This window comes from Pristiophorus japonicus, chromosome 8 (genome assembly GCF_044704955.1).
Source record: "Pristiophorus japonicus isolate sPriJap1 chromosome 8, sPriJap1.hap1, whole genome shotgun sequence".
Classification (NCBI taxonomy): domain Eukaryota; kingdom Metazoa; phylum Chordata; class Chondrichthyes; family Pristiophoridae; genus Pristiophorus; species Pristiophorus japonicus.
Window position 1 is genome coordinate 219,716,436 of NC_091984.1, and position 144,179 is coordinate 219,860,614.

The following is a 144,179-nucleotide window of genomic DNA, read 5'->3' on the forward strand; positions in this document are numbered from 1 at the left end:
TTTCTGAGGCAGCGAATTCCACAGATCGACAACCCTCTGAGAGAAGAAATTTCTCCTCATCTCAGTTTTAAATGGGCGGCCCTTTATTCTAAGATTATGCCCTCTAGTTCTCGCCTCCCCTATCAGTAGAAACATCCTCTCTACATCCACCCTGTCAAGCCCCCTCATAATCTTATATGTTTCAATAAGTTCATCTCTCATTCTTCTGAATTCCAATGAGTAGAGGCCCAACCTACTCAATCTTTCCTCATAAATCAACTCCCTCATCTCCGGAATCGACCTTGTGAACCTTCTCTGAACTGCCTCCAAAGCAAGTATATCCTTTCATTAATATGGAAACGAAAACTGCACCCAACTGTAGCAAGACTTCCCATGGGAAACAATCTCTCAGCATTTTGCTCAAAGTAAGAATTGGACCTGATTTGGAAGGTTGACAACATGGACCTACATTGGCTCCCGGTTAAAGAACGTCTCGATTTCAAAATTCTTAACCTTATTTTCAAATCCCTCTGTAGCCGCACCCCTCCCTATCTCTGTAATCTCCTCCAGCACCAGAATCCCTAGAGGTATCGATGCTCCTCTAATTCTGCCATCTTGAGCATTTCTGATTATAATCGCTCGACCATTGTGCCTTCTGTTGCCTCGGCCCTAAGCTCCGGAATTCCCTCCCGAAACCTCTCCACCTCTCTTTTCTCCTTGAAGACGTTCCATAAAACCTACCTTGTGTCAGACGGGAGAGACGTGAGTCCGGGGTCGGCGAGAGGCCTACAAAAGGCCGCGAGAGTCGTCGGGAGGTGCGTGGAGAGCCGTGAGTCCGGGGTCGGCGAGAGGCCTACAAAAGGCCACGAGAGGCGTCGGAAGGTGCATAGAGAGCCGTGAGTCCGGGGTCGGCGAGAGGCCTACAAAAGGCCGCGAGAGGCGTTGGGAGGTGCGTGGAGAGCCGTGAGTCCGGGGTCGGCGAGAGGCCTACAAAAGGCCGCGAGAGGCGTCGGGAGGTGCGTGGAGAGCCGTGAGTCCGGGGTCGGCGAGAGGCCTATAAAAGGCCACGAGAGGCGTCGGGAGGTGCGTGGAGAGCCGTGAGTCCGGGGTCGGCGAGAGGCCTACAAAAGGCCGTGAGAGGCGTTGGGAGGTGCGTGGAGAGCCGTGAGTCCGGGGTCGGCGAGAGGCCTACAAAAGGCCGCGAGAGGCGTCGGGAGGTGCGTGGAGAGACGCGAGTCTGGGGTCGGCGAGAGGCCTACAAAAGGCGTACCGGTGCAGCTATAGGGTGAGGGCAAAAAAGAAGTAGAAAGAAACAGAAAGGTGACGTCACAGCCAAGGGGCTAAGTGATTGGCTGGTGATTGGTGAGTAGCTTTTCTTTTTCTTTCTTTTTCATATCAGTCAGTAACTTTCAACATTGTTGTTGCCAATTTAAGTGTATCTAAGGGTTAAGTCATGCCAGGGGAGCTCGGTCACGTGATATGCTCCTTCTGTACCATGTGGGAACTCAGGGACACTTCCGGTGTCCCTGACGACTACATGTGCGGGAAGTGTATCCGCCTCCAGCTCCTGACTGACCACATTGCGGAATTGGAGCTGAGGGTGGATTCACTCTGGAGCATCCACGATGCTGAGAACGACGTGAGTAGCACGTGTAGCTAGTTGGTCTTACCGCAGGAGAAGGATCCACAGCCAGCTAGGGAATGGAAGACCAGCAGGAAGAGTAGTGCAAGGAAGGTAGTGCAGGGGTCCCCTGTGGTCATCCACCTGCAAACTGCTTTGAGTGCTGTTGAGGGGGATGACTCATCAGGGGAGGGCAGCAGCAGCCAAGTTCATGGCACTGTGGCTGGCTCTGTTGCACAGGAGGGCAGGAAAAAGAGTGGGAGAGCGATAGTGATAGGGGATTCAATTGTGAGGGGAATAGATAGGCGTTTCTGCGGCCGCAACCGAGACTCCAGGATGGTATGTTGCCTCCCTGGTGCAAGGGTCAAGGATGTCTCGGAGCGGGTGAAGGACATTCTAAAAAGGGAGGGAGAACAGCCAGTTGTCGTGGTGCACATTGGTACCAATGACATAGGTAAAAAAAAGGGATGAGGTCCTACGAAACGAATTTAAGGAGTTAGGAGCTAAATTAAAAAGTAGGACCTCAAAAGTCGTAATCTCGGGATTGCTACCAGTGCCACGTGCTAGTCAGAGTAGGAATCACAGGATAGCGCAGATGAATACGTGGCTTGAGCAGTGGTGCAGCAGGGAGGGATTCAAATTCCTGGGGCATTGGAACCGGTTCTGGGGGAGGTGGGACCAGTAAAAACTGGACAGTCTGCACCTGGGCAGGACCAGAACCAATGTCCTAGGGGGAGTGTTTGCTAGTGCTGTTGGGGAGGAGTTAAACTAATATGGCAGGGGGATGGGAACCAATGCAGGGAGACAGAGGGATACAAAAAGGAGGCAAAAGCAAAAGACAGAAAGGAGATGAGGAAAAGTGGAGGGCAGAGAAACCCAAGAAAAAGAACAAAGAGGGCCACTGTACAGCAAAATTCTAAAAGGACAAAGGGTGTTAAAAAACAAGCCTGAAGGCTTTGTGTCTTAATGCAAGGAGTATCCGTAATAAGGTGGATGAATTAACTGTGCAAATAGATGTTAACAAATATGATGTGATTGGGATTACGGAGACGTGGCTCCAGGATGATCAGGGCTGGGAACTCAACATGCAGGGGTATTCAACATTCAGGAAGGATAGAATAAAAGGAAAAGGAGGTGGGGTAGCATTGCTGGTTAAAGAGGAGATTAATGCAATAGTCAGGAAAGATATTAGCTTGGATGATGTGGAATCTATATGGGTAGAGCTACAGAGCACCAAAGGGCAAAAAACGTTAGTGGGAGTTGTGTACAGACCTCCAAACAGTAGTAGTGATGTTGGGGAGGGCATCAAACAGGAAATTAGGGGTGCATGCAATAAAGGTGCAGCAGTTATAATGGGTGACTTTAATATGCACATAGATTGGGCTAGCCAAACTGGAAGCAATACAGTGGAGGAGGATTTCCTGGAGTGCATACGGGATGGTTTTCTAGACCAATATGTCGAGGAACCAACTAGGGGGGAGGCCATCTTTGACTGGGTGTTGTGTAATGAGAGAGGATTAATTAGCAATCTCGTTGTGCGAGGCCCCTTGGGGAAGAGTGACCATAATATGGTGGAATTCTGCATTAGGATGGAGAATGAAACAGTTAATTCAGAGACCATGGTCCAGAACTTAAAGAAGGGTAACTTTGAAGGTATGAGGCGTGAATTGGCTAGGATAGATTGGCGAATGACACTTAAGGGGTTGACTGTGGATGGGCAATGGCAGACATTTAGAGACCGCATGGATGAATTACAACAATTGTACATTCCTGTCTGGCGTAAAAATAAAAAAGGAAAGGTGGCTCAACTGTGGCTATCAAGGGAAATCAGGGATAGTATTAAAGCCAAGGACGTGGCATACAAATTGGCCAGAAATAGCAGTGAACCCGGGGACTGGGAGAAATTTAGAACTCAGCAGAGGAGGACAAAGGGTTTGATTAGGGCAGGGAAAATGGAGTACGAGAAGAAGCTTGCAGGGAATATTAAGACGGATAGCAAAAGTTTCTATAGATATGTAAAGAGAAAAAGGTTAGTAAAGACAAACGTAGGTCCCCTGCAGTCAGAATCAGGGGAAGTCATAACGGGGAACAAAGAAATGGCAGACCAATTGAACAAGTACTTTGGTTCGGTATTCACTAAGGAGGACACAAACAACCTTCCGGATATAAAAGGGGTCAGAGGGTCGAGTAAGGAGGAGGAACTGAGGGAAATCTTTATTAGTCGGGAAATTGTGTTGGGGAAATTGATGGGATTGAAGTCCGATATATCCCCAGGGCCTGATGGATTGCATCCCAGAGTACTTAAGGAGGTGGCCTTGGAAATAGTGGATGCATTGACAGTCATTTTCCAACATTCCATTGACTCTGGATCAGTTCCTATTGAGTGGAGGGTAGCCAATGTAACCCCACTTTTTAAAAAAGGAGGGAGAGAAAACAGGGAATTATAGACCGGTCAGCCTGACCTCAGTAGTGGTAAAATGATGGAATCAATTATTAAGGATGTCATAGCAGCGCATTTGGAAAGAGGTGACATGATAGGTCCAAGTCAGCATGGATTTGTGAAAGGGAAATCATGCTTGACAAATCTTCTGGAATTTTTTGAGGATGTTTCCAGTAGAGTGGACAAGGGAGAACCAGTTGATGTGGTATATTTGGACTTTCAGAAGGCTTTCGACAAGGTCCCACACAAGAGATTAATGTGCAAAGTTAAAGCACATGGGATTGGGGGTAATGTTCTGACGTGGATTGAGAACTGGTTGTCAGACAGGAAGCAAAGAGTAGGAGTAAATGAGTACTTTTCAGAATGGCAGGCAGTGACTAGTGGGGTACCGCAAGGTTCTGTGCTGGGGCCCCAGCTGTTTACACTGTACATTAATGATTTAGACAAGGGGATTAAATTTAGTATCTCCAAATTTGCAGATGACACGAAGTTGGGTGGCAGTGTGAGCTGCGAGGAGGATGCTATGAGGCTGCAGAGTGACTTGGATAGGTTAGGTGAGTGGGCAAATGCATGGCAGATGAAGTATAATGTGGATAAATGTGAGGTTATCCACTTTGGTGGTAAAAACAGAGAGACAGACTATTATCTGAATGGTGACAGATTAGGAAAAGGGGAGGTGCAACGAGACCTGGGTGTCATGGTACATCAGTCATTGAAGGTTGGCATGCAGGTAGAGCAGGCGGTTAAGAAAGCACTAATATGAGTTCTCAGGTGACTGATGGGTCCAATGCAGGACCTACAGTCTCTGTCACAGGTGGGGCAGACGGTGGTTGAAGGAACGGGTGGGTGGGGTGCTTGGGTTGTTGTGCGCTCCTTCGACTGTTTACGCTTGGCTTCTGCTTGCCCCTGGAGAAGAGATTCGAGGTGTTCGGGGCCTTCCCGGATGCTTCTCCTTCACTTTGAACAGTCTTGGGCTAGGGATTTCCAGGTGTCGGTGGACATGTTGTACTTTTTCAAGAAAGCTTTGAGGGTGTCGTTGAAGCATTTCCTCTGCCCACCTGGGACTCGCTTGCCGTGCTGGAGTTCTGCGTAGAGCATTTATTTTGGGAGTCTAGTATCAGTGATGTGGACGATGTGGCCGTCCATCGGAGTTGATCTAGCGTGGTCAATGCTTCGATGCTGGGGATGTTGGCTTGAGCGAGAACACGGATGTTGGTGCGCCTATCTTGCCAATGGATTTGCAGGATCTTGCGGAAGCAGCATTGGTGGTACTTCTCCAGTGCTTTGAGGTGCCTGCTGTACATAGTCCATGTCTCTGAAGCATATAGGAGGGCGGGTATCACTACTGCTCTGTGTACCATGATCTTGGTGCCGGGTTTGAGATCCTGGTCTTCAAACACTCTCATCCTCAGGCGACTGAAGGCTGTACTGGCACACTGAAGGCATTGGACTTCATCATCACAGTCTGCCCTTGTTGACAGTAGGCTTCTGAGGTGTGGGAAATGGTCCCGTTGTCTAATGTTTATCCTTCAATCAACATAACAAAAACAGATTATCAGGTCATTATCAGATTGCTGTTTTGGGAGGCTTGCTGTGCGGTCCAAAAGTACTTCATTTGGCTGTAAGGGGCTCTGAGACGCCCAGTGGTCGTGAAAGTTTCTTATATAAATGCAAATGCAAGCTTTTGGTCATCTGCCTTAATTTCTCCTTATGTAGTTCGGTGTTAAATGTTGTTGTCTTATAATACTCCTATGGAAGACCGTGGAACGCTTTACTACGTTGAGGGCGCTATATAAATACAAGTTGCTGTTGTTGTTGTTGTTGGACCACTGGCTGATGAGGATAGCACTACGCATGGTTCAGGTCCGGAGGTTTGTCGAGCAACAGTCATGCGCAGTAGCTGGAGGCGTTGGGTCGGACTGCACATGTGCAGTAACAGAGAGTCATCATGGCGGCTCGTAGCCATGTGCAGGATCCCAATGACAGGAGGCTGCGTCCGATATATGGTAATGGAATGATTCGCCGTCTCGCATCGGCAACCCTCATCCATTCGCACACTAAAATAGCGGCAGCTCACGCGCGTGAAACACCGGGCGGCGCTGCCTATTTCATACCCCGGCTCGCCTCACTGCTAGGCCCCAGATGTATCCTCGAGTTCGAGTTACACAACCCAGGGGGCAGCCCGGTGCACTACCGAGTGCCACTCGTTGCATCGCAGCCTAGCGTCAGCATGAGGTTTCCCGTTTTATTATCATTGCATTTTCTCCAAGAGAAAGGTCTTTAGGAGAAGTTGATTGATTGAGTGGTGGTTGTTTTCCAGAGCGAATTTTTCCCCTCCCCTTTGCCACTGGAACCTGTTGATTCCCCATCACGGCGGGGACCTGGGTGTTTGGAGGAAAGGGACTGTATGGCTGAGGTGTCGGGTGTCGATAAAATTCTGGCTGCACGACTGCCTGGTTGACTTTTTTTTAAACAAAACAAACCTGGAGTTTGATTAGAAGCCACATCTTGCTGCTACTCTGCCGCCTGAAGATGTCCTTGGTCTTGGAATCAGGTTGTCCGGCAGCTGGAGCTCAGCGCTTTTCCGGAAATGTCTGATTTAACTGGGGGTGTTGCAGGGGGCCCATATTTGGCATTGATGCTGTGGTGTACTTTATTTCAGTCTAAGTCGTACATTAATCGATTTGAAATGAATTTTTAATTCTTAAAAAACAGTGCATCATAACCTGATCTGAGCGTAAATAGGTCATTAGTTTACAAGGAATATTATTGTGGATAGTATTCATTTTCTGTTAAACCTTTTAGGCAGATTGTTTTCTCTACGTTAAGTAGATATGCGGCTGGTATGGCAACCCAGTGATACAAGGGACTTTCTGATCATTTTCGCTGATCCAATGTGCTTGCTTATTTTTTTCAATCTAACAGCCGTGGTTCTGTGAGAATGGAGCTTCAAGTTATTACATTTGTTCTGACTTTCTCAATTTGTGCTAGGATGCAAATTATTTTAAGATAAAATGCGGGCTTAAAATAGTGCTGGATCACCAATTTGGGACAAAATGTAGACTGAGGTTATTCTCTTGTTTTGAATGACCGTGCTAGGAATCCTTTAAGAATCGAGTACTCTGATAAAAGTTTCTTGTGGTGAAATGGACAGACACATGGCAGATGAAAATTAATGCAGAGAAGTGGCGAAGTGATCCATTCTGGTATGAAGAATGAGGAGAGGCAATATAAACTAAATGGTAGAATTTTAAAGGGGCTGCAGGGACCAGGGGGTATACATTAACAAGTCTTTGAAGGTGGCAGGACAATTTGAGAAGGGTGTTTAAAAAGTCATACGGGAACGGTAACTTTTTAAATAGAAGCGCAGAGTATGAAAGCAAGGAAGTTACGCTAAACTTTAGAAAAGCACTGGTTGGGCCGCAGCTGGTGTATTGTGGCCAATATTGGGCACCACATTTTAGAAAGGATGTCAAGGCTTTAAGAGGGTGCAGAGGAGATTTACTTGAATGGTACCAGGGATGAAAGACTTGTTACGTGGAGAGACGAGAAAAACTAGGGTTGTTCTCGTTGGTGCATAGAAGGTTAAGGGGGGATTTGATAGAGGTGTTCAAAATCATGAAGGGTTTCTTTTCAGTAGCAGATGGATAAGTAACCAGAGGACATAGATTTAAGGGAACCTGAGGCAACTTGAGGAAACACTTTTTTATGTAGCTAGTTATGATCTGGAACGCATTGCCTGAAAGGGAAGCCGAGTCAATAATAACTTTCAAAAGGGAATTTAATAAATACTTGAAAAGGAAAAATGTGCAGGGCTATGGGGAAAGATATATTTGACAAAAAAATTGGATTCCTGATTCTTTGAATTTACTGTTGTAATCTGTTAGGTAATTTAGAGAGCTTCTGCTGAAACTGCTTTGTTAGCGTTAGTAATTTTTTGTGGGAAACGTCATTGCTTCGAACAATGCTATAAATTATGCTGCATTTGAAGTGCTGAGTAATACAGGATATTCGTGTTGCTGGTAGTGGTTAGCGGATCTAGGGCAAGCATAAATGTCTTGAGGAAATAACTGATTATAAAATGAACACTTTTCTATAATTGATGTGAATCTTCTCATGTTTGAAGGCAAATGTAGATCTACCATAACATGAGATGAAACAGGGGACTGCTCCGATTAGTTGTTATCCATGAATGTTATATGTTGGTGCATGTGGATGCTATATATATCTATATCTCTATATCTATCCCCATAGCAGCAGCTTGTATTCATCAGTGTTGCATTTCATGTCGGTATGTAAGAATTGTTATACATATGTTTTTTTCCCCCCTCCATGCAAGTTTTGTTTTATTTTGTTGTTTCTGATGTTTGCCCCACTTGTTGCATGTAGTGTGATTGTCAGTAGACAATATTCTTGGGATTCTGCACCTCCTCTTTGTAACAGGTCACAAGCAAGGGTGATTTGTTCTTTTCTCACCTCTCATTCACTGTAGAGAAGTGTCCTGGCTCATCCTTCCCCAACGGCTGAGGTCAGAAATATGCCATATTGAGAATTTGAATTAAGTTTTTAAAAAGAAATGGAAATGAAAGCTGGTAGCAGTAAAAAGTAACCATGAATTGTCATAAATGCCTAACTGGTTCACAAATGTCCTTTCGGGAAGGAATACGGCTTGTAAGCTCCATCAATGTAGCCCACAAAGCTCTTAATGTCGCTCACAAAGCACAGGCAACTCCACTTTATTATTCATTACTTGCTGATGTGCCCTTTTTGAATTTTGTGGGCCTGGAGGTTTGGAAAGGTATTCATAGTGCTGTTGCATTGTTGATGGATAAATCCCAAATCAGAAATCTTAGTGTGTTGGTATCTGCAGCTTGAGATATATATAAATTACTGGGAAACTTAGGCTCCATGATATGCAGCTAAGCAGCCTCTTGCAACAGAAAGCTTTGCATGTTTCAGCACAAGGCCAAAAGGGAAACTGTTTAAATTTGATGTCGCTGTTTGGTAGTTTCTTGCAATGGATCAGTCATTTCGGTTGACTGCTGTCTGATATTTAATTGATACAAACTTGAGAGAGGTCTTCATATACAGAAAGTAACATGAAAAGTTTCAGTCAAGTTAACTTTGGTAAGAATGCAGGTCCAAAACCAAGATATCCTGATGCACTGAACTCCTGATCTTTTCATGCTGTCTGCAGGGGTGGTTGCAGAACGGAGACAAAGTGTTTATCCATCAGGATCCAAAATAACAATTTTAAACCAGTTATTTTCTAGCTTGAGATCACGAGAAAGACTAGAACAGGTATCAAACTAAATTTTCACACTGTGTGAAATAAAGAAGAAATAATTTATACAACATCTTTCATGACCTCAGAGCTTTACAGCCAATGCAGTACATTTTTTTTTTAGCTGTGCAGTTACTGTTGTAATGCAGGGAAATGCGGCACCAATTTGCGCACAGCAAGGTCCCAAAAACTGCATAAGGACTTTACAGTGCAATTATGTGCATTTTCCTTTTGCAAATGAAATACCATCTGGCCATGTTTACTGAACAGGTTTTTAAAGTGGCTTATTTTCAGTAGAGTGGGTTTGCAGAGGTCCAAGTGACAGGTTTCACAAGGAACAACTTAAATGGTTTCAGGTGGCTAAAGAATGAGCTAACAGGAACTTTCACCTGGATAAGCAGCCACCCATACAGAATATAGTCGCTGTCATTGTTTGAGATAACAGTTTGGTTGTGCTTACAGAATGAAGAAAGAATAGAGTCAAATCAGTCTTCAGATTGAATTCTTTTGTCACAAAAAAACGAGTCTGTTGACAGTTTGGTATTTAAAGGGGAAAATATAATCTAATAATATCTCTGGAAGACTTTGGGTGAGGAGAATCATTGCTGCATTTAATTGTCAAAAAGTAGTCTTGTCGACACCTATCATGCTGCTTGCGCCTCTGTCTCCTAATGCTAAAAGGAAACTCAATATTTGAGGAATAGCAGGAACTCTGGACCAGTGGAAAGAAAGAAAGACTTGCATTTATATAGCGCCTTTCACGACCACCGGACCTCTCAAAGCGCTTTACAGCCAGTGAAGTACCTTGGAGTGTAGTCACTGTTGTAATGTGGGAAACATGGCAAATAGCCCAATCTCTTGACAGAAACTTGACAGATCGGAAAAGCCGGTTTTTAGCGCATGCGCATTGTGCGTCGTAAACTGGCTTTTCCGATGCCTTCCCGGGTCCATGTATACTCCAGAATTTCAGGGCCATTGAGTTCAGTTCGGATTGCCTAACTAAAAAGATGTTACTTTCTCTGCATCTTCAGATTGTAATGGTAAATAAGAATTACTAAATCCGTTGCCAAAAAAAACTGACTGACTCATTCCCAGAACCAGTTCAGAATAAATCTTTCTGTAAAATATAAGTTGTCCGCTTTAGTGCACATACATACATACACAACTATAACTAGATTTTCTGGTTTCCATTGATCTGAGGCTTATTGTGCTTTTTAGGTGGGTAACTGTCTTGCTTTAACATGTGAGAATCACCAAAATGCTTTTTTAGGTAGAGGGGCCTGGGTTGTTTCCCTTGATTTATGAATGAAACGTGCTAAAATTGTAACATCTTGTAAAAAAATACTGTATTGGTATTCTATTTCCAGTGTGATTTTTAAGAGATATTTTGAAGTTGCTTGCGCCCTTGCTTCAATGCTGTGCAATATCATCCATCATAGGCAGTCCCTTGAAATCGAAGAAGACTTGCTTACATTCTAAAAGTGAGTTCTCGGGTGACTGGACAGTCGTTGAAGGAAAGGGTGGGTGGGGAGTCTGATTTGTCGCACGCTCTTACCGCTGTCTGTGCTTGGTTTCTGCGTGCTCTCAGACGAGATTTGAGATGCTCAGCGCCCTCCCGGATGCTCTTCCTCCACTTAGGGCAGTCTTGGGCCAGGGATTCCCAGGTGCTGGTGGGGATGTGGCACTTCATCAAGGAGCTTTGAGGGTGTCCTCAAAATGTTTCCTCTGCCCACCTGGGGCTCGCTTACCGTGTAGGCATTCCAAGTAGAGCGCTTGCTTTGGGAGTCTCGTGTCGGGCATGCGGACGATGTGGACCGCCCTACGGAGTTGGTCGAGTGTGGTCAGTGCTTCAATGCTGGGGATGTTGGCCTGATCGAGAACACTGTCATTGGTGCATTTATCCTCCCAGTGGATTTGCAGGATCTTGCAGAGGCAGCGCTGGTGGTACTTCTCCAGCACTTTGAGGTGTCCACTGTATATGGTTCACGTCTGAGCCATATAGGAGGGCAGGTATCACTACTGCCCTGTAGATCATAAGCTTGGTGCCAAATTTGAGGTCCTGGTCTTCAAACACACTTTTCCGCAGGCAACCGAAGGCTGCGCTGGCACACTGGAGGCGATGTTGGACCTCATCGTCGATGTCTGCCCTTGCTGATAGTAGAAATGTGATTGAGAGGCTGAGCGGTTGACTTTGTTGTAGCCCATCAACCAATAATGTTCTAACTAATTGATGGAAGAGATGTAGGAGGTACACAGTTTTGCATCGCTACTCTCAATTTTAAAAAGTGCCATGTTAATGTTCCAACTGATGAAACGCTGGCTTCTTTTGCTGTGTACCACAGGACCTGTTAAACCTGAACAGTACACTTGGTCTGCGCGTGGCCCTAATATCTAAGTCAGGAATGCAGTGTAAAATGTTTGTCTGCAGTCACAAGTCTGAGTTGGAAAGCTGCTATCTGGATGTTCTGCATGCAGATGATGAAAAGTAATGCATGCTTCATTGCAATACTAATGACTATTGTATTAGAACTTGAGTTTTAAAAAGAATCTCTGTTTTCTTCCTTCACTTGCTCAGCAAATAAATCGTGCTGGGATATGGTTCCACAGCAATCGGCCACACTCTAATACCTCCCCCCAGGTGCCATTCTTCTTGTGTGAACCGAGAGAGTGAATCCCAGCATGCTTGACTGTGCAAGGCAGCGCAGCCAAGCCTGACCATTTTTCTCACCTAAAATTCACAAACCTGCAGTTTCTAGCATGGTCCCTTAATTGGCTAAGTGGCAGGAAACAGAGAATGGTGGTGAATGGTTTTTCGGACTAGAGGAAGGTATACATTGGTGTTCCCCAGGGGTCTGTTCTAGGACCACTGTTTTTCTTGATGTATATTAATGACTTGGACATGGATATACAGGACACAATTTCAAAATTTGCAGATAACACAAAACTTGGCAGTATAGTGAAGAGTGAGGAGGCGAGTGATGGACTTCAGGAAGACATTGACAGGCTGGTGAAATGGGCGGACATGTGGCAGATGAAATTTAACGCAGAAGAGTGTGAGTGATACATTTTGGTAGAAAGAATGAGGAGAGGACATATAAACTAAATGGTACAATCGTAAAGAGGGTGCACGAACAGACAGACCTGGGCGTATCTGCACAAATCATTAAACGTGGCAGGGAAGGTTGAGAAAGCAGTTGAAAAGGCTTTACAGGATCATGGGCTTCATAAATAGAGCTATAGAGTACAAAGTGTGGAAATTATGATGGACCTGTATAAAAGACTGGTTTGGCCCCAACTGGAGCACTGTGTCCAATTCTGGGCACCACACTTTTTCGGAAGGATGTGAAGGCCTTGGAGAATGATTCCAAGAATGAGGGACTTCAGTTACGCTGATAGACTGGAGAAGCTGTGGTTGTTCTCCTTGAAACAGAAGATTGAGAGGAGATTTGATTGAGGTGTTCAAAATCATGAGCGGTCTGGACAGAAACTGTTCCCATTGGCAGAAGGGTCGAGAACCAGAGGACACAGATTTAAAGTGATTGGCACAAGAACCAAAGCGATGTAAGAAAAAACATTTTTACGCGACGAGTGGTTGGGTTCTGGAATGCACTACCTGAAAAGGTGGTGGAGGCAGATTCAATCTTATCTTTCAAAAGGATGTTGGATAAGTATCTGAAGAAAAAAAATTTGCAGGGCTATAGGGAAAGAGTAGGTAAGTGGGACTAGCTGAGAGTCGGTACGGCCTTGACAGGCCGAATGGGCTACTGTCATTTTAACAGTCAGGATTGGAATAAAGGCTGTTTTGTTTCTGCAGTTGTTAACCTTGCAAAAAAAAGGCTCGAATGAATTTAACCTATCAAATATGTCTGCCAAATTGCCGAGTAAAACTGAGAAGCACTGGTCAAGGAGGTGATGATTCAGTCGATCAAAATCCTCCGAGTTCACAGATCCTCATCAAAACTTTAACATGAGATGGCCATCGAGCTTCTGTTCGCAGCAGAAGTCACTGGTGCAATGATCCGATCTCTTCACATCACACTGAAAAGAGAAGAGGTGTGAGTTCAATGGTGGATCTTTTATGAATTTCACAACTTTGACATTAGCAATCAGTACATTTGACAGCTCTTTTGGCATCACCTTTGCGGCTAGTACCTCCCTATATGTACAGCAGTGGCGCCATACACAGTGTGGTGCAACAAGTCCACTTTTGTGCTCGTGCATGGTTTTTGTCCCAACCGTGCAAATCTCAACAGAACGATTCCACTCTGTTTTTCTGCCATGTACTTTGAAGAATTCCTCAGCAGAAGTTTTTGTTGGGACAGGATGCCAAAATATAATGCCCTCTTTCATCTCTGAACGAATGAAAATCATCATTGACGCTGCACTGATGCAGTCAGTGCTCTCATCAATATGTAGTGTGTGTAGATGGCATTTCAATCACTGCTGGCAGTACAAGATTTTGACAGTTGCATGGGATTTTCCACTTTTTGTTGTTTGGTGTGAGACAGATAGGATGCTTTAAGTAATATTTTCTTCATGGCGAGAGACTAGGAACTGGAGGAACAAAGAGATTTCGGTGTCCCGGCGTACCCATCCCTAAAAGCCAATGCACAGGTACAAAAAGTAATTAAGCAGGCTAATGGATTGTTGAATTTTATCTCAAGGGGTCAGGAGCACAAAGAGGAGAAAGTGACGCTTCAGTTGTACAAAGCCTTGGGTACCGCGTTTCGTTTTGGGCACCACACCTCATGAAGGATATATTGGCCATGGATGGGGTACAGTGCATATTCACCAAAATTATACCAGAGCTTAAAGGGTTAAGTTTCGAGGACAGGTTGCATAAACTTGGCTTGTATTCTTTGAGTTTAGATGGTTGGGGGGTGATTTAATTTTGGTGGTGAAAATGATTAAAGGATTTGATACAGAGAAGCTATTTCCTCCAGTGGAGCAATCCAAAACACGGCGGCATAATCTTAAAATTAGAACTAGACCATTCAGGAGTTAAATCAGGAAGCAATTTTTCCACACAATGTAGTGAAAATGTGGAATTCTCTCCCAACAAAGGCTGTGGATGCTGGGTCAATTGAAATGATCAAGATTGAAGTGGACAGATCTTTGGGTAAGGGATCAAGGGATATGGATCAAAAGCGGGCAAATTAGATCAGCCATGATCAAATTGAATTTACAGGTTTGAGGGGCCTACGTTCCCAAGTGCTTTGGCAAGGGTACCACTGGAAAAAATCTTGCGGTTTGTCTTTGAGGGCAGGCTGTTTAGTCTTCAAGTAGTGTTTTAGTTTTCTTGGTTTCATGCTATTCTGAGCAAGAACTTCAGCACAAACAACACATTGCGGTCGAGGATTTTCATTAGAACCAGTAGAAGTGAGTCCCAAGTCCAAGTAGGAAGGATTGTATTTCTTCTTCTTTTCTCCTGGTCTACATGTTCCTTCCCTAGGATCAACATCCCCAACGTTATGCTTCAAAACACACTCCCATTGATTCATAACTATCGAACGGGAGATGGGGGCGCTGACATGATGCTTTGTACTAAAAACATTGGTCAGTGATGCTTTGGTACTATGCACAGTAATTTTGGGATTTAAAGGCCAAAACCTATGTGACACAAGAAATCCTGATCCGGGGTTGGGCCCATTGTGCTACCTGACCCACCTCAACCCTGTAATTTGGGGACCCTTTCTTGAGGTGTTTAGACGCTATCTTGGGAATTCCACCAGAAGCAACTCTGATGGATCCAAAAGCTAACAGTATCGATCCATCCCTTCCAAGCCTGCGGCACCCCGCTTGGAGTGACAGGACGCCTCTTAGTCCCGTTGCCTCGGCATGCCTCCCAGTCTGGGAACCTTTGATCTCTGATGTTGAGCCTTTGATCTAGGGTGTTGGGCTAGTTTTTGTGCTCTAACTATGGATCAAGCCTTGGACTGCGTTGCTTTGTGTGGCTCTGTTCCACACCCAGCGGTTCATTTGTCATAGATGTGTTGTTGCTCACTGAGTCATCGGAGGAGTTCCTGAGATTTTTTTTAAGAATAAAATTTGACAGGTTAATATTGTTTTTGTTTTCAGTGCCAACATAGCACTGAAAGTAGCAAGCGCTGTAACCTTACTTGGCGTTGTCCCTGAGCGGTGATTACAAGCACACACATACATAATACACTGTGACGTTACATGGCATTCGCAGTGACATCAGGGCTCAAGCATAAAAAAGTTGATCCATGTTAAGTGTGTCTGGACTTTTAGCAGGCCATAGAAGTCACTCAGCGACGTAGTGACAAGTTTTCCATCTGTATTTTATTTTAAAATGAATTAGAGGTTTGTGGGGCAGTGGCTGGTTTTGCAGAAAATCCAGTTTACATTGGGATGCCATTTATCTGAACAGTTTGGGAGCACATACCTGTCCAGATAGGGAATATTTCAGATAACTATATGAATTTTGGGTAGCTTTTTAATTAAAAAATAACGGCCCCAAGTTTCCACATGATTTGCTCCTGATTTTTCAGAGCAACTGGTGTAGAACGGAGTATCTTAGAAATCGGAATTCTCCACATTTAGTTTTCTGCAGTTCTAGTCAGGTAGAACGGTTTCACTTTGGAACTGAATTTTTTTTTCAAAAGGGGGCATGTCCGGCCACTGACGCCTGATTTGAAAGTTTCCAGTGCAAACGTACTCCAAACTAACTTATAATGGAGCAAGTGAAGATTTTTGTACGCTTGAAAAAACCTTGTCTACACTTTAAAAAATCAGGCGCAGGTTACAAATTAGGCGTAGGGAACGAGGTGGGGGGTGTGGAGGGAAGTCATTAAATTCTACAATCAATCCTTAGTTATACTTATACAAATATTATACAAATAAATCCAAACTGAATAAAAATTTATAAGCAAAGAAAAGATTAAATAAACCATGTTCCTACCTGTGTGAAAGTGCTTCAGGCAGGCCTTTCAGGCAGCGGTGTGGCGTTAGTTTATCGACGGCAGCGGCAGGCAGCAAGCAGCCTTCGAGCTGAGCTGAGCTGCGGTGCTTGAGGCAGGCCTTCATTCCCCGCGAAGATGCAGCACCCGGACGGACTTGAGGCCATTCGGCCATGAGATTCCAGCGGCGTCAGTGGCTGGCCGGCAGTCAAAGATACAGCAGCAGCCTTCGAGCTGTGAGGGGGACTGAGGCCATTTGGACAGGGACAGGCAGCCACATAGACAGTTTTATATTTAAATTTGTAGAATGGGTGCTGCATTGTCAACACCACATATTATGCAATGGTTTGCCATCAATTCACTGCATAGGAGAGAATTGATTAGAGCTCACCGCACCAGGAACGTCGTAGCCCGTAGGTTGATGGGCAGGAGACCTTACCCACGTTGACAATATCGAACCAGGCGCTCATACCTGGACATGAGCGAGGCTGATTGTGTGAAAAGGCTGCGTTTTCGCAGAGAAGTTGTCACTCAGATCTGTGATATGGTGAGAACAGATTTGCAGCCCAGAAGCAGAAGGATAACTGCCTTGTCTGTTGAAGTGAAGGTAACAGCTGCACTTTCTTTCTATGTCTCGGGATCATTTCAGGCTACAACTGGAGATGTGTGTGCCATCTCTCAACGTGCAATATATGCCTGCGTTTACCAGGTCACGGCTGCACTTTATGCGCGAAGGAATGACTTAATCAATTTCCCAATGACCGCACAAGAGATCTCTGAGAGGGCTGTGGGCTTCTTCAGGATTGCCGGCTTCCCAAAGGTACAGGACTGCATTGATTGTATCCACATAGCCTTGCGAGCACCTGTGGAGGAATCTGAGCAGTACCGAAATAGGAAAGGTTCCCACTCCATCAATGTGCAGCTCGTGTGTGACGACAAGCAGCGCATCATGTCAGTCGATGCGAGATACCCTGGCAGCACCCACGATGCGTTCATCCTACACGACATCATTCTATCTGACATGTTTGAGCAGCAGCCAGAAGGGCAGAGCTGGCTACTGGGAGACAAAGGGTACGGCCTGACCACCTGGTTCATGACGCCCCTACGCGTGACACGGACAGAAGCTGACCGTCAATACAACATGGCGCACATTGGGACGCGCAGCATCATTGAGAGGACCATTGGCATATTGAAACAGCGAAGCCGATGCCTGGACCATTCCGGAGGACAGTTGCAATACTCTCCTCAGATGGTCGGTCACTTCACTGTTGTGTGCTGCATGCTTCATAACTTATCCATCATGAGGCAGCAGGAGCTGGTAGTGGAACCCGAAGACCGACTTGAGGGTCCAGTGCATGATGATAGTATTACGGAAGACCAGGATGTGGATGATAACGACAATCAGGAAAGCATGCAAGTGCCTGATGCCGGAGCACGAGGTCGGAGGAGGGCCATCCATCGTGCCCCTTTAACGATTGCTCGAGACTTGCGCCAGCAGCTCATCCGTGAATGCTTCAACTACTGAAACCTGAGGGCTCTGCGACCACTTTTGCATATGGACATGTTTATTCTTTGCAGTTGTTCCTACGTTGTGTTGTGTTAATGGAACATGAAACAGTTTTAATGAAAAAATATTTTATTGAAAAGTTAACGTCACTCTAATAAAATATTTGTTGTATCAAACTATACCTTTTAATATGACTCTTGAAGATCACTTAAAAACTTTAAGATCACTTATAAACTTATAAAGTTACAAAAGTTACAAAACACTTTCTATGTGACAAATTTTACACTCTAAGATCACTTACACTTCAGGATCACTTTTTAGGTGCAAAATTAAATAAGATACAAAAAAATGTGAGCGCATTTACACGATAAGATCACTTAAAAACCATAAGATCCTTATAAGTTGTAAAGTTACAAAACTTACAAAACAATTTCAATTTGAAAAACGCTACTACAGCTCCATCAAGAACAAGAACAAAAGCAGCAAAGAAAGGCTGCAACCATGTCTCATCCATATCTCAGTGAATGTTCACTTCCTCATGGCGGTGTCATTTGATTGGCTGGGCTGTGTGCCCTTATTGCAGCAACTACCTCAACCAGGCCCTCCCTGACGGCCTGTGCCGACACTTGCATGCCCTCCCTGACGGCTTGTGCCGACACTTGCATGCCCTCCCTGATGGCCTGTGCCGTAATTTGCATGCCCTCCCTGATGGCCTGTGCCGTCGATTGCACTCCCTCGGACATTCCCTCCCTAAGTTCCCATGTCATTACTGCTATTTCTCCCGTCAACTCTTCACCTACTGCATTGACGCCACCGATGAGTGATCGGGTAAGCTCATTGGTCTCCATACCCAATGCCACAACCTGAGCCGCATCTGTTGCACGCTGCATCTCAGGAGAGCGTGTCTCCAATCTCCTTCTCCTCTGCCTGGTCTGCCTCGTGGCACCACTACACTGGGAGGCGCGGGCACTGACGGTGGGATGCTCGGTGTTGCAAGCAGCACCACTACACGAAGCCGCAGGCTGGGACTGTGGGACGCTCTGTGTTCCAGACGGCTGAACTGGAGGGAGAGGCTCGGGCTGGAATGGTGGGATGCTCTGTGTTGCAGACGGCAGCACTCGAGTGCGAGCCGTGGGCTGGGATGTTGGACGAATGGGTGTAAACTGCTCCATGATATCAGCAGCAACACTGGGACCCGAAGCGTCGGAATCAAAACCATAGTAGGTGGAACCAGAACCTATGCGAGTGGGAGGCACAGGCTGGGACGGTAGTGCACTGACTGTAGAAAGCTGCATTATACCAGCAGCACCATTGGGACCCGCAACATCGGAAGCGAAACCATGGAAGGTGGAACCAAGACCTATGCTAGGGGTTGAAACTTTGATGGGGGCTCATAAACATTAAATTGGAAGCTCTCCCCTGCAGACATTTCAGTCATCGCTGCCATCATCCAGTCTGGATCATCCGCAGCTGGTTGTACTGGTTCTTGTTCTGTACCCTCAGGATCCTCAGGGTTGGCAGCAGCGTCGTCGTCGTCGTCATCATCATCATCATCATCATCATCATCATCATCATCATCATCATCATCATCATGTTCTGCAAAATACCTCAGAACAGCCAAATGCTTAACAGCAAGGGAGGGGGCCGGGTGAGTGGCATGAGTACTCTCACACATAGCAGGCCAGGCAGCAGGCTGATTTAAAGGGCCATGATGCATTCTCAGGACTTGCCCTCTTCCTCGCGTGCGGGCTCAGCTTGTGCTGTACCGATTGCTTTTCTCCATGTCCGACTCATCATAGCAGCTACCCTTTGTTCCAAGGGTGTCAGTGGATGCAGATTGGGCACGCCTCCTCCTGTCCGAGTTGCCTCCCTTTTGTTGTGGGCCAATTTCTTCTGCAAAGAGTAAAATATAACTTTTTACAGAGTGTGTCAGTCTGCAAGGATGGACATACAGATAGCCAGGTTACAATTACGATTAAATTAAAAATGGGAAATATTACTTACACTAACTACTTGACCAAGGTCGTGCCATTTCTTTTTACACTGACTTCCAGATCTCCTGGTATGCACCACTGCGCAGTAATCTTCTGCAACTTGTTTCCAGCATTTCTTCATTTCTTTTGGTGGCACTTTTATGCGACCTCTGTTGCTGGTATCTAGCTCCTGCCATCTCTGCTCAATTACGTTGACTAATATCTCCACTTCCTCATGCAGGAAATTCTTTGTTCTTGGACGTTGATCCATTGCAAAGTTGAATTGGCACTTTTATTTCTCCAAACACACAGTCCTTAATTTGCAGGCACCGGTTCTGCAAGTTTAGCAGTGAAAAGCTGAACTCACTGATTTCAGCAGGTGATTTATTCAGCAGTGCTGCTAAAAGCACTCCCTCACACACAGAAATATCAAGAAAATTAAAATACAAGCCTTTGCAGGGGTTCAAGAAACAAATCTTCACTTTTTCTGCAGCACTTTTGAAAATGGCCGAGTGCCAATGTTTACTTCAGACTGCGCGAACGCTCCAACGCGCACGCGCAGGGTTGCCGGCACCAAGAAGCCTCATTTAAATTGTACCCGCCCCTCCTACTTACAAAATCGGCGCGAGTGGTAGGCTCCGCCCCTTGTGCGCCACGCCAAGCAGACAACGCGTTTTTCTTTCGGCGCGAGAAACAGGCACCCAGTTCTGAGGTGCGCCTTTTTCGCCGCGTGTGGAAACTTGGGGCCAACGAGCTATTTGGGTCAGGGCATATTCTCTGCCTCTACTAAAACATTGGAGACTGTTATTTGGATATTTTGTGTTCCAACCCCTTGCCCCTTTTTATAAAATCTCTTGCGGCCTATTTCTCTGACTCGGTCAGGAGCTCATTTGGTGTTAACTCAGATTTTACTTTCTAAAAGAGATCTGGATTGATTTCTATTGCGAAAGGGAATGGGGTTTATAGAGATATTAATAGTACTTAATATATTTCAGGATAGGTAGGGGAAGGAACTTAATTTTCCTTAAAGTGGTGTTCAAGATGGTGGTACAAGGGGAGGAAGGAGGCCCATGCCTGTTTTGTGGATGGAGCAGGCTTAATGAGCTAAATGGCCTATTCACCTTCCGTACTATGTTCTGTGTTCTTTGACACACCAAACCACCATTTTCTGGACTTCCTTGGCTGTGTAACATTGGATAGGTATGACTAGCGGATGTTAGTGTGGTGGCTGATGTGCAACGGTCACCACACGTTTAAAAAAAAAAAAAAAATCCACGCACAGGCATTTTCCACCCCCTCAATTGTAGTTCAGGATCGGAATATCGGGTGCTCATTGAAACATCTGTGACCTCTTGTGGAAGCAAGTCATCCTCATTCGAGGGACCACCTATGATGAGTGGTATGCTGTTTTCTGTCTCGTGAGAGCACTCATTTCCTCTACTTATTTGGGGCTTCTGGTGGTCGGAAACCAAGTGGATCTCTGCGTTTCACAAATTTCCTGATTTATTTACACCACCTAACTACGTCGATGGGGTGAGGTCAGAATTATGGGTGGAGATTAAGCTTGTTGGATCTCCGTCCATTTTGTGCAGCACAACATGATCAGTTGGCAAGCTCCCACGGACAACGGGTAACAGCTACTTTTAGATATAACGTGGTGTAAATGAGCGTGTGCACAATGTCTGGCATTTATTCCCCTCCCTCATATAGAATCATAGAATAGTACCGCACAGAAATAGGCCATTCGGTCCATCGAGTCTGTGCCTGCGAAATCCAGTTAGTCCCACTCCCCAGCTCCTTCCCCATATCCCTGCAATTTTTTCCCCAAGTATTTATCAAATTCACTTTTGAAGGCTTCTATTGAATCTCTATCCACCACCCTGTCAGGCAGTGCATTCCAAATTCTAACCACTCGTTGCGTACAAACGTTTTTCCTCACGTCGCCTCTTTCTTTTGCCAGTCACCTTAAAACTGTACCCTCTGGTTATCGACCCGTCAGCCATTGGAAACAGTTCCTCTTTGTTCCAGTTTGCTGTCATGCGTCTGCTGGCAGGTAGTCACCGTTTAAAGGTGAGCTGCCTTTGGTATTCCTGAGCTGGAGGAAGCCTCTAACTCGGGCTATACCTTCCATCCTCTTGTTTGGTAAACTGAAATGTTACTTGCTCGGGAAGAATCAAAGCAGCGAAGATGGGGATGGTGAGATCGGATTTGCTCCTTCCTGTTGTGTTGTTGAAACCGAGGTAGATGTTACGATTATCAGGAAGACAAATAGTCATGTCCAAGTAGCAATAAGAGCCTGCAGCTGGTGTACTAAATGCGCACACATCACGCAGTTTCATTGAGATGGAAGGATTTGTTCTGGCTGAATCCTTCGAAGGATATGACTGACAGAATGGTTACATGTAAACATTGCTGGTACAGAATGTACCCTGCTGTATAATCACCATACATAGTAATCCTTCAAAGTGCTATAAGATAGTGAGAGAGTAAGGAAACACATGCTATACATTCTTTGTATATGTTTGATATAAGGCCTTAGATGATCTGGTGAAGTCTGTCAACTTCTTATATGCTTGCTGCCAAATCCTCTGAGTGTTGGACTCAGCATCTAATTGAAACACTATGTCTTCTCAAGAGCTGCATGTGGCTGGTGCCTCGGGGTGCCAACAAACTCTATGTTGTACTTTTTCCAATAGCACTTCAGTTACACTCATAAAAATCTTGGTGCTTTTGTGTCTTCATGTGTTTTCCATGCCATTATTTTCCAATAGCAATGTTTTACCCTCTACCCCTTTCCCCCGCATAATGTGGGACCACAAAATTGACTTGTATCTTTTGCACAGATTATCTGGACAATGGCAATAACAAGATGGCCATACAGCAAGCTGACAAACTGCTCAAGAAACACAAGGAGCTTCACTGTGCAAAGGTAAGTGGCCATAATATTAGATTTCTAAAGTGCAATATAATATGTAACCCATCCTACAGTTGTACAGTTTAAATGCAGCATATACTTAAGAGGAGTCTATGTTGAGCAGTTTGAGATAGAGAAGCAAACTTTTTCAGAAGATGTTTATTTTGAATAACAAATGGATCTTTCACGGGATTGCTCGCGGATGGACCGGGGTCTGGAGCAAGATTGTAATGCTAAGTTAGCCTGTTCCTTTAAAGACATTGCTCAAAAACTCCCTGTGGGGAAATACATCCTGATATCAGTTGAGGGGCTGACAGAAAACAGAGAGTCGGGATAAATGATTCATTCTCTGGTTGGTAACAGTAACTAGTGGGGTGCCGCAGGGATCAGTGCTGGGATCCCAACTATTTGCAATCTATATTAACGACTTGGAAGAAGGGACTGAGTGTAACGTAGCCAAGTTTGCTGACGATACAAAGATGGAAGGAAAAGCAATGAGTGAGGAGGACTCGTACAAAATCTGCAAAAGGACATAGACAGGCTAAGTGAGTGGGCAAAAATTTGGCAGATGGAATATAATGTCGGAAAGTGTGAGGTCATGCACCTTGGCAGAAAAAGATCAAAGCGCAAGTTGTTATTTAAATGAAGAAAGATTGCAAAGTGCTGCAGTACAGCGGGACCTCGGGGTACTTGTGCATGAAACACAAAAGGATTGTATGCAGGTGCAGCAGGTGATCAGGAAGGCCAATGGAATCTTGGCCTTTCTTGCAAAGGGGATGGAGTATAAAAGAAGGGAAGTCTTGCTACAGCTGTACAGGGTATTGGTGAGGCCACACCTGGAATACTGCGTGCAGTTTTGGTTTCCATATTTACAAAAGGATATCTTGCTTTTTGGAGGCAGATCCGAGAAGGTTCACTCGGTTGATTCCGGAGATGAGGGGGTTGACTTATGAAGAAAGGTTGAGTAGGTTGGAATTCAGAAGAATGAGAGGTGATCTTATCGAAACGTATAAGATTATGAGGGGGCTTGACAAGGTGGATGCAGCGAGGATGTTTCCACTGATAGGTGAGACTAGAACTAGGGGTCATTATATTGGATTAAGGGGCCGCCCATTTAAAACAGATGAGAAATTTCTTCTCTGAGGGTTGTAAATGTGTGGAATTTGCTGCCTCAGAGAGCTGTGGAAGCTGGGACATTGAATAAATTTAAGACAGAAATAGACAGTTAAACAATAAGGAGTTAAGGGGTTATGGGGAGCGGGCAGGGAAGTGGAGCTGAGTCCATGATCAGATCAGCCATGATCTTATTGAATAGCGGAGCAGGCTCGAGGGGCTGTATGGCCTACTCCTGTTCCTATTTCTTATGTTCTTATGAGAGGCTAAATATTGTCAGAGTTTCTCTAGATATGCAGCGCCTTGGTTTCCTCTCCTGGTTATTTAAAGATTTTTTTAAAAGCAGTAAATAATACGATCAGTTCTGATTTTGTGTTTTGTACAAAGTGTAGCACTCATAGCTAATACTAGAAGGTCTTTGTGACATTGAGCGTGGTAAGTCATGTGATGTTTTATAATGACAGAAGTGTTGTGCCACTTAATAGGGAAGGTACCATTCTGCTAAGGTGGAGTTGTCTCCTTGTAAGGGCACACAGTCTGATTGCTGGGCTTTGAAGGTCATTTAGAGTTTAATTGTTTGATCCGGAAATTGGACTGTGCTAGTCAGTTTCAGACTGCAGCTAACATTTTGAGATTGTTTGCTTTTGAGGCTGTAGTTCAAAATTCAGGATGAAATGTCTGGCATTATTTAAATTGGAAATGACACGATTAATTCTGAAGTTATGGGGTATGGACAATATGACTCCTGTGTTGATTATTTTGTATTAGTGCGGAACTTTACATGTCTTCCAAATGACTGTCTTTCTCCCTCTTTTATGTCAAGAGCGTTGGAAGAAATTTGCTTTCGAACCTTCTAAACTTAATAGCATTTTGAGCTATATAACAATAATGAAGTGCAATTTGTTACAGATCAGCCAGTGGGAGTAATTTGAAGTCATGAATTAAGAACATTGTGTTAGAAGCACATTCGCTTGTGTATTTTTTCCTCCCTGTAGCATATTGACACCACTGTGCTAAATAAGCCAAGTGATGGCAGTTATGATTGTTTATGAATATAGAATCTTCAGAATTGACTTTTGTGGTCTGGCCTAACAGGTTCTGAAGGCAATTGGCCTGCAGCGGACCGGGAAGCAAGAAGAGGCATTTGGTCTGGCACAGGAAGTAGCTGCACTTGAACCCACGGACGACAACTCCTTACAGGCCCTTACCATCCTTTATCGTGAAATGCACAGACGTAAGTTCTCTTGGGGAGTAATGGAAGAAGAAAGGGAGCTTCTTGTTACAGCAGTTTAGCTAAAATTAGAAAGTCTTACTAGGAAATCATTGTGAATTTTAAGTACTCGCATGAGAATCAGTCCTGCAGGTATTATCTCTGAAAAGTATTTGAAAATCACAACTGAAATTGCTCTAATTTGTTCAGTGAAGCTGATTTGCTCCAGTGACGTCCACTAAAGAATTCTCTGTGCAGTTCGTCTGATTCCTAGCATTAGTGTGGTATGCACAGAACCTTTTGGCTAAGACCAAGGAGTAAGGAAATACAGGTTGAACCTCGTTTATCCGGCAACCTTGGGACCTGGCCCGTCCCAAACGAGGGATTTTACTGGATGAGGGGAGGTCACGTGTTTTGGACTGCGCCTTTAAGTGTTGTTACTGGAGTAACTATGTGTATGCGCTGATTGGCTGGACCGACAATCAGTCAGTCAGCCAATCTGTGTGCAGGGGCCCCCGAAGAGCCGGCAGGCACCGGAACAGCTGGCGGGCCCCCAAGAGTTGGTGAGACCCGGTGGGCCTCAGAACAATTGGCAGGCCCCGAAGAGCCGGCGAACCCCAGAGTCAGCAAGACCCAGTGGGCCCCAGAAGAGTCGGTGGGCCATTGGGCCCAGAAGAGTCGGCGGTCCCAGAAGAGTCGGTGGGCCATTGGGCCCAGAAGAGTCGGCGGTCCCAGAAGAGTCGGTGGGCCATTGGGCCCAGAAGAGTCGGCGGGCCCCGAAGCGTCGGTGGGTACAGAAGAGTCGGCCTGATCCGCAGAGGGAGCGCTGTGGGGAGGAGCGGCTGGCCCGAGGACTGTAGTAGCAGGAGTTCCAGCAGGGCGAGGAGGAGGAGGAGGCAGCTGATTTGAGGAGAAAGATTATATTGGCGAGTCGGATTTTCACAGTCGCGTTGTGCGCATGAGCCACCCGGTGGTCGGGAATGGTCCCGGACAAGGGGTGGTGCCGGATAAGGGAGTCCCAGTCCCGGATAAGAGGTTCACCTTGTACTGAGGAAGCAGCTATGCTTGGAGCACATCCCATTGACCGAAGTCTGCTGTACTCAGAAACAACGTTCCCTTTAAGCTCCATGCAGCGCTCTGAAGGACCAACACAGCGAACTTGACGGTTTTTAAATGGAAAAAACGTGTATTTTGAATGGGCTGTTAAAGCGGTGGCAGGCCCGCCAAAAAATGACAGGGAACATTGCTCAGCAGGTAGTGGGTCAATAAGACTGTACAGTAGAGACCTTTAATATGTAATTATTTTTACAAAGCTATTTGGAAAGCAGCATGATGCATGTGATATGTTTTAGGGTTAAGTACCAAACACTCGCAGTGCTCATTCTGGAGTTGCATTCTCCTTTAAAGCTACTGTTCCTCCCCCACAGTGGTTATTTTAGTGTTCCCTGTACTCGATGCTGCTGTAGCCAACATTTTAACTTGATGTGAATATTTTATTTGGATTCTTCTCTATCCACTGTTTTTACAATTTAAAAAAAAATCTTAAATGTGACTGGGAGACTTCAACATTTCTATATATTTTTTTAATTGAGAGACTGCACCGTCTAACCTAGATAGAACAGATCCAAAAAAGGTACATGTATTGTGCGTAATAGTGTGAGAAGTTTCCATTATAAATTTGGAAAAAGTTAACTGGAACCATGTGCAGACATAAGATTTTTAAATAATTAGATATTAACACGGTCAGTTTTGTGGTTTCTGATCTTTGGTGTTTTTCAACCACACTGACGGTCTTGACTGCACTAGCTACGGTTTGCTGCAGTATGGACTTTGCACCTTATTGTGCTGCAGATGTGGTTTAGGAATAGATTTCACCTAGTGGGGAACGATGTCTATTTCCCTTAATGAAATCTGCATGTTTTAATCTATTTTTAAAACATTTCTGAGCAGTCACTCTCTTCCCCCTGTCCACTTTAGCCTCAGCTGAAGGAATTCTATAAGACAGAGCACATACTACTGTTCCTTTCCCATAAAAAGAATCTGTACCATTACATACCCTATGATTTTTTTCTGCAATATTTTTCCTATTTCTGTTATATATTTAATACGTCAACAAAATTGATTATCTGCCCATACCTTTATATTGTTGACAGTAAATGCTATGTAGACAATGAGGTAGAGGGCAGGTGATGTGAGCAATATATGAGCACCTGCTGCAGGAATATGCAGCAATGTCTCTGTCCCTTGATTTTTCTCTGGGAGCTAATTACTGCTACCGGAGCTAATTTTCTAAATGCTTTTCTTCTCTCCCAACTCTCGTCCGCCCCGCTCCATCCATTTACTCCAGCAAAGGTGCTGACCCAGGGTTAAGAATCAGAGTGCAGACTGTTCTCTGGTATCTTGTGCAAATGGATTTTTCATGTGTGAGGCTAGGCTTTATCACAGCCAAATATGATAATTTTGTCTCCTAGCATTAAAAGAAAGACTTACAATTTATATAACGCTTTTCATGACCACCGGACGTCTCCAAGAGCTTTACAGTCAATGAAGTATTTTTGGATTGTAGTCACTGTTGTAATGTGTGAAACGCAGCCTGCAATTTGCACACAGCAACTCCCACAAACAGCATCATCATCATAAGCGGCCCCTCGAACAAGGATGACTTGCTTCCACACCAAAAGAGATTAGTTTGCTGATGTTTCAATGAAGAACCTGATATTCCAGTCATGAACTCCAGGGGTGGAAGATGCCTGTGCGTGGATTTTTTTTAACGTGGTGACCGTTGCACATCAGCCACCACGCGGGCTTGACAGAGCTAGGCCTTTATCCAGTGGCAAGGGCAAACCAGGACGACTGGAGACCTGCTCTGCTGCACAGACCTAGTGCGCACACATATCGCAGTGTGGGCTGGCCCGTGCTGCCCCTGGGTCCTCTGCTCTTCTGGGCCCTGTAAATCATTTACCCACTTCCACCACGATCTCTTGCCGAATATCAGCCACGATCCGCCCCGACCTTCCCGCTCCTCTACCTGAGCCCCGCCGTATTCCTGCCCACGCTCCAAACGGAGCCCTGGGTTTTGATGAAATCGCCCAGTAGCCACCTTGAAGTCGTCGCACACCCTCCTGACTTGCAGTGGTACCCTCTCGTAGGTCAGGGCGGCCCACGATGTTGCAGGGGCCCGCGCTCCAGCTCTTATACACCCGACCTGCGGTGGTGTCCTCTCGCAGGTCAGGGTAGCCAAACAGCAATGTGATAGTGACCAGGTAAGCTGTTTTTGTTATATTGATTGAGAGATAAATATTGGCCAGGGCACCGGGGAGAACTCCCCTGCTCTTCTTCCAAATAATGCCACGGGATCTTTTACTTCTACTTGAGAGAACAGACAGGGCCTTGGTTTAACGTCTCATCCGAAAGACGGCACCTCCGACAGTGCAGCACTCCCTCAAATTGGCACTGGAGTGTCAGCCTAGATTTATGTGCTCAAGTCCCTGGAGTGGGATTTGGAGGCGAGTGTGCTACCACTGAGCCACAGCTGATACTGTGTGCTTTTTAATTTTGGCTGCTGAATAGAAATCAGCAGTAGAAATCCTGGACAATTTTCCTCTTCCTGGCTTAGAGGTGTTAAGGCCAGTTGTGGGCCCTTGGAGCAACCTTGGCTGAGATCAGCTAACTCCACATAGACCAAGGATTGAACCTGGGGTCCCTGATCTGTATGCCTCAGTGACATCTGCCTAAAACTATTGTGTTATCTCTATATAAATATATATATATATATAGAGATATTAAATTTTTTTTATTTTTTTGGTGTGAAGTTGTGATGTGTTGTATACACTGCCTTTTATCTCCCTTTCTGTCATGTTTAAAGATAGAGAACGATTTTTTGGATACTAAGGTATTCAAGAGATACCGGGAGAGTGTGGGAAGGTGGAGTTGAGGTATAAGATCAGCCATGATTTTATTGAATGGCGGAACAGGCTCGAAGGGCCAAATGGTCGACTCATGCTCCTATTTCTTATGTTCTCCTTTTCAGCTGAGCTGGTCACTAAGCTGTACGAGGCTGCTGTGCGGAAAGTCCCGAGCAGTGAGGAGTACCACTCGCACCTCTTTATGGCGTACGCCAGAGTTGGAGAATACAAGAAAATGCAACAGGTACTGTCTGTACAGCACAGAATTAGTCTCTCCTTCCTGAGAAAAATACAGCTTAGTAATAGCTTTGACTGGTGATAATGAGACAGCATGCTATGTTTCTAAACTATAGCAGAAGTTGCAGCATCCATTGACATTTATTTTCCTTCCCCTCCCTCGCCTCTGAACTTTTTTCCTAAATCAAACCAAGTTAAGTAAGTCTGAAATACAAAGATAGCTTAATGTCACTTCAGAGGAAAGGTTCCACTAAAAATATTAACCTGACATTCTCGTTCAGATGCTGACAGACTGTGCTGGGCACTTCCTGTGCTTTCTGTCTTTAGATCAGATTTCTAACATTAACATTTTTATTTCTAAATGTATCTTCAGTCTCACTGAACTGGTGAGATAAAGAATTGTTAAATACATTGGATAAATCCATGTGGGTTTGACTAAGGACCACAGGCTGTCGTGTAACTCCTCAGCCTGCTCAAATAAAATGGAATTCGAGTGGATTTGTCATGTTTAACCTATATTACCTGCTGTTGCTGTTTTGTCCTTTTCCATCACGGTATCAGTATCAAAATTGGAAAGGACACAAGTCTAGTACACTTTACTTGTTGTGTTAACTTGAATGTTTCAATTCCTCCTTTTCTGAGGATGCTAACTACAGTTAAACATGCTACCTTAAGATGACTAGTCCCCCTCTTTGCAATGATTTATGTACAGGTGAAATAGATATAATTTAAAATTAGATGAGAAAGCAAGAAATAATAATTGATTCACCTAATCAATACAGTTGATTTGTTTTCTATTTTATTTGTTTGAGGATATCCTCTTTTTTCTCTTGCCCTTCCTGACCCTCTCCCCCATTTACTTTTCCTTCACTTTCCTGTATCCCAGGCTATGCAGTGACTTCAGGGTGGGCTTCTTTCTTCGATGCCTTTGCCATTTCTGTTTTAAGTCATTTCCTGGGAGATCATGTGACCACGTATGTGATAATTGCCCATCCTATTTATTTTTTCACCACTCAATAATTCCTGTGAAACTCCTGCCATTATGCCATCCAGCACAGCTGATTCCAGATAAACACATTGTTTGCTAATAAATTCTGAACACTTTACCTTCCATAGCATGATTGTAATATAGTTTTCTGCATTTGGTGTACTAAAGGTTCATTAGGGAACTATTTATTTGCTTTAGGCATCTTTATTTGTTTGAGGATATCAACCCTTGTTGTGGTACGATTTTGTATGTTTGAATTTTGTCTTCACCCAATGTCCACAAGTGTATTTTCCAGTAAAGATCACTTGATAACATGAGACCTAATTTAAAAAAAATGTTCTACTGCACTCCTTGTCCATCAGTGCTGAGGATGTAGCAGCCCTGTTGCTAACTCAGCACAAATCAAAAATTTGACTTGAGATCTACCTCATCCTGGAGTGTATTCACTGATAATACTGCAATATATTGAAGTGTTCTGTTTAAGGTGATGTGGAATTTTCTGCTTTCTCTTAGGCTGGGATGGCACTTTACAAGATTGTTCCGAAAAACCCGTATTACTTCTGGTCTGTGATGAGTCTGGTCATGCAGGTGGGTGCAGATGTTTAGTGCGTGGTAACCAATAGTGGAAAAAGTCAAGGACCTAATATTCCAGATCCCGAACTACATCTTGGAGGGTGGAAGTTGCCTGTGCTTGGATTTTTTTAACGTGTGCTGGCCGTTGCACACCAGCCACCACACGGGCTTGACAGAGCTAGGTCTTGGTCCAGTGGCAAGGATTACCCAAGACGATTGGAGACCAGCTCTGCTGCACGGACGTAGTGCGCACACACATCGCAGTATGGGCTGGCCCCTGCTGCCCCTGGGCCCTTGCCCCTTCTGAGCCCCAGACTCGTGCCTCTCCTGGGTCACTTCCATCTAGAAACTCTTGCCGCTTCTTCGCCCCTCCTGCTGTGCCTGCCCACACTGCAATCAGCAACCTGGCTTCGCAGCCGTCGCCCTCCTGCAGAGGTATGCCACTGCACGCTGCTCCCTCTGATGGCCCCGGCCTGCTGATGGTCTTGCATGCCGGGACTGCGCCGATTGTCAGGATAACGCATTGCCGATACCTTCAGAGGGATTGGATAGAAACGTTTGTTCAATTACGCTAATTGAATCTCAGTTACAAAATTCCTGTACAGAGTAACATATATTACCGACTGGAGCTGAATTAATATAAGCTGAAGGAATCCTGTTTGAGCAAATCTGCTTAAAAATTTTCTTGTATGATGGGACAGCTTACAGATCAATTGTATCCTTTTTTTAAAGTCAAAAAGCAGTCATGTAAGAGGGGTTTACTTGACTAAAAGCTCTTATCATGTCTGCTGCACTGAAACATCTAAATAGAGACTGATTATTTGAGGAATGCCTAGTTCTCTAAGCACTTACCCCTACATCAAGATTGCTATTTAAACTGGCAGCTGGAAAACATTGTGCTCACATTGTCTGTTTGTTGGGTGTATGTCAAACTTGTACTATAGATTGAACTGGAGCCGAATAAGGGTCTGCTATTTGAACACAACTACCAGATTGGTAACTCTGACTCTGACCTGCAGCTGCAGTAAAACTGCAGCCTTTAAAAATATTAGGGATCATGCTTTTGAAAACAAAGATATTTTGGAACGAGAACCTTAGGAGAAATGCAAATATTAACTGAGGTAGGAGTTTAAATTCTGCTTTCCTGGAAAAATGTCCATTTTGAAAACTACCTACATTTTCTTCCTGAGTTTTCCCTCATCAGTGTCATTATTTAGCACTGGTATAATTACAATGGTATAATTATGGGGGGGAAAATCATGCTTTGGGGCTGGTTCCAATATCTGTCACTTCACTCAGTAAACTCGGTCTGCCCCAGATCTTCAAGTAATAATTTTTGGTGTGCAAACGGGGCCAGACTTTTGTGGGTTTTTTTTTGTAAAGTTGCAATGTAGTCATTCTCAACTATTGTACGCCAGTTTTTAATTAGCTATGGTTCCACTGCTTGTTTAAAATTTCTTTGGCTGATTAAAAACTGCTGGTCGTCCTTTCTCTTCGGTATTCTGTGGTGTCCTCCAGAACAAGCATTTTAACATCCGGTAGATCTATCGCTGTCCACATTGTACTGACTGCTGAAAATATGAGAGGTGGAGACGATTATGTGAGTCAAAGCACAGAGAAGTTCTGTCGGCCTACACAGCACGTTGCAGTCATTCTAGTCAAGTATTTTGTTTTTCTTTCTCTCTCCCTCCCCCATTCTCATTTTGTCTGTATTCTTGCGTTGGGACTATTTTGGTAATTTGTGCATGAATCGTGGTTTAATGTGTGGCCAAGAGCGTCTTCAGCATAGTTTTACCTGAATTGCTGATGGTACCATTTTTCTTTTTTCATTGTATTCTTTTCTGGATTAAGAGTAAATGATATTAATTGAAGTGCTGATCGACATGCTGTCCTTCAGTGTCATTGTGCAAAGGCACAGGGTCAGCTTCCGTATGTACATTGGCAACACACATCTCTACTTCACCAGCATTCCCTTAGACACCTTGAGCACCTCTGTGCTGTGCTGCCTGTCTGACATTAAGTTATGGATGAGCCTGAATTTCCTCCAGTTGAAAATAGGGAGGACCAAAGTAATTGTTTTTGACCACCACTAAAAGCTCTAATTCTTTGCAATTCTCATCATTTCCCTTCCCTTCCATTTCTGTCAGACTATCTGAAACCTCAGTGTCGTGTTTGACTCTGAGCAGAGTTTCAAACGGCACATTTGATCCATCACCAAAACTTCACATTGCCCACCTCAAACCCATTCATGTTAACTCTGGACTCAATTTATCCAGCACACTACTTACTGGCATCCTGAGCTGCATTCTCTACAACTTTAACTTCTCAAAGTCCTATACCATAAGACAGCTTAAAAACAACAAGGCTACGGGAGCGGATGGAATCCTTGCTGAGGCACTGAAGTATGGCAGAGAGGCACTGTTGGCGCAAATACATGATCTCATCTCTCATCTGGAGGGAGGAGAACATGCCGGGAGATCTCAGCGATGCAGTGATCGTGACCATCTTTAAAAAAGGGGACAAGTCCGACTGCAACAACTGCAGAGGAATCTCCCTGCTATCAGCCACTGGGAAAGTCGTCACTAGAGTCCTCCTCAACCGTCTTCTCCCTGTGTCCGAGGGGCTCCTCCCGGAGTCGCAGTGCGGATTTTGTCCCCTACGGGGCACAACGGACATGATTTTTGCAGCGCGACAGCTGCAGGAAAAATGCAGCGAAAAGCACCAGCCATTGTACATGGCCTTCTTTGACACTGTCAACCATTAGGAACTATGGAGCGTCCTCTTCCGCTTTGGATGCCCCCAAAAGTTCATCACCATCCTCCGTCTGCTCCGCGACGACATGCAGGCCGTGATCTTTACCGACTGGTCCATTACAGACCCAATCCACATCCGGACCGGGGTCAAACAGGGCTGAGTCATCACTCCAACCCTCTTTTTCAATCTCCCTCACTGCCATGCTCCACCTCACAGTTCCACTCCCCGCTGGAGTGGAACTAAACTACAGAACCAGTGGGAACCTGTTCAACTTTCGTCATCTCCAGGCCAGGTCCAAGACCACTCCAACCTCTGCGCACATACAGAGCCTGAACTCCAGGACATAGTTGATATATTTACTGAGGCGTAAAAAAGCGTGGGCTTTACACTAAACATCCGTAAGATAAAGGTCCTCCGCCAGCCTGTCCTCTCCGCACTGCACTACCCCCCCCCACCCCCAGTCATCAAGATCCACGGCGTGGCCCTGGACAACATGGACCATTTCCCATACCTCGGGAGCCTCTTATCAACAAGAGCAGACATTGATGACGAGATTCAACACTGCCTCCAGTGTGCCAGTGCACCTTCGGCCGCCTTAGGAAAAGAGTGTTTGAAGACCAGGCCCTCAAAGTTGCCACCAAGCTCATGGTTTATAGGGCTGTAGTAATACCCGCCCTCCTGTATGGCTCAGAGACATGGGCCATGTACAGTAGACACCTAGTTGCTGGAGAAATACCACCAACGATGTCGCCACAAGATCCTACAAATCCCCTAGGAGGACAGGCGCACCAAGATTAGCGTCTTCAACCAGGCCAACATCTCCAGCATTGAAGCACTGACCACACTTGATCAGCTCCGCTGGGCAGGCCACATCGTTTACATGCCTGACAAGACTCCCAAACAAGCGCTCTACTCGGAACTCCTTCTCGGCAAACAAGCCAAAGGTGGGCAGAGGAAACGTTACAAGGACACCCTCAAAGCCTCCTTGATAAAGTGCAACATCCCCACTGACACCTGGGAGTCCCTGGCTAAAGAACGCCCAAAGTGAAGGAAGTGCATCCGGGAGGGCGCTGAGCATCTTGAATCCCATTGCCGAGAGTATGCAGAAAACAAGTGCAGGCAGTGGAAAGAGCGTGTGGCAAACCAGTCCCACCCAACCCTTCCCTGAACGACTATCTGTGACAGAGTCTGTGGTTCTCGTATTGGACTGTTCAGCCACCTAAGAACTCATGTTAAGAGTGGAAGCACTGTGGCATGAGGCAGATGAGGCACTGTGCTATGGTAGAAGGGCAAGTGGCAGCAGTAATCTCAAGCTGGGTGCAATGTTTTTTCTGTTGGGATGAAAGTGTAACTCCAGACAAGATGCTTGTTCACAATAATTGAACCCAAAATATATCCACAACAGTTGTGTAAAGGACATTGTGAAAGTTATTTAGCTAAACTCACAGCTCTTTATATTGAGTCACACACCTGACTAGTAATCATGAAGACTGATGACAAACAATTATTTGTCTCATTATATTAGCTGTACAGAGACAGGTGACAGGGTGGTTGTATTAATTGTGGCGAGGGTGCTTTATATTGTGATTTTAAGAGTGCAGAAAATCGATACCTATCCCTTGGATTTTCTTTTTAATTGTATTTGTGTTTTATGTAGTCCATTTCAGCACAAGATGAGAAATTATCGAAGACAATGTTCCTCCCCTTAGCGCAGCGCATGGTAGAAAAGATGGTGAAAGAAGACAAGATTGAGGCAGAAGCTGAGGTAAGAAAGCAGGAATGTTCCAAGTTGTGACTTGTACCATCCGGTACCTGCATAGTGATCGGGAGTGAGTATGCTGGCAAATTAATTTCTTACTTCTCTCCCTAGCTCTGTTGTATTTCAAAAAAGGAACTCGTTACTAAGTTTAGTCATTTTTTTTTAGTAATTCATTGTAATTTTGTAAATCTGTTCCCAATTGTTCAGTCTTCACACTTCTATTGCTGAGAGGACATATGGATGGCTTGCTCCCAGACTGGAGGCAACTTCCCTTGTAGTCAGCTGTCGGGAGACACTAGATACCATGCTTGACTCTCTTTTCCCCCTATGGGGAAGGTGCTGCAGTCTTTACTCAGTTCAGTGTGGCTCAGATTTGGGTCAAGCAGTTGAGAATCAAATCTAGGTTCATTGCCCATTCTTTGACTTTGACTAAAGTTATATTAAAGTTTGGAGAAGAGCTCTATCTTAAGATTGTACCTGTTAAAACTGGATTTAAACTTCCTGTGGTACTGTAGTGATTATTTAAATTTTGAATTTAAATTTGATACGTCAATGTGTCCTCTAATGAATAGAGTCTGGATGTGATTTCCATCTGTTTCATGGTTTTTGCTATTTGTAACAGGTGCAGCTCTACTTGATGATTTTGGAGCGACTTGGAGAAGACGAGGAGGCTCTGGGAGTTATCCGAGGAAAACTGGGAGGTAACATGGAAACTATTTATATTTTAAGATTTTTGTGAAAAAGAATTGCACAGTATGATAGTTTTCCCTTTCCCTCTGCCATCCTCTTCTCCTGACGATGTAGTTCCACAAACATGGGCAGCCCTCCAGTATCCTGTCCAAATAACTATACCATGTGGGTCTGGAAAGCGAGTACAGGCATGATATTTAACCATAGATGCCACCAAAAGCCAATCCAGATTTTTTTCTCAACACACGACTTCTTTCAGAGGTCACTGGATTATAATTAGCAGTGGGAATCCTGGCTATTTTTTTTCCTTATGTTATACCAGGAACACTAAAAGCCAATTGTCCTGCTTTGATCTGCTAGCTCAGCACGTGTTGGAAATTGAACCTGAAAGCGCCCTGGTCTATATGATATAGTAACATCCCAGGTGATGCAGTTATCGACTCAACTTGTTGAGGGGAACTTTTTCCACTTTTCTATGCCTCTCCAGTCATGAACCAGTCTTGTCCTCTGCCAGTAATGCTGCATAAACATATGTCAGAAGGTGCTCAGTGGTGAAGAGGGCAGTGTTTTTTCCCTCAGATCTTTGGTTTTTCCCTGCCTTCCTGTTGGGAAGTGCCTGAAGTTTAAGTCCCATTGTTCCTCACCTCTGTTTCAGGCAGAGAGCTCTGTTAGCTCTTGGGTACTTGCCAGTAATCACAGAATCATAGACGTTTACAACACGGAAGGAGGCCATTTCAGCCCATCGTGTCCATGCCAGCCAACAAGAGGCTATCCAACCTAATCCCACTTTCCAGCTCTAGGTCCGTAACCGTGCAAGTTGCGGCACTTCAGGTGCACATCTAAGTACTTTTTAAATGTGGTGAGGGTTTCTGCCTTTACCACCCTTTCAGGCAGTGAGTTCCAGACCCCCACAACCCTCTGCATGAAGAAATTTCCCCTCAAATCCCCTCTAAACCTTCTACCAATTACTTTAAATTTATGCCCCCTGGTTGTTGACCCCTCTGTTAAGGGAAATAGGCCCTTTCTATCCACTATATCTAGGCCCCTCATAATTTTATACACCTCAATGAGGTCTCCCCTCAGCCGCCTCCTGTTCCAATGAAAACAAATTCAGCCTATCTAATCTGTCCTCATAGCTTAGATTCTTCACTCCCGGCAACTTCCACATAAATCTCCTCTGTACCCTCTCCAGTGCAATCACGTCCATCCTGTAATGCGGTGACCAGAACTGCATGCAGTACTCCAGCTGTGGCCTAACCAGTGTTTTGTACAATTCAGCATAACCCTCCTGTTCTTGTATTCTATGTCTCGGCTAATAAAGGCAAGCATTCCGTATGCCTTCTGAACCACCTTATCTACCTGGTCTGCTACTTTCAAGGATCTGTGGACATGCACTCCAAGATCTCTTTGTCCCTCTACACTTCAGTGTCTTACCATTTAATGTGTATTCCCTTTCCTCGTTAGCCTTCCCAAAATGCATTACCTCACACTTCTCTGGATTAAATTCCATTTGCCACTGTTCTGCCCACCTGACCAGTTGATTGACCAGTCCGCAGCTTCTTCATTATCAACCACACAGCCGATTTTAGTATCGTCTGCAAACTTCTTGATCATACCCCCTATATTCAAGTCTAGGGGGTATATCGCAAAAGCAAGGGACCTTGTACTGAGCCCTGCGGAACCCCACATGCAAACATCCTTCCAGTCGCAAAAACACCCATCAACCATTATCCTTTGCTTTCTGCCTCTGAGCCAATTTTGGATCCAACTTGCCACTTTGCCCTGGATTCCATGGGCTTTTACTTTTGTGACCAGTCTGCCATGTGGGACCTTATCAAAAGCTTTGTTAAAATCCATATCCACTACATCATACGCTTTGCCTTCATCAACCCACCTGGTTACTTCCTCGAAAAATTCAATCAAGTTAGTCAGACACGACCTTCCCTTAACAAATCCGTGCTGACTGTCCTTGATTAATCCGTGAAGATTTATCCTGTCCTTCAGGATTATTTCCAACAATTTTCTCACCACTGAGGTTAGGCTAACTGGCCTGTAACTACTTGGTCTATCCCTTTCTCCCACAAAGGTACCACATTAGCAGTCCTCCAGTCCTCTGGCACCACACCTGAAGCCAGAGAGGAATGGAAAATGATTGTCAAAGCCTCTGCTATTTTCTCTTTTGCTTCACTTAACAGCACGGGATACATAGAAACATAGAAAATAGGTGCAGGAGTAGGCCATTCGGCCCTTCGAGCCTGCACCGCCATTCAATGAGTTCATGGCTGAACATGCAACTTCAGTACCCCATTCCTGCTTTCTCGCCATATCCCTTGATCCCCCTAGTAGTAAGGACTACATCTAACTCCTTTTTGAATATATTTAGTGAATTGGCCTCAACAACTTTCTGTGGTAGAGAATTCCACAGGTTCACCACTCTCTGGGTGAAGAAGTTCATCCAGGCCTGGGGATTTATCCACTTTCAAAGCTCCTAAACCCCTTAATACCTCCTCTCTCGCCATGTTTATTTCATTTAATATTTCACACTACTTCTCGATAGTAGTGTCTGCATCGCCCCTCACTTTTGTGAAAACAGACAAAAGTATTCATTAAGAACCATGCCCACTTCTGCCTCCACACACAGATTACCCTCATGATCTCTAATAGGCCCACCCTTTCTTTAGTTATCCTCTTGCTCTTAATATATTTATAAAACATCTTTGTGTTTTCCTTGATTTTATTTGCCAAGAATTTTTCATGACCTTTCTTAGCTTTCCTAATATCCTTTTGAATTTCACCCCTGGACTTTTTATACTCCTCTCGAGATTCTGCAGTATTTAGCCTTTGGTATCTGTCATGAGCCTCCCTTTTTTTCTTTATCCTACCCTGTATGTCCCTCGACATCTAGGGGTCTCTAGGTTTGTTAGTCCCTCCCTTTTTCTTTAAAGGCACATATTTGGCCTGAACCCTACGGATGATCTCCTCGAATGCCTCCACTGCTCTGACACTGATTTACCTTCAAGTAGCTGTTTCCAGTCCACTATGGCCAAATCACTTCTCCGCTTAGCAAAGTCGGCTTTTCCCCAATTTAGAACTTTTATTCCTGGTCTATCCTTGTCCTTATCCATAACTACCTTAAATCTGACTGAATTATGGTCACTAGCAACAAAATGCTCTCCCACTGATACCCCTTCCACCTGCCCAGCTTCATTCCCTAAAACTAAATCCAGAACCACTCCCTCCTGTGTTGGGCTTGCTACATACTGGCTAAAAAAGTTCTCTTGAATGCATTTTAGGAATTACGCACCCTCTCGACCCTTCACACTAATTTTGTTCCAGTTAAAATCCCCTACTATTACTGCCCTATATTTTTTGCACTTCTCAGAAATTTGCCTACATATTTGCTCTTCTATCTCCCTTTCACTGCTTGGGGTCCATATTACACTCCCAGCAGTGTGATTGCCCCTTTTTTTGTTTTTCAGTTCGACCCATATGACCTCGTTTGATGATCTGTCTGACATACCATCCCTCATAGCTGTAATAGTTTCTTTAATCAATACTGTGATGCCCCCCCCGGCCTCCCTTTTTATCCCCCTCTCTATCCCATCTGAAGATTAGGAATGTTGAGCTGCCATACTTGCCCCTCTTTTAGCCATGTCTCTGTAATAGCTATAATATTATACTCCCAAATGTCTACCTGTGCTCTCAGCTCATCTGCCTTATTCACTATACTCCTTGCATTGAAGTATATACCATTTAGTACAGCCAGACCTCCTTGTTGACTACTTTCTAGCCCTTGTTTCCTCTGTCTTTCAAATTCACTTTCTACATTTTTGCTTTCCAATTCCAGCTTTATTCCCCTCCCTACTGAATCTATTCTCAGGTTCCCATCCACCTGCCAAGCTAGTTCAAACCCTCCCCAACAGCACTTGCAACCACTCCCCCCCACCCCCCCCACTCCCCGCGAGGATATTGGTCCCAGCTCTGTTGAGGTGCAACCCGTCCGGCTTGTACATGTTCCACCTCCCGCAGAAGCAATCCCAATGCCTCAGGAATCTAAAGTCCTCCCTCCTGCAGCATCTCTCCAGCCACGCATTCATCTGCTCTATCCTCCTATTTCTGTACTCACTAGCTCGTGGCACCGGGAGTAATCTGGATATTACTGCCTTTTGAGGTCTGAAGAGTGCCAGTCTTCCAATGTGACAGTTTCCAGTTTTCACATGAGCGATCTTGCAGCATCTGAATGAGATTACCAAGTTAATGCCACCTCGTGCTGTAATAGGGTCAACTTTGTACTGTGGGCCTATGCTCATTAGGAATTAGATTGAGAATGTCCAAACTCATTCTCATTGGACCTTTTTAACCAGCAGACTCTCTGAACTGTGTTTGAGTCAGGGAAATAAGGTTTACATTGAAATTCTGTGTTTTTCCTCAGAAAAACTGACCAGTGAGTTGCAGAGTCGAGAGATGAAATGTATGGTGCTGTATAAGAAGCTGATAAAGTGGCCTGAATGTAATGCACTGTCGAGGAAGCTTTTACTGAACAAGTGAGCAGGTTTTCATTTATTTAACAGTATTCTCAGGGCAAGCTTATCTGCTCTTCCATTCTATGAGTGATGCATTGCCATGCTGTTGTGTGTACAGAAGGCAGGTCCATCCTACTGTTTCTCCAAAGGAGAGGTGTGCCCTGAAGGACAATTGGATTCAAAGCTAAAGAGTTAGCAGTTCATTCTGCCACACGACCAGTCACTCTGAATGCAGAGTTTTCCTTTCTAGTTTCTCTCTTCTCTCTAATTTCCCTCGACCTTGTAGCTTTTCTTTTTATTTTTATATCAGTAAGTAAACTGTAACATTGTTATTACCAATTTAAGTGTATCTAAGGGTTAAGGCATGGCAGGAGAGCTCGGTCACGTGATATGCTCCCCCTGTGCCATGTGGGAACTCAGGGACGCATCCGATGTCCCTGACGACTACGTGTGTAAGAAGTGTATCCGCCTCCATCTTCTGACGGACCGCGTTGCGGAATTGGAGCTGAGGGTGGATTCACTCTGGAGCATCCACGATGCTGAGAATGACATAAGTGGCACGTGTAGTGAGTTGGTCTTACCGCATGAGAAGGATCCACAGCCAGCTAGGGAATGGAAGACCAGCAGGAAGAGTAGTACAAAGAAGGTATTGCAGGGGTCCCATCTGGTCATCCCCCTGCAAAACAGATAGACTGCTTTGAGTGCTGTTGAGGGAGATGACTCATCAGGGGAGAGCAGCAGCAGCCACGTTCATGGCACCGTGGCTGGCTCTGTTGTACAGGAGGGCATAAAAAAGAGTGGGAGAGCGATAGTGATAGGGGATTCAATCATAAGGGGAATAGATAGGCGTTTCTGCGGCCACAATCGAGACTCCAGGATGGTATGTTGCCTCCCTGGTGCTAGGGTCAAGGATGTCTCCGAGCGAGTGCAGGACATTCTAAAAAGGGAGGGAGAACAGCCAGTTGTCGTGATGCACATTGGTACCAATGACATAGGTTAAAAAAAGGGATGAGGTCCTACGAGACGAATTTAAGGAGCTAGGAGTTAAATTAAAAAGTAGGACCTCAACAGTAGTAATCTTGGGATTGCTACCAGTGCCACGTGCTAGTCAGAGTAGGAATCGCAGGATAGCACAGATGAATACGTGGCTTGAGCAGTGGTGCAGCAGGGAGGGATTCAAATTCGTGGGGCATTGGAACAGGTTCTGGGGGAGATGGGACCAGTACAAACTGGACGGTCTGCACTTGGGCAGGAACGGAACCAATGTCCTAGGGGGGGAGTGTTTCCTAGTGCTGTTGGTGAGGAGTTAAACTAATATGGCAGAGGGATGGGAACCAATACAGGGAGACAGAGGGAAACAAAAAAGAGACAAAAACAAAAGACAGAAAAGAGATGAGTAAAAATGGAGGGCAGAGAAACCAAAGGCAAGAAACAAAAAGGGCCACTGAATATAAAAGGGCTGCAGGAGGGGTAAAAACTAAAAATCATGGTTTAAAAACTAGGATGAAAACACTCTACCTAAATGCACGCAGCATTCGAAATAAAGTAAATGAGTTGACGGCACAAATCATTACAAATGGGTATGATTTGGTGGCCATTACAGAAACATGGTTGCAAGGTGCCAAGACTGTGAATTAAACATACAGGGGTATCTGACGATTCAGAAAGATAGGAAAGAAGGGAAAGGAGGTGGGGTAGCTCTGTTAATAAAGGATGATATCAGGGCAGTTGTGAGGGATGATATTGGCTCCAATGAACAAAATGTTGAATCATTGTGGGTGGAGATTAGAGATAGTAAGGGGAAAAAGTCACTGGTCGGCGTAGTTTATCGGCCCCCAAATAATAACTTCACGGTGGGGCGGGCAATAATCAAGGGAATAATGGAGGCATGTGAAAAAGGAACGGCAGTAGTCATGGGGGATTTTAACCTACATATCGATTGGTCAAATCAAATCGCAGGGGGTAGCCTGGAGGAGGAATTCATAGAATGCATACGGGATTGTTTCTTAGAACAGTATGTAACAGAGCCTACAAGGGAGCAAGCCATTTTGGATCTGGTCCTGTGTAACGAGACAGGAAAAATAAATGATCTCCTCGTAAAAGATCCTCTCGGAATGAGTGATCACAATATGGTTGAATTTGTAATACAGATTGAGGATGAGGAAGTTGTGTCAGAAACGAGCGTACTATGCTTAAACAAAGGGGACTACAGTGGGATGAGGGCAGAGTTGGCTAAAGTAGACTGGAAACAAGGACTAAACGGTGGCACAATTGAGGAACAGTGGAGGACTTTCATAGTGCGCAACAAAAATATATTCCAGTGAAAAAGAAGGGCGGCAAGAGAAGGGATAACCAGCCGTGGATAACCAAGGAAATAAAGGAGAGTATCAAATCAAAGACCAATGCGTATAAGGTGGCCAAGGTTAGTGGGAAACGAGGATTGGGAAAATTTTAAGCAACAGCAAAGAATGACTAAAAAAGCAATAAAGAAAGGGAAGATAGATTACGAAGGTAAACTTGCGCAAAACATAAAAACAGATAGTGAAAGCTTTTACAGATATATAAAACGGAAAAGAGTGACTAAAGTAAATGTTGGTCCCTTAGAAGATGAAAAGGGGGATTTAATAATGGGAAATGTGGAAATGGCTGAGACCGTAAACAATTATTTTGCTTCCGTCTTCACAGTGGAAGACACAAAAACCATGCCAAAATTTTCAGGCCACAGGAATGTGGGTAGGGAGGACCTTGAGACAATCACTATCACTAGGTGGGTAGTGCTGGACAGGCTAATGGGACTGAAGGTAGACAAGTCCCCTGGTCCTGATGAAATGCATCCCAGGGTATTAAAAGAGATGGTGGAAGTTATAGCAGATGCATTCGTTATAATCTACCAAAATTCTTTGGACTCTGGGGAGGTACCAGCGGATTGGAGAGCAGCTAATGTAACGCCTCTGTTTTAAAAAAAAAGGGGCAGGCAAAAGGCAGGTAACTATAGGCCGATTAGTTTAACATCTGTAATGGGGAAAATGCTTGAAACTATCATTAAGGAAGAAATAGCGGGACATCTGGATAGGAATAGTGCAATCAAACAGACTCAGCATGGATTCATGAAAGGGAAATCATGTTCTCTAACTAATTTACTGGAATTCTTTGAGGATATAACGAGCATGGTGAATAGAGGTGCACCGATGGATGTGGTGTATTTAGATTTCCAAAAGGCATTCGATAAGGTGCCACACAAAAGGTTACTGCAGAAGATAAAGGTACGCGGAGTCAGAGGAAATGTATTAGCATGGATCGAGAATTGGCTGGCGAACAGAAAGCAGAGAGTCGGGATAAATGGGTCCTTTTCCGGTTGGAAATCAGTGGTTAGTGGTGTGCCACAGGGATCAGTGCTGGGACCACAACTGTTTACAATATACATAGACGACCTAGAAGAGGGGACAGAGTGTAGTGCAACAAAATTTGCAGATGACACTAAGATTAGTGGGAAAACGGGTTGTGTAGAGGACTCATGGAGGCTGCAAGGAGATTTGGATAGGTTAAGCGAATGGGCTAAGGTTTGGCAGATGGAATACAATGTCGGAAAGTGTGAGGTCATCCACCTTGGGGGGAAAAAAAACAGTAAAAGGGAATATTATTTGAATGGGGAGAAATTACAACATGCTGTGGTGCAGAGGGACCTGGGGGTCCTTGTGCATGAATCCCAAAAGGTTAGTTTGCAGATGCAGCAGGTAATCAGGAAGGCAAATGGAATGTTGGCCTTCATTGCGAAAGGGATGGAGTACAAAAGCAGGGAGGTCTTGCTGCAACTGTAGAGGGTATTGGTGAGGCCGCACCTGGAGTACTGCGTGCAGTTTTGGTCACCTTACTTAAGGAAGGATATACTAGCTTTGGAGGGGGTACAGAGACGATTCACTAGGCTGATTTGAGAAATGAGGGGGTTACCTTATGATGATAGATTGAGTAGACTGGGTCTTTACTCGTTGGAGTTCAGAAGGATGAGGGGTGATCTTATAGAAACATTTAAAATCATGAAAGGGATAGACAAGATAGAGGCAGAGAGGTTGTTTCCATTGGTGGGGGAGACGAGAACTAGGGGGCACAGCCTCAAAATACGGAGGAGCCAATTTAAAACCGAGTTGAGAAGGAATTTTTTCCCCTAGAGGGATGTGAATCTGTGGAATTCTCTGCCCAAGGAAGCAGTTGAGGCTAGCTCATTGAATGTATTCAAGTCACAGATAGATAGATTTTTAACCAATAAGGGAATTAAGGGTTACGGGGAGAGGGCGGGTAAGTGGAGCTGAGTCCACGACCAGATCAGCCATGATCTTATTGAATGGCGGAGCAGGCTCGAGGGGCTAGATGGCCTACTCCTGTTCCTAATTCTTATGTTCTTTAGAGGAAATAGTTCCATTGTGGAATCTAGAACTGGGGGGCATAGTTTCAGAATAAGGGGTCGACCATTTAAAAAGGTGACGAGGAAGAATTTCTTCTCAGAGGGATGTGATTCTTTGGAATTCTCTACTCCAGAGAGCTGTGGAGGCTGGGTCATTGAATATATTTAAGGTGGAAATTTTTGAACGATAAGGGTTATGGGGAGCGGGCAAGAAAGTGGAGTTGAGGCCAAGATCAGATCAGCCATGATCTCATTGAATGGTGAAGCAGGCTCAAGGGGCCAAATGGCCTACTCCTGCTCCTGTTTCTAATATTCTTATGACAGCAGGCTCCCACTGGCACCTCACCCAAATGATGGTGTTCACTTGTGACCCATGACAGTGAATGCTAGAAGGCTCTCTTAACTATAGTCGACATTGCAGCTGAGGCTGATTGTGTCCTTAGCTAGCATCCACTTACCTACTTCTAGCAGGGCTTGCTGTTTAGCAATCAGAGTAGAACCCCAGGCCAACTTTCTTGATCCTTGTTCTCAGGCTGTGGCCAATTGTATTAGCCCCACTGCTGAGATCGGCAATGGTAACAGGGAGCTCACAAATAGAGATTTTAAATCTTAGTTTTACAAAGACAATTTTTAAATGATGTTAATACCCAGTCTGGCTTATGTGCGACTCCAGTCCTACATTACATGGTTGACTCCTAATTCCCTCTGAAGTGCCCTAGCAAGCAATCCAATTGTATGCAATTGGTGTAATTGTTCAGTAATAAGGTTATCTGATGGAGCTGTGTATCTGGACAATAGTAAGGTGATTTCAGCCCAGTCCACCATGCAAAGTCCTCATCACTAACATTTGGGAGCTGCTGATGCTGAAGTTGGGAGAGTTGTCCCACAAACGAGTTAATCAACAAGTTGACATCGTTGTACTCAATCATATCTGTGAAAAGGCCAATGCTTTAATATGCTTCCAAGACGGTTAATGCAACCAAAACCAAGACCTGTTCATCAGAAGATAAAGGAGTACTATTTGTGGCATTGGCTGTATATCTCATGAATGCGGCAGTCATGAGTGATTTATTCTTTCTAAGCTATGTGATACTTGTGTTTTAGAGAGCAGGCATCTGGCTTATTCCCAAGTCTCTGGTTACACTATGAAGTCACATGGTGGGAGTTATGAGGATGGTGAATCCGGTTGATATTTGGGAGAGTACTGACCTCTGACTACTTTCTCTTCGCAACTCTGTTCCACCAGGATACCAAATATCAGTGTTGCAATCAAATACTTCGTAAAATCAAATTTTTTTCCTTCCAATGAATTCCCAAATTGAAAAAATTTTTGACGACCTCCTTGTTGCAACCCAATATTCCAGAAGTCAGAATCCAGTTTTAATGTATTTAATTATCTTGTATTTAGTGTAGTGTAGTACACTGTAGTGTCGCAGCATGAACGTTTGGCTTAAATGTATTCATAAAATAACAGCAAATCGCAACCAATGTTCCCATTAAGCTACGTGCTGTGGTCTGGAGGTCCTGCGCAGCCCGGTTTTACAAAGGAAATAACCACGCATACATCCAAAATTGAGTAGGCCACGCAGCCAGTTAAAGGACTGGCGTAACCCCCCCCCCCACCCCCAAAATTACAGGGAGCTTTGATCACAACTGAGCAGAAAGGGAATCCACCAATGGCCAAGTAACATAATAAAGCAAAAAGTATTATTTCCTGCTGACGTCTTCGAGCTCACCGTGAAATGTGAAGGAGTGTAGCTTCAATTTAAGTCACGTCTGCGGTTGGAGTACTCTTAAGTATGGGAGGACATTTGCCTAGGAAAATTTTAAGTGTAATAAAATCAGAAAATGTCTGAAACGTACAGTAGGTTGGTCAAGATCGGAAAGATGGGTGCTTTTCCTCTCCCAGATGCTGCCTGAGCAGCTGTGCATTTTTATATTTTCTGTTTGTATTTTGGGTTTCTGACATTCGTTGTCTTTTTCAATATATATGTGCTCTGTTTTCTAAGGAGAGGAGTAATAATGTATTCTTCCAATGGTCAGTGGAAATTTGTCCCTCTAGGCTACAAAGTTTCGTTGTTAAGTAACAGCCTTGAATCATTCAGATTTTAATAGTTTGGTCAAGGAACTTTGAAAATTGGCATGTGCTTGTGTACTTAAGGTTCCAGCTCTGAGGCATAGAGCAGTTTAAGATTATTTTGTGTTTAACACAATAAATGTCAAAGTATTTGTTTTAATATATTAATCGTCTTGGATCCAGTGTGTGTCTCAGACCTCAAAAAGTGTCGCATATACAAAGTATGATTTGTTCTTGCACCTGATTACTCTGCCCTACATTACAACTACAGTGTGGGGGCCGATAAACAACTCCCACCAATATTTTCTGACGCTTGCTGTTTCTTAGCACCATCCAAACTGATTCTACTTCTTGATTTTCCGAGCTAAGATCCTTTCTCTCTACTGTCTTTATCCCATCCTTTATTATCTTTGAGAATTTTTTGAGGATGTAACTGGTAGAGTAGACAAGGGAGAACCAGTGGATGTGGTGTATTTCGACTTTCAAAAGGCTTTTGTCAAGCTCCCACACAAAAGATTGCCGTTCAAAATTAAAGCACATGGTATTGGGAGTAATGTACTGACATGGATAGAGAACTGGTTGGCAGACAGGAAGCAGGGAGTCAGGATAAACGGGTCCTTTTCAGAATGTCAGGCAGTGACTAGTGGGATGCAGCAGGGCTCACTGCTGGGACCCCAGCTATTTACAATCTACATTAATGATTTAGATGACGGAATTGAGTGTAATATCTCCAAGTTTGCAGATGACACTAAGCTGGGTGGTGGTGTGAGCTCTGAGGAGGATGCTAAGAGGTGGCAGGGTGACTTGGACAGGTTAGGTGGGTTGGCAAACACATGGCAGATGCAGTATAATGTGGATAAATGTGAGGTTATCCACTTTGGTGGCAAAAACATGAAGGCAGAATATTATCTGAATGGCAGCCGATTAGGAAAAGGGGAGGTGCAATGAGACCTGGGTGTCGTGGTACATCAGACATTGAAAGCTGGCATGGAGGTAAGGCAGGTGGTGAAGAAGGCAAATGGTATGTTGGCCTTCATAGCTAGGGGATTTGAGTATAGAAGCAGGGACGTCTTACTGCAGTTGTACAGGGCCTTAGTGAGGCCTCACCTGGAATATTGTGTTCCGTTTTGGTCTCCTAATCTGAGGAAGGACCTTCTTGCTGTTGAAGGAGTGCAGCGAAGGTTCACTTAGTGATTCCCGGGATGGCAGGACTGACATATGAGGAGAGACTGGATCGACTGTACCTTTATTCTCTGCAATTTAGAAGGATGAGAGGGGATCACATCGAAACATATAACGTTCTAACGGGACTGGACAGGTTAGATGCAGGAAAAATGTTTCCGATGTTGGGGAAGTCCAGAACCAGGGGACATAGTCTAAGGAAAAGGGGTCGGCCATTTAGGACTGAGATGAGGAGAAACCGCTTCACTCAGAGAATTGTTATCCTGTGGAATTCCCTGCCACAGAGATTTGCTGATGCCAGTTCATTGGATATATTCAAGAAGGAGTTAGATATGGCACTTACGGCTAAAGGGATCAAGGGGTATGGAGAGAAAGCAGGAAAGTGGTACTGAGGGAATGATCAGCCATGATCTTATTGAATGGTGGTGCAGGCTCGAAGGGCCGCATTGCCTACTCCTGCACCTATTTTCTCTCTCTCTCTCTCTCTCTCTCTGATTGGCTCAAATGTATTAATTAAATAACAAATTACAACTGAACAGAAAGGGAACCTATTACTGACCAAGTATCATACAGTAATTGCCATTTCCTGATGGCTTTTTCGGAGCTGGGAATTTACACGCAGCTGCTAATCTAGAAGTAGACAACCCTCAGCAAAATAATTGAGTCTTTAATTGACCTTGGGATATGCCGATCCACAAGCAATTGAACTTTGTGTTTTTTGTGAATATAAGGGGGCTTGTTGGATGTGTGGTGCATGTTTTTTTTTGTTTGCTCCTGGGATGTGGGTGTACTGGCAAGGCCAGCATCTATTGCTCATTCCTAATTGTCGTTGAGAAGGTGTTGGTGAGCCGCCGCCTTGAACCGCTGCAGCCCTGGCACTGAAGGTACCCTCCATGATACTGTTAGGGTGGGAGTTCCAGGATTTGACCCAGCGACGATGAAGGACTGGCAATATATTTACAAGTCTGGATGGTGTGTGACTTGGAGGGGAGCTTGGAGGTGGTGGTTATAGAATCATAGAAATTTACAGCATGGATGGGGGCCATTTCGGCCCATCGTGTCCGTGCCGGCTGACCAAGAGCTATCCAGCCTAATCCCACTTTCTAGCTCTTGGTCTGTAGCCCTGTAGGTTATGGCACTTTTAGTGCACATCCAAGTATTTTTTAAATGTGAGGGTTTCTGCCTGTACCACTCTTTCAGGCAGTGAGTTCCAGACCCTCACTTACCTCACTACCTTCTGGGTGAAAAAAATTCCCCTCATATCTCCTCTAAACCTCCCCCCAAATACTTTAAATCTATGTTCCCTGGCTGTTGACCCCTCTGCCAAGGTCCTTCCTATCCACTCTATCCAGGCCCCTCATAATTTTATACACCTCAACCAGGTCCCCCTCAGCCTCCTCTGTTCCAAAGAAAACAGACCCAGCATCTCCAATCTTTCCTCATAGCCAAAATTCTCCAGTCTAGGCAACATTGTTGTAAATCTCCTCTGCACCCTTTCTAGTGCAATCAGAACTTTCCTGTAATGTGGTGACCAGAACTGCACACAGTACTCCAGCTGCGGCCTAACCAATGTTTTATACAGTTCAGGCATAACCTCCTTGCTCTTGTATTCCATGTCTTAACTAATAAAGGCAAGTATCCCATATGCTGCATTAACCACCTTATCTACCTGGCCTGCTACCTTTAGGGATCTGTGGACCTGCACTCCAAGGTCCCTTTGTTCCTCTACACTTTTTTCAATGTCGTATCATTTCATGTGTATTCCCTTGCCTTGGTAGACTTCCCCAAATGCATTACCCACACTTATCCGGATTGAATTCCATTTGCTACTGTTCCGCCCACCTGACCAGTACATTGATATCTTCCTGCAATCCGCAGCTTTCTTCTTCATTATCAACCACTTAGCTTATTTTAGTGTCATCTGCAATCTTAATCATACCCCCAACATTCAAGTTCAAGTCATTGATATATACCACAAAAAGCAAGGGACCTAGCACTAAGCCTGCGGAACCTCACTGGATACAGCCTTTCAATCACAAAAACACCCATCATCCATTACCCTTTGTTTCCTGCCTCTGAGCCAATTTTGGATCCAACTTGCCACTTTTCCCTGGATCCCATGGGCTTTTACTTTCGTGAACAGTCTGTCATGTGGGACCTTATTAGAAGCTTTGCTAAAACCCATTGACACTACATCAGACAAACTGCCCTCATCGACCCTCCTGGTTACCTCCTCGAAAAATTCAATCAAGTTCGTCAGACACTATCTTTCTTTAACAAATGCATGGTGACTGTCCTTGATTAATCCATGTCTTTCCAAATGAAGATTTATCCTGTCCCTCAGGATTTTTTCCCGAATAGTTTTCCCACCACTGAGGTTAGGCTGACTGGCCTGTAATTACTCAGTCTATCCCTTTCTCCCTTTTTAAACCATGCACCTGCTGGCCTTGTCCATCTCGGTGGTAGAGGTCGCAGGTTTGGAAGGTGCTGGAGAAGAAGCCTTGGCGAGTTGCTACAGTACATCTTGTAGATGGTACACACGCCAGCCACCGTGTGCCGGTGGTGGAAGGAGTGAGTGCTTAAGGTGGTGGATGGGCTGTCAATCAAGTGGGCTGATTTGTCCTGGATGGTGTCGAGCTTCTTGAATGTTGGAGCTGCACTCATCCAGGCAAGTGGAGAGTATTCCATCACACTTCTGACTTGTGCCTGACTGCTGCTGTTCTCTTCTAGCCCAGACGACTGGCAGTTTTACTTATCCTACTTTGATTCCCTCTTCCATCTGATTGATGGGGTTTGGACTCCACCCGCCGAGGCAGAGCAGTAAGTAGCGTGATTCTTTAAAAAATGTATTTCTGTAAAATGAATTAAAATCATTGCTGTATATTCCATTTACGTAACCTCTATAGAATGGAATCGGAGCACCTATTTTCTGAAGCAGGAAGGAAAATAAGTAATCAAGCTCTTGAATAATATCTTATTGCATTAAAAAATGAGGGTATACATTTTGGAACAGGCAAAATTCCCATTGCGTTCTAAGGTTGTATAAAATAATATACATTTTTAATGGGTTTTTAGCATGCAAAAAAAAGATGCGCAAATAATATTGTCCAAAAAAAGACCATAATAGTGATATTATATAAGGTATTCTATCAAGGTTATCAGTACAGTACAAGTCCTTGCTCCCTCAGGGTGCAAAGGGCTAAAAAAGGTGTTCAGGGAGTGTGGGAACTGGACCACCCAGTTCACTTGTCCATTCAGCTCTGACCAGTTTAATCTTTTTCTTAACCCAGATATATGTCGACATATAGCATTTAATCTAATCCATCTTTGAATGCTTCAACTGAATCAGACGCTACTTCACTACATATAGTGCTCTTTCCACCCTTGTAATAATCACAAATTCTGAATGGACCATTAAAAATATCAGAGAATTTTGCATCGGGTGTCTTGTGCTGCATAAATTTTTTTAAATCCCTTTGTGTATGCTGTTGGTTCGATAACAAGTCTTCTATCCTATTTTCTATCGCCTATTAGCAAAGCCACCCCCAAAATGGTGGTCAGATACAAAAAATGCAAGCGCCAATCAGTTTTTGTGTGTAGTACCAGCAGCATAAAAGTGCTCTTCTCTCTTCATAGCTGTCTGGAGGGTCCAGTCACCTGTGTGGTACAAGAAGCCATAAAATTTGTGGAGGAGCGAATTTTGAATGAGGAACCGAAGGGCTCCCGCCGCCTGAGGGGACCATATCTGGCTAAACTTGAATTGATCAGACGGCTGAGAGAGAGGGGGACCAATGATGAACACAAACTCGGTGAGTGGTTAGTATTTTACTGGATGTAAATTCTTCTCATTATCAACATAGCATCAATTTAAAATGATCATGGAGAGAGGTTCAGACAAATTTCTTTACATATAGGGTTATTGGAGCATAGAATTCCCTGCCAACAGGGAGGGATTGTGGAACAATTCAACCAGGATTCCTGCATCTGGTTGCTATCCATTGACCCTTGTTGGAAAGTGCACATGTTGACCTGCAGTGAGGACAGGTTTGAGTTTAGCTGTTCTATCCTAGGTAAACTAGAGCTGATCCAAAATTCGGCTGCCCGTGTCCTAACTCGCACCAAGTCCCGCTCACCAATCACCCCTGTTCTCGCTGACCTACAATGGCTTCCAGTTAAGCAACGCCTCGATTTCAAAATTCTCATCCTTATTTTCAAATCCCTCCATGGCCTCACTCCTCTCTATCTCTGTAATCTCTTTCAGCCCCACAACCCCCCAGAGATGTCTATGCTCCTCTAATTCTGCCCTCCTGAGCATCCCTGATTATAATCGCTCAACCATTGGTGGCCGTGCCTTCTGTTGCCTAGGCCCCAAGCTCTAGAGCTCCATGCCTAAACCTCTCTGCCTCTCTACCTCTCTTTCCTCCTTCAAGACGCTCATTAAAACATACCTTTTTGACCAAGCTTTTGGCCACCTGCGCTAATTTCTACTCATAGTTAGAGGATTTGAGTATAGGAGCAGGGAGGTCTTACTGCAGTTGTGTAGGGCCTTGGTGAGGCCTCACTTGGAATATTGTGTTTAGTTTTGGTCTCCTAATCTGAGGAAGGACCTTCTCGCTATTGAGGGAGTGCAGCGAAGGTTCACCAGACTGATTCCCGGGATGACAGGACTGACATATGAGGAGAGACTGTATTCACTGGAATTTAGAAGGATGAGAGGGGATCTCATAGAAACATAAAATTCTGACGGGACTGGACAGGTTATATGCAGGAAGTATGTTTCCGATGTTGGGGAAGTCCAGAACAAGAGGACACAGTCAAAGGTAAGCCATTTAGGACTGAGATGAGGAGAAACTTCTTCACTCAGAATTGTTAACCTATGGAATTCCCGACCACACAGAGTTGTTGATGCCAGTTCATTGGATATATTCAAGAGGGAGTTAGGTATGGCCCTTATGGCTAAAGGGATCAACGGGTATGGAGAGAAAGCAGGAAAGGGGTACTGAGGTGAATGATCAGCCATGATCTTATTGAATGGTGGTGCAGACTCGAAGGGCCGAATTGCCTACTCCTGCACCTATTTACTATGTTTCTATGTGGCTCGCTTTATTGCATAATACTCCTGTGAAGCGCCTTGGGACGTATCACAACGTTAAAGGTGCTATATAAATACAAGTTGTTGTTGTGATGCTCTCCAAGTTCAAATAGCCTGCCAACACACCTTCAATGTTTTATAGGGTCGAAGTGAGTGGGCAAAAATTTGGCAGATGGAGTACAATGTGGGAAAATGTGAGGTTATCCACTTTGGCAGAAAAAATAGAAGCAAATTATAATTCAAATGGAGAAAAATTGCAAAGTGTTGCAGTACAGAGGGACCTGGGGGTCCGTGTGCATGAAACACAAAAAGTGAGTATGCAGGTACAGCAAGTGATCAGGAAGGCAAATGGAATGTTGGCCTTTATTGCAAGGGGGATAGAGTATAAAAGCAGAGAAGTCCTGCTACAACTGTACAGGGTATTGGTGAGGCCACACCTGGAGTACTGCGTACAGTTTTGGTCTCCATATTTAAGGAAGGATCATCATAGGCGTTCCCTCGAAATGAGGATGACTTTCTTCCACGTCAAAAAAGGATGAGTTCACAGGTGTTTCGAATGAAGGACCCGAACTACATCCCGAAGGGTGGAAGATGCCTGTGCGTGGATTTTTTTTAATGTGTGGTGGCAGTTGCACACCAGCCACCAGACGGGCTTGACAGAGCTAGGTCTTGGTCCAGTGGCAACGATTACCAAAGACGACTGGAGACCAGCTCTGCTGCACGGACCTAGTGCGCACACATATCGCAGTGTGGGCTGGCCCGTGCTGCCCCTGGCCCCGAACTCACGCCTCCCCTGGGTCCTAAGGAAGGATATACTTGCATTGGAGGCTGTTCAGAGAACATTCACTAGGTTGATTCCGGAGATGAGGTGGTTCACTTATGAAGATAGGTTGGGCTTATACTCATTGGAGTTCAGAAGAATGAGAGGCGATCTTATCGAAACATATAAGATAATGAGGGGGCTCGGCAAGATGGATGCAGAGAGGATATTTTCACTCATAGGGGAAACTAACACTAGGGGACATAGTCTCAGAATAAGGGGACCGTCCATTTAAAACTGAGATGAGGGGGAATTTCTTCTCTGAGGTTTGTAAATCTGTGGAATTCTTTGCCCTAGAGAGCTGTGGAGGCTGGGCCATTGAATATATTTAAGGTGGAGATAGACAGATTTTTGAGCGATAAGGGAATAAAGGGTTATAGCGAGCAGGCAGGGAAGTGGAGCTGAGTCCATGATCAGCAGCCATGATCTTATTAAATGGCAGAGCAGTATTGAGGGGTCAAATAGCCTACTCCTGCTCCTATTTCTTATGTACTTATGCTCTTAGGCCAAGTACTAGAAACTTTCTCGTGGCTGTGGAATATTGTACTAGAGCATGGACCACAATCTTCAGAAAGGAAAAGAAAGAAATCACAGTAATACCGTGCGTTTCAGTACCACAGGACATACCAAAGTGCATCATATTGTTTTGAATTGTACTCACTGTTGCAATGTAGACAAACGGCAGGAAATTTGCATACAGCAAAGCCCCACAAACAGCAGTGGGATAAATGACAACATAATATCGGCCAGGACACCAGAAGAACTCCACTGCTCGGTTTAACATCTCATCCAAAAGATGGCATCTCTGGCAATGCAGCAGTCTCTCAGTACTGTACTCCAGTCTCGGGAGTAGGGCTTGAACTCGCATCCTTCTGACTCAGGAAAGTGTGCTGCCACTGAGCCAAGGCTGATGCCTAAGGAAAGCAAGTGAAAAATTGCAGAGACCCTCCTGCACAAACAATTGATTGTGCAGCCATGGTGCTCTCCTAAGATTGGGATTGAACCTCATTGTTGGGACAATGTAGGGTCAACAAGTTTATCTAGTGAGCCATTGACATATTCAGATCAGAAGCTTAACTCCTAATCTGTGTTGAGTTGATGATCACAATGTAGAGGCAGTAGAGCACACTCAGTTGTCCTTCTTTGAATAAGATAAGTAATTAAGCGCTTCCATTTTCACCAGAAGCAGCAAGTGACATTATGTCAAGTGCATGGTGTGGTTCTCTCCATTAGGTTTCTCCACACCCAACATTTCTAAACCAGAAGAACCATTTCATTTCCTTATGTGAACTTTGCACTCCAAGTTGAGGTTATCAGTTTTCAGCATGTTCTCTGCTCCTCTTTGGAAAAGATCCCACCTGAACAAGCAGGTAGGGTCTTGCTTTATTGCAAAATTGTGCCTCCAGCAATGCAACACTCCCTCAGAGCTGCAGTGAAGTTTCAGTCTAGATTATATGCTCAAGTCCTGCAGTGGGGCTTGAACCTTCAGCTTCAGACTCAGGCTAGTGAGCCATGGTGTTCTAGCTTCAACCATCAGATTTTGCACATTGAAAGATTTCACCAGTTCAGAATATTTGGCATCATCGATTTACTATTCACTCCCACATTTACCTGTATATGAGTTCCCTTATTCTGTATTTCTCCTTCTTCATGCTAGGGATCCCAGAGGAGCTGATGTTCCAGTACTTTGAGAGGTTTGGGGATAAACCTTGCTGTTATTCTGACCTGAGAATCTTTGCCGACCTTCTGTCACCGGAGCGGCATACACAGGTGAGACCGGGAGACTGGCAGAGTCTCCATTCGCTCAGACTGTGCGACAGTGAGGTGAGTGGGTAAGTGCACCCAGTGGCCTCCGCATTCAGTCAGTATTTGAGTTGTTTGCCACCTTGTACATTTTGTAAAATTAGCGACAATCATTTTTAATTGACACGCTAAACTGATTCTTCCCTCCAGTAGGAGAATTCAGAAGAAAGTTACGTAGCCTTAAAATCAGAACTAAGCTGGTTAAAAGCAAATTCAGGAACATTTCTTAACCCAAAGGTTATGAAAATGTGGCACTGCCTTAGAAGGCCATGGATACAGGATCAATTGAGGTGTTTAAAACTGAAATAAACGCCTATTGGAAAGTAAGAAACATGGAAAGGGCAGAGAATTGGGATTGAAAAAGATCAAGAGCTATGTTGACTATCGCAATGGCGGAGTAGGGACAATGGCCTGTTCCTATGACAAATTGAAAGTTTACACTGTAGAATTAAATGAGCAAGAGTTCTATTGCACTATGGTGTAACAGTGGTAAATTGAGACATTGGACCAATGCAGTATTGCCACTAGGAAATGAATGAAGAATATTTCTTCTGTATTTTCATTTGAGTTGTGGAAAGCACCCAGCAGTTTGTCGGTTTTGTCCTTCCGAATTTGGGTTGCGCCTGGAAATTATTTTGAGCTGTAGAATTCTGAAGTGAAGGGCTGAGTTGATAAGCTAAGAGTATCTCACAAGACATGTGTTGGCACAAGGTTATAGCAAATGGAGGTTGGATTTTCCTATAGGATATTGGTGTTGATTGAACCCATTGATACTGCAGCAGGTTGTCTGGTGTGAGATTTCCCACCAATCTGGCACTAGGTGGCATTATTTTCAGAGCTTGCACAAGGAAGCACCACCAGTTCCAAACTACAGTTTGTGCTGGCAGAGAGCCAGTAAACCAGATCAAAGGGCCACTTTCAATATCACTCAAACCCAGACACGATTATGGTTCTTTAGAAGTAGAGTCTTTGACCATTACATATGCATTTTATTTTTTTATTTTTTTGCTCATCAAAGCAAAATCTGTCAGTGTTGTGGAATGGGACAATTTTCTATTTCAGGCACTCCCTCTCGGCAATAAGCATTCTTGGTCAGGTATGAGACCTAACTTAGACTCCTGTCTGTCCTCTATTTATGAAGCCTCCATGTCTTATCTCATCTCTGCCATGCTTTTGTGACCTAGAATTTCCTTTGTGTTCTTTCAAATGTGCACTTTGGCTGCCACTCTAGACCTGAGCCCATTATTTCGATCCCCTTTTTCCACTTTTGGCCCCTCCTCCTTTACTTTCCGTCCGCTCTCCTTCCAGTCGCCAGGCAATGCCACCGTTAATATCTTTCTGCTCCCTCCTCCAATTCCTACCCCAATACACCATTATTTCTCAGCCTTCCGTCTCTTCTGCTTCCCTCTCCTAGACTTGAATCCCCACCCTGAGCAAGCCCACAGCTGTCTTCTGTTCTGCTTCTTTAAAAGCAGTAACCCCAACTGCTTCATCCTTCTCTCTAGCGGACTCCCCTGACTACACAAATTAAAGTTGTTTAACCTGTTGTGCATATTTCATGAATTTCTCTCTTTCTTTCCCATTTCCTACAATTATTTCAGCATCCTCTTCTTCTGTCTTTCTTTAGCTATGTGCCTTGTTGCAAGGGGCATATTTTCATGAATTTCTCTCTCTTTTCCCATTTTCTACAATTATTTCAGCATCCTTTTCTTCTGTCTTTCTTTAGCTATGTGCCTTGTTGCAAGGGGTGGGCATTAGAATGTTACTGTTTCAGCCAATTGGGGATCAGCACTGGTGCTTTCGCTCATATTTGCTGATGGGTCAGGAAGGAAGACCTATGATATGATGCATCCCTCTCCACTTGGTTCTTGATGTATTGATGCCAGTCCTTTTACCACCCTGCAGAAAAGTGACCAATCTCGTCGGGGACCAATGGCACATTTGAATATGAGCCACCTTGGTGTGATTTGAGCTTCTACTTTAGTTTGTAACGCTGTGATTATAGGTTTAGTATGTTTATTGATTGTATATTTTGCATTTTAAGTCCGGATGTTGCTATTCTTGTTTCTCTGCAGTTCATCAACAAACTGATGGAAGTAGTACCTCAGTCAGTATCAACAGAGAGTGGCCTTGCACTGCCAGGTGATGTCAAAGCCATGCAGAGGCACATGTTTGTCATCCAGTTTGCCAGATTGTTGGGCCTTCATGAGACCTTGGACCAGACACACAAACTCAACCTTGTCGATGAGCTGATGCAGAGATACAAACATGCCCTACAGTTTGGTGAGTTTGTTTTTATTAAATCCTTTTTGTGCAGTGCAGACATGCTACACCCTGATGTCTCCTGGGTTTGAGTGGGGTATTGGGTGTACATTTTAGAGATTTACAGACACTTGATTTAAAAAAAAAAGAAACGTCAATGGGTTCCTTCCGATGAGTAAGTCTGAAGTCCAGATTTGGAGTCTCATCAGTGGTATAGCTGGAGTTTAGCTGACTAAAAGTGTGGAGTTTACCAGCGTGGGGCATTGTTGAGCTGCATCCTTGTCTTGCAAGGATCACCTTTCCGTTAGTGCATTAGCTTGCAGGATTATCTGGAGCCAACAGGGAAAGAGACCCAGTCCTTAGTAACGAGTCACATAAGAATATAAGAAATAGGAACAGGAGTAGGCCATACGGCGCCTCGAGCCTGCTCCGCCATTTAATATGACCACGCCACTTCCCTGCCCGCTCCCCATAACCCCTTAATCCCTTACCATCCAGGTATCACCAATGAGCCAGGCTAGCTCAGTCATTCATCAAGAGCCCTGGAGTACTGTAGTCTCCCCTTTCTCTGGAATTAGACTGCCAAATTTGCTTCAGAGGTTTGGCTTTGTTTCAATCTCCTGTTGTCAAGCACATCATCTTGGAACCAACTTGACCTCAAATTAACGTTCCCCCCCCTTACCTGCCCAAAGGAGGTTCATCATTACTTGTCCTTTTTGATCTCATTATTATATCAGGAAACATATTGCTGTTCATTTTGAAAATGCAAACTAACTTTTCAAATCCAGAAGGTTGGACCTTGAATTCTTTTTTATTATTCAATAATATCGCTGGAAATTAAATGTTTAACAAATGAGAAACTGATCTTTTGTTGTAAAGTGTGTGAAGACATTGAGGATAGATGAAGCATTTTTCTAATCAGTGAGTACTTTAACTATGGAGTACTTCCAATCTCAAGTGAGAGTACTCTGACAATATATCTCACTCTCAAAATAATCCTTTACTGCATCAATTTGACTTTGCCTGTTTATTGACCTACAGCATCTAATTTTTATTGGCTGTCTAAGTAAGAATCTGCATTTTTGTTACTCTGATTTCCTTCCTCCACGCTTGAAGATGCTGTATTATGCTGGGTATGGTTCCATGAATACCCGTTGTCCTGCTGAATGCTTGCCAAAATGACCATTCTTCAATGTTGAATTTGGATACAGGATATATTTGACCATAGGGGTGTCACCGCCAAGCCCAATCTTGCCATCATCTAGAGTTCACAAATGCACTTTCCAGCAGGGGTCAATGATTAGCAATCAGAAGTGGGGAACCCTTGCATATTTTCCCCTCCTCCTTAACCTGCCAATTGTAACGTCCCAACCACCATCCCAGTTTGCATTAGTTCACTCGGCATAGACTGGGAATCAAAACTGGGACCTTCCTGGTCAGTATGGCTCAATGCACATTGCTATTATCAACTGAGCTATTGGAGGAATTGGTGATCATTGCTTTGTGCAGATGGTGAGGACAGCTTTACAGTGCATGTTTTTCTTGAACACTAACAGTGGCCCAGATTTTGCTGTAGCAGGGCATCTAACGGTATCTGTCATCGTTAGACTTGCCCTTGCACGTTTTGAGTTTTAAATTTTTTGCTTGACAAGTTGCTGAAAGTGCAAGCTGATAACCTCTCAGCGAGGGAAACCAGGCATCTGGGACCCGAGTGAACAGGGCAAGCAACTCATTTGCAGGGTTATGGGGAAAAAGCTGGGGTGTGGGACTAAATTCGACAGCTCTTTCAAAGAGTCGGCACAGGCATGACATGCTGAATGGCCCCTTCTGTGCTGCAAGATTCTATGATTGTATCTACTGTGCAAATACTGCAATTTCACACTGTTGAAAGCAAGTTGCCGTTTTCGCAAAGCTAACGGCGGAGCAATAGAACGTAGACAGCAACTTTTGAATATTTGAGTTTAATGGTGAGTGCCGTTATTTTGACAGGGAAATCTGGGCCAGTATTCCTATTTGATATGTAGTTCTCAGTTTATTTTATTCAGCGTAAAACCAACAGCTGTGGTCAATCTTGGTTATGCCGCTTTCAATTCGGATGCACATGCATACTAGCATAACTTGCAGCAGACTTGTCTCCGGTTCCCTCTCCCGCGCTCAAATCAGTATGTTGTACAGTTCTTGTGTTGCAGTTTTTATGGCCCGTTCTGATTATGTTTAATAGGAAAGTCGTGCTTGAAAACAGAACTGCAATTCTCTGATAATTACTGCCTTCTCGCTGTGCATCTTCTTCTCGACATCTGGAGACAATCAGGTCAGTGATTTCCTCTCTCAACTTAACCCCTAACCCGACCAGCTGACAATGCTTGTATATTCCCAGAAAACGCTACTATATTTGAGACTTGTTAAGCCACAGTAAGCTAACAAGTACTCTTTTCATCAATATAAATAAACCACAGTTACAATAGCTAACATTTCCTGTCGCTATGGTAATGTTGAAATAGCTCACCATTTGAATCAACTGTAAACCTCTGACTTGGGGCGGTGGTTGCTGCTGCAGCTTTCCTGAATGGTGCATCAATACACAGTGCCATAGAACAGAGAGAGACAGGTTCAGTTCATTATTCAGCTAATTCTGCTGAGTTGGTGATTTCCATTACTCCAGTGCGGGGAGAAGGCAAGTTGCGGTCAGTAGCCGCCTTGCTGCAGGAGCAAATGAGAACAAATTCATTTTTATTGAGAAACAGCTTTGAAAGGCCAGGGCATGTACTACAGGGCATCATGAAGGTTGTGAAGCCGAGACAAGTAGACCAGATAAGTCGAGTACAGGTGCAGCACCTAAAATTCGGGTCCGAGGCTGTTCCGGATTCCGGATTTTCGATTTGTTTTCTGACGTCACGAATCCAGAAACACCCGATCCCAGGTTCGGGTATTTCCGGATTTCGTGACGTCAGAAAGAAGGTTGGGGGGTGGGGATGGGATTTCTCGCCGAAGAGCTGTTCAGGCTGTCTGGCCCCGCCGAAGAAGTCGTCGTCGGGCAGGCGCTAAGGGAAGCGTTTCACACTGCTCTTAGGGCGCTAGGCTGGGTGAGCAACTGCATATCCTGTGCTAAAGAGCCAGTATGGAGCGACCTAAAAGAGGCCTCCCTGCAAAAAAAAACCTGAACAACAAACATTCCCTGTACATTACTCACCCCAAATAAAGTAAAATTGCAAAAAAAATAATCTCACTTCACCTCATGCAGTCTTTCCAACCCTTAGCGCCCCAGGGCAGCTCTGCACACCAGCTTTCTCTGGCAGTGTAACTACGGGGCGCTACAGGTACAGCGCAAACCAAAATTTGCATGTGTGTCGGTACCGGAGGCGTTGCACGCTACTCTCCCTGGCGATACTTCTCCGCACCACTGGTACCGGCACACTGAATTTGCCGAGCGGCACTAATGCCTCTGTAGCGTCCCTCGTGAGGAGAGCTATCCAACCGAATTTCTCCCCCTTCGACTTGGAGACGGTGCAGTGATCTTCACTTCAACTAAAGAAAACAAGTGTAGCATGGCGTATTTTAATCTTAGAAGGAACAAGACAGGAAAGTTGTGTTCGGCCACTGCTGCACTCCTTTTAGTGTAATTCGTGGTCTGAGAAGCTGTTGCCTATTCAGCTGCAGGATGTGTATGATCTGGCAAGACCTGTACAGAGTTTAAAAAAAAAAAAGATTTTGTACTCTTCAAAAAAAAAAAAAATAATTTTTTGCAGGGAAGCCTTTTTTAGGTCGTTCCAAAGCCGGCTCTTTAGCACAGGACATTTAGTTGCTCACCATGAAGATGTGCTTGTTTGCAATGTAATGTCATTTCTGTTGATGCAGCAGGTTGCACCCATGGTAGCGTTCTTATGTATGCAATTATTTATCTTTTTTTTTTTAAACCAACCCAGCCTCTGATCTTTGTAATCTCCGGGTGGGGTGGGGCATTGATGTGTCGCAGGCTGCGACCTGATTTAAGTTGGCAATGAACAGTGTGCTGGGAGGCAAGATGTTTCAGTTTCATGAAGCATCATACCAACTAATGACTGTGATTGGCTGCAGGTTGTTGCTTATGCGTTTGAACAGATCCTGAAGTTGACCCAGTTTTCAGGGATAATTGTTACACGTTACATACGGAGATTAAACTTGTTATGTATTTAACCCTTTGTAACCTTCATCACACCTGACCACCAGAGGGCCCACCTGTTGGAGTCCCAAGGGATCCCAGCATCCCCTTGGAAGCACAGTATATAAGCAGGCCACCCACGAGGTACCTGCACTCTGGAATTGTAATAACGGAGCTAAGGTCACACTTGCTCATTACACACAGTATTCAGTCTAACCATTTATTATGATTGTAACAATTGGTGACGAGGTAACGAACAACCGCGTGAAAATGCAAAAAACAGTCGGCATCCTGGAGAAGTTCTCAGCAGCGGACGATTGGGAGGCCTTCGTGGAGACACTCGACCAATACTTTGTGGTCAACAAGCTAGAAGGGGCCAAGAACACCACCAAACGAAGGCCGATCCTCCTAACTGTCTGTGGGGCAACAACCTATGGCCTCATGAAGAATCTCCTGGCCCCGGCAAAACCAACAGAGAAACCGACGAAGAATTGTGTATGCTGCTCCGGGAGCACCTAAATCCTAAGGAAAGTGTTTTGATGGCGAGATATAGGTTCTACATATGTCAACGATCGGAGGGCCAGAAGTGGCGAGCTATGTCGCCGAACTAAGGCGCCTCGAAGGACATTGTGAGTTTGAGGGATTCCTAGAACAAATGTTCAGACTTTTTCATACTGGGCATCGGACATGAGACGTTCCTTCGCAAACTGTTGACTGTAGAAACTCTGAATCTAAGTAAAGCCATAACGATAGCCCAGGCATTTCTGTCCACCAGCCGACAACACTAAGTAGATTTCACAGAACAAAGAAGTTTCGGCCAGTACTGTGCATAAAGTAACGTCTGTTTTGAGCAGAAATGTACACGGCAGAACGTACACGCCGGCTGCTGTGGCCCGACTTCAATTGACCCAGAGTCCTCCATCATCTGTTAATGCGAGGCACTGCGGAGGTGATCATCGGCCCCATCAATGCCGCTTTAAGCACTATGCGTGCAATGGTTGCAGAACAATGGGACACCTCCAACGAATGTGCAGGTGAGCTACAAACCCTGCAAACCAACACGTTGCAGAGGAAGATTGATCCACAGTAGATCAGACTGAATTGGAAACTCGTACTGAGGAGACAGAAGTGTATGGGGTACACACGTTCACGACGAAATGCCCACCTATTATTATGTTGAAAGTTGAACTAAACGGCATTCCAGTATCTATGGAGCTGGACACTGGGGCAAGTCAGTCCATAATGAATAAAAAGGCATTCGACAGGCTGTGGGGAAAGAAGGCACACAGGCCCAAGCTCAGCCCCATTCACACTAAACTAAGGACTAAACGTACACCAAGGAACTAATCCCTGTAATTGGCAGTGCTGAAGTCAGAGTCTCCTAATATGGAGCAGTACACTAACTCCCGCTATGGATTGTGCCAGGGGATGACCCCACGTTGTTTGGCAGAAGCTGGTTGGGGAAAATCCGCTGGAACTGGGACGACATCCGAGCGCTTTCGTCCATTGACGACGCCGCCTCATGCACCCAGGTTCTAAGCAAGTTCCCATCGTTATTCGAGCCAAGCATTGGAAGCTTCTCGGGGGCGAAAGTGCAGATCCATTTGGTTCCTGGTACGTGACCTATCCACCACAAGGCTTGGGCGGTACCTTACATGATGTGTGGAAAAAGTGGAAATTGAGCTGGACAGGCTGCAACGCGAAGGCATCATCGCGCCGGTGGAATTCAACGACTGGGCCGGTTTGATTGTTCCGGTACTCAAGGCGGACGGTACGGTTAGAATTTGCAGGGACTATAAAGTAACAATTAACCATTTTTCGCTGCAGGACCAGTACCCGCTACCCAAGGCCGCAGCGATCTTCCAGCGGAACATGGAGAGCCTACTAAAGTCGGCTCCTTGCACAGTGGTCTTTCAGGACGACACATTGGTTACAGGTCGGGACACCATGGAGCATTTGAAGAATCTGGAGGAGGTTCTTAGTCGGTTGGATCGTGTGGGGCTCAGATTGAAATGCTCAATCGCTGCAGATGGCATCAGACCCACCGACGTCAAGACGGAGGCCATCAAGAACGCGCCGCGACCACAGAACATGACGGCGCTGCGGTCGTTCCTGGGACTCCTTAACTATTTTGGTAATTTCCTACCTGGGTTAAGCACCCTTCTGGAACCCCTACATGCAAGGGAGACGACTGGGTATGGGGGAATTCACAAGAGGCTGCCTTTAAGAAAGCCAGAAACTTATTGTGTTCTAACAAACTGCTTGTCCTGTATAACCCATGTAAACGATTAGTGTTAGCTTGCGATGCGTCATCATACGGGGTCGGATTTGTGTTACAACAGGCTAATGAATCAGGGATTTTGCAACCGGTTGCGTATGCATCCAGGAGTTTGTCCAAGGCCGAAAGGACCTACAGCATGGTTGAAAAAGAGACTCTGGCATGCGTTTACGGGATAAAAAAAATGGACCAGTACTTATTTGGCCTCAAGTTCGAGCTTGAAACTGACCACAAGCCGCTCATATCGCTATCCTCGAGAGCAAAGGGATTAATATCAATACCTCTGCCCGCATCCAAAGATGGGCGCTCATGCAGTCGGCATACAGACCAGGCACAGAGAACTGCGCAGATGCTCTCAGTCAGCTACCATTGCCCACCACCGGGGTGGAAATGGCACAGCCTGCAGACTTGCTCATGGTCATCGAGGCATTTGAGAATGAGAAGTCCCCCATTACGGCCCGCCAGATCAGGACCTGGACCAGCCAGGATCCGTTACTGTCCTTGGTTAAAAAAACTGTGTCCTCCATGGGAGCTGGTCCAGTGTCCCAGTGCAGATATAGGAAACGATTAAGCCATTCCACAGACGCAAAGACGAGTTGTCCTTCGAGGCGGACTGTCTTTGGTGGGGCAATCATGTGGTCTTGCCCAAGAAAGGCAGAGACACATTTATTTGCGAACTGCACAACACCCACCCAGGCATCGTAATAATGAAAGCCATAGCCAAATCTCATGTGTGGTGGCCTGGCATCAACTCAGTGAGTCATGCGTGCGCTGATGCAACACTTGCTCTCAGCTGAGCAATGCACCCAGAGAGGCACCAATAAGTTTGTGGTCATGGCCACTCAAACCGTGGTCGAGGATTCATGTAGGCTACGCGGGCCCATTCCTAGGCAAAATGTTTTTGGTTGTCGTGGACGCTTACTCAAAATGGATTGAATGTGCAATAATGTCTGTAAGCACATCCACGGCCACCATTGAAAGCCTACGAGCCATGTTTGCCACGCATGGCTTGCCTGATGTCAGCGACAATGGGCCGTGCTTCACCAGTGCTGAATTCAAGGAATTCATGACCCGCAACGGGATTAAACATGTCACATCTGCCCCGTTCAAGCCCGTATCCAATGGCCAGGCAGAGCGGGCAGTTCAGCCTATCAAGCAAAGCTTGAAATGTGTGTCAGAAGGCTCCCTGCAGACCCGGTTGTCCCGAGCACTGTTCAGCTACCACACCAGGCTCCATCACCGGGATTCCCCCAGCTGAGCTGCTCATGAAAAGGGCGCTTAAAACAAGGCGCTCTCTTGCCCACCCTGATCTCTATGATCACGTGGCGGGCAAGCCGCATCAACTATGTGTGTACCATGACCGCGCAAATTTGTCACGCGCTATTGAGATCAATGATCCTGTGTTTGTGCTCAATTATGGACGTGGTCCCAAATGGCTTGCCGGCATGGTCACAGCCAAAAAGGGGAGTAGGGTGTTTCAGGTCAAATTGGCCAATGGACAAACGCACAGAAAACATTTGGACCAAATCAAATTGCGGTTCACCAACAGCTACGAACAACCCGAAGAGGACCCCACCAACTTTGATCTTCCAACACCCACACAAGTGGCAACTGACATCATAGTTGACCACGAAACCGAACTCATCATCCCCAGCAGCCCGGCTGCCCAACAGCTCAGTGAAGAACTGACCGACCAACCCACCCACACCAGCATTTGTACCGAGACGATCGACAAGGGAGCGCAAAGCCCCAGATCGTCTCATCTTGTGACTAAGTGTTGACTTCACGGGGGAGTGATGTTATGTATTTAACCCTTTGTAACCTGCATCACACCTGACCACCAGAGGGCCCACCTGTTGGAGTCCCAAGGGATCCCAGCACATAAGCAGGCCACCCACGAGGTACCTGCACTCTGGAATTACATAGAAAAATATGTGCAGGAGTAGGCCATTCGGCCCTTCGAGCCTGCACCACCTTTCAATAAGATCATGGCTGATCATTCCTTCAGTACCTCTTTCCTGCTTTCTCTCTATACCTCTTGATCCCCTTAACCCTAAGAGCCATATCTAACTCCCCCTTGAATATATCCAGTGAACAGGCATCAACAACTCTCTGCGGCAGGGAATTCCACAGGTTAGCAACTCTGAGTGAAGAAGTTTCTCCTCATCTCAGTCCTAAATGGCCTACCCCTTATCCTAAGACTATGTCCCCTGGTTCTGGACTTCCCCAACATCGGGAACATTCTTCCCGCATCTAACCTGTCCAGTCCTGTCAGAATCTTATATGTTACTATGAAATCCCCTCTCATCCTTCTAAACTCCAGGGAATAAAGGCCCAGTTGATCCAGTCTCTCCTCATATGACAGCTCAGCCATCCCTGGAATCAGTCTGGTGAACCTTCGCTGCACTCCCTCAATAGCAAGAACATCCTTCCTCAGACTAGGAGACCAAAACTGAACACAGTATTCCAGGTGAGGCCTCACTAAAGCCCTGTACAACTGCAGTAAGACCTCCCTGCTTCTATACTCAAATCCCCTAGCTATGAAGGTCGACATACCATTTGCCTTCCTTACCGCCTGCTGTACCTGCGTGCCCGCTTTCAGTGACTGATGAACCATGACACCCAGGTCTCGTTGCACCTCCCCTTTTCCTAGTCTGCCGCCATTCAGATACTATTCTGCCTTCGTGTTTTTGCCCCCAAAATGGATAACCTCACATTTATCCACATTATACTGCATCTGCCATGCATTTGCCCACTTACCTAACCTGTCCAAGTCACCCTGCAGCCTCTTAGCATCCTCCTCACAGCTCATACCGCCACCCAGTTTAGTGTCATCTGCAAACTTGGAGATATTACACTCAATTCCTTCATCCAAATCGTTAATGTATATTGTAAAGAGCTGGGGTCCCAGCACTGAGCGCCCTGTGGCACTCCACTAGTCACTGCCTGCCATTCTGAAAAGGACCCGTTTATCCCGACTCTCTGCTTCCTGTCTGCCAACCAGTTCCCTATCCATGTCAGTATATTATCCCCAATACCATGTGCTTTGATTTTGCGCGACAATCTCTTGTGCGGGACCTTGTCAAAAGCCTTCTGAAAGTCCAAATATACCACATCCACTGGTTCTCCCTTGTCCACTCTGCTAGTTACATCCTCACAAAATTCCAGAAGATTCGTCAAGCATGATTTCCCTTTCATAAATCCATGCTGACTTGATCCGATCCTGTGACCGCTTTCCAAATACGCTGCTATTTCCTCCTCCTTGATTGATTCCAACATTTTCCCCACTACTGATGTCAACCTAACCCGTCTATAATTACCCGTTTTCTCTCTCCCTCCTTTTTAAAAAAAGTGGTGTTGCATTAGCTACCCTTCAGTCCATGGGAACTGATCCAGAGTCGATAGGACTGTTGGAAAATGATCACCACTGCATCCACTATTTCCAGGGTCACTTCCTTGAGCACTCTGGGATGCAGACTATCAGGCCCCAGGGATATATCGGCCTTCAATCCCATCAATTTCCCTAACACAATTTCCCGCCTAATAAGGATATCCTTCAGTTCCTCCTTCTCACTAGACCCACTGTCCCCTAGTACCTTCGGAAGGTTATTCGTATCTTCCTTCGTGAAGACAGAACCGAAGTATTGGTTCAATTGGTCTGCCATTTCTTTGTTCCCCATTATAATTTCACCTGAATCCGACTGCAAGGGACTACATTTGTCTTTACTAATCTTTTTCTCTTCACATATTTATAGAAGCTTTTGCAGTCAGTTTTTATATTCACTGCAAGCTTCCTCTCGTACTCTATTTTCCCCCTCTTAATTAAAACCTTAATCCTCCTCTGTTGAATTCTAAATTTCTCCCAGTCCTCAGGTTTGTTGCTTTTTCTGGCCAATTTATATGCCTCTTCCTTGGCTTTAACACTATCCTTAATTTCCTTTGTTAGCCATGGTCAAGCCACCTTCCCAGTTTTATTTTTATTCCAGACATGGATGTACATTTGCTGAAGTTCATCCATGTGATCTTTAAATGTTTGCCATTGCTTATCCACCGTCACCCCTTTTAGTATAGTTTGCCAGTCTATTCTAGCCAATTTACGCCTCATACCGTCGAAATTACCCTCAAGTTCAGGACCCTAGTTTCCGAATTAACTTTGTCACGCTCCATCTTAATAAGGAATTATACCATATTATGGTCACTTTTCCCCAAGGGGCCTCGCACAGCAAGATTGCTAATTAGTCCCTTCTCATTGCACAATACCCAGTCTAGGATGGCCAGCTCCCTGGTTGGTTCCTCGACATATTGGTCTAGAAAACCATCCCTAATATACTCCAGGAAATCCTCCTCCACCGCATTGCTACCAGTTAGGTTAGCCCAATCAATGTATAGATTGAAGTCGCCCATGATTACTGCTGTATCTTTATTGCACACATCCCTTATTTCTTGTTTGATGCTGTCCCCAACCTCACTACTACTATTTGGTGCCATGAACTTGGCTGCTGCTGCTCCCCCCTGATGAGTCAACCCCCTCAACAGTACTCAAGGCAGTGTATCTGTTTTGCAGGGGGATGACCGCAGGGGATCCCTGCACTACCTTCCTTGTAATAAAGGAGCTAAGGTCACACTTGCTCATTGCACACACTACTCAGTCTAACCATTTATTATGAGTGTAACAAAACTCACTTCATCTCTTGAAATATATTCACTGACAGTTTGTCAAAAAATCTATTAATCAAAGAATACTTCAGTTACTTTTCCAATTGTCAATAAATCTTCAGGTGCTGCAATCAACTTGTGATATCTCTTTCTCTCACCTCCCACACAGTGCGTCTCATGTTGTCACTTAAACTCCTGTATGCAAGCACACAGCAACGTTGCCATTATTTGAGGTGATTTCTGATGTGTTGCAGAATGCGACCTGATTTAGAATGGCACTGGGCAGTGGCAAGGCCTTTGACAGATTATGTTGGGAGGCAGAATGTTTCAGTTTCAGGAAGTTTCATACTAACTAATGTCTGGTATGTCAAATCCGACTTCCAAAACTATAAAATGTGAAACTAATTTGAACTTTAAAGGTTTGTTTACTGGATGGTGGTGTTGTACATTGGCTCTCTCTGATTCCTGCCATCAGAGAGTACTGTCTTGTGCAAATGTACTGTAAAATGGCTATCCAAGCTTTTGGACTTTATGGGCTGCAAAGCTGCATATCATGGAGCCTCAGGGTTTAAATTCATGTACCCATTAATCTTCTATAATAATAATAGTCGGTTTCTGTCTGTCCTGGGTTTTGTCTGTCTGGGGGCGGGGCTGGGGGCTGAGAACAAGTGGTCCGGACTGAGTGACAGTTGCACCGACCAATGGGTGATCAGGACCAGCCCAGCCTCGCAACCAATCAAGGCGGGGAGCAATGGATACGGGCACAGAGGGCGGGGGCCTCCAAAGGCATTGCTGCGGAGCTGAGAGGGGGCGCATGGTGGCAGCGGTGGGTGAGAAGGGGGGTGGAGGGAAAGTGACACAGGGTGGCGGTAGCGGGGGGAGGGAGGACATCAGCGTTGCTCCTATAGACGAAGGTGATAACCGTCTAAACAAGTACTGTTGCAATAAAGATGCTAATTTGACCACAAGTGTTTTGCGGGTCTCTGCTCGTTTTCAAGAATCTTGAGCTATGAGAATAAGAGATCCTGATTTAAGATTTATGCACCGATAAGGCCTTCTCTAAACTTCCAGGCACAATTCAAACTGTGCAAACAATAAATCCAGACAGGACTGTGTGCAGTTGTAAGATTTTGAATATATGTGTATATATTTTTGAATGGGGTGATTTTCTTTTGTTTTGAGAGGTGGGAGAAAGTGAAGGAGTTGAAGAAAGGAAGCCTTCTGCAACGGTTTTGGACAGGTTGATCTGAAGAAATGGCTGTTAACTGTTGTAGTTAACTGTTGTAGTTCACTATTGTGTCTGTTATTCACAGTTGGATCTGTGAACCGATTCTCCTTCACTCCTTTGTGTCCCTGTAGGTGAGGAATGGCCGCTGTGGCGGTCTCTGGCACTGCTGGAGGAGACCCTCTCAAACAGCCCCTCCAGTGCTCAGTTCAAGCTGCTACTCATTCGAATCTACTGTCTACTGGGAGCTTTTGAGCCAGTCGTAGATTTGTACACCAGCCTTGATGCCAAGCACGTGCAGCATGATACGATTGGGTGGGTAATGATTCACAGCCGATAGATTAGTAACGTATCGTTGAAGGATGAGGCCACCTATATGTGGCTGTAATTATGGGGGACTTGTGGTCTCAAAAGAAGAGTAATGAATAAAAGCATTCAGGGATGGAGTCACATCTTATATTTTTGGCATAACTCCCACCACAATAGTGGCTGTGCTTCTGCGAAGAGAAATGTTTGTTTTAATGTCGTCCCAGTCTCGCGTGCAAGCCCATGGCGCAAATAATGATGTATAATTTGGTAACATTTCAAATAGATGTGCGGTGTGGGAAATGGGGAATGTCACATTGATGCACTTCTGAGCATAGGAGTTAAATCACATAATTGGAGTGTGTCGAGTGGGCTTCTGCATCCAGCCTGTGACCTGGGTATATTAGGTGCTGACTGAGTTCCACTCCCTGACATTAACATTCCGCATTCTGAGCACAACAAAGTACAGTTACCAACTGTAATGGAGGGTTCCCTGGATTAGCAAAGGATATTGGTAGGTAATCCCCAAGTCTTGGTTTTGGTCGTACAATCAGTGCATCACTACTCTCAGGGATAGGCAAGATAGAGGCAGAGAGGTTGTTTCCACTGGTCGGGGAGACTAGAACTAGGGGGCACAGCCTCAAAATACGGGGGAGCCAATTTAAAACCGAGTTGAGAAGGAATTTCTTCTCCCAGAGGGTTGTGAATCTGTGGAATTCTCTGCCCAAGGAAGCAGTTGAGGCTAGCTCGTTGAATGTATTCAAGTCACAGACAGATAGATTTTTAACCAATAAGGGAATTAAGGGTTACAGGCAGTGGGCGGGTAAGTGGAGCTGAGTCCACGGCCAGATCAGCCATGATCTTGTTGAATGGCGGAGCAGGCTTGAGGGGCTTGATGGCCTACTCCTGTTCCTAATTCTTATGTTCTAGCATGCTGGTGCAATATAAATAACAAATGAAATGTAATTGTTCTTGGGCTGTGAGGTTAATTTAAATCAGAAAAAGAGGAGATTGATGTTTGTTGACTGTGCAATGTGACTACATTTTGCACAAAGCTTTGGCAAAACTTCTGACAACTGATTGAAACAAGGTTCAAGCAGATCGAACTCGACAAAAATATATTCTTTTCCAAATTATAAGTAAATATGGGAAGATCAATCCGAGGGTATTAAAGGTGACGTAATCTTTTTAATGATGTTGTCTCTCCATTGTTGGTGACTGACGCTGCTGTGTTTGACCGGCAGGTATCTGCTGACGCGATATGCGGAGCCGCTGGGCCACCTTGCTGCTGCTTCCCAAGCGTGTAACTTTACACTCAGGTTTTTCCACTCCAACCAGAAAGATGTAAGTGTGGCGTAGACTTGGACTGTGAACACGTTGCGTCGAAAGAGGTCTGTGTGCGTTATCGCAGTTCTTAGTCGTCATGTTTCTGAATTCGCCCCACTCAAACCCGCGCCAAAAAACTAACTGTCGCAATGCAAAGTGGATGCGATTTGTATGTGAAAATGATTTTTAAAAATGCACTTCATTAAATTTCAGTATAATTTAAATTTCCTATTACCACTCTGTCGGTCCACTTCATAAGGACATAAGAAATAGGAACAGGAGTAGGTCATACGGCCCCTCGAGGTCATGGCTGATCTGATCATGGACTCTGCTCCACTTCCCCGCCCGCTCCCCATAACCCCTTATCCCCTTATCGTTTAAGAAACTCTCTATTTCTGTCTTAAATTTATTCAATGTCCCAGCTTCCACAGCTCTCTGAGGCAGCAAATTCCACAGATTTATAGCCCTAACCTCGGATCAAGGACCGCCTACAGAAAGGATGAGTTAAAACTCTTGTCAATCCTGATACAGGGGTGCAATTGGTTGGCTGACCCTGGTCCCCATTAAAGCGCACAAATCTGTTTGAAAACATTACATAGTTAATTTATTCCTCCTTTTTGCCCTTGATAAATTGAGTTTAGCTTTTCTGATTTATGAGATCATCTCAGTCCCTGGGTGGTTTATGCCACACCAGTCTTTCCCTATTGTTTGCGTTACATTATTTAAGCAGTGCAATATCAGCCTGACCCATTAGAAAGGTATGATGATTTTGTGCATATTATGATTTTTGAATGTAATTGTGAAATATCACTACTAATCCCCCCACCCCTTCTGTAGGTGGTGAATTGTGCTGAGGTACGGTTCCACTGATGCCTTTCAAAACCTTTCCTAGGTGGCCATGTGTTGTCTTAGACAGCGAGTGTCAGCAGGCAACTCAACCATGTAGGGCATCATAGTTGATCCTCATCCTATCCTGACCCACTTATATGCATCCACACGTTCCAGAAAAGGCTACTGGATACCAATCAGAAGCAGATAGTCTGGTTTTAATTTTTCCTCCCCCGCCCCATCACCAACATCACGGGTGCCAATTGTGGAATTCCCAGCTGAGATCAGGCAACTCAGCATAGACGTAGAATTGAACCTGGAACCATCCTGGCCTGCATAGCTCCCTCGGCTCATTTTCTACATCCCTTTTTGCAATTTTACAAATAAAGTACTTGGAGCTCCACTTATGGGCCCAAGTTTCCACATGATTTGCGCCTGATTTTTAGGAGCAACTGGTGGAGAACGGACTATCTTAGAATTCGCAATTCTCCACATTTTTTTTTCTGCAGTTCTAGTCAGGTAGAACAGTTCTACTTTGGAACAGAATTTTTTCTTCAAAAGGGGGCGTGTCCGGCCACTGACGCCTGATTTGAAAGTTTCCACAGTGAAAATGTACTCCAAACTAAAGTAGAATGGAGCAAGTGAAGATTTTTGTAGAACTGAAAAAACCTGTTCTACACATTAAAAAATCAGGCGCAGGTTACAAATCAGGCGTCCAGAACGAGGTGGGGGAGGGGAGGGGGGAAGGGAACTCATTAAATTCTACAATCAATCCTTATTTATACTTATACAAATATTATACAAATAAATCCAACCTGAATAAACATTTATAAGCAAAGAAAAGATTAAATAAACCATCTTCCTACCTGTGTGAAAGTGCTTCAGCCAGGGAGAATGGTGCAGCAAGCCTCACAAAACGAGGGAGCCGACCGAACGCGGGCGGGAGGGAGGGAGGGAGCCGACCGAACGCGGGGGGGGGGGAGGGAGGGAGCCGACCGAACGCGGGGGGGAGGGAATGGAGCCGTTCCAGACGGCTGGCGGGAAAGAGAGATGGCTGCAGGAAGCCTCAGAAATTGAGGAGCCATTTCCCGACGGCAAAAGGGGGAGGTCGTCGGGAAACGGCTGCCTCAACTTTCTGAGGCTTCCTGCACCCTTCTCACTGCTACAAGAAGCCTCTTTGCTGATGGCAATGTACTTTTATTAAAAAATGTTCAAAAACTAAACGGCTACAAAGAACTACAAAGAACTACAAAAATGGCCGAGTGCCAATGTTTTTTTCACACTGAGCATGCGCGAACACTCCAACGCGCACGTGCAGCGTTGCCGGCAGGAAAAAAACGAATTTAAATAGTACCCGCCCCCTTCCACTTACAAAATCGGCGCGAGTGTAGATTCTGCCCCCCCCGGGCGCCGTGCCAAGCAGACAACGAGCTACAAAAGCGCTCGAGAATCGCTCGTTTTTTTTCCGCCGCCGTTTCGGCTCGGAGGGGTGCCCGTTTTTTATCATGGGCCCAAGTTTCCACGTGATTTGCGCCTGATTTTTAGGAGCAACTGGTGGAGAACGGACTATCTTAGAAATCGCAATTCTCCACATTTTTTTTTCTGCAATTCTAGTCACTTAGAACAGTTTCACTTTGAAACATAATTTTTTCTTCAAAAGGGGGCGTGTCTGGCCACTGACGCCTGATTTGAAAGTTTCCACAGTGAAAACGTACTCCAAACTAACTTAGAATGGAGCAAGTGAAGATATTTGTAGAACTGAAAAAACCTTGTTTAAAAAATCAGGCGCAGGTTACAAATTAGGCGTCCAGAACGAGGTGGGGGGGGGAGAGGAGGGAAGGGAAGTCATTAAATTCTATAATAAATCCTTATTTATACTTATACAAATATTATACAAATAAATCCAACCTGAATAAAAATTTATAAGCAAAGAAAAGATTAAATAAACCATCTTCCTACCTGTGTGAAAGTGCTTCAGCCAGGGAGAATGGTGCAGCAAGCCTCAAGTTGAGGCAGCCGTTCGTTCCCTCGGGGGGGGGGGAGGGGGAAGCCGTTCCTGACGGCGGGCTGGGGGGGGGAGGGAGGGAGTGCGGGCCCGACCGACTGAACGCAGCGGGGGGGGGGGGGGGGGGGGAAGGAAGCCGTTCCAGACAGCGGGCGGGGGGGTGGATGGAAGGAGACAGTGAGAAGGCTGCAGGAAGCCTCAAGTTCAGCAGCCATTTCCCGACGGCAGAGGGGGGAGGCCTCAACTTTCTGAGACTTTCTGCAGCCTTCTCACTGCTGCAAGAAGCCTCAGTGCTGATGTGCTGATGGCAATGTGCTTTTATTAAAAAATGTTCAAAAATTAAACAGCTGCAAAGAACTACAAAAATGGCCGAGTGCCAATGTTTCCTTCACACTGCGCGTGCGCGAACGCTCCAACGCGCACGCGCAGGGTTGCCGGCAGGAAAAAAAACTAATTTAAATGGTACCCGCCCCCTCCCACTTACAAAATCGGCGCGAGTGGTAGGCTCCGCCCCCCCTGGGCGCCGCGCCAAGCAGACATGGAGCTGCAGGGCGCTCCAGAATCGCGCGGTTTTTTTTCGGCGCGGAAAACGGGCGCTCAGCTCGGAGGGGCGCCCGTTTTTTATCGTGTGGAAGCTTGGGGCCATAGTTTAATGGCTAAATGCACCACTGCCAGTTTGTGCTGAGTTAGCTGGTCTTGGACAGATTGCCAGCAATGTTCCCTTTAAGCTGCGCAACCGCGCAGCACTTTGGAGGTTCCCGCAGCCGCCTGCAGGGAATTTGGAATGGGCCGCGCAGCCCAAATAAAATTTAGGGGGTGCTGCAATTGGCCTCGGCCCCTCTGGGCTAGAGATGTCAAATTTCTCGGTTCCTGTCCTGATGCCGATCCAGTGATACCTGCTGCTAAGTATGAACGTGTGACCATCAGATGAGTGCAGGATTGGGCTTGGTTGTGACCCCCCACCCCCACAGTTAATTAGCTTGCTACATTTCTGCATGAAGAATGGCTCCTTGGATGTGGTACCAATGGAGTCTTGTGGAACTATGCCCTCAAAGAGTCACTTCTTTCAGGAGAGATGGTGAGAAAACTGGATTTGCCCTCTTGAGATAGATTTTACTTCAGTTTTCAGCGGATGTCTTGCTTCCTGGAGCAGTGCTTGTAATAAGAGCCCTTTTTAAAAAATCTGTGCTGTTTTACTTTATTTTTCAGACCTCTGAATACATAATCCAGGCGTACAAATATGGTGCATTTGAGAAAATTCCAGAATTCATTGCCTTCCGGAACAGGCTGAACAACTCTCTGCATTTTGCACAAGTCCGCGTTGAACGTATGCTGTTCGACCTCTTCCTCGAAGCAAACATGTACGTGTGGCTGTACCGTACAGTTAATGTACCTGTGAAACAGTGCTCAGGTTTACTGTTTAATTGGTTTGCTAGTTTGGTGGTAATTGATAGCATGACTCAATTAGCCAACGCTTCGATGGTTGACAATTGGCTGTAGCTTTTTTATTTTTGTTTTGGCTTCATAAAAATATATTTACATGTATGTTAAATGAGGCCATTTTACATTTCTATGTATATATTTTGCATATATTGTATGAAAGTGTACCTACTATATATACTCACATTGTTTATGTAGCCATTCTGATTGCACTCTGCTTGCGGAAGGAATGCATTGATGTGTGGGATTTCTTGACAGCCCTGGGAACAATGTGGTCGGGTTGGTGCAGTTTGTTTGGTCTTGGTTTCTGTGGCTGTAACTTTGAGAAAAAAGCAGCTCATCCACAACTGATAATTTTGGGAAAAAGTATGTAAAATCTCTATTCTATTTTGTTGCATGTACTTGCCAGTGAAGCACAGGAATCCTGATTTTTCTCACTTCTATTCTTGCTGCCGAGGCTCACTGGTCAGCTTCTAGGTCCAGTACCCTTGTTGTTCCGGCAAGGGCACTCTAGTCAGTGCCACTTTTTTTCCTCCAACCCCTCTCCTCCCCTACAGAGGGATGCTACAGCCTTAATTTCACTTTCCCACCAATTAAGACTGAGATTATGGGAAGTGACTGGAGTTGTAGGGAAGAAGCTCTTCCATTCCACTGCAATGTCCTTTTGTGCTGTAGGATGCAGTGCTTTGGTACTACCTCAAAGGTGTGCAGTTTGTGAACTTAAAATGTAACTGAATATGTCCCATCCGTTATATCTCATCACGATGCACAGAGCACATGTAACAACAGAGGGTGATGATGGGAATGAGATCTAATGCTTGATTCGTGTGTGTGTGTGTGTGTGTGTGTGCGCCCACTGTTATAAAGATGGCACCTTTGTTTAATTTTCAGTTTTAACCTTTTTCTCACCTTTTCTAAATCAAAGTGGAACAACAGAGAGGTTGGTAATAGTGCAATTGTTCCTGCAGCTTAATGTCTTGAGTCATGCATAGAAGTTACAGCTTGGAATCACGCTGTTTGTCCAACCAGTCCATGTTGGTGTTTATCCTCAATGAGGAGAGGTCTTAAACCCATGTGTCAGCTCTCTTCCCATATCCCATTATTCCCCTTTCTAGAACAAACAGCCTGGAAGAAAGTATAAAATCAATGGGTTTATGTCCGGATGAAGATGATATTCCATGGGACAATCTTCGGGATAACCGGGATCTGACTGTTCTCTTTAGCTGGGATCCAAAGGACAGGTAAACGATATTGTAAAGTTTAATTCCAGCTATCTGGCAAAGTGGGACAGTGGCATTAAAAGGCAAATCTAGCTAATAGTGAACTTATACGGGCGGCTGTAGCTGCTTACAGATTTGATTCCAGGGGCCAGCAACCTAGCATTAATATTGTTCTATTGTTTTAAATTATTGTGCCTGTAACAAAGTATATCTATTTAGGAGTGGTCTCCTCTCCCTCTGCAACACCCTGCACAAAAAAGGGGTGATCATACTGCTGGGAGTGTACTATAGACCCTCAGTCAGAGGGAGGTAGAAGAGCAAATATGTAGACAAATTTCTGAGAAGTGCAAAAACAAAATTAGGAGATTTCAACTACCCTAATATTAACTAGGATAGAATTAGTGTGAAAGTTATAGAGGGAGCAGAATTCTTAAAATGCATTCAGGAGAACTTTTTTAGCCAGTATGTAGCAAATCCAATGAGAGGGGGCGGTTCTGGACTTAGTTTTAGGGAATGAAGTTGGGTAGGTGGAAGGGGCATCACTAGAAGAGCATTTTGTTGCTAGTGATCATAATTCAATTAGACTTAGGGTAGTTATGAAAAAGGATAAATATAGAGGAATAAAAGTTTTCAATTGGGGAAATGCCAATTTTACGAAGCTGAGATGTGATTTAGCCAAAGTGGACTGGAAACAGCTACTTGAAGATAAATGTGTCCGAACAGTGGGAGGAGATCCTGAGGGTTCAGAGCAAGTATGTTCCCTTAAAGAAAAAGGGTGGGACTAACAAATCCAGAGCCACCTGGATGTCAAGGGGCAGCATACAGGGTAGGATAAAGAAAAAAAGGGAAACGTGACAGATACCGAGGGCTCAATACTGCAGAAACCCGAGAGGAGTATAGAAAGTGCAGGGGTGAAATTAAAAAGGAAACTCGGAAAGCAAAGAGAGGGCATGAAAAAATATTGGCAAGTAAAATCAAGGAAAACCTAAAGATGTTTTATAAATACATTAAGAACAAGAGGATAACTAAAGAAAGAGTAGGACCTATTAGAGACCATAAAGGTAACCTGTGTGTGGAGGCAGAAGACATGGGTACGGTTCTTAATGAATACTTTGCGTCTGTATTCACAAAAGAGAGGAACGATACAGACATTGCAATCCGGGAGGAGAAGTATGAAATATTAGATGAAATAAACATAGTGAGAGAGGAAGTATTAAGGGGTTTAGCATCTTTGAAAGTGGATAAATCCCCAGGCCCAGATGACATGTATCACAGGCTGTCAAGAGAAGCAAGAGAGGAAATAGCAGAGGCTCTGACCATCATTTTCCAATCCTCTCTGGCTGCGGATATGATACTGGAGGACTGTTAACATTGAACCGTTGTTTAAAAAGGGAGAAAGGGATAGACTGAGTAATTACAGGCCAGTCAGCCTAACCTCAGTGGTGGGAAATTTATTGGAAAAGATTCTGAGTGACAGGATAAGTCTTCATTTGGAAAGACACGGATTAATCAAGGACAGTTAGAGTAGATTTGTTACGGGAAGGTCGTGTCTGACTAATTGAATTTTTTTGAGGAGGTAGCAAGGAGGGTCGGTGAGGGTAGTGCGTTTGATGTAGTCTATATGAATTTTAGCAAGGCTTTTGATAAGGTCACACATGGCAGATTGGTCACGAAAACTGTTTTCTTTGGAACAGAGGAGGCTGAGGGGAGATCGAATTGAGGTTTATAAAATTATGAAGGGCCTAGATAGAGTGGATAGGAGGGACCTATTTCCCTTAGAGGTGTCAATAACCAGGGTGCATAGATTTAAAGTAATTGATAGGAGGTTTAGAGGGGATTTGAGGTGGGTTTTTTTCATCCATAGGGTGATGTGGGTCTGGAACTCACTGCCTGAAAGGGTGGTAGAGACAGAAACCCTCATAGCATTAAAAAAGTTCTTGGCTGTGCACTTGAAGTGCCATAACCGACAGGGCTACGGACCAAGAGCTGGAAAGTGGGATGAGGCTGGACAGCTTTGTTGGCTGGCACAGACACGAAGGGCTGAATGGCCTCCTTCTGTCATGTAAATTTCTATGATTCAATGCCCATTCTTTTGCAAATGAGGCCTTTCCACAACCTCAATCAGGAGCAGCCTATCGGCATCATGACCAAAACGTGGTTCACTGATAATTGTTTCTCCCTCAATGAGGCCACCCTGCCTGCCTGATGTTACATTCCTTCATTTGCCCCACTCCCAATTGCAGTGCCTTGGCTGTTATCTCTGAGTCCCACTTTGAAAGTTTGACATTTTATAGTTCCTTTAACAAAGTAAAATGTCTGAACTCACTGCACTCGGGGAAAAAAATGACTGGACACCAAGCAGCAATGCAAAAAGGGTTGGGTGGTGACCGAAGGCAAGATCGAAGAGGTAAGTTTTCAGGAGATGTTTTGGAGAGGGGAACCAAGGCAGAGTGATCTAGACAGAGAATTCCAGAGTTTGGGCTGATGGCTGAATACTCTGCAGAGGAGAAAGTGGAGTAGAGAGTGAAAGGAGCCAAGAAAAAAAATAATCATATAGCTCTTTTCATGCCCCAAAGCATTTTCCACCCAATTAAGTACTTTTTTGAAGCGTAGATACTCGTTTTTCACCCCTGAGATTTGGATTCCGATCCAATCCTGGTTGATGACCTGAGTCTTCTCATGTAGACGATAAGGATCCTGTGTGAAATAAATTTTGACAATCTCTGCAGTTCCTATTGGGTGTGGTCCACAGCACAAAACTACTCCTTAACTATCATGAAATGTAACCACATTCGCCACCTCATTCAATAAGATCGCGCCTAGCTGGTGTGGGAAATGGAAAAATATCTCTCACTGCATTATGGGGTGTACATATTTGTGTAAGCTGATGAGAGAAAACCTCTCTGTATATTCATCCAGAATAAATTTTAATGTAACTTTCTTTTCCCCAATTGCGACAGGGAGTTGTCAGAGGGGCAAAGACAGATTTCTGCTAAAGAGGAGAGAGTATGGCTTCAGGTTCGCTCATTGACTCTGCGACTGGTCTGTGCTCTCGCTGCTGTTAGCCATGTGGTGGAGCAGAAGAATTCCAAAAAGACGACAGAGAATGGCGTTACTTCTAAAATTGACACACTACGTTCTTTAATTCAACAGCTTGAATATGTGGTGCAGTCTGAGAAGAAGAAAGACAAACAAATTGTTCAGGTAGAGTCCTCGATTGAAGAGAATGTAATCTGGTTTGAAAAAGAAGGGTTTGGTGTTAAGTTAATACTGAGCACATAGTACCAAATTTTCGCCATATCCCAATTCCAGCTTCTTCCTCTCCTCCACCCTCCTCACCTAGGCTCAGTTGATATAAGGCACTATCCAGTGGCTTACAGAGCAAGTAAGATTATGTATTCCATCCCCTGTCTATGCTGTGTTATCTGATCTCAGCCAGAGAAGGCAGCAAGCCAACAATAATTGGCTTCAGCCACCCTGGACTAAGGAGAGAAAGGTTGGCGGTGTTCTTACTCCTGATCTCTATCCTTCAAGTCCTGCTGAAAAGTGCTTATGTGGACAGGATTAGTGTTGTCGTAATGCCGTCACAGTTGAATCCCACAAGAGATTGGTGTGCAAAATCAAAGCACATTGTATTGGGGGTAATGTACTGGCATGGATAGAGAATTGGTTGGCAGACAGGAAGCAGAGAGTCGGCTTAAACGGGTCCTTTTCGGAAAGGCAGGCAGTGACTAGTGGAGTGCCACAGGGCTCAGTGCTGGGACCCCAGCTCTTTACAATATACATCAATGATTTAGATGAAGGAATTGAATATAATATCTCCAAGTTTGCAGATGACACTAAACTGGGTGGCGGTGTGAGCTGTGAGGAGGATGCTAAGAGGCTGCAGGGTGATTTGAACAGGTTAGGTGAGTGGGCAAACGCATGGCAGGTGCAGTACAATGTAGATAAATGTGATGTTATCCACTTTGGAGGCAATAACACACAGGCAGAATATTATCTGAATGGCGGCAGACTTAGGAAAAGGGGAGGTGCAACGAGACCTGGGTGTCATGGTTCATCAGTCAATGAAAGTTGACATACAGGTACAGCAGACGGTGAAGAAGGCAAATGGCATGTTGGCCTTCATAGCTAGAGGATTTGAGTATAGGAGCAGGGAAGACTTTCTGCAATTGTACATGGCCTTGGTGAGGCCTCACCTGGAATATTGTGTTCAGTTTTGGTCTCCTAATCTGAGGAAGGACGTTCTTGCTATTGAGGGAGTGCAGCGAAGGTTCACCAGACTGATTCCCGGGATGGCTGGACTGTCATATGAGGAGAGACTGGATTAACTGGGCCTTTTTACCTTGGAGTTTAGAAGGATGAGAGGGGATCTCATAGAAACTTGTAAGATTCTGACGGGACGGGACAGGTTAGATGCGGGAAGAATGTTCCCGATGTTGGGGAAGTCCAAAACCAGGGGACACAATCTTAGAATAAGGGGTAGGCCATTTAGGACTGAGATGAGGAGAAACTGCTTCACTCAGAGAGTTGTTAACTGTGGAATTCCCTGCCACAGAGAGTTGTTGATGCCAGTTCATTGGATATATTCAAGAGGGAGTTAGATATGGCCCTTACGGCTAAAAGGATCAAGGGGCATGGAGAGAAAGCGGAAAGGGGTACTGAGGTGAATGATCAGCCATGATCTTATTGAATGGTGGTGCAGGCTCGAAGGGCCGAATGGCCTACTCCTGCACCTATTTTCTATGTTTACCAACTAGATGAGTGCCCTGCTATGATGTTAACCCAATACCAGCCGTAACAAGCATAGTCCAAGCACATGCTGAACATTTGCCAATCAGCATTTATTGTATAGGCCACATCTGGAACTGGGAAAACACCAGAGATGGCAGGTGGCCACAACCAGACTGAACGTAATATTGACCGTTGAAGACCTAGGCCCCTGCTCAACTCTGACCAGGACCTGCAGCTGCATCAGCCTTGTGTAACAACTCTCTCTTGCTCCCCTTTTCCCCCTCCCAATAGGAATGCCCTATCAAGTGTTTTCTACCTAATGATTAAAACAAATTATCCCTCATTGTTAAGTCCCTGCAAGTATTATGACATTTCTAGTATAGCATGTACTGTGTATGAAACCATGTCCTGGGAAAATTAACTGTGGAAAGATATAGTCTGCCACTATTTATCCTCCCCTTGACATTCAATGGCAATAACATCCTGGGAGTCACTATTGACCAGAAACTTAACCGGACAAACCACATAAATACCGTGGCTACAAGAGCAGGTCAGGTGTTGAGTATTCTGTGGCGAGTGACCTGACTCCCAAAGTCTTTCCACCATCTCCAAGGCACAAGTTAAGAGTGTGATGGAATAGTCATAAGAACATAAGAAATAGGAGTAGGCCATATGGCTCCTCGAGCCTGCTCCGCCATTTAATACGATCATGGCTGATCCGATCATGGACTCGGGTCCACTTCCCTGCCCGCCCTCCATAACCCCTTATTCCCTTATCATTTAAGAAACTGTCTATTTCTGTATTAAATTAATTCAGTGTCCCAGCTTCCACAGCTCTCTGAGGCAGCGAATTCCACAGATCCACAACCCTCAGAGAAGAAATTTCTCCTCATCTCAGTTTTAAATGGGCAGCCCCTTATTCTAAGATTTTGCCCTCTAGTTCTAGTCTTCCCTATCGGTGGAAACATCCTCTCTCCATCCATCCCCTCATAATCTTATACGCTTCGATAAGATCACCTCTCTTTCTTCCGAATTTCAATTAGTTGAGGCCCAACCTACTCAACCTTTCCTCAAGTCAACCCCCTCATTTCCGGAATCAACCTTGTGAACCTTCTCAAGTCTATCCTTTCGTAAATATGGAAATCAAAACTGCACGCAGTATTCCAGGTGTGGCCTCACCAATACCCTGTAAAACACTAGCAAGACTTCCCTGCTCTTATACTCCATCCCCTTTGCAATAAAGGCAAAGATTCCATTGGCCTTCCTGATCACTTGCCGTACCTGCATACTAACCTTTTGTGTTTCATGCACAAGTACCCCCAGGTCCCGCTGTACTGCAGCACTTTGCAATCTTTCTCCATTTAAATAACTTGCTCTTCGATTTTTTTTCTGCCAAAATGCATGACCTCACACTTTCCAACATTATACTCCATCTGACAAATTTTTGCCCACTCATTTAGCCTGTCTATGTCCTTTTGCAGGTTTTTTGTGTCCTCCTCACACATTGCTTTTCCTCCCATCTTTGTATCGTCAGCAAACTTGACTACATTACACTCAGTCCCTTGTTCCAAGTCGTTAATATGGATTGTAAATAGTTGGGGCCCCAGCACTGATCCCTGCGGCACCCCACTTGTTACTGATTGCCAACCCGAGAATGAGCCATTTATCCTGACTCTCTGTTTTCTGTTAGTTAGCCAATCTTCTATCCATGCTAATATATTACCCCCAACCCTGTGAACTTTTATCTTGTGTAGTAACCTTTTATGTGGCACCTTGTCATATGCCTTCTGGAAGTCCAAATACACCACATCCATTGGTTCCCCTTTATCCACCCTGTTGGTTACATCCTCAAAGAATTCTAGCAAATTTGTCAAAAATAGCTTCCCCTTCATAAATCCATGCTGACTCTGCCTGACTGAATTTTGCTTTTCCAAATGTCCTGCTACTGCTTCTTTAATAATGGACTCCAGCATCTTCCCAACTACAGATGTTAGGCTAACTGGTCTATAGTTTCCTGCTTTTTGTCTGACTCCTTTTTTAAATAGGGGCATTACATTTGCAGTTTTCCAATCTGCTGGTTCCTCCCCAGATTCCAGGGAATTTTGGTAAATTACAACCAATGCATCCACTATCCCTGCCACTACTTCTCAAGACCCTAGATGCAAGCCATCAAATCCAGGGGATTTATCCGCCTTTAGTCCCATTATCTTACTGAGTACCACCTCCTTAGTGATTGAGATTATGTTAAGTTCCTCCCCCCCCCCCCCCCCCCCGCGCGCCCCCATAGCCCCTTGACTATCCACTGTTGGAATATTGTTAGTGTCCTCTACCGTAAAGACTGATACAAAATATTTGTTCATAGTTTCTGCCATCTCCATGTTCCCCATTACTAATTCTCCGGTCTAATCCTCTAAGGGATCAACATTTACTCTTGCCACTCTTTTCCTTTTTATATACTTATAGAAACTCTTGCTATCTCTGTTTTTATATTTCGTGCTAGTTTACTTTCATAGTCTATCTTCCCTTTCTTAATCATTTTTTTAGTTATTCTTTGTTGGCTTTTAAACGCTTCCCAACCTTCTGTCCTCTCACTAGTTCTGGCCACATTGTATACCCTTGTTTTTAATTGGATACCGTTCTTTATTTCTTTAGTTAGCCACGGATGGCTATCTTTTCTCTTACGCCCTTTCCTCCTCACTAGAATATATTTTTCTTGAGAGTTGTGAAATATCTCCTTAAATGTACACCACTGTTCATCAACCGTCCTATGCTTTAATCTATTTTCCCAGTCCACTTAAATAAAGGAGACTATGAAGATATGAGGGCTGATGAACCTTCATATCAACCCTCATACCTTCATAGTCTCCTTTATTTAAGCTTGGTACTCTGGTTAGAGATCCAATTTTCTCACCTTCCATCTGAATTTGAAATTCAGTCATACTATGATCACTCATTCCTAGGGGATCCTTTACCCAAGGTTGTTTATTAATCCTGTCTCATTACACAGGACCAGATCTAAGATAGCCTGCCCCCAGTTGGTTCCGTTGCATACTGCTCAAGGAACCCACCCCTAATGCACTCTATGAACTCTTCCTCAAGACTACCCTGACCAATTTGATTTGTCCAATCAACATGGAGGTTAAAATCACGTTTAAATCAGTCTCCATGTGCCTGGATGAGTGCAGCTCCAACAACACTCAAGAAGCTCGACACCATCCAGCGCAAAGCAGGCTGCTTGGTTGGCATCCCATCCACCTTAAATTCACTCCCTCCACCACCGGCGCACCGTGACTGCAGTGGGTACCATCTACAAAATGCATTGCACCAACTCGCCAAGTCTTCTTCGGCAGCACCTCCCAAACCCATGACCTTTACCACCGAGAAGGATGACAGCAGCAGGTGCATGAGCATAGCACCACCTCCAAGTCACACACCATCCTGACTTGGAAATAGATCATTGTTCCTTCATCGTCGCTAGGTTAAAATCCTGAAGCTCTTTCCCTAACAGCGCTGTGGGAGTACCATCACTATATGGACTATAGCGGATCGCCACCACCTTCTCGAAGGCAATTAGGGATGAGCAATAAATGCTGGCTTTGCCAGCGACGTCCACATCCTGTGAATGAATTTTTAAAAACACACAGGATCACATAGAGAGCCACCATATGTAACAAGATACTTATGTGATTAGCACCTATTGAACTGTACTCCAGCCCCTCCGAAGTGGGAAGAGAATTGGGGTGGTGGGGGAGGGCAAGAGCAGTCTCTATACATAGAGGTGTTTCGATTGCACCATTTCTTGTGAATATACTTGAAAACGGCTGGTTAAATGGCAGCCTATGGAGCAATATTCTGTTACTTTCTCTCCATATGCTGTTATGATGTCTAGCTCCAGAAAATTTTTATATAATCAAAGAAATCAACGTGAAAGTTCAACTTTACTCTGTCCTATTCACAGTTTCTGGTCCAGGGACCCCCTCCAACACGTATGACAAGCTACCTGGAAAGCAGCAGCTGCCAGTGTCAGATTAATGCTTTCCATCTGGTTACTGATATCTACGAGCTGGACGTCAATGGATTAGGTAAGGAGCTGAGCTCCAGTCAAATGGAGAAAATTATTGTTGAGTTTATAAATGAAATCATTCAACTGTTCGCAATCTTCACAAGCTACAGCTTCGATCAATAAACGTGCTTGTACACAATTAGCCAGCAAGTGGTGTGCGAGCCCCAGCTCCTACAAATCACAGTTTTATTTAATAATATTAACCAAAGAAACGCTATGAAAATTGACCATATTTGGCTTCCCAAACTGCTTGGTTGGTAAATGCACTGACCACTGTGGAACTAAGCCGTACACATCAGGAAGCCATCTGTGTGAGCAGGTTTAAATACAGTGAGCTAATGGATACGTTCCTTCCCCTTTGGGCAGCAGTTGCAACCTGAGTGGAAGCATGAGCAGTGAGGAGCGAGGAAAGACTGAGCGAACTTGGAGCCAACTAATGAACACGTCACATTAGCCTCGACATGAACAAAGGCTGGGAGTTTTAATATGATTAAGTAAAGCTAAGTCACATGAATTAAACTTGCAGTAAGAAATATTTTGCGCAACATAATTAAATGGGATTCCCTATAACGATCTTGATATATAGAATGTACAGTAGGTATGGGGAATTGAAATTTCTTTTTAAATTCTTCTGTATTTCTTGTGTACGAGTGAAATCAATCGTACCATTTGGAAAAACGTAGTGAAATTTAACACAAAAATATGGAAGAAACCGCGCATGCACGAAAATTTGAATGGACTGCACAGCCAATTAAAGGGACCGCGCACTAAAATAATTAGGTGGAACATTGGTGACCAACCCTATGAATTTACTCAACCCATGTAGATTATGGGTTGTGCCAACTGAAAAATAGTCTATTATTGAAAAATAGCAAGAGATTTCCTAGTTACTGGTTAGTAAACTGAGTGCTCATAGCCTAAACACACACAAACCAACACCAGACAACATTCCTCTGTTGAACAGACTGCAGAAACCAAATGTAGGACGATAATTTCATCCTATGGACAAAATTGCCGTTGCTTCATAAAACCTTGAGAACCTTCACCATAAATGGTTAAAGTGGTTATGAGGAAGAGTGGTGAAAATATGTGTTCCTTGTACATATTTGGCTGAGATGTTAATGTCTGATTCACGGCATTGTTGTGACCAACAACGTTCCCACTAAGCTCTGGAGGTCCTGCTCAGGCCCGTCACCAGCTTTTATATGGAAGAAACTGCGCATGCGTGACAATTTGAACGGGCAGCACAGCCAATTAAAGGGACTGTGCATTAAAATAATTAGGTGGGACATTGGTGACCAACCGTATGAATTAATTCAAAAGGTGTCTTTTTTTTAAAATAAAATTTAAAAATAAATATATCAGCTTTGAAAAGTGTTGTATAAGGATACAACATTTTTAATATAACAATATTAATTCCTGCTGTGCCAGGGGAGTTGCCCACAGACATTTTAGGAATCTGTGCACGAGCACACAGCACGGGGTGGTAGTATATGAAAGGTGTGTGCGCAATTTAAATTTTGCTACCTACATCCCTGGGAGACAGATTTAGATTTGATGTGCAATGTGTGCTGATCTTGGGCAGGAGGGAGATGCTTCATTTGACAGCAACCCTGGGTTCTCAGTTTTAATTGCTGTACAGTGAACCCGTTGCAATGTTTGGATGCCTCTAATGGCCAAATACCTTGGCAGTGACCACTGTCTTAAGTTCACACGTGAAAATGACCGCTTGGGTAAGCTAGCAGATGGTTGTGTGAAACCATACCCAGAAAAATTCAGACCCTTCAGGAGAGGATGGGAAAAAATTGAGATAGAGAAAATAAGAGAAACTGTTAAAATGTCTTCCAGCAACTTTGAACAGCCTTTCTGTCATGGATTCCATGCTATGCTACCCTGCTGTCTTGTATATGTCCTCCTCCCCAACCCCTTTTCTGGCAGTTTTCTCCCCTCCCCATGATTGATTTCCTGCTGGGATACAGGTACCTCAAGTACCTCACCAAAGTGGTCTTCACTTGTAGGGCTCGGCAGTGGCAGACAATTCACTCAAGGGAGCCATCTCAGCTGAAATCAGTCCTATCCTTGCCTGACGTCCAAATGCACAAACCTCCCAATAGTAGTTGGTGACCTCGTGCCAATTTTCCTGAGGTGAGGTTTGGTTGAGATGAGCTAGTTCAACACAAGCTGTGGGACCTACCTGCCTGATATGTACAGCTCAGCAACTCAACAGCTGAGGCACTGGGGGAGATCCTGTTTCTTTAACATTTCTAAATTGAATACATTTTTCTCTTCCACACATTTTATTTATTGAATCCTGATGGGTATTTCCCAGTTTGCATTGTGAAAGGCAAACTGCTCAGATTAGGTTGTAGTTTTTGTCATTGGGGATTTATGTTTGCTTACGGATTGAGACTTTGCTATTTTTTACCCCCACACACAGATGAAACGCTGGATGTCCAGGAGCGGATAGCGAATTATTTTAAATCGTTGTTAGAACAGTTACAAGGTAATATCAACATTCCACAAATCTTGCTTCCTCTTTGCTGCTGCGTCTCTCTGTTCTTGTTTTGTATTCTACTCTGACTGCATTTGTTTGCTCTGCTCCAGGCTCTTGCCAAGTAAGTAGTGTTTTTCTATTTTGAGGTAATCAAAATGAGCTCAATTCCATCAAACAACTTGCAGTAAGAGATAAATGCCTTGACCTCCTCCCAATAACCTTGTCCATGGTTCAGTATTGAGCCTTGTAGACCAGGACGATCCCAGGTTCGATCTGTTGGAGGAAGCACTAAGGGTAGCAAGGGCATGGAACATATGGGTGGGAAGTTTCAATGGTAGAGCTGGACGAGTCCTGAGAACATAGCTGTCAGACTTCGCTAGCGGCAGCTGGTGAAAGAACGAACACAAGGGAATAACCTACTTGACCTCGTCCTCGACAGTCTGCCTGTCGCAGATGCATCTGTCCATGACAGCATTGATACGAGGGGCCATTGCACTGTTCTTGTGGTGACCAAGTCACGTCTTCGCACTGAGGACACTCTCCAATATGTCAGGTGGCACTGTCAGCGTGCTAAATGGGACAGATTAAGAATAGATCCAGCAGCTCAAAACTGGGCATCCATGAGGCATTAAGGCCATAAGCAGCAGCAGAATTGTATATCACCACAATTTGTAACTTCATTGGCCGGCATATCCCTCGCTCCTCATCACCATCAAACCATGGTTCAATGAATAACATTGAGGCCAGCAGCAGGCATAACTGAAATTGAAGTGCCAACCTGGTGAAGCTACAACACATGCTAACTGGCGAAAGCAACATGATCTAGACAAAGCTAAGCAATCCCCACAACGAGCGGATCAGGTCGACGCCATCCAGGAAAAAGCAGTCTGCGTAATCGGTGCTCTATCCACTAGTTGCTTCCGTTGTGTACTATCCACAGGCTTTACTGCAGGAAGTTCCCAAACCCACGAGCTCCACCAGGTGCATGGAAACACCATCATCTCTGAGATCCCCTCCAAGTCATGCACTTCATTTGGACATGGAGCCCATTCCTTCATTGTCACTGGGTCAAAATCCTGGAACTCCCTTCCTAACCACACTGGGAGTGCCTTCACCACATGGACTGCAGCTGTTAAGGGGGCTCACCACTTCTCAGAGTAACTAAGGACGGTCAATAAATGCCAGCGACACATCATGAAGAATGATTTTTTTTTTTTAATTCTTGCAGGCAGGGGCCAGCATTGGTCTTATCAGCTAGGTAGACTGGAAGCTGATCCCCTTGATCCCTTGGAATTATTTGGCAGTGAAGTACTATGAACTAGAGATCTTTTGTTAAAATCCTAACTGTTGTATCACACTACCCCCTCCAAAATATTTTGGATATCATTGAGATGGTCTGAACAAGGTCACAGCCAGGGCAGCAGGAGGTGCACTATAATTTTCCGCGGTGTCCTTGGGCTAGGGGAGAGAAAGATCAGCCTAAGGAGGTGGTGGTGGCCCATCTTAACAGCTGCAGTTCATGTGGCACCGATTTACGCAAACTGCTTATTCCCGGATGGTGTTGAGTTGTGTGTCTTATTACTGCTCCTGATGGCTATCCATGGATAACTGCGAGAAAATAACCTGTATATAGACATCAGATGAGGACAGGATCGACTCTGCTGTGATTCTCTTGCTCTCCCCAAGTCGGAAAGCTTGCCAACTCTGTCTTAAGAACATAAGAATTTGAAGCAGGAGTAGGCCATTTGGCCCATCGGGCCTGCTCCGCCATTCAGTAAGATCGTGGCTGATCTGATCATGGGTTCAGCTCCGCATCCCTGCCCGCTCCCCATAACCCCTTTATTCCCTTATCGCTCAAAAATCTGTCTATCTCTAGCCTACACAGCTCTCTGGGGCAGAGAATTCCTAGAAACATAGAAAATAGGTGCAGGAGTAGGCCATTCGGCCCTTCGAGCCTGCACCGCCATTCAATGAGTTCATGGCTGAACACGCAACTTCAGTACCCCATTCCTGCTTTCTCGCCATACCCCTTGATTCCCCTAGTAGTAAGGACTACATCTAACTCCTTCTTGAATATATTTAGTGAATTGACCTCAACAACTTTCTGTGGTAGAGAATTCCACAGATTCACCACTCTCTGGGTGAAGAAGTTTCTCCTCATCTCGGTCCTAAATGGCTTACCCCTTATCCTTAGACTGTGACCCCTGGTTCTGGACTTCCCCAACATTGGGAACATTCTTCCTGCATCTAACCTGTCTAAACCCGTCAGAATTTTAAACGTTTCTATGAGATCCCCTCATTCTTCTGAACTCCAGTGAATACAAGCCCAGTTGATCCAGTCTTTCTTGATATGTCAGTCCCGCCATCCCGGGAATCAGTCTGGTGAACCTTCACTGCACTCCCTCAATAGCAATAATGTCCTTCCTCAAGTTAGGAGACCAAAACTGTACACAATACTCCAGGTGTGGCCTCACCAAGGCCCTGTACAACGGTAGTAACACCTCCCTGCCCCTGTACTCAAATCCCCTCGCTATGAAGGCCAACATGCCATTTGCTTTCTTAACCGCCTGTTGTAAATTCCACAGATTTACAACCCTCTGAGAGAAGAAATTCCTCCTCCACTCTGTTTTAAATGGGCAACCCCTTATTCTGAAACTATGTCCCCTAGTTCTAGATCCCCCCCCATGAGTGGAAACATCCTATCTGCATCTACCTTGTCGAGCCCCCTCATTATCTTATATGTCTCAATAAGATCACCTCTCATTCTTCTGAACTCCAATGAGTACAGGCCCAACCTGCTCAACTTTTCTTCATAAGACAACCCCCTCATCTTGGGAATCAACTGAGTGAATCTTCTCTGAACTGCCTCTAATGCAAGTATATCCCCCCTCAAATGAGGAGACCAAAATTGTACACAGTACTCTAGGTGTGGCCTCACCAATACCCTTCTCGGCTTGCGTATGAAGAATAGCCACTAGCACCCCTACAATATATCTATGGACCTCAATATGAGTAAACGTGGAACGAGGGGAGAACATTTGGAAGGCATAGCGAAAAGGATGAATTAAATATTGATTCACTGGAAAAATCTAAATCTAAATGAGACAAGCCAAAGAAGAGTGTTTGCAGTATCTGAAAATGTCCACCGTCATCTTCTGAACTTGCATGAAAATAGTGGGATGAATAGTCTGCTGTGTGCGAAGGACATTTCTTGTAACGTTTGTCTTTTTCCCCCCTCAGAGTTATTCACTAAATGTAAAGGGAGTTTATTGGAAGCGAAAGAAAAAAATTGTACAACAAGACCAGAACTTTTAGAAAACTTTGTCTTTTTAGTTGAGGTAAGCGGTCACAAAACTACATCAGCCTTTTATTGTTATATTTTTTTTAAATCTCGTTTTCCCTTAAATTTGGCCCAAATCATTTATCTTTCTAGAAATAATGAAACTTGCTACAGAATCCTGAGCTTGCAGCTTTGAGCACTGAAGAAAAGTGTGTAAAATTTAAATGAAAACTGCTAGGGTCTACCATTTACTGCTCTGGTTCTACCACTACCATCAGCTTTTAAAATTTTATTTTGGGGAAAGTAGGACCCTTGTAGCCAGCAGAGAGGGGAGATTTTCATCCCGTCAGTCTGGATTGGGTTTCAGACAGACCCCCAAAGGTAGCAGGATGGTGTGCTGTCCCACTACCACCCAGTCCACAAGACTAATCCGAATAAAAAAATACTATTTATAATAGCATATTATATGTAACAAATTTGCTGAACGTGTTGGTGGGAGAATTGGAAGTGTGTACCCCCTTCTTATTCTTGCTGTGAGAAAGTCCCTTTCTTCCATCAGTAACTCCCATCATCGGCCAGCTAAGGATTGGATTTTTTTTTTGTCCGGCAGTGTATGTCGCCCTCTGTTTTACTATCCAAATTACTCCCCTTACTTGTTACTCCCTTGGCAGGATGCATGCTCCCAGACAATTGCCAATACTACAGGTACAAACTGGTGGAAGGAACACCCCTCTCAGCATGGGCAACAGGCCTTTGAGATTAGGAGCTCAGCAGAGGAGGCTGATTTGAACTGAGCCTCACCATTCCAACAAGCTGGCCCACCTAGAATTTTTTTTTTTTAACACGCAGCTGTGTTCAGTTTCTGTTTCTTTGTTCTCTGCAGTTTGACCAGCTTCTGATGCATTCACATTGCATTGACAAAGCAGCTGTGCTTTTATTAGGATTTGGCTATGTATGTACTTTTTAACTAGTCTGTCCTGTTGAAAAACATGTGTCTCCCACATGTTCAGCACTGAGAACAGCTCACTGTGTGCCTAGCAAAGAAGAAATGCTCATGTGCGAAGTTAATTAATGTTGGGCCTGTTCTTGCTATCTCAGACGGTCTGTATCATCCTGTGGGTATCTTATTACTGTGGTAATGTCCTCCGGCCACTAAAATCCAGTTTACAGAAGAAAAAGAAGAAGAAAAAGGAGGTCAATATTGCAACGGTAAGAACGTGGGGAGTGGAAAGAGTTCTTGGGAGGAGAAGAAAAAAAAATAATGATCTAAGTACTTCCCTGATAGCGTAGCAACTTTATTCATTGAGTTGAAACATACAAGAAGATGCCAGGCTTATTCCCCAAGCTGATGTTGGCTGTGGTGGTGGGAGAGGTCCAACAACGGGTCTCAGTGCCTGCTTCCAGGAAGCGAAATTCGGCTTTGTTACTTGCTCCTAATCACTAGCCAATGACCTATTCTGCAAATGCGTGTGTGTAGTCAATATTGTGATGCCCCCTTGGTAAACTAGCCCACCAACACACGTACATGGAGAATGGTCACTTGAGCAAGGATGGGTGAGCATCTAATGTCCATAGAATCGTGCTCCAGCAAGTCTGGAAAGGGAAAGTAGAAAATGGAACAGGAGCATTTGTTTTTTTCCAGTTATGTAATCTGTGAAACTGCTTCTTGTGTTCAGGAAAAATGCTCTGTCCGGATTACCAGCATTGGCCTCATTTCAAGTCGCTTAATGCTTCCATCTGATTTGTTGATGCTTTAAGAACATAAGAATTAGGAACAGGAGTAGACCATACGGCCCCTCGAACCTGCTCCGCCATTCAATAAAATCATGGCTGATCTTCTACCTCAACTCCACTTTCCTGCCTCGATTCCCCATAGAGTTCAAAAATCTGTATCTTAGCCTTGAATGTACTCAACTTTATATTTCCCTAACTGTGATGTGCAGGGATGAAGCTTCTATCTTTGCTTTGATCCACCTGTGTATTGATAAAGGTTTCAGTAGTGAGCAATATTAAGTTACAGGGTTTTCAGCAAATGCTGTCCTATTTTTCTTGGAGAACAGTTTTGCAACTGGGCCCTTCGTCATAGATGAGCATATATGGAAAAATAATAAGTTTATGACTCAGAAGTCAGCAACCTAAAGAACACAGTTACAGCGATTGTGTAAAGTAATAGCAGACACTGTACCTAGGATGATGTGGAGTTTTACTAGTCTAAATTTTGACTTGGAAGAGACTTGATATATATTACATCAGAGGAATGCAGCTTATGGCAGATGTATGATTCTCTACACTCCTAAATATAAACAACTTAACACACATTGATACTGCAGACCTCGATCTGTGGCTGGATTAAGTAAGTGCCTCTTGTGATGCAAGGAGATGGTGCTTTATATCTGCAAACAGATCTCCATATTACACAGCAGAGCCCAGTTGACCTCCAAAGATAGCAAATTGAAATGGGTAGAACAGTACTTGCAAGTCATGCTTTCCTGTCTAGAATATTGTATCGAACAGTATGGCCATTGAAATAATATAAATGGATTAAAGAGACAATTGGATGCAGTTCTGTAGAGACAATGGATTGAGGGATAGGGTGAAAAGGCGAGATGGTTTGATCTGTGAAAAAGAGGCTGCTTGTTTGAGCTAATGGACTTTTCCTGGTATGTATTTTTACGTAATGTTTCCAGGGCCTAAGCTGTGCTGCTGTTGAATTGCAAAGATAGAAGACAAAATAGCAACATTAGATTAACCCTGCTGATTGATGTGGTTTAATTTAGTGAAGCAATTGGGTGACAAAACTTGGCACTATCCCCACAGGGAGGTAACAATTAGGATGATAGACTGAACACGTGAGCGTCATGTTCAATGGGCAACATTGACAGAGCCCTGCAAGCAAGTCATGTGCTCAACCTTGTGTTACAAAAAATGATGCCCTCAAAGGGACCCAAAATGGGGAATTCAAAATTCTAACTAATAATTGAGCTTAAGGCACTAATCCACTTCGGGAATTCAGATGACATTTTGAGATTGCTCCAGCACGGTTTAAAAAAAAATCGTTGTTCACTAGTTACTGCAAAATCATAAAATGATGCCATTGCGTCCACAAGAGGGCAGTGATGCTGCAGTCTGCTCTCACATTTGTTCACTGATAATCACATTTTAGTAAACATGTGCAAAATTCAGGAGTATGTTATAATTTGTTCAGTAGTTTTATTCTCTGGAGCACTGTTGATCACATCAATGTGAACCATGTGTGGGACTGCTTTCATACTACTGATGGAGAGTAAGACCACCAATAGGTCCTTGCACCTCACATTGCTCCCCTGGACAAGAACAGAAAGAATCAACGACATCAAGCACACAAGAATAATCAGGATGACAAAAGGCCAATAAGTCCATTTTTTCTAGTGCATTACCTTCGAAAAAAATCAGTACTTCCAAACTGACACGATGTAAAACCCTATGAAGCTTACCGAACCATTTTTATTTCTGTCTGTGCATGTCCTTATCTCTCTATTTTGATGATACTTGCTTCTCACACTTCCTATGCTTGCTCCCATCTTTCCAACACTCTGTAACATCTCCTGATTGTTATCCTTCTCTTCTGTCTCTCTTGCTGCACAATGCCTGGCCGCTACATCACTTTCCTCAGTGATCTATTCCTCTGTTGCGGTGAAAATACCTCAGTACTTTTACGTTTATAATAATACCACAGGTCAAAATCACAGCTCCGAAATAAATCATTGTATAAATAGGATATCCTCGACTGCCCTGCTGCCTCCATTGATAAATGAACTTTCTGCTGTGGATCTGAGGCATACAGACCAGGAAAGTCCAAGATTCAGTTCCCAGTTTGGTCTGTGTGACAAAAGTACTCTCTAGATGCTGGAAATCTAAAAGATAAACAGAAAATACTGGGAACACTCAGCTGGTCAGTCTGTATCTGTGGAGAGAAAAGACAAGTTAACACTTCAAGTGTTCTGACGGGGGGGATCCACACCAATGTTCTTGTAAATTTTTTTAGTTGCGTGGCTCCTTTTAAGTGGCATCGCGGCCCATTCAAGGGGCATCGTGGCACATTCAAACTTAATGCGCATGCATGGTTTTTCCATTGAGAAACTAGCAAGCCGCCTGCGCGGGAGCCTCGTACAACCGCGCAGCTAAACGGGAATAGTGGTCCAAACTTGAAATGTTAATCTATCTGTTCTCCACAGGTGCGGACTGACCTGAGCGTTTTCAACATTTTGAGTTTTTCTTTCAGATTTCTAGCATCTGGTGATTTTTTTTGTTGTCACCTTTGTCACCGGCATGGACCGGTTGAGCCGAATGGCCTGTTTCTGTGCTGTAACTATCATGTAATTTCCAGCATCTGGAGTTTTATTTTGATTTTTGTCACTCAGACTGAACGTTGGACTCTCCTAATCTTCTGGATTCATCTCCTCTCCAATATCCTCTTTTTAGTAAAGACAGATGCAAAGTACTCATTAAATACCTCCACATTCTTCTACAAATTGACAATCCGCTTCTCCAGTATCAGCTGTGGCTCAGTGGCAGCACACTCGCCTCTGAGTCAGAAGGTTGTCGTTTCAAATCCCACTTGAGACTTGAGCACATAATCCTGGTTGACACTCCAGCACACTACTCGGGGAACACTGTGCTGTCTTTCGGATGAGACGTTAAGCTGATGCCCCAACTGCCCTCTTGGCTGGACATAAAAGATCCCAGAAGAGCAAGAAAATCCACCCTGGTGTCCTGGCCAATATTTATCCCTCAAACAACATAACTTAAATTAGATGATTTGGTCATTATCATATTGCTGTTTGCGGGAGTTTGCTGTGTGCAAATTAGCTGCCACGTTTCCTACATTACAATTACAATTCAAAACTACTTCATTGACTGCAAAGTGCTTGGGGACATCCTGAGGTTGTGAATGGCGTTATATAAATGCGTCTTTTCAATGGTCATGTTTAGCAATTCTCTCTTTAATGTACTTTTGAACCACTTATTTTTTCATATTCTCCTTTAGCTTTTTATATTTTATAGTCCTTACAGGACCTAATCATTTTATTTATTTACCACATCCTGAAACTACTAGTATTTTATTTTTTAATGAGATATATTTATTCGATACCTTTGCCATCTCACTTTTTTTTTAAAAAAATCTCACTGTTGCTCTGTCCCACTGTATGTGCCAATTTCTCCTTCCACTAGTCAGTTAGCTCAAAATCGGTCCTAGTTTTTGTACTGACTCCTTTCTCATTGGATCTTAAACCTGCATCATATTGTGCTTACAACTCCCAAGGTGCTCAGCCACAGTTAGCCCGAGGATGTCTAAAATGCAAGATCAGCTTCCACTGGCAGAATCATACCCGAGCTAGTCCACATCGGAGGATGGGGAGAAAAATTATTTAAAAGTTGCCTGGTCACACTGCATAGCACCACCCGAACCGGACTGGAAATTCTATTGAGCAGCATGGGATCCAGTTGTGATGATCAGCCATCATCATTATCATAGGCAGTCCCTCGAAACGAGGATCACTTGCTTCCACGGCAAAAAAAAAGGATGAGTTCACAGGTGTTTCGAATGAAGAACCCAAGCTACGTCCTGAAAGGTGGAAGATGCCTCTACATGGACTTTTTTTTAAGTGTGGTGGCCGTTGCACACCAGCCACCACACTGGCTTGACCGAGCTAGGTCTTGGTCAAGTGGTAAGGATTATCCAAGACAACTGGAGACCTGATCTGCATGGACCTAGTGTGCACTCATATCGCAATGTGGGCTGGCCCGTGCTGCCGTGATGATCAGCCATGATCTTATTGAATAGCGGAGCAGGCTCGAGGAGCCAAAATGGCCTACCCCTGTTCCTATTGCTTATGTCCTTATGATGTCTGCAGGCACAGGTATCCTTGCGTCTCAGATGGTCTGTTATGTGGGATAAAAAATGTGTGCGTTTGGGAAGAACTGAGGGCTGTTTTGTTTATTTTTGGGTGGAGATGGGAAATCCTATCATCAAAAATAGATTTTATTAATTTTCAATTGTAGAAGCTCATATCCCTATAAAGTTGCAAGATTTATTATCTAACAATTTGTTCACATATTTCCACAGCCGATTGTTTTCAGCAGCTTCCAGGACTATGTGGCTGGATTACAGAATTTCCTGTCTGAAGTGGTTAATCATCTTAAAGAATTAGAGTCGGCACTCACTGCACTGAAACTCGAAGAGCTGACACTGGATAGTCTTTCAGCCTCTGAGGTACAGAATAATCCAGCGTTAGAGCCAGGCATTTCCTGTTGGCAATTATTTATTTTCTGTTTTATTTCATCATCTTTGGTTTTCCTGCGCAGCACGCTATCTCCTCGCAAAACATTGAGAGTTGTCCTGAGTTACACTCGTGGCTCTTGAGAACAACACCGATAGCACTGGCTAAAGTGCGGGGGTGGATAAGTAGACAATGCTGTATGGACTGGGAAGAAGTTTGCTCCTTCATTTTAAAAAAAAATGAATGAGTGGGAGGGGAGAGAAGCTTCCACTGGCTAGGATGGAAATGAGGCATGTGTGTCGAGAATGTCGTGGGTTGATCCCTGATCTGTGCCTAAGTTAGCTGACCTCAGTCCAGTGAGAGTAGTTGCTGTTCACACCCCTGGGTTCGGGAGGGGACAAAAGCATTAAGTTCGCACCCCTGAAGGCTGTTCAGCAACCCCTGCTGGGAAATGTGAGGGATGAAGATTGGATGAGGACAGGAATGGGCTTGGCTGTAATGCCCCCTGCAGCCAAATAGCTCACTGGCACTGACTCTTTAGGTTCATGTAAAACAGATGCTTGAAGGTACATGACACCTATGGAAATATGCCCCCAGCGAGGAGTCGGCACCTTTAAGGCATGAGGCCATAAAATAAGGAGAAAAACCTTTATAAAAGTGTAAGAGTTTTGTCAGCTTAACTCCAGCAGCCTAGGTTGAATGATTTCTTAGCTTGTTACATGTGAATGTCTTTCTACAGTGTATCTAATAAAGAGAGAATATACCCTGGGGGGTTTTAAGTCTTGTGTTGGTGAGGCTTTAGTAGAAGAGGAGTCTTGCCGAGGAGGCGACTAGCAAGTGGGAGAAATCTGTGGATTCGGCTTGTGCTGGACATTGTTTAGCCGGGTTGGTTAGCTCTGTATCATGAAAAATCTTCAATTGGAGCATGACCTCTTTGGGTATGATGTCTTTGCTTGGCTGCATAAAGTGTATTGCAAAAGATTTTACTACAGTACTGAAAGATAAGTGTATTTTAGCAAAGTACTGTCGCATGTAATTCGAATATCTACTTTCACTAAATAAGGTTCTGCATAGGAAACTGTTGAACACCCTATTTATTTTGCAGCGGGGGAAGCCTTGTGTTTCTTTACATGAAATAAGGTGAAACACTGCACTTACTATACAGTTACACTTACCCGACACAAGTTACTATGGTTACATTTGGTGGTACGAGAGAGTGTACGATTGTCTTTTTTTTAATTAAACTTTTAGTTTATGGGAAAGTAATGGTGGTCAGGTTCCGTTCTACTAAATAAGTTCCATATACCATGTGTATGATTGTTTTACAACGTATGCTGGTGAACAATACATCGTATAAACAGTTTCCTTATTGGCAGCAGTCCCTTAATGAAATATTAAGTGACTCGAACTTTCCCTTGTACTGTATTTCATATCTCTGGTAGATGTAGAAATTTGATTACAACAGTGTAGTAAAACCCCATCTGTTAAAAGTGAAAAGTTTCCCTCAAATTAGCTTCTGAGTCTGAAGCTGTGTGCATCCCTTGGGATCTGTAATCTGAAAGACAGCATTACTGAAAGGGAAAAATACAGTTTTTTTTCTTTTCCCCAAATCTTCCTAGTTGTTTGAAGCAATCTTCATTTTAGTAACAAACAAAATACTGCGGATGTTGGAAATTAATAATGGAGAACAGGGAAATGGCAGAGATGTTGAACAAATATGTTGTATCGTTCTTTACGATAGAAGACACTAAACACATCCCAATAGTGGATAATCAAAGGGCTATAGGGAGGGAGGAACTTAATACAATCGCTATCACTAATGAAGTAGTACTCGGTAAAATAATGGGACTGAAGGTGGACAAGTCTCCTGGACCTGATGGCTTACATCCTAGGGTCTTAAAAGAAGTGGCTGCAGAGATAGTTGATGCATTGGTTGTAATCTACCAAAATTCTCTGGATTCTGGGGCAGTCTCAGCGGATTGGAAAACCGCAAATGTAACTCCCCTATTTAAAAAAGGAGGCAGACAAAAAAAGCAAGAAACTATAGACCAGTTAGCCTAACATCTGTGGTTGGGAAAATGCTGGAGTCCATTATTAAGGAAGCAATAGCGGAACATTTGGAAAATCATAATTCAATCAAGCAGAGTCAGCATGGTTTTATGAAAGAGAAATCATATTTGACAAATTTGCTGGAGTTCTTTGAGGATGTAACGAAACGAGCAGGGTGGATAAGGGGAAACCAGTGGATGTGGTGTATTTGAATTTCCAGAAGGCATTCGATAAGGTGCCACTTAAAAGGTTACTGCACAAGATAAAAGTTCACGGGGTTGGGGGTAATATATTAGCATGGATAGAGGATTGGCTAACAGAAAACAGAGAGTTTCCGGTTGGCAAACTGTAACTAGTGGGGTGCTGCAGGGATCAGTGCTGGGGCCTCAACTATTTACAATCTATATTAATGACTTAGATGAAGGGACCGAGTGTAATGTAGCCAAGTTTGCTACAAAGATGGATGGGAATGCAAATTGTGAGGAAGACACAAAGAAAATGCAAAGGGATATAGACAGGCTAAGTGAGTGGTCAAAAATTTGGCAGATGGAGTATAATGTGGGAAAATGTGAGGTTATCCACTTTGGTAGGAAAAAATAGAAAAGCAAATTATAATTTAAATGGAGAAAAATTGCAAAGTGTTGCAGTACAGAGGAACCTGGGGGACCTTGTGCATGAAACACCAGAAGTGAGTATGCAAGTACAACACGTGATCAGAAAGGCAAATGGAATGTTGGCCTTCATTGCAAGGGGGATGGAGTATAAAAGCAGAGAAGTCCTGCTACAACTGTACAGGTGTTGGTGAGGCCACACCTAGAGTACTGCATACAGTTTTGGTCTCCGTATTTAAGGAAGGATATACTTGCATTGGAGGCTGTTCAGAGAAGGTTCACTAGGTTGATTCTGGAGATGAGGGGGTTGACTTATGAAAATAGATTGAGTAGGTTGGGCCTATTCTTCAGAAGAATGAGAGGTGATCTTATCGAAACATATAAGATAATGAGGGGGCTCGACAAGGTGGTGCAGAGAGGATATTTTCACTCATGGGGAAACTAAAACTAGGGGACATCGTCTCAGAATAAGGGGCTGCCCATTTAAAACTGAGATGAGGAGGAATTTCTTCAAGGATTGTAAATCTATGGAATTCTCTTCCCCAGAGAGCTGTGGAGGCTGGGTCATTTATTTATATTTAAGGCAGAGATTGACAGATGTTTGAGCGATAAGGGAATAAAGGGTTATGGGGAGCGGGTAGGGAAGTGGAGCTGAGTCCATGATCAGATCAGCCATGATCTTATTGAATGGCGGAGCAGGCTCGAGGGGCCGTATGGCCTACTCCTCCTATTTCTTATGTTCTTAATGTTAAAAACAAAAAATGCTGGAAACGCTCAGCAGGTCAGGCAGCATATGTGGAGAGAGAGCGAGAGAAACAAAGTTAACGTTTAAGATCGACAATCTTTCATCAGAACTGAACGCTGTTGGCGGTGTACAGCTTTTAAGTAAACACAGAGCCAGGGAAAAGTGGAGGGCAGGAGTGATTAAATGACAAAAGGAATAAGAATATAAGAAATAGGAGCTGGAGTAGGCCCTACGGCTCCTCGAGCCTGCTCTGCTATTCAGTAAGATCAAGGCTGATCTTCAACCTCAACTCCACTTTCCCGCCCGATCCCCATATTCCTTGATTTCCCCTTGAGTTCAAATATCTGTTGATCTCAGTCTTGAATATACTCAATAATTCAGCACCCACGGCCCTTCGGGGTAGAGAATTCCAAAGATTCAAAGATGATGGTGCAAGACAAAAAGAGGTGAAGATGGGACAAACATGGAAACAGATTTTAATTACCTCACCATAACCTTGTGAAGAGCCAATATTTCCGTAATGAAATTGCTGCAGGGCCTGTGGATGAAGGGTGACATTGAAATGGCCTGGACTTGGAGTCCTTTTCTGATGTGGTTCACTGATGCGGAGAATCAGTTGTGTTTTTAAAAGCTCAGTCCTAGCTGAGTATTGCCGTGTGCTTGGTACTGATTGTTGATATCATTGCTGTTCCGGATCAACATTCAGGACTGAAAAGACTGATCCAACAGAGCTATTTGCCAGCAAGGATAGCAACTCCACGGCTGCCGTCAGCTGAGCAGCTCTCTGCTACCTTCCAACCCAAATTGTTGGATCTCCAAGAGAGTATAATCCGGCACCAAGCTCATGGTCTACAAGGCAGTAGTGATTTTCGCCCTCCTATATGGCTCAGAGACGTGGACTATAGACAGCAGACACCTCAAAACGCTGGAGAAGTACCACCAGCGCTGCCTCCGCAAGGTCCTGCAAATCCATTGGCAGGATAGACGCACCAGCGTCCGTGTTCTCGCTCAGGCCAACATCCCCAGCATCGAAGCATTGACCACGTTCGATCAGCTCCGTTGGGCAGGCCACATCATCCACATGCCCAACACGAGACTCCCAAAACAAGCGCTCTTCGCAAAGCTTTGACCGGGCAAGCGAGCCCCAGGTGGGCAGAGGAAACGCTTCAAGGACACCCTCAAAGCCTCCTTGATAAAGTGCAACATCCCCACTGACTCCTGGGAATCCCTGGCCCATGACCGGCCAAAGTGGAGGAAGAGCATCCGGGAGGGCGCTGCGCATCTCGAGTCCCGTCGCCGAGAACAAGCAGAAACCAAGCGTAGACAGCGGAAGGAGCATGGGTCAACCCAGGCTCCCCGACCACCCTTTCCTTCAACCACTGTCTGCCCCACCTGTGACAGAGACTGTAGGTCCCGCATTGGACTGTAGACACCTGAGAACTCCGTGTGGAAGCAAGTCATCCTCGACTCCGAGGGACAGCCTATGATGATGATGAGGAGGAGAAATTTTAGTTTTAATTCCTTAACAGGTAAGGGTATAAAAACCTAAATAAATGGAGCCCTTTGTGTTGAACATTTACCCTCAAACATTGATAGTTTCCTTTCAGTCACTGTTTTGGGAAGTGATGGGAGGAGAAGTAGTAATACTAGGCGCAGAGATAGTTTCTCTTGGGAAAGCTGACCTATATTTCCAGCATCCGTAGTATTTTGCTTCTGCCTTTCCGGTAATTGTTTTTGCTTTCTTTTTGATTTCCCATTAAAAGCAGCATTTGGCTGTTGAATTTATTTCCTTGTGTAATGATCGGTGTAATCCTATTGAATCTCAGATTGGGGAATTGCTGTAGAATCTGTTGGTAAAGAACATCAATGAAATGACAGGAATTGATGTCTTGTACTGCTATGGATGTTGATGCAGACAATCCGTTGTCTTTACCTGCCCATATTCACACCGCTCCCTCGACCTTACCATCTCGCATGGCTTTTCATCTCCCAGACTTAGATATCTCCGACCACTTCCGTATAATCCCTCACCATCCACTCTATCCTCCTACCTCCATCCAATCCTACTTGTGTGTCCATCCCTGGAAAAAACTCTTTGCCCAAAGTCACTTACAGTGGCACTTTCAAGTTGCCAACTGCCCAGCCTTTGGCCCTCCCTTCACCACAATAGTTCTGCAGCTGCCAATCTACTCAACCACCAACATCTTTGAAGCCCTTGCCTCTCAACCTGATCATTCCTCATAGAATGGACCCCCAGCTTTACTCCTTCGAGTCCGAGGGGTGCAGACCTGAGCACATTTGGCTCACGACTGGTTTAGTCATCCCTCCCAGATATGGCTAGATCACATCAGGCATTCCTGGCCTCACTGTCCTCTTCCAAAGCTGCCCTCCATTCCAAGATCAGCCTGGGGAGCAAAGATTATCCCTGGGTTATTTTCTCCACTACCAACTGTTTCTTTAACCCTTCTCTCTCCTGCCCCTCCGCCTTCCATATGCGAGGAGCTCATGGGCTTCTTTGTCACTAGAGACCATCTATTTAGGTCTGCTGCTGAACCCGCCCATGCCCTGATCATTTGTCTTTCTCTATCTCCCCTCATGACTTCTGTGAGCTTATCTTGTCAATGAGCCAGCCTCCTGCACCCTTAACCCCGGTCCCACTAAACTGCTAACCATCCACCTTCCCTTGATCCCCATGTGAGCTAATATTGTAAATGGTTCTCTCTCCGCTGGTCCCCCTCCCTTTAAAAACCACAGTCATCATCTTCCTCAAAACAAAACACCATCGACCCCTCTGTTCTTGGAAACTACAGCCCTATCTCCAATCCATTTCCTTTCAAGTCCCTGAATGCATTATCGCCAAATCCATGCCCCATCTTTTCTGCAAATCAATGTTTGAATCTTTCCAATTGGACTTCTTTACCCACCACAGCACTGAGATGGCTCTAATCAAAGTCACAAATGACACCCTCTGTGACTGACCAGAGTGTATTATCCCATACGTCACAAAAAGATGAAAAACAATTTGTGAATCTGGCCTCTCAAATCTCACAGCACTAATAGGAGGCCTGAGAGCAGCAAATGTCCTAAGGGGGTAGATGAAAATGTACCCTCCTGCTGCATATGCTGTGTACATTCCCTCAAGGTTGAATTCTGCCAGCACTCCCTGCCCAGGCTCATACACTACCTCATTAGCTATTCCAGATGCATCACCGAACCTCTGTGAGCTATACCCAATGCAGGCCACCTTTAAAACTAGGAGGGTGTAGCGGAGAGATAAATGGCAGTACGGATGTTGTGACCATTAGTCCTCCTACGTACGCATTGTCCCATTTTAAACAAAATTGAACCTCCAGTTTCTGACAGGACTGATGCTGATATTTTTCCATTATTTGGTTTTACAGTATGTTTGTGAAAATGCAACTGTACTGATGTAGTGGCAGGTGCTACATAAAAGCTGGCTATGATCTTTAAACTTCCTGATCAGATCACTGGAAACTCGACTTGTGATCGTTTAATGACTGTGCTGCAACAGGAACTTTAAAGTGACAGTACAAAGAAAGTAATTCTACTTAAATAGATTACTTATCTCAGTTGTTACATTAAAAAAATAGCTTTACCTTTATGATATAATGGTATTGTTTTCCTCCTCCCACCCTGTAATCTATGAAAGCATGTTTGCAGTGGAGGGACTTTTCCCTGAACTAGGGAGGGGAAAATCTGGAGCACATAGCATCCAGAATGTCCCTGCACAATGACTGAAGTTCAGAAGGTCACTGGAAATGGCATATGGACAACACGTGCTGCAGGAGAATGAGAAGAAAATGAAGTACAGCTTGAACCTCTCTTATCTGGCACTCTCGGGACCTGGCCTGTGCCGTATAAGGGATTTTGCCGGACGAAGGGAGGTCACGTGTTTGACTGTCTTTCACAACTGCCAGCCCCGATACAGATATCCCCGACCCTGCGATCCACCGCCCCACGCCCCCCCCACGATCTCCAAGACTCATTGAAAGTAATGGAGAGGTATTTTCTTTTTGTTTGGCAGAGGGCAGCGGGGAGGGGAGAAGCGGCCAGCCATTAGGCATGGCCCGACCCCGGAGGGGGTGCCGACAGCAGCAGGGAGCGGAGGGGTGGAGCGGCCAGCCCAGGACACGGCCTGCCGGCCCGACCCTAGAGAGAGCACCAACGGCAGCAAGAAGCGGAGGGGAGGAGCGGCCAGCCCAGGACACGGCCTGCCGGCCCGACCCTAGAGGGAGTGCCGACAGCAGCAGGTGGCGGAGGGGAGGAGCGGCCAGCCCAGAACGCGGCCAGACCCCAGAGGGAGCACCGACGGCAGCAAGGAGCAGAGGCGAGGAGCGGCCAGGGAGCGAGAGGGCTCAGTGTATTAAAAAAATAATTTTTATCAAGCTTTTATTATTTATAATTTAATTCAAAATATAATTATTAGGAGTGCAGGTTGAACCTTTCTTTCCCCACCACCCCCGAATACACACCCTCAAGGCCACTTAGGCAATCAGTGCCTTCAGAATCGGACTGAGGAAGGAGTTTCTGTCTTCAGGGGAGCAGAGAATATTGGTGAGTACAAAAGAATATTATCTGCGCATGCGGCGGACGAGGGGTGGTGCCGGATAAGAGAGTCCCGGATGAGAGAGGTTCAACCTGTACTAATTGGAGTAGCCCATCTCCGTCAAACATCTAGTTAGAATTCCATTTACCTTCCACAAGTGAACTTCTCCCCTTGCAGCTATATTATATCACAAACATACAAAAATCCAACTGCACTTGCACGGCAGTGGGCGCTACATAAAAGCTGAGTAGGATCTTTGCTTTAAAATTCCTGGTAAGCAGGTCACTGGAGACTTGGAGCAGAGTTCCACTTCAAAGTCTTGTGATTGTTTTATCACTGTGGTGGAACATGAACTTTAAACAGTACAACAAAGAAAGCCATCTCACTTAAATGGATTAGTTAATTGTCTCAGTTGGTACAAAAAATAGCATGTTTGTAAATGGGACATTTTTGTCTCGGGTGCATTAGGTCATTGGTTTCTTTCTTCTGTTAGCAACAGCAATTTGTACATTTAACGGACAATACATCCTAAGATACTTTGCGGGGTAATAGTAAGCAAAAGAGAGCGCCAAGCCAGAGGAGAGAGTTATGGTCTACAGATCTGCAGCGGGCAGGGCCTGGGCCTGTCATGGTAGTGATATTGTGACTGGCGCCTGCTCTCAACAATTTCTTTCATGGTGGGGTGTATAAGGGATATTCGGGTTTTGAGTGTCCTTTTCATGAGTAGCTCTGTGGGTGGAACCCCTGTCAGCGAGTGTGGTCGGGATCTATAGGCCAACAGGAGGCGTGATAAGCGGGTTTGTAGGGAACCCCCTTGGATTCTGAGCATCCCCTGTTTGATTATCTGCACTGCTCGTTCTGCCTGGCCGTTTGAGGCCGGCTTGAACGGTGCCGTTCTGACATGGTTAATTCCATTGCCTGCCATGAAGTCCTGGAATTCAGTGCTTGTGAAGCACGGGCCATTGTCGCTGACCAAGATGTCCAATAGACTGTGGGCGGCGAACATTGCCCGTAGACTTTCTACCGTGGCAGAGGATGTGCTTGAGTTTAAAATATCACACTCGATCCATTTGGAGTAGGCGTCTACTACAACCAAAAACATTTTCCCCATGAAAGGACCTGCGTAGTCCACATGGATGCGTGACCAAGGCTTGGTGGGCCATGGCCAGGGGCTAAGGGGGGCTTCCCTGGGCGCATTGCCCAGCTGGGCACACGTGTTGCACCTGCGAACACAAAGTTCCAGGTCTGCATCTATCCCTGGCCACCAAACGTATGACCTGGCAATTGCCTTCATCGTGACAATGCCTGGGTGCCCATTGTGGAGTTCTCTGATGAACACCTCTCTGCCCATCTGGGGCATGACTACGCAGTTTCCCCACATTAACTCGCTGAACTTCAGCTTCCAGCGATTTCCCCCTGTGTCCATTTCTGCAATTTCTGCAGGTATTTTGCTCATCTCTGCAAACTCCGGCTGAATGTATGCCTCCACGCCTCCAGCATGAGTTGCGGTTTGAAACAAAAGGGTGGGTTGAGGGGAGGCAGCACCCTCAAAGCCTCGCTGATAAAGTGCATCATCCCCACTGACTTCTGGGAGTCCCTGGCCAAAACCGCCCTAAGTGGAGGAAGTGCACCCGGGAGGGCGCTGAGTACCTCGAGTCTCATCGCCGAGAGCATGCAGAAATCAAGTGCAGGCAGCGGAAAGAGCGTGCGGCAAACCTGTCCCACCCACCCTTTCCCTCAATGACCATCTGTGACAGGGACTGTGGTTCTCATATTGGACTGTTCAGCCACCTAAGGACTCATTTTTAGAATGGAATCAAGTCTTCCTCGATTCCGAGGGACCGCCTATGATGATGGATGGAAGATCAAAGGATGTGGGAGGGAACAAGTCTGAAGGCAATTGACGAGATCGGGTAGAGTGAGGCCAGGAAGTGATTTGATGAGGATTTAAAATTGAGTGCACGGGTGGCGGGTATGATCCTGTGTCGATCCACTAGGATCGGGGTGACTGGTGAGTGAAGCTTAGTGTGGGATTGAAATGCCAAGTTGGAGTTTACAGAAGGTGGATGAAGGAACACCATCTAGGAAAGCTTTAGAATAGACAAGCCTGGAAAGCATGGATAAGGGTTTCAATGGCCGAGGGGATCAGCTGGGCAATATTGCAGAGGTTACAAATAAGCTGTCTTCGTCATCAAGAGGATGTGAAATTTGAAGCTCAGCTCACAGACGAACGTAACGGCAAGGTTTTGTTGGGTCTTGTTCAGCCTGAACAAGTGACAAGGGACTGGAGTCTGTCGCAGGTACCGAGTACAAAGTCTTTCATGTTTGGCTGAAGGAAGTTGTCTCATTCATGACTTGATGTCGACCAAGCAGTCTTGCAGCACAGAGATGTCTTGTGGTTGTGAAAAGTAGTGGACAGAGAGCTGGGTGTCGTTGGCATGTGTGACCGCACACTTGTGATGTCACCTCAGAGCATCGTATAGATGAGGAAAAGATGGAGGCCAAGAATAGATGATTGCAACGGAGGCTTTAGGGTGACTGTGCAGGGAATGGAAGAGAAGCCATTGTTGGAGATGTACTGGTCAAGTCAAGATAGATAGGAATGGAATCATGTATGGTCAGTATGATCAACCGTGTCAGATGCTACAGAGAGGAGGGAGAAGTGGGATAATGCATTGAAATTAGACTGAAATCCTTTGTTCTGGTAAATGCATACAGCAGATATTCCGTGTGTTTGAGAGATATGGTGGTTGTTGAGGTTAAATAAAAGTCATATAAATTCCACAAATGTTTTCATTTTCAGTGATGCGGGTAATTATTTTTTAGATTAGAAATAGTTCTGCAACCATAGGGGGCCAATTTTCCACATGGCCGATTTTTGATGCAGTTGTAGTCCAATTTTTTAGTGGCCGACTGCGCCAAAAAAAAGGTGCAAGTTTTGTTGAAATAAACTTTGATTTTGGAGCGGTGCAGATTGTCCTTAAGCTCTGTGGATGGAGCTTAAGGTCTGCGCCATAACAGGTTGCCACGATAATGAGGGACACAACTGAAGGGCTGAGGCTGCAAAGTGAAACATACAAGATGCAGCAAGACCGATGCAGGTACATATTCTATGTACCATTGCCACGATCTCTTCACCTGTTTATTGGAAGATTGTAGTGACAAACTATCGCACTCTGCAATATTTATTTCTTTAATTTTAGAAGAAACAGGCCTAATAAAATGAAAGTCATTCCCCACACACTTGTATATTAGGTTACCGCTTTTTGTAGCGCCCCTGTGCCACTGCTAGCCCGGGCCGAAAGGCCCCCTGCCCCCCCCTCGGTGCTGGTGCTATCCCGGGCCGAAAGGCCCCCAGTGCTGGTGCTATCCCGGGCCGAAAGGCCCCCCGCTCCTGGTGCTATCCCGGGCCGAAAGGCCCCCTGCCCCCCCCCCCCCCCTCGGTGCTGGTGCTATCCCGGGCCGAAAGGCCCCCGGTGCTGGTGCTATCCCGGGCCGAAAGGTCCCCGGTGCTGGTGCTATCCCAGGCCGAAAGGCCCCCGGTGATAGTGCTATCCCGGGCCGAAAGGACCCCGGTGCTGGTGCTATCCTTCTGCAAAAGAACTTCCCTCCCTCCAAAATCTAACTCCGCTCCGCTAAAACAATGCACCGATTTTTCTCTTCTCTGCACCGATTTTCTTAAGTGCAGGTAAGGTTTTTCAGAACTGTGCACTGTGCCATTTTTGGAAAAAATCCTAGTTGGCGAAACTTGCTTAAATGGTCAGAAATGGGGCTGTCAGCAGCTGGCAACCCCAGTGACGTCAAAAAATCGGAACTAAAAAAATAGGGTGTAAGTAGTTTAGGATGAGGCAGAAACTTGGGCGAAACTTGCAGATTTAGGTCTGCTCCAAAAAAACAGCGGATGCCAAAAAATGGTGCAGAATGGTGGCGAAAATAGGGCCCATAATATATTAAAATGAATATATTATATAGCTGATGGGCTGTAAACAAAAAATCCTGTACTTGCTGTCTGAGGGATTGTCAGCTGTCTAGTGAGTAGTCAGTGACCTGTCCTCTTGGGGGTAAGCAGGGTCTGAATCAAGGCGGCTGAAGAGCTACACCTGGTAACGCGGCAGACTTGGCATTCTCAATCCCGAGCCAGGCAGCTCTCCAGCGCACTGTTGATCATTGACCAGCCAGACGGGATTATTGACGGACCTGAAAGTGTAGTCGTGTTCACTGGGGGCCTGGGATTTTTCCCATTCAGCTCCAGATGACCCTGCAAGCCATTGTTTTCAAGAGTAGGTTGGTTCTAGCTGGATAAGCAACAGGAAGGTTGCCAGTTGGTATGCTGCATGGGTTTAGGCAATGCACGCCATTAATATTTGGAGGTCCCTCGGCCTTAACTGTTGCCATGCTGTGGCTGAATTCTTGAAAGTTAGTGCAATTGTTCCAACAGGAAGTGTGCATTCCATATCTGGCAAACTAAGAATGCTTCATGTAATTCTCAGCACTTTGGTTTGGAGACTTGAGCATGGTGATGGGTTTCAGCCACCCAAATAACCAAAGCAAAATGAGAAAATGTCGCAGTAATATTGTCGATGCTGTCTCTCCAAACTTGGCTATGTCTGGAGAGAGCATTTGTACAATGCTAGCGTATTTATGTCTGTCACTGATGGGAATGATTTGAGCTGATTTAAGAATAGTGTACAGCATTAAACCAGGTGGTTCTAAGGAAACCACTCACTCCTACCGAAGTTAGAATGTTTTTAAACTTGTATTTAAAAGCCCTCTCCCCAGAGCTTTCAAAGAAAATAAAATGATGTTGGATGTGGGTATCAAAATTCCAAGAGAAGGCAGAGTATTAACTAATCAGTCAACTGTAGTTTGTTCATTGAATATCGCTTACCCTTTGTTACACACAATCATAAGGGAAGTTGAATGAGACAAAGAATAGTTTCATGGCTCATGACATTGTCTCAAAGGAGAAGGTAGCTGTAAATGCTATGGATGTGCCTGCACCAAGTACTAGGAGGCAGTTGGATTCTGAATGATTGCCTTGGCTGAAATCGCTGAAGTGTTCACACCCTGCTCAAATACCGTGTAGTGCCTGTTGGATTTTACTGCAAAACCCTCAAAATAATTTTTATAAAAGCTGCTAGTACCCCAGATATTTTTTCCCCAACCTATATGACGGCATTGTGGCTATTACAATTACTTCCCTCAGAGTTACTTCTCTCTTTAAAGCTGGAGGGGTGGGTTAATATTGCTTTGTGAATAATAAATGATTGCACCTTGCATCCAACGTTCCCCCTAAGGTCAAAGAGCCCACACAGGCCGCTCATCGGCTTTTACAATGTAAGTACCGCCATGGGCAAAGATTTAAAAGGACCGCACATTAAAAGAAACAGGGCATGCAGAACAAAAGCGCATTTTACAGGGAGCATTGCATACATCCATCTGATTGGGACATATGACACCTTCGACAATGCAGCATTTTCTCAGTACTACACTGAAAGTGATTGTGCTCAAGTCCTGGAATGGGGTTTGAACCCATAACCTTCTGACTAGGATGAGTGCCTCTACTGAGTAAAGCATTCTCAGGCACTGGAAAGCTTGTAAGGAAAAATATCACTCGTGAGGTAGGGGGTGCTCTCCTGAAATTCAGGCCGAAGATCTTTATTGAGATCAGACCAGAGCAATATTTATTCTTCATCTAGCGGTGCTATAAACTGACCAGGCGTAATTAATGCTGACACTGGGTGCCTAAGATGGAAAGTGTTCCATTCCCCAACATGGGCATCCTTCACCTTGAGCACAAAAAGACACACAAGAGAAATAAAAGACTTATTTCCATCTGTACTGCAATGTTTACATAGTTTGAGATGTATGCAGTTTATGGGGTTTTGCTTATTTTTGTGCTTTGGAGTCGCTCATGCTAGTAAATGTAAATACCGGCACACACACTGGGCTGAATGGCCTCCTTCTGTGCCATAAATTTCTATGATTCTATTCTTAACGTTCTTCTGATTAATGCAGGCAGCTGAAAAAATAAAACTCTCTTTGTTGCTGGTTTCAGGATGAGCAGAAGTTCTCCCGGACTGTGCGAGGAAAAATACAAAACAGCTACCAGCATTCCCTTCAGGAGATTGGCGAGCTACTGAGAAAGAGACTGGACACGGTTAAATGCCTGAAAATCTAGCTGTTTGAGACAAGAACGAAAGGTGGGAGGGAGGCGGGGGAACAGACCAGTGAAGAACTGCTCAGCAATGGCGTATCACCCCTGTTATTATTACCATGTGCTCCTAGGACCCCCATCAGATACATCAGCTGATCCAGAACATTTACCAGAGAGCATGAAGGACTTTGCAACAAAAGAGTTTAAAATAAAAGGTTTTTAGAACAAAAAAGGTTAATAAATTATGTACATAAATTCAGAGGCGTTCTCTCAGACATGGCAGCAATATTTTTAGAATCTGTTGGGTGTTTCTCTTGTGTAGTTCAGTGCATGATGCACCCAGCACCATCGCTAGCAGATGCTGAAAAGTCAAAGGAAAGATTAGACTGTGTTCGATAGCAGATATAGTACCTGTGAAGGTACTGAGATTTTGACTGCAGCTTATACAACACATATGGGTGTACAGACTGTAATAAGTATCATATGTTTCATCATAATTTATTCAACATTTCAATTTTAGTGTTTTTTTTAATTTGTATAAAATTTATGTTGTATAAGCAGAACTCTTTCAGGAACTGTGAAACACGGAGCATATTTTCATCCTTTGTGGATCTGACTCCTCAAATCCATTCCCTTGTTTCACAATTCTATTTTTGACCCTGTTTTTATCAGGTTAATTTTGGAGGGTTTTTTTTTTTGCTTTTAAGGTGCTTTCCTGTCAATTGTTCTGTTTGAACAGTGCGTGAGCCACACCTCATTACTGATGGACTCGTTTCCATGCTCTTTGCAGCATTCACCAGGTAGCTGCAAGCAGGCTGGGGAAGAAAAAGAGTGGTCTAAACCAGGAGACATCGACGTTTGTCACATTTCTATGTGTTCACTGCCTCTTTGTCAAACAAGGAAAAGTGTGTTAGCATCTAATGTACAGGCGCGTCCTTGCCATTTGCCTTCACAGCTGCTGAAGACAGGACTGAGGGAAGGGGAAACCTAATTTATTAAAACAAATGTCACTATGAGAGCATACTTTGACAGGAGAGCCTGAATTTCACGAGGCACATTTAAATACTAAACAACGGAAGGTTGGCATTTTTGTTGCACTGATCCCTTAGTAGGAGTATCATCTTAACACCACGCACTCTGCTGAAGGCTTTTTTGAATGATGTTGGAACAACATTAATTTGTCAAGAGACTTTAAGTAAAATAATCCAGAACCAGATTCACACAAGCTGCATCGCATGCTCCCCCAGTGGTTGATCGTGTGATATGCGATTGAACCAGGCAGACCAAAATGGTCTCCCGATTGCTTATTGATCTGTGCTGAGTTTGCTAATCTTACCTAAGTGGATGCTATAATTGCCCGTAGTATTCCAAGCTAGGAAGGAGAAAAGTAACAACCTGTTCCTCATCAGTATCTGGTGGTCCCTCTAAGAAAATGTGGGTAGGACTTGCACAAAACTGGAGTAGAACATAAGAAATAGGAGCAGGAGTAGGCCATTTGGGCCCTCGAGCCTGCTCTGCCATTTAATAAGATCATAGCTGATTAGATCCTGGGCTCAGCTCCACTTCCCTGCCCGCTCCCCAAAACCCTTCACTCCCTTATCATTTAAAAAAAATGAACGTACCTTTGATGCACTCTCCACAATGAATAACCTGTCAATAGCCATGGTGCAGGCCTGCGTGGAGAATACCCTTTTGGACGAACTACAAAAGGGTTTCTGGTCCTCAGATTGTATCCCAGCATCAGTTGCCACTTTAGAAAGAGGGGAGGGGAACTAGGAGAAAAAGGGAGAGAGGGGAGAAATTGAGTGTGTCCCATAAGACTTGTAGATCAGTGAGGGTCATATGCATCAGCACCATTTTAAATGTGTTTGTTTTAAAAATACCCTTTTTCAAAAAAAAACATGGGGATTATGAGGGAACATAGGTGAGACTAGAGAAACTGGGGTTGTTCTCCTTGGAACAGAGAAGGCTAAGGGATGATTTGATAGAGATGTTCAAAATCATGAAGGGTTTTGATAAGAGTAAATAAGAAGAAACTGTTTCCAGTGGCAGAAGGGCTGGCAATCAGAGGACACAAATTTATGGCAATTGGCAAAAGAACCAAAGGCGAGTTATGATTTGGAACACACTGCCTGAAAGGGTGTGGAAGCAGATTCATTAATAACTTTCAAAGGGGAATTTGATTCGTACTTGAAGTGGAAAAATTGTGGGGCAATGGGGAAAGAGCAGGGGAGTGGGACTAATTAGGAAGCTCTTTCAAAGAGCCATCACTGGCATGATGGGCTGAATGGCCTCCTGTGCTGCATCATTCTATGATTAAATGACACGCTGGGTTGGCAAGTGATGCTTTCACCTTAAGACCTGGGATTATGATCATTATTCTGCTGCTGTGAGGGTTCTTTACAAGAAGAGTTTTTCAACTAAATTGATGCTAGGCATAGAGCCACTGCTCAATATTTATAGCCTGTCTCTCGGGTCATAATGGAATGGAAACATCAGTGGTGTGTCATGGGTTCACAACTGAAGTTGGGGATCAGAACCATTATTGAGACCGTGTCTAGCGAGCTTTACTGGCCAATAAACCTTTGTTCTATCTGACCTGGGCATGCTTGATGCTGATACAAGATGCCAAAAAAAGGGAACTTTTAAGTCAACTTGACTTATACAAGTTAAATACAGTGTTGATGAAGTGGTATAAATAATGCTATAAACAACTTGGCTGTAGTTTTTTCAAAATCCAGGTATTGGCCCATAGAAGTAACATTTTCAACCTTTATATTAACAAATTATATAGCTTCTCAGCACCACATATTTTTGAATGATGATGGAGTAAAGTTACATTTTATGGTACAATTGATTGCATATGATAGCAGTGATATGGCCCTTGAGTGCTTATATGATATGTAATTTATACAGCGACTTGAGCCACTGTATAATGCACAAGACAAACTGTATGTCCTGTTGAGCTTAATCTGATCATTGCCTAAACAGGTTGTCACCATTGGCTGGAGTTGCTATTTATAATACTGGGACAACTGGGAGAGTCGGATTGCTCGTGACCATATTTGTTGCTATGGAGTTGGGACACTGCTGGCAGTCCGGGTGACTATTGTTTACATTCTCCCTAGCCAGGATGTGTTGTATCGGAAGTTCTGGTGCCACTTTTAAAATTTAAACTATAAGGTTTCAAACCTTTTAGAAATTTTGTTTGTTGAATGATGAATTAGATCTGTGAAAACATGTCAACTTCCTATTTCTTACAGGTGGAATTAAGTTAACTTTGTTTTAACCTTGGGTTTGTGTTTTCTCTCTCTCTTGCTTTCGCTCTTCTTGGTCCACCTGCACTCTGATGCTGTGTGATCAGCTAGACCCAGGGAGAATTACCCTTTGGCCTCCTCCCTGAGAGCAAGTACCTGACTTCTGGCTCAGCAAAGATTGAGAGCTGATTAAATGCGGAGTCATGGGGTGTGTAGACTTGCATTGCACCAATCAGGCAGTTTTGCTTTGTTGCTGGAACAAGCTGTGGTTCTGTGCTACTCAGCTGACTTGACTTCACACATGTTTGCCCTTAATGTATGCTAATTATTTGAGGCAAACTCCTGCAAAGTTTGCACCATATGAGCAGAATGAGCAGCATCAGAGTGCAGGTGGACCAAGAAGAGCGAAAGCAAGAGAGAGAAAACACAAACCCAAGGTTAAAACAAAGTTAACTTAATTCCACCTGTAAGAAATACCCATTGTTTATTTTTTTTTTTAAATCTCCAAATCCCAACCAATGATTACACAAACCTTATGTTGCTAAAATTAAAAGCCAGCCAAGAATCTAGAAATCTTCTGATTTCTAATATCCTTAACTGCACTGGACGACTACACATCTGAGTAGTACAGTGATCACTGAGTACTGCACAAATTCTAAACTTCCTCTTGAACTAACAAACCTATAGTATATATAACTGTGTCGAGTAACTCTCCAAATTAAAACATTCCGTCTTTTCACCTATTGCCACTTTATGGAGGTAGGTAAATTAAATGATTGAGCTTTTAATCCCTTCCCCCGTACATTTCTTTTGTGCCAACTGAGGGAGCAGTCAAACAACCTGGTTCACAGACCTTTATCAATGCTGTTTTTTAGCTGGATGCCAGGAGCTTTGTAAAACATGACAGAGATTGGTTCAGGGGACAAAGTAATTCACAGATGAGTTACGGTGGGAAGCTCTATGAGGGAGCCACAGGAGTGTCCCTGCTACTGTGTGACTGGGAGCATATGCACATGTGCAGTATAGTAACCGTTTCCAACTTGTTCCGTCAGCCCAACTCGGATGACACAGCTTGAAAGAATTTATTGAGAATCACCCTCTAAATCTGCCAGTTGCATTCTTGTGTGTGCTGGCTTCATACCCGGGCCTGTTGTGGTTGCCTGCTATTCTATTTAAAGCTATCTGCAACTTTGCAGTTCAATGAAACTATTTGATGCACCTATAAAAAAGCTATACCTGTAATCTTGTGTTATGTTTACGACGTGCGCAGAAACAAGCTCAAATGCTGCTGAAATGGAACGTGGACTTTTTAAATTTACTATCTGAAAATGTAGTTGCGTGTAGAATTCTGGGTTTGGCGAGTTACATGTTTATTATATTTGAAGTTGTTTGCTCCTAGAAGGAAGGAGAAACGGGGATTCCCCACGTATTAATACCTTAGTTTATGCTGCCTCTCTGCACCCTGCCCGTGGCCAATCTATGCTGGTAGAACTTATTAAATTTCTATAATGCTTTTATTTTAATAGGGGATGTCAAGTAGGCGTTTAACACCATTTGCTCCAGTCTTGCATCCATATATTTTATAACCGTGGATTAATATTGAAAATTCAACTTTCACCGCACTACCCAAGACCGTTTTGCTGTTCATATATAGTATATGTAATATTTGTTAATATGGAAAAGATGGCGAATAACTTAATGTTCTCCTAAACCTTGTCACAATTCTTTAATATCCAGGTTGCCTCATCCTATCACAGGACAGACCTTTTTTGGCCATGACATGACATTTTTGGGTTTTGTACAGAAATGCATTTTCTGAAGAGGAGGCGAGAAAGGGAGGGCGGGCCGGGGGGAGGGGAGGGGGCATTGTTGAAAGGTTTCACCTAAAACTTTAACCTGTGTTTTCCTTTCAAATGCTAATCTGCGCATTTGCACTGTTTTCTGTTATTGCAAGTGGAAAATAAAGCCTGATGGTTTCCTTCCCAATTTTCTTCCTGCCTTTCCCACTTGCTCTTCCTCCACCATCATTATCATCATCATCATAGGCAGTCCCTCGAAATCGAGGACGCCTTGCTCCCACTCCATCACCACTAAAGGCTCTGACTGGGACTGGGGTCCAGTTCCTCAGTGCCCACATTAGCCTTCCAGCATGCCATTCTACTTGCGAGTCGGAGTGTCATGACGCCATCACAACCATTCCTGGCTTAATCTGACATCAGCATGTGCACTTTCCAGCAGGAGTCCGTGCCTAGCACCATTTGGATAGCTCTAAGTGCTGGCAAGGGTACGATGGGCCGAGTGGCCTCTTTCTGTGCTGTATCTTTCTATGACTTGGATTGTTTCTCCTATTCCCCCCTTAGCCCAGATTAGCTGAGGCCCAAATGCTGCCTTTGCTGAAATCTGGTAACAGCACAAAAGTCATGTGTAATTGTGTTAACGACTGAGCAAGATTCAACATAACTTGCAGTTCATCAAGAAAAGCCACTGATTTATTGTTGCATCCCCACTCCCACCATTGACTTTGTCAGCATTTTGGCTTAGTGATTACAATAGTTTTGTTACATTTAAATCCTCTGGACTTCACTGACTATCGTCTGTTGAGTTTTCCCTTTTCCCCTTTTGTGAGGAGTTTTGTAATTCCTCCCCGCACTTTTTCTTGGTCAGGTCTCCACCCTGCTTCCGATCCAAGGGAGCCCATGGGGAAGAGCCCATGTGCTGCCTATCCAACTCACATTGAGTTTGGAATCTCAGTATAAGAATCACGGTGCGAGTCTGGGCCTCGTGGGAGCACTCATAGCCTTGGGTTCGCCTAAATGTATTAATGATGTTTGGTGTTTGTTGCTGCTTAAACTGATGGCTACTGGAACCTAAAACATGCTCCCGCGAGCTGGGTAGATAGGCTCACCACAGCGAGCCATCTTTTAAAGAAAATAACATTGTCAAAATAAAAATCAAGGGCAGCCTCATGTTTACAGATGCGCTTCACATCAGGAATCGCTGGATAATGAATGCTTAGGGGCACTGGCTGATTTCCTCCCAGCAAAGTACAACTATAGAGTCCCACCACATCAGCTGAGATTAGCTAATTCCGCACAGACCCAGAATTGAACCCGAGACCGTCATTTATGATCTGTACAACACTGGCGAGGCATCGATCAACTGACCCATCCACACAGCCCCCGAAAGAAAATTAAGAGAGTGACTGAAGACTTCTAATATGGTGCCTCATTCTAGCAAAATGGTTGGGAATTTGATTGAATTGCCAGATCTGTTTGAAGAGACAGAAACTGGGTGTCCAAGCAAGGAAAGGTCCACACAGACCGATTTTGGTGACGGGAATCATACAGGATTATATTTGCCAGGGACTGATTTTTGCTGATTGAATTGGCAGTGTGTGATTACAGACCTGAGAGGACTGTTTCTTGCTTGGGTGATCAAGCTATCGTAGAAAATTACGACGCAAAAGGGGGCAATGGTGTCCATGTTGGCTGTCATAGTTCATTGTAATAGAACTAGAAAGCAATATCTTCATGTCACCCCAGACTATGATAATTATATACCACATTAATTGTTACCGCAGCTCAATGTAAAATCCTGATGATTATTAATGGAAATAGAAGCTAATAAGTTTACCCTGGGTGAGTATTAAACCTTGGTGTGGCTAGACCCATTGACCCATTACCTTTTTATTCTGCAGAAGTCATTGTGTGACAGATGTGTACTCGTAGGATAAGGCATTTCAGCCAACATCTCCAGTGGAAAATAGGATGCAATTAGGAGGATCTCGTGCTTTTCTTGATCTTGCAGTATTCTTCAGAGGTATTATAGAGTTGATTTTCTTGCTCTACATTCATTGCAGTCTCCTTCCCACCACTTTCCCTTGGATACACATTCTACTGTTTTACCAAATGAACATTTGTAAATTGTGTTCTCTCTGAGCGACCCCCTATTTAACGAATCCAGACAATTCAAACTGATTTTTTTTTTAAGGCTGTGAGGTGTCCTGAAAACCTTTTTGTATGTCGATTGGACACCTGTGAATTCAGCAGCGTTATATATGGGTGTATATTTAAATTTAAAGTTGACTAAAGCAATAAAATTCATCTAATAATTAAACTGCCTGTTATCTGTGCAGTGATTCTCTTTACAGTCATTCTGTCTGTTATCTGTCTCTGTATCTATATTACCATAATCACTGCACCTCTGAGATCTCCCTGCATGCTCTCCTCCCTCCAGATGAGAGAGATGAGGTCATGTATCCGCGCCAACAGCGCCACTCCGCCATACTTTAGCGCCTCAGCAGGGATTCCATCCGCACCCGTAGCCTTGTTATTCTTGAGCTGTTTTATTGCTTTGCCTACCTCGCGCAACGTTGGAGTTTCACTGAGTTGGTGGCGGGTCGCATGCTGCGGGATGGAGTCCAGAACACTCGAGTCAAAGGCAGAGTCTCGATTGAGGAGATCTTCAAAGTGCTCCTTCCATCAGGCCCTTACAGCCTCTGTGTCCTTGATTAATGTTTCCCCATTCTTGGCCAGGAGTGCGTCATCGCTCCAACCCTCTTCTCAATCTTCCTCGCCGCCATGCTCCACCTCACAATCAACAAGCTCCCCGCTGGAATGGAACTAAACTACAGAACCAGTGGGAAGCTGTTTAACCTACGCTGCCTCCAAGCCAGGTCCAAGATCACCCCAACCTCGGTCGTTGAGCTGCAGTACGCGGAAGATGCCTGTGTCTGCACACGTTCTGAGGCTGAGCTCCAGGACATAGTCAATGTATTCACTGAGGCATGTGAAAGCATGGGTCCTACACTTAACATCTGTAAGATAAAGGTCCTCCACCAGCCTGTCGGCGCCGCACAGCACTGCCCTCCAATCATCAAGATTCACGGTGTGGCCCTCAACAACGTGGACCATGTCCCATATCTCGGGAGCCTCTTATCAACAAAGGCAGACATTGATGCGAAGATTCAACATCGCCGCCAGTGCAGCCTTCGGCCGTCTGAGGAAAAGTGTGTTTGAAGACCAGGCCCTCAAATCTACCACCTAGCTCTTGATTTACAGGGCTGTAATAATACCCGCCCTCCTGTATGGATCTGGGGCATAGACGATGTTTAGAAGGCACCTCAAGTCACTGGAGATATATCACCGAAGGCACCTCAAGTCACTCGAGATATATCACCAACGATGTCTCCAAGATCCTGCAAATCCCCTGGGAGGACAGGCGCACAAACATCAGTGTCCTCGACCAGGCTAACATCCCCAGTATTGAAGCACTGACCACACTCGATCAGCTTCACTGGGTAGGCCACATAGTTCGCATGTCAGATTCGAGACTCCCTAAGCAAATGCTTCATGAGGAGCTCCTTCATGGTAAACGTGCCAAAGGTGGGCTGCGGAAGCGTTACAAGGACACGCTCAAAGCCTCCCTGGTAAAGTGCGACATCACCACTGACACCTGAGAGACCCTGGCCGAAGACCGCCCGAGGTGGAGAGCGTTGCGTGAAGAGGCCAAGTGCAGGCAGCGGAAGGAGCGCGCGGCAAACCAGCACCACCAACCCCTTCCCTCGACGAATGTCTGTCCCACCTGTAACAGGATCTGTGGCTCTCGTATTGGACTGTTCAGCCACCAAAGAACTCACTTTGAGAGTGGAAGCAAGTCTTCCTCGATTCTGAGGGACTACCTATGATGATGATGATCACCAGCGCTTGCAATCGTACTAAAATGACTGACCATCCCTCGTGTGACATGACAAGAGAATTCCTTGCAGTGATCCGAAGTGTGCATGTAAATTAGGACTCGCACTCGACGTGATCCTGCTTAACAATGTATGTGGCAATCTGTCTAGCGCCCCTGTTTAGTTGTGTGTGTGAGACTTACCAGACGTCCTGTTCAACAACAACAATGTACATTTATATAGCACCTTTAACATAGTGAAACATCCCAAGGCGCTTCACAGGAGTGTTACAAAACAAAATTTGACACTGAGTCACAAAGAAGAAATAAGGGCAGATGAACAAAGAACTTGGTTAAAGAGGTAGGTTTTAAGGAGCATCTTGTTATTTTTGTAAGTTTATTAAATTTGGGAGAGATTCTTGAGGATTGGAAAGTGACTAACAATTTATTTAAAAAGTCAAAGAACATAACTAGATATATAGATCAGTAAACTTAGGTTCCTGACCCGCTATCAAAAATAACAAGTTTCCCACCCAACCCGCCACCGATCGTGCCCGCTCCCACCCTGGAAAATTCCCGCCAAGTGTGTTATGAGAAGTAATTTCCCATGGCGTTGCTGATGAACAAAATAATTCTCATTTCTCTACTTCTTTCCCACCATCTGATTGTTTCTGTTTTTCTCTTGTTTATCTCCAATCTTTTTCACTACTTAAGTGGCTGTCAAAGACTTTTACTGTGTGTGCATCTTTATTTGTGTAGAATTTTTTCTTGCCCACTTTCATTATTTAAATTTCTCCTCCTTGTCTTCTCGGTCTCCCAATGTCAATGGCACATGTTCCTTCTGTCATGTATTCAACCAGCATTGTAACCCATGTATAATCTGACCTAAGTTGTACACTGAAAACAATGACCACTAGGTGGTGAACTTGTGGAAGATACTCCTAACCTAGACCTTCAGATATAAAAGGGGAAGCTCCACCCACTTCCATCACTTGAGTGCTATGAAATAAAGGACAGGTCACAGACTGACCTCTCAAGCATGGGCCTCGTGTGTATTTATACTGTATAGTAAGGACCTATCAATGGCGACAAGAAACTGGGATTTAAACCACGCGAGCATGGCCACTAGCAGAACAGACGAGAGGTACTGTGTTAAGGAATGGTTGGGACAGAGATTCAACATTGTTAAAGTAGCACACAGTTCTCCAGGCAGACAAGGGCAGTCGGGCATGCCCCAACATGTAGTCGAACCCAGAGGGGGAGTTCGACAGAGACAATGGCAAGCTGAACGGCGATTCACGCTATTGCAAGGGACAATGCGGTCAGTAATGGGGCAATTAACACCTGTTAATGGCGTACTCGAGGGCAATAACGGGGCAGTCAGGGCTCATGCTGGAGGCGTGGAGGCACACATTCAGCCGGAGTTTGCAGAGGTGAGCAAAATACTTGCAGAAATGAACGCTGGGGGAAATCGCTGGAAGCTGAAGTTCAGCGAGTTCATGTGGCGCAAGTATACAGTTCATACACCAGGACGCCACCGATAATGAAAGTACTCCTCAATGGCATCCCAGTATCAATGGAGCTAGACATGGGGGCCAACCAGTCCCTGATGGGTATCAAACAGTTCGAAAAGTTATGGGCGTCCAAGGCCAGGAGGCCAAAATTATCGCCGATTGACGCACAGCTACGGACTTACACAAAGCAGATCATTCCGGTGCTAGGCAGCGTCACGGTAGTCGTGACCCACAAAGATTCGGAGAACAGACTGCCACTCTGGATTGTCCCAGGGGACGGTCCCGCACTACTGGGGAGGAGTTGGCTTGCTGTCATGAACTGGAAGTGGGGTGATGTCAATGCAATTTCCTCTGTGGAGCAAGTATCATGCTCACAGATCCTGGACAAATTTGACTCATTATTTCAACTCGGCATTAACACTTTCATGGGGGCCAAGGTAGTGATTCACATAAACCCGGACGCCAGGCCAGTACACCACAAGGCCAGAGCAGTGCCGTACATGATGCGGGAAAAGATAGAAGGTAAATTGGACCGCCAGTCGAATTCAGTGACTGGGCGAGCCCGATCGTGCCTGTGCTCAAGGCGGATGGGTCGGTCAGGATATGTGGCAATTACAAGGCCACCATCAATCGGGTGTCACTCCAAGACCATACCCGCTACTGAGAGCGGAGGACCTCTTTGCGACGCTCTCCGGTGGCAAACTTTTTTCAAAATTGGACCTGACCTCAGCTTACATGACCCAGGAGCTGGCGAGTGAGTCGAAGAAGCTGACCACCATCACGACACATAAGGGGTTGTTTGAGTACAACAGATGTTCGTTCGGGATTCGCTCGGCCGCCGCGATCTTCCAACTAAATATGGAAAGCCTCCAAGTCGATTCCAGGGACGGTGGTTTTTCAGGACGACATCCTCATTACGGGTAATGATACTGAAGAACACCTCCACAACCTGGAGGAGGTGCTACGCAAACTGGACCGGGTAGGGCTGCGACTGAAAAAGGCGAAGTGCGTCTTCCTAGCTCCAGAGGTAGAATTCCTGGGGATGAGGGTAGTAGCAGACGGGATCGGCCCTACTGCGTCCAAGACGGAAGCGATCCAGAGAGCACCCAGACCCCGGAACACGACAGAGCTGGGTTCATTCCTGGGGCTCCTGAACTATTTTGGTAACTTTCTTCCCAAATTGAGCACGTTGCTAGAGCCACTACACGTGCTCCTACGCAAAGGTCATGAATGGGTCTGGGGGGGCAGCCAGGAAAGGGCTTTTAATAGAGCACACAATTTGTTATGTTCCAACAATCTGTTAATACTATATGACCCATGTAAGAAACTTGTGTTAACGTGCGATGCGTCGTCCTATGGTGTCGGGTGTGTGTTGCAGCATGTCAATGGCAATGGTCAGTTACAGCCGGTAGCTTATACCTCCAGAAGTCTGACCCAGGCAGAAAGGGGCTACGGGATGGTAGAAAAGGAGGCGCTCGCATGTGTATATGCGGTAAAGAAAATGCACCAGTACCAGTTTGGCAGGAAATTTGAGCTGGAGACAGATCACAAACCCCTAACCCCTTTTGGCCGACAACAAGGCCATAAATGCAAACGCATCGGCCCGCATACAGAGGTGGGCACTCACGGTAGCCGCCTATGACTCCGCAATTCGGCACAGACTGGGCACCGAAAACTGCGACGATGCACTCAGCAGGCTCCCACTAGCCACCACTGAGGGGGCTACCGAGCATGCTGCTGAGATGGTCATGGCTGTTGAAGCTTTCGGAACCCGTGACAGCCCGTCAGATTAAAGTCTGGACAAATAGAGACCCGCTATTGTCTCTAGTCAAGAAATGTGTCCTGAATGGGGACTGGGCAGCCATGTACAGGGCATGCCCTGAGAAATTTAAACCATTTCACAGGCACAAGGATGAACTCTCGATTCAGGCCGATTGGCGACTGTGGGGAAACCGCGTAGTCATGCCCCAGATGGGCAGAGAGGTGTTTATCAGAGAACTCCACAATGAGCACCCGGGCATTGTCACGATGAAGGCAATTGCCAGGTCACATGTTTGGTGGCCAGGGATAGACGCAGATCTGGAACTTTGTGTTCGCAGGTGCAACACGTGTGCCCAGCTGGGCAATGCGCTCAGGGAAGCCCCCCTTAGCTCCCGGCCATGGCCTGCCAAGCCTTGGTCACGCATTCATATGGACTACGCAGGTCCTTTCATGAGAAAAATGTTTTTGGTTGTAGTAGACGCCTACTCCAAATGGATCGAGTGTAACATTTTAAAGTCAAGCCACGGTAGAAAGTCTACGGGCCATGTTCGCCACGGTCTACCGGACATCTTGGTCAGCGACAATGGCCCGTGCTTTACAAGCACTGAATTCCAGGACTTCATGGCAGGCAATGGAATTAACCATGTTAGAACGGCACCGTTCAAGCCGGCCTCAAACGGCCAGGCAGAACGAGCAGTGCAGATAATCAAACAGGGGATGCTCAGAATCCAAGGGGGTTCCCTACAATGCCGCTTATCACGCCTCCTGTTGGCCTACCAATCCCGACCACACTCGCTCACAGGGGTTCCACCCGTAGAGCTGCTAATGAAAAGGACGCTCAAAACCCGGTTATCCCTTATACACCCCACCATTAAAGAAATTGTCGAGAGCAGGCGCCAGTCACAATATGACTACCATGACAGGAATGCGAGGGCGCGATGTATTGATGTAAATGATCCTGTTTTTGTCCTCGACTACGCTGCAGGGCCCAAATGGCTCGCAGGCACTGTGGTTGCCAAAGAGGGAAATAGGATTCTGGTAGTTAAACTTACCAATGGGCAAAACTGCCGCAAACATGTGGATCAAACAAAAAGGAGGTTCAGCAACCCCATAGAAGAAGCAGAGGAAGAACACGATGTAGAGTTCACTCCACCACAGGTGACCGAACACAGGAACCAAAGGGAGAGCCCAGTCACTGTGGGCAGTCCAGCCAGGCCTGAGGCACCGCAAACAGCAGACACTCAGGCCAGCGCCCAACAACCAGAGCCCCAACTCAGGCGCTCTACAAGGGAGCGTAAACCACCAGAGAGACTCGACCTGTGATCCCAATAAGACTTTGGGGGAGGTGATGTCATGTATTCAACCAGCATTGTAACCCATGTATAATCTGACCTAAGTTGTACACTGTGAGAACACTGACCACTCGGTGGTGAACTTGTGGGAGACACTCCTAACCTAGACCTTCAGGAAGCTCCACCCACTTCCATCACCTTGAGTGCTCTGAAATAAACGACAGGTCACAGACTGACCTCTCAAGCATGGGCCTTGTGTGCATTTATACTGTATAGTAAGGACGTTATCACCTTCACTAATGCTTATATCTTCCCTTTATAAAATCCCAGGGTACAACAGCAACACAGTAGCAAACATACGGGGTCACGTGAGGTGGGAACTGACTGTCCTGGAGTTGGTGAAACGCATGCAGTCGAGAGAGAAGCCGGAGGATAAGGCTGGGAGAGAGGGTGGGGCATGAGCTGGAGTAAAATGGAAAGAAAGACTTGCATTTATATTTAGTGTCGGCCTAGATTTATGTGCTCAAGGCCTTGGAGTGGGATTTGAACCCATAATCTTCTGATTCGGAGGCGAGTGTGCTACCCACTGAGCCACAGCTGACATATGGCATGTGACAAGCCTGGGGCTGAAGTGCAAGTTTGGCATTGTCCAGCTGCGCAATGCATCAACCGTGGCCTACTTATAGACAAAAGAAGCACTGAGGGGCACTCACATCACATCACATACAGAGGCTTGAATGATATATGCAGGAAAGGCCCAGACAAAGAGAAGCTTTGGGAATAGAGCACAAATCGAAGCCTGTGGGAGGGGGGCAGTCTGTGGGGTGCTTGGGAGTGATTGTTGAAAGCATTCTGTCATGGATTAGTTAGGTTTATAGGCAAGTTTAATCATTTGTTCTAGAATTGTTTAATTTTGTTATATGTTTATATTATAAAGGTCAGTTAAAAGGCATCGGGCCCAGCATCATATATCAATATTGAATAAGGACTGGCAGGGCTAAAAACAACTTTACATAGACGACCTTCAGATCCAAGGGGGAAGGTCAAATTCTGGCTATTAGGCCACATTTTCTTAGCTCATTGACTACTCCGATAATCTGTTTTCAAGTTCCTCATTTGATTAGTTAGAATCATCGAATGAGCCAGCACTGAAGGAGGCCATTCAGCCCATCGTGCCTGTGCCAGCTCTTTGAAAGGACTATCCAATTAGACCTGCATTTTTTTCCCACTTCAAGTATTTATCCAATTCCCTTTTTGGAAGTTAGTATTGAATCTTCTTCCACCACCCTTTCAGGGAGTGCGTTCCAGACCATGACCGCTCGCTGTGTAAATTATTTTTTACCCATGTCATCGCTGGTTCTTTTGCCAATTACCTTAAATCTGTGCCCTCACGTTACCGACCCTTCTGCCACTGGAAATATTTTCTCATTTACTCTCTCAAAACCTTTCAAGATTTTAAACACCTCTATTAAATCTCCCCTTAAGCTTCTCTGCTCTAAGGAGAACAATCCCAGTTTGTCCAGTTGTCTAGTGTCTCCCCTGGCACCATTCTAGTAAATCTCCTGTGTACCCTCTCTAAGGCCTTGGCATCCTTCTTCAAGTGTGGTGTTCAGAATTGGCCCCAATACTCCAGCTTGGGGCCTAACCAGATTTTATAAAGGTTCAGTATAACTTCCTTGCTTTTGTACTCTATACCCATATTAATAAAGCCAAGAATCCCAGGGTATTCCTTTTTTAACGGCCTTCTAAACTTGTCCTGCCACCCCCAAAGACTTGTGTACTTACACCCCCAAGTCTCTGTTCCTGCACCCCCTTTAAAATTGTACCTTTTTAGTTTATATTGCCTTTCCTCATTCTTCCTATCAAAATGAATCATTCCACACTTCTCTGCATTAAATTTCATCTGCCATGTGTCTACCCATTTCACCAGTCTCTGTCCCCCTGAAGTCTGTTGCTATCCTTCTCAATGTTTGCTACATTTCCGAGTTTTGTGTCATCTGCAAACTTTAAAATTATGCCCTGTGTACCCAAGTCCAGATCATTAATATATCTCAAAAAGAGCACTAGTCCCAACACCAACCCCTGGGGTGCACCACAGCACACTTCCCTCCAGTCTGGAAAAGTAGCCGTTCACCACTACTCTCTGCTTTCTGTCCCATAGCCAGTTTCCTTTCCACGTAGCCACTGCCCCTTTAATCTCATGGGCTTCAATTTTGCATAAAAGCCGTAATTCCTAGGGCTCGGTTGATGGCTCAGCAAGTTAATCAAGCAAGGAGCTGAGCCAAACTTGCCAGCCAAGTCTTCTCCGTCGGGGTGCTGCAATTTGCCTCACTGCCCGTGTGAGGAAGAAAAAAAATTGTCAACGGTACCCAGTCCTGATCCGTACCAAGCGACCCCCCCTGAAAAGTGAACATAGGTTGGTGTCAAATGATGGCTGGATGTCCCTCAAAGTCAAATAGCCTACCAACACTATGCTCTCACCTATCTGATCACTCTTTGTGTGAGATAATGGAGGGTGAGTGGCCCCAACAGATCCATACCTCAGCATGAGTCAGCACCTCGAGGAAAGGAGGAATACAAAAAAATGAGGGTCTTTTATGCTAGTTGACACAGGAAGATCTTGCATTTGTTTAGCACTTTTCATTGGTGGGACTCTTGCCTGAGTCAGATGGGTGTGTGTTCAATCTAGGTGCATAATCTAGGCTGATACCTCCAGTGTCCTAATTATTGTTGAAGTCTAGTCACTTCTTTTGTCGGCAAATGCGGTAGTCAATTTGCACAGTGAATGAGATATGATCAGCCTCTGCCATTAATAACCAGTTTTGGTGGTGTGGGTTGAGGGATAAGTGTGACTCAGGATGTCAGAACGCCTTTGCTTTTTGAATAGTATCATGGGATCCTTTAGATCCATCTAAACAGGTACCAGAGCCTGTTTAATGTCTAATCTAAAAGATGGTGGGATGCAGTACTCCGTGTTAGCTGTGGCTCAGTGGGTAGCACACTCGCCTCTGAGACAGAAGGTTGTGGGTTTAATTCCCACTCCAGGGACTTAAACACACACAATCTAGGCTGATACTCCAGTGCAGTGCTGAGGGAGTGCTGCCCTGTCAGAGGTGCCACCTTTCGGATGAGATGTTAAACCAACGTCCCATCTGCTCTCTGAATGGATGGAAAGATCCCATGGCACAATTTTGAAGAGCAGCAGAATTATCCCCAGTGTCCTGGCCAATATTTATCCCTCAATCAACATAACAAAAAAAACAGATTGTCTGGTCATTATCACATTGCTCTTGGTGGGAGCTTGCTTGTAGGCAAATTGGATGCAGTGTTTCCGACATTACAGAAGGCACCTCAAGTCGCTGGAGATATATCATCAACGATGTCTCCGCAAGATCCTGCAGATCTCCTGGGAGGACAGGCGCACCAACATCAGTGTCCTCGACCAGGATAACATCCGCAGTATTGAAGCACTGACCACATTCGATCAGCTTCGCTGGGCAGGCCACATAGTACGCATGCCAGATACGAGACTCCCTAAGCAAATGCTTTATGCGGAGCTCCTTCATGGTAAACGAGCCAAAGGAGGACAGTGGAAACGTTATAAGGACACCCTCAAAACCTCGCTGGTAAAGTGCGACATCACCACTGACACCTGGGAGACCCTGGCCGCAGACCGCCCGAGGTGGAGAAAGTCTATCCGGGAGGGCGTTGAGCTCTGAGCCTCGATGCAAGGAGCATGAAGAGACCAAGCGCAGGCAGCGGAAGGAGCGCGCGGCAAACCAGCCCTACAACCCACGAATGTCTGTCCCATCTGTAACAGGGTCTGTGGCTCTCCTATCGGACTGTTCAGCCATCAAAGAACTCACTTTGGGAGTGGAAGCAAGTCCTCCTCGATTCCAAGGGACTGCCTATGATGATGGTGATGATGACAACAGCGACTACACTTCAAAAAGTACTTCACTGGCTGTAAAGCACTTTGAGATGTCTGGTGGTCGTGAAAGGCGCTATATAAATGAAAGTCTTTCTTTTCTTTTCCTTACCTCAGAGTATTACTGAGGATCAGCCGAGATTATGCACTCGGTTTTGGTGTGGCATTTGAACCCACACCCATCTGACCCATCCACTGAGTCAAGCTGACACTACAAAAATGCCCGGGATGGAAAGCAACTTGTTCCGAGTTCCAGAATGTAAAATGAGTTCTTCCTGAGTAAAATGGAATCATAGACACAATGTAAGGTACAAATACAAGGTAAGTGTAAATTATGAATTTTAATAAAAATTTTTAAACCAATTTACTCATTAGAACACACACGAGATTGTTTGCATGCGAGGACAATCCTAACACAGACCGACTGTTGGGGGAAGATCTAAATCTGGATGATCCTGAGATGTACTAGTGTCGCCAGTAGTTAGACAAGACTTCTCCTTAATACCACCAGAGTTAAGTGCATTAGACCATGAAGTAATGTTTTTTCTGGAACAGAGAAGGCTGAGGGGGAGACCTGATTTGAGGTGTATAAAATTATGAGGGGCCTGGATAGAGTGGATAGGAAGGGCCTATTTCCCTTAGCAGAGGGGCCAACAACCAGTGGACATAGATTTAAAGTAACTGGTAGGAGGTTTAGAGGGGATTTGAGAGGAAAATTTCTTCACCCAGAAGGTGGTGGGAGTCTGGAACTCACTGTCTGAAAGGCAGAAGAGGCAGAAACCCTCACCACATTAAAAAAAAGTACTTGAAGTGCCGTAACCTGAAGGACTACGGACCAAGAGCTGGAAAGTGGGATTAGGCTGGATAGCTCTTTATCGGCCGGCACGGACACAATGGGCCGAATGGCGTCCTCCTGTGCTGTACATTTCTATGATTCTATGATTTGGGCTCTCTGGTCATGTTGAGGTCACTCAGCTGTCAATCTGGGAATAGTCCGTGTGGAGGGGTTGCCACGAGAAACATTCCCGTGGGGAGTCAGGCTGCCTAGTGCTGGGAGAGGGGAGGTTTTCTCGTAACTGCCCTACTCCCCCTCCCTCGCCTGCAGTGTTTGGCACACCTGCGTTTCCATGCGTGACTGGAGGCCCGCACACACCTATCCACCTGCAGGGTTTGCCCTGAGCTGGGACTTTGTACTCTTCCTTCTCCTTTTGCTCCCCAGTGGCGCAATGTTAGGGAATACTGTTCAGAGGTATTGCTGCCCCGGCAGCCACGGAGAAAGCAAAAAAGGCTCCACAGCGACAGTATCTAGAGTTTTAATGGAACTATTTTCTACAGGGGATTTTTTGTCTTAAGTGTCTCCGTTTGGTTGCAGCCCACTGTGGCATTAACATCAGGAGCATACGTTGTGGAAAGTCAGAGCACAGACCTGTGCCTCATCAGTTTGCCAAGTGTTGGAACAATACGCAGAATAACCCTCAACAAAAGGTGAGTGAAAAGGTGTTTTGCAAGAATTTTTTGTAAAAAAATTTAAAAAGAGGTTTGTAAACAAATGAGACTTTTAACCATGTCACTGCTGAAGAGCTTCGAACTTTGCATAAATTCTGCTGAACTTTGATTGGATGCTTGTTAAAGGTCAGTTTTAAATCGGGTTGTGATGGCATAACTCGAATGCTTTAATGGTATTTACTCTAAGCTGGTCCACCCGTGGTACGCACCAGTCCCTGGCTGACATTGTGGGTGAATGAGTTGGTCCCAGACCACTACTGATGCTGATCTGAAGTTGCCGAGTGCAAGGTGGGTGAAAGCAGTCCAACAGCTTCTGGGAATAAGGGGCTATGGGGAGCGGGCAGGGAAGTGGTCCCGAGTCCATGATCGGATCAGCCATGATCGTATTAGATGGCGGAGCAGGCTCGAGGGGCCGTATGGCCTACTACTCCTCCTATTTCTTATGTTATGTGCAGCAGCTCCTCCACCGCAGCACGGCTGAGACTGGGAACTTTGCGCGGTGAAAAGCTTACTGAGTGGGGCCCGTGTCCCACCATCTGTGGCTGATGCTTCGACACACTGTGCTGCCGTCATGTTGGTGAAAATTCCCTTTCAAAGAAAAGGTCCCACGACTACCCCGGGGCGGGGGCGGGGGAGGGGCCACAGTTGCTAAACGTGTGGTTATGAGCCAGACAGATACAGACCACAGAGGTCTCGGGGTTGAGTGCAAGTGTGTGCTGACTGAGACAGTGGTGAGGTACCACAATTGGCATTCCTGCATTAGGGAAACGGTGGGGTGGGAACACAATCAGCTCGGCTTCCTGCTCCTGATCGATATCCAGTGGGTCCTGCCTCATGACAGATCGGAACAGGATCAGGCGTGACCGTAATACAGCAAGAGTCAGAGATCTTTGGGCGAGGACAGAGACCAGGAGAGGGAGCACTCCCCTTTTTTCTTAGCAACTTCAGCAGTGACATGGCTTTCAGTCGGAAGCTTCTTTTTACTTAAAGACTTTAAACGCATCCCGATTCGCTCTCACAAATCCTCTTTTGCCAAGCTGGGTGTTTGGAACGAGCTCAGGATGTTCTGGCGTTTCTGAAACTCCAGCTTCTTGGCTGCACTCATCTTGCTCTCCCCCAGCAGTTTGCTGATCCGCGCAATCTCCGAGCGGACGAAGGAGTCGCCCTGCGCCAGGACCTTGCTCATGATTTTGTGGTACTGTTCTGCCGATTTCTGCTCGGCTTCCGGCGTCCCCACCACCATGGCCTTCACCGCCTCCGTGATCTTCTGCCGCTCTTCCAGGGCACGCGTGCTGCGAAACTCTGCGGCCAGGGAGTCGTATTTCTCCAGGCAGCCGAGCATCCCGACCCACACGCCTTTACCCTTCAACCACTGCTGAATTGCATCCTGTTTAATCTCTCCGGTGTACCGGACTGGATTCTCCAAATCCCCGTCACTGAACAACAAGTAGACGGGGTAGTCAGCCTTTTCCACGTTATATTTCACCCCGAGTTCTGTATTTTCCTTTTCACCATAATCTGTTTAAAAATGAATATAAAAAAAAATGTAACTACAATTAAACCAAATTTTTTATGGCATAGTTTGACTATTTTTTTAAAACATCCTTTTCCCTCAGAATTTGTTTTCCTGCCTCATCTTCTCCGCTCACACCATCCTCCGTCCCCACGGTCCCAGAAGGAAGCTTCATGGCGAAGCACTGACCAACCAACCCCTGTCCCTTCCTACAGTACTTCGTAAATGCTAATTTGGCTGTAAAGCGCTTTGGGATGTCCCGATGCCATGAAAGGCGCTATATAAATGCATGGCTTTCCTTTTTTTTTTTTAAAAAAGATTTCCTCTTTCCCTATACCAGACACCTCCCCTTCATTTCTCAGCTCAAAGGGACAGCAAAAAAACACGTCAGTTATCCTTTGGGGATCTGCTTCTCAGCTCAGGACCTGCTATCTGACGCAGGCTCCTAGCTACACTGCTCCCTGGCTGAGTGTTTCTATACATACAAAAGAACATAAGAACAAAGGAACAGGAGTAGGCTTTTCGGCCCTTCGGGTCTGCTCCGCCATTTAATAAGATCATGGCTGATCTTCTACCTCAACACTTTCCTGCACTATCCCCATATCCCTTGATTCCCATCATATCCAAAAATATATCAATCTCTGTCTTGAATATACTCAATGACTGAGCTTCCACAGCCCTCTGGGATAGAGAATTCCAAAGATTCACCATCTTCTAAGTGAAGAAATTTGTCCTCATCTCAGTCTTAAATGGCCGACCCCTTATTCTGAGACCGTGACCCCTGGTTTTTAGACTCCCCAGCCAGAGGAAACATCCTCCCTGCATCAAACCTGTCAATCCCTGTAAGAATTCTGTTATGTTTCAATGAGATCACCTCTCATTCTTCTATACTCTAGAGAATATAGGCCTAGTCTACTCAATCTCTCCTCATAAGACAATCCCCCCCCATCCCAGGAATCAATCTAGTAAACCTTTGTTGTACTCCCTCTGTAGCAAGTATATCCTTCCTTGGATAGGAGACTAAAACTACACAATACTCCAGGTGTGGTCTCACCAGGGCCCTATATAATTGCAGTAAGACGTCTTTACACTTGTACTCAAATTCTTGTGTAATAAAGGCCAACATATCATTTGCTTTCTGAATTGCTTGCTGTACTTGCATGTTAACTTTCAACGATTCATGTACACAAGTATGTTAAACACAAAATGTGTATGGGAGCTTCATGTTAAAACAGATTTCAGCTGTGACAGGTGCATCATATTGTTGTCAGGACTAACCATCATGTTACACTCAGCCGTTGAATAGAGGAGGCTGTATGGATCAAATAGGTGACAATACTGACATTATTTTATCCTCTGTTAAAACTTGGACACGTAACTCAGTCCTACCTGATATTCCCACCTCAGCCACCAAGAGCTCCTTGCTGGAAGCAGAATTTTCCGCTAATTTCTTAAACTCATCCTGTTTCTCTCCATACGGATACTGCGTGTCAATCTTTACCAGGACATACATCTGTTTGGGAATAACCTGCGGGGAACATTGAGACCTCAGGCACTGGTCCACACACTGAGTTTGCACAATCCTGTCATCATCTGGCACTGCATTTCAAAGGACACATCGAATCCAGGACCCCCTTTACCAGCAAACCAATCTGCTATATATTCAGTGGACAATCAGAGTGCTGTTCTATTTGCTGCATGGTAATAGCATCACAGCAAGAACAACGTGCGTTTATATAGCGCCTTCAACATAGTAAAAACATCCCAAGTCGCTTCTCAGGAGCATTGTAAATCATTTGACACAAAGCCACATAAGGAGAAATTTGGGCAGATGACCAAAAGCTTGGACAAAGAGGTAAGTTTTAAGGAGTGTTTTAAAGAAGGAAAGAGAGGTAGAGAGATGGAAAGGTTTAAGGAGGGCATTCCAGAGCTTGGGAACTAGGCAGCTGAAGGCACAGTCACCAATGATGGAGCGATTATAATCAGGGATGCTCAAGAGACCAGAATTAGAGGATATGATGAGGTATATAATAAGGAATAGTTTCAGGAGTTTCACTCTCTTTACATCCCCTCCAATTTGCTCCCCTTCTGTCTGAGTTTCTCTGACACACTGGGCGATATTTGTTGCATAGACAACAAATCTAGTAGTCCCCTGTGTATAGAAGACTACGGGTTGGTCTAATTGAGGTGTTTAAGATGACTAAAGGATTTGGCAGGGTAGATACTGAGAAAGTATTTCCACTGGTGGGGGGAGTCCAGATCAAGGGGCCAATCAGAGGTCAAGTCCAGAACCACTTCTTCACATAAAGGCTAGTGGTAATCTGGAATTCTCTTCCCCCCCCAAAAAGCTGTTGAGGCTGGGGTCAATTGAAAATGTCAGAATTGAAATTGATAGATTCTTGTATCAGGGTGTAAAGAGATATTTAACCAAGGCTGATAAATGGATTTGAGATACAGATCAACCATGATCTAATTGATTGGCGGAACAGGCACAAAGGGCTATGTTTCCTTGGGTGCCTTTGAGTATCTCGGCCCAGTGACTTTTTTTCTTCATGTGCGACCAGATACGATGTAAACAATCTCTTTGGCCTGGGACAGGAGGCATCACAGCTAAGCTCTTCCGACTAGGGTCAATGGGTAGCAACCAGGACAGGGCTGATCTTCCTTACCTGGGAACAGTGAAGCATTTTGTAGTGCTCTTACACTGTATGTGATCATCATCATCATCATAGGCAGTCTTCCACGCCAAAAAGGGATGAGTTCACAGGTGTTTCACTGAAGGACCTAATATTCGAGGTTGCGAACTACATCTTGAAGGGTGGAAGATGCCTGTGCGTGGATGTTTTTAACGTGTGGTGGCCATTGCACACGGACTTGTCACAGCTCGGTCTTGGTCCAGCGGCAAGGATTACCCAAGATGACTGGAGGCTGGTGTAAACAGACCAGTCCAGACCACCTTCAGATTCTGCTCTCTGCCTGTTCTTCTGGACATTGCGACGTAATTACATCTGGCATACTTCAGGAACGACGGGGACATTTTAAAGAATGTTTGAGGGCCGTTCATGGCTACAAAACATTTCTGGAATTTGTGAACAGTGGGAGTTTCACCCTCACAGTTCATTGCATCATACTAATCCCTCAAGTATGTGACAGCCACACAACACACTTCCAGCCATTACTTATTACAACTTAATATTATTGAATGTAAAGCAAATGTGAACTATTACTGAGTAATGACTCTCGGGTGTAATAGTATTTTAAGACAATCTTCACTCGGATGTGTTTAGAGAGTGAGAGCTACGAGCCGTTTTCATCACAGACAATATGGATGGTTTGTCATGTTTCTGTAATAAAAGATTTTGTGAAGCTGCTTCCTGTTTAAAACTGAAACGTGATATTTAGTAGCTGCAACCGGCTGTGTGGGTTATCGGCCTCTCCCTGACCACTTTGTTGGACGTGGCTTTTGTTTCCCCTTCTTTGGTTCATAAGTGATTCATTGCACAAAGCACTTTGAGATAAGTGTGATAATGTGATGTGGCACTGTAAAAAAACACCCATTTCTTTTCATTTTGGTTTTTAGTTACAACTTTTGAACTTTGGAGTTTTACAAAAATGCTGCACCCGATGAGGATGCTGCTTTAGAATGGTTCCTGTTTTTTTTATAAAACCCTTGTGCTTCTGTACATGACTGAGTTTCAGATTCCGGCACGTTCTCCAAGCTGGTGCGGCCTTCGTCTGGTTAATGATAGAAAAGCTGGAACGAAGAAAGGGAAAAGACAGAGAAAGCAAGAGCAGGCGGGGGGGGGGGGGGGGGGGGGGAGAGGGGAAAGAGAGAGAGAGAGAGAGAGAGAGAGAGAGAGAGAGAGAGAGAAGGGGACAGTGAGAGAGAGAGAGAGAAGGGGACAGTGAGAGAGAGAGAGAGCAGGGGACAGAGAGAGAGAGCAGGGGGGCCAAAGAGTGAGAAAGAGAGCAGGGGACAGTGAGAGAGCGAGAGAGCAGGGGACAGTGAGAGAGAGAGAGAGCAGGGGGGCCAGAGAGAGAGCGAGAGAGCAGGGGACAGTGTGAGATAGAGAGAGAGAGAGAGCAGGGGACAGAGAGAGAGAGAGAGCGCGAGCAGGGGACAGAGAGAGAGAGAGAGTATAAGCGAAAACAATAAAAAAAAACAGAGAGAGAGAGAGAGAGAGAGGGGGCAGAGAGAGAGAGAGAGCGAGAGCGAGCGTGGGGGGGCAAAGAGAGATTGAGAAAGAGAGCAGGGACAGTGTGAGATAGAGAGAGAGAGCAGGGGACAGTGAGAGAGAGAGAGAGAGAGAGAGAGAGAGCAGGGGACAGTGAGAGAGAGAGAGAGATAGGAGGGGGCAGTGAGAGAGAGAGAGAGTGAGCGGGGGCAGTGAGAGAGAGAGGGAAAGAGAGAGAGCAGGGGGCAGTGAGAGAGAGAGAGAGAGAGAGCAGGGGGAGAGAGAGAGAGCAGGGGGCAGTGAGAGAGAGAGAGAGCAGGGGGAGAGAGAGAGAGCAGGGGGCAGTGAGAGAGAGAGAGAGAGAGAGAGGGAGAGGGCAGGGGGCAGTGAGAGAGAGAGAGAGAGCAGGGGACAGTGAGAGAGAGAGAGCGCAGGGGGCAGTGAGAGAGAGAGAGAGCAGGGGGCAGAGAGAGAAAGAGCAGGGGGCAGTGAGAGAGAGAGAGAGAGAGAGCAGGGGGCAGTGAGAGAGAGAGAGAGAGAGAGCGCAGGGGGCAGTGAGAGAGAGAGAGAGAGCGCAGGGGGCAGTGAGAGAGAGAGAGAGAGCGCAGGGGGCAGTGACAGAGAGAGAGAGCGCAGGGGGCAGTGAGAGAGAGAGAGCAGGGGGCAGTGAGTGAGAGAGAGATAGCAGGGGGCAGAGAGAGAGAGAGCAGGGGGCAGTGAGAGAGAGAGAGAGCAGGGGGCAGTGAGAGAGAGAGAGAGCAGGGGGCAGTGAGAGAGAGAGAGAGCAGGGGGCAGTGAGAGAGAGAGAGAGAGAGTGTGAGCGGGGGCAGTGAGAGAGAGAGAGTGCGAGCGTGGGGGGGCAAAGAGAGATTGAGAAAGAGAGCAGGGGACAGTGTGAGATAGAGAGAGAGAGAGAGAGAGAGAGCGAGCAGGGGACAGTGAGAGAGAGAGAGAGAGAGAGAGAGAGAGAGAGAGAGCAGGGGACAGTGAGAGAGAGAGCAGGGGACAGTGAAAGAGAGAGAGATAGGAGGGGGCAGTGAGAGAGAGAGAGAGAGCGGGGGCAGTGAGAGAGAGAGAGAGAGAGAGAGAGAGCAGGGGGCAGTGAGAGAGAGAGAGAGAGCAGGGGACAGTGAGAGAGAGAGAGAGAGAGCAGGGGACAGTGAGAGAGAGAGAGAGCAGGGGACAGTGAGAGAGAGAGAGAGAGCAGGGGGCAGAGAGAGAAAGAGCAGGGGAGAGAGAGAGAGAGAGAGCAGGGGGCAGTGAGAGAGAGAGAGAGCGCAGGGGGCAGTGACAGAGAGAGCGCGCAGGGGGCAGTGACAGAGAGAGAGAGCGCAGGGGGCAGTGAGAGAGAGAGAGAGCAGGGGGCAGAGAGAGAAAGAGCAGGGGGCAGTGAGAGAGAGAGAGCAGGGGGCAGTGAGAGAGAGAGAGCAGGGGGCAGTGAGAGAGAGAGAGCAGGGGGCAGTGAGAGAGAGAGAGCAGGGGGCAGTGAGAGAGAGAGAGCAGGGGGCAGTGAGAGAGAGAGAGCAGGGGGCAGTGAGAGAGAGAGAGCAGGGGGCAGTGAGAGAGAGAGAGCAGGGGGCAGTGAGAGAGAGAGAGCAGGGGGCAGTGAGAGAGAGAGAGCAGGGGGCAGTGAGAGAGAGAGAGCAGGGGGCAGTGAGAGAGAGAGAGCAGGAGGCAGTGAGAGAGAGAAAGCAGGGGGTAGTGAGAGAGAGAGAGCAGGGGGCAGTGAGAGAGAGAGAGCAGGAGGCAGTGAGAGAGAGAGAGCAGGGGATAGTGAGAGAGAGAGAGAGCAGGGGACAGAGAGAGAGAGAGAGAGAGAGCAGGGGGGCCAAAGAGTGAGAAAGAGAGCAGGGGACAGTGAGAGAGAGAGAGAGCAGGGGGGCCAGAGAGAGAGCGAGAGAGCAGGGGACAGTGTGAGATAGAGAGAGAGAGAGAGAGAGAGAGCAGGGGACAGAGAGAGAGAGAGAGCGAGCAGGGGACAGAGAGAGAGAGAGAGAGAGAGTATAAGCGAAAACAATAAAAAAAAAACAGAGAGAGAGAGAGAGAGGGGGCAGAGAGAGAGAGCGAGAGCGAGCGTGGGGGGGCAAAGAGAGATTGAGAAAGAGAGCAGGGACAGTGTGAGATAGAGAGAGAGAGCAGGGGACAGTGAGAGAGAGAGAGAGAGAGAGAGCAGGGGACAGTGAGAGAGAGAGAGAGCAGGGGGAGAGAGAGAGAGAGCAGGGGGCAGTGAGAGAGAGAGAGAGAGCAGGGGACAGTGAGAGAGAGAGAGAGAGAGCAGGGGGCAGTGAGAGAGAGAGAGAGCATGGGGCAGAGAGAGAAAGAGCAGGGGGCAGTGAGAGAGAGAGAGAGAGAGAGAGCAGGGGGCAGTGAGAGAGAGAGAGAGAGAGAGAGAGAGCGCAGGGGGCAGTGAGAGAGAGAGAGAGAGCGCAGGGGGCAGTGAGAGAGAGAGAGAGCGCAGGGGGCAGTGACAGAGAGAGAGAGCGCAGGGGGCAGTGAGAGAGAGAGAGCAGGGGGCAGTGAGTGAGAGAGAGAGCAGGGGGCAGTGAGAGAGAGAGAGCAGGGGGCAGTGAGAGAGAGAGAGCAGGGGGCAGTGAGGGAGAGAGAGCAGGGGGCAGTGAGAGAGAGAGAGCAGGGGGCAGTGAGAGAGAGAGAGCAGGGGGCAGTGAGAGAGAGAGAGAGAGAGAGAGAGAGCAGGGGGCAGTGAGAGAGAGAGAGAGAGAGAGAGTGTGAGCGGGGGCAGTGAGAGAGAGAGAGAGAGTGCGAGCGTGGGGGGGCAAAGAGAGATTGAGAAAGAGAGCAGGGGACAGTGTGAGATAGAGAGAGAGAGAGCAGGGGACAGAGAGAGAGAGAGCAGGGGACAGTGAAAGAGAGAGAGATAGGAGGGGGCAGTGAGAGAGAGAGAGAGAGAGCGGGGGCAGTGAGAGAGAGAGAGAGAGAGAGAGAGCGCAGGGGGCAGTGAGAGAGAGAGCGCAGGGGGCAGTGACAGAGAGAGAGAGCGCAGGGGGCAGTGAGAGAGAGAGAGCAGGGGGCAGTGAGAGAGAGAGAGAGAGAGAGAGAGAGCGCAGGGGACAGTGAGAGAGAGCAGGGGACAGTGAAAGAGAGAGAGATAGGAGGGGGCAGTGAGAGAGAGAGAGAGAGAGAGAGAGAGCGAGCAGGGGGCAGTGAGAGAGAGAGAGAGCAGGGGACAGTGAGAGAGAGAGAGAGAGAGCAGGGGACAGTGAGAGAGAGAGAGAGCAGGGGGCAGAGAGAGAAAGAGCAGGGGGCAGAGAGAGAGAGAGAGAGAGAGAGCGCAGGGGGCAGTGACAGAGAGAGATAGCGCAGGGGGCAGTGACAGAGAGAGAGAGCGCAGGGGGCAGTGAGAGAAAGAGCAGGGGGCAGTGAGAGAGAGAGAGAGAGAGAGCAGGGGGCAGAGAGAGAAAGAGCAGGGGGCAGAGAGAGAAAGAGCAGGGGGCAGTGAGAGAGAGAGAGAGAGAGAGCAGGGGGCAGTGAGAGAGAGAGAGAGCGCGCAGGGGGCAGTGACAGAGAGAGAGAGCGCAGGGGGCAGTGAGAGAGAGAGCGCAGGGGGCAGTGACAGGAAGAGAGAGCGCAGGGGGCAGTGAGAGAGAGAGAGCAGGGGGCAGTGAGAGAGAGAGGAGGGGGCAGTGAGAGAGAGAGAGCAGGGGGCAGTGAGAGAGAGAGAGCAGGGGGCAGTGAGAGAGAGAGCAGGAGGCAGTGAGAGAGAGAGAGCAGGGGGTAGTGAGAGAGAGAGAGCAGGGGGCAGTGAGAGAGAGAGAGCTGGGGGCAGTGAGAGAGAGAGAGCAGGGGGCAGTGAGAGAGAGAGAGCAGGGGGCAGTGAGAGAGAGAGAGCAGGGGGCAGTGAGAGAGAGAGAGAGAGAGAGAGAGAGAGAGCAGGGGGCAGTGAGAGAGAGCGAGAGAGAGAGCGCGCAGGGGGCAGTGAGAGAGAGAGAGAGCAGGGGACAGTGAGAGAGAGAGAGAGAGAGAGAGGGGGCAGTGAGAGAGAGCGAGCAGGGGGCATTGAGAGAGAGAGAGAGCAGGGGACAGTGAGAGAGAGAGAGAGCAGGGGACAGTGAGAGAGAGAGAGAGCAGGGGACAGTGAGAGAGAGAGAGAGCAGGGGACAGTGAGAGAGAGAGAGAGCAGGGGACAGTGAGAGAGAGAGAGAGCAGGGGACAGTGAGAGAGAGAGAGAGAGAGAGAGAGAGAGAGAGAGAGGGGGCAGTGAGAGAGAGAGAGCAGGGGGCAGTGAGAGAGAGAGAGCAGGGGGCAGTGAGAGAGAGAGAGCAGGAGGCAGTGAGAGAGAGAGGGCAGGGGGCAGTGAGAGAGAGAGCAGGGGGCAGTGAGAGAGAGAGCAGGGGGCAGTGAGAGAGAGAGCAGGGGGCAGTGAGAGAGAGAGCAGGGGGCAGTGAGAGAGAGAGCAGGGGGCAGTGAGAGAGAGAGCAGGGGGCAGTGAGAGAGAGAGCAGGGGGCAGTGAGAGAGAGAGCAGGGGGCAGTGAGAGAGAGAGCAGGGGGCAGTGAGAGAGAGAGCAGGGGGCAGTGAGAGAGAGAGAGAGAGCGAGCAGGGGGCAGTGAGAGAGAGAGAGAGAGAGTGCAGGGGGCAGTGAGAGTGAGAGAGAAGAGAGCAGGGGGCAGTGAGAGAGAGAGAGAGCAGGGGGCAGAGAGAGAGAGAGAGTGAGCGAGCGGGGGGGGGGGCAAAGAGAGATTGAGAAAGAGAGCAGGGGACAGTGAGAGAGAGAGAGAGCAGGGGACAGAGAGAGAGAGAGAGAGAGAGAGGAGGGGACAGTGAGTGAGAGAGAGCAGGGGGCAGAGAGAGAGAGAGCAGGGGACAGTGAGAGAGAGAGAGAGAGAGAGAGAGAGAGAGAGAGAGAGGGGGCAGTGAGAGAGAGAGAGCAGGGGGCAGTGAGAGAGAGAGAGAGCGCGAGCAGGGGACAGTGAGAGAGAGAGAGAGAGAGAGAGAGAGAGAGGAGGGGGCAGTGAGTGAGAGAGAGCAGTGGGCAGTGAGAGAGAGAGAGCAGGGGGCAGTGAGAGAGAGAGAGCAGGAGCAGTGAGAGAGAGCGAGAGAGATCAGGGGGCAGTGAGAGAGAGAGCGAGAGAGAGCAGGGTGCAGTGAGAGAGGGAGAGAGAGCGCAGGGGGCAGTGAGAGAGAGAGAGCAGGGGGCAGTGAGAGAGAGAGAGAGAGAGCGCAGGGGGCAGTGAGAGAGAGAGAGCAGGGGGCAGTGAGAGAGAGAGAGAGAGCAGGGGGCAGTGAGAGAGAGAGCGCTGGGGGCAGTGAGAGAGAGAGCGAGAGAGAGAGAGCAGGGGGCAGTGAGAGAGAGAGAGAGCAGGGGACAGAGAGAGAGAGAGAGAGAGAGAGGGGGCAGTGAGAGAGAGAGCAGGGGGCATTGAGAGAGAGAGAGAGAGCAGGGGGCATTGAGAGAGAGAGAGCAGGGGGCAGTGAGAGAGAGAGAGCAGGGGGCAGTGAGAGAGAGAGAGCAGGGGGCAGTGAGAGAGAGAGCAGGGGGCAGTGAGAGAGAGAGCAGGGGGCAGTGAGAGAGAGAGCAGGGGGCAGTGAGAGAGAGAGCGCAGGGGGCAGTGAGAGAGAGAGCAGGGGGCAGTGAGAGAGAGAGCAGGGGGCAGTGAGAGAGAGAGAGCAGGGGGCAGTGAGAGAGAGAGAGCAGGGGACAGTGAGAGAGAGAGCAGGGGGCAGTGAGAGAGAGAGCAGGGGGCAGTGAGAGAGAGAGCAGGGGGCAGTGAGAGAGAGAGCAGGGGGCAGTGAGAGAGAGAGCAGGGGGCAGTGAGAGAGAGAGCAGGGGGCAGTGAGAGAGAGAGCAGGGGGCAGTGAGAGAGAGCGAGAGAGAGAGCGAGCAGGGGGCAGTGAGAGAGAGAGAGAGTGCAGAGGGCAGTGAGAGTGAGAGAGAGAGAGAGAGAAGAGAGCAGGGGGCAGTGAGAGAGAGAGAGAGCAGGGGGCAGTGAGAGAGAGAGAGAGAGCGAGCAGGGGGCAGTGTGAGAGAGAGTGAGCGAGCGGGGGGGGGCAAAGAGAGATTGAGAAAGAGAGCAGGGGACAGTGAGAGAGAGAGAGAGAGAGCAGGGGACAGAGAGAGAGAGAGAGAGCGCGAGCAGGGGACAGAGAAAGAGAGAGAGAGAGAGAGAGCGCGCAGGGGGCAGTGAGAGAGAGAGAGAGAGCAGGGGGCAGTGAGAGAGAGAGAGAGAGGAGGGGGCAGTGAGAGAGAGAGAGGAGGGGGCAGTGAGTGAGAGAGAGCAGGGGGCAGTGAGAGAGAGCGAGAGAGATCAGGGGGCAGTGAGAGAGCGAGAGAGAGCAGGGTGCAGTGAGAGAGAGCGAAAGAGAGAGAGGGAGAGAGAGAGCAGGGGGCAGTGAGAGAGAGATCAGGGGGCAGTGAGAGAGAGATCAGGGGGCAGTGAGAGAGCGAGAGAGAGCAGGGTGCAGTGAGAGAGAGCGAGAGAGAGAGAGGGAGAGAGAGAACAGGGGGCAGTGAGAGAGAGAGCAGGGGGCAGTGAGAGAGAGAGAGAGAGAGAGGAGGGGGCAGTGAGAGAGAGAGAGCAGGGGGCAGTGAGAGAGAGAGAGCAGGGGGCAGTGAGAGAGAGAGCAGGAGGCAGTGAGAGAGAGAGAGCAGGGGGTAGTGAGAGAGAGAGAGAGCAGGGGGCAGTGAGAGAGAGAGAGCAGGGGGCAGTGAGAGAGAGAGAGCAGGGGGCAGTGAGAGAGAGAGAGCAGGGGGCAGTGAGAGAGAGAGAGCAGGGGGCAGTGAGAGAGAGAGAGCAGGGGGCAGTGAGAGAGAGAGAGCAGGGGGCAGTGAGAGAGAGAGAGCAGGGGGCAGTGAGAGAGAGAGAGCAGGGGGCAGTGAGAGAGAGAGAGCAGGGGGCAGTGAGAGAGAGAGAGCAGGGGGCAGTGAGAGAGAGAGAGAGAACAGGGGGCAGTGAGAGAGAGAGAGCAGGGGGCAGAGAGCGAGAGAGAGAGTGCGAGCGGGGGGGGGCAAAGAGAGATTGAGAAAGAGAGCAGGGGACAGTGAGAGAGAGAGCAAGCAGGGGACAGAGAGAGAGAGAGAGTGAGCGGGGGCAATGAGAGAGAGAGAGAGGGGAGGGGGCAGTGAGAGTGAGAGTGAGAGTGAGAGAGAGAGAGAGAGAGAGAGAGCAGGAGGCAGTGAGAGAGAGAGAGCAGGGGGC

General features: G+C 45.7%; 2 protein-coding genes across 3 annotated transcripts in view; one reads left to right on the plus strand and one right to left on the minus strand.

Moving 5' to 3' along the window:
- The first annotated feature begins 5,957 nt into the window (after positions 1–5,957).
- naa25 (N-alpha-acetyltransferase 25, NatB auxiliary subunit) lies at positions 5,958–112,666 on the plus strand. Of its 2 annotated transcripts, none has more exons than XM_070887938.1 (24): positions 5,958–6,046; positions 22,568–22,653; positions 24,847–24,985; positions 28,992–29,110; positions 30,605–30,679; positions 35,076–35,183; positions 35,800–35,878; positions 40,300–40,411; positions 50,779–50,868; positions 51,685–51,857; positions 55,618–55,784; positions 57,839–58,046; positions 60,247–60,336; positions 70,457–70,637; positions 71,873–71,972; positions 75,997–76,148; positions 77,343–77,468; positions 80,408–80,651; positions 86,140–86,263; positions 88,682–88,747; positions 91,979–92,076; positions 93,117–93,227; positions 98,125–98,271; positions 112,309–112,666. In XM_070887938.1, the coding sequence occupies exons 1-24, from the start codon at positions 5,989–5,991 to the stop codon at positions 112,429–112,431; spliced, it is 2,976 nt and encodes a 991-aa protein (XP_070744039.1). In that variant the 5' UTR covers positions 5,958–5,988; the 3' UTR covers positions 112,432–112,666. The 2 variants fall into 2 exon arrangements, with proteins under 2 accessions (XP_070744039.1, XP_070744040.1); XM_070887939.1 differs by having other exon boundaries at positions 55,618–55,730.
- Positions 112,667–130,158: 17,492 nt separating this feature from the next.
- The window catches only part of LOC139269012 (endoplasmic reticulum resident protein 29-like), a 32,180-nt gene continuing 18,159 nt past the window's right edge, over positions 130,159–144,179 (minus strand). Inside the window, exons 2-3 of the mRNA XM_070887940.1 lie at positions 134,241–134,379; positions 130,159–132,856 (exon numbers count right to left, since the gene is read on the minus strand). Of these exons, the coding sequence (XP_070744041.1) occupies positions 132,354–132,856; positions 134,241–134,379 (642 nt within the window). The 3' untranslated portion in view covers positions 130,159–132,353. The remainder of the gene's footprint in view (positions 132,857–134,240; positions 134,380–144,179) is intronic.

Bases quoted from the DNA above. Each gene is read 5' to 3' on its own strand.
- naa25 (XM_070887938.1), top strand. From the start codon at position 5,989: ATGGCGGCTCGTAGCCATGTGCAGGATCCCAATGACAGGAGGCTGCGT. The intron at 24,986-28,991 runs GTAAGTTCTCTT...TCTCCTTTTCAG, and splicing joins TTATCGTGAAATGCACAGAC to CTGAGCTGGTCACTAAGCTG. The intron at 29,111-30,604 runs GTACTGTCTGTA...GCTTTCTCTTAG, and splicing joins AATACAAGAAAATGCAACAG to GCTGGGATGGCACTTTACAA.